The sequence below is a fragment of the Amia ocellicauda genome, chromosome 17 (assembly GCF_036373705.1).
Source record: "Amia ocellicauda isolate fAmiCal2 chromosome 17, fAmiCal2.hap1, whole genome shotgun sequence".
Lineage (NCBI taxonomy): Eukaryota > Metazoa > Chordata > Actinopteri > Amiiformes > Amiidae > Amia > Amia ocellicauda.
In genome coordinates, this window is record NC_089866.1 from 21,536,945 (window position 1) to 21,681,123 (window position 144,179).

Here is a 144,179-nt window from a genome sequence, read left to right on the forward strand (position 1 = left end):
AGCGACATTTGGAAAGGAGAACTGTTTATTCTGGAATCAAACACGGTGCTGTGTATCTGGAATCTGTGGAAGCTGTGATGCTGAAAAAGGGTGGGATGTCAAGTCAGAACTTCAAATCTGGGTATCTCCTTACATTAAAACAATCATTTAGCAGGGTGTTGCATGGGTGGACGAAAACACATGTATATATTGAATGGATCCCAAGACGACCACATAAAAGATGGGGAGATGAAATCATAAACTTTGCAGGCATGACATGGAAAAGTAAAGCTGTAGATCAAAGCAAGTGGTAACATCTTGGGAGAGATTTTACATTTTAGATACAGATATATACACACACACAACCCCCTGACATGGAAAATGGTAAGTGAGGGAGAGCAACAACTCTCTCCTGTGCATCTGCAAGTGTGTGCTCCCGATTTCCCACTGCGCTGGAACACCTGAACATAAAACAAACCATTCTCCGCCGCAAAGTAAGCGTCCGTGTTAATCCCCAAGTGGCTGCTATCCTGTACTCTTCACATGCCTCATTACTAGGTAGCTGCTAAATCAATTGAATTACATTTGGTCAAAGGTCCAACACAGGCAGAAAATTGCAATTCTTCTTTACGTGGAGAAAAAGCATTAGTCTGAAACACTGAATCTATTTGGATAAAAGGTTAATATCATCACCTCCAGGCTTAAGTACTCCAGTTTAATACCTTTGTCATTTTGAGAGTACTATTTGGTTACAGCCCGATTTCTTGTCACTGCTTTCTGAATGGCAAACCCGATAGTGCGTCTTGCTTCCGACGTTGCACTGCACACGGTTTTAAATAAGAGTGACAGACCGCTTTATTTTTAGAAGGCCATGGCTGACTCATACATACAGTATGCAGAATCCCATGCACTAGACACATACAATAAATGTTTCTTCCCAGGACTGTCAGTGTTTTGCTGTAGGAGCTCATTATTAGCTTCACAATGGCTCGCTCACGTCGGTGTACATTGCCGATGACAACCATCTCTAATAATCCTGGAATGAGATCCGAAAACTAATAGGAAACGTTGACTTATTAAGCTTTAAGGGCTAGGTTTTTTTGTTTGTTAGTGAGCTGATTTCCTTGAACTGCACCAATGAATAGAGTCATCTATCTGTAAATCATATCAACATTTTTCTCAGTTTGTTTTTACTGAACACAATAAAGGATCAGTTTACTTTATGTCTACTGTTTTTCATGTAAACCAACACCATGACAGGAAACAGAAAGCAAACAAAACTAAATAAAAAAAAGCAGACTAAAAACTAACATGGTGGTTGATGACAAAAATGTATTTCTATCACACACACACACACACATACATATCAGTGTCAAGACCATTAATGGCCTCATAAGTGGTCAGCAGAATTTTTAAATGAGTTTGAAGTTAACACAAAAGTGCACGAAAATATTATATAAGGGATAAAAGAATAAGAGAAAAAGAGACGCAACAACCAAAGAGGTGCAATGATTAGATTTTCTGAAGTCTATAAAGAAACTGCAGCCCAATTGACGGGGAGAAGCGACTGCTATGCTTTGATAAGAAAAAAACCTAAAACTACTCAGTCATTATCGAACTTCAATAATAATAATGTACTATTGTTCACCCTCAATTGTGCTGTTTACTTTACTTGCAGTGACCTGAAGTAACTGTTCAATTTGACGGCTGAATAATCAGAATACATGATGGTAACAGTGGGAGGAAAACAAAAAATAAAACAAGACCACCCTCCCCTTCCCTTTCTTTGCTTGCCTCCTCTGCAATGGGGGATTTTTGATTCAACAGATTAGTGCTCCAAAGTTGGAGGCTGAAGAGCAGCACAGACCACAGAAGTTGCCATCGTATTTCTCTTCTCCCTTGTAGAGAAATGAAGAGCCTGTGAAGTGTGAGAGATGCCTGCCCCTAGAGAGGCAGCTCAATGTCTTATCAAGGGATGCGCATCGTTTTTGGCATCCCCCAGAGCGCTTTGCTAACCTCGCGTACCTCCAGTGGAGGCGTAAAATTATAATCCCAACTCGTCTCGCCAGAGAAGCACGATGGACCAGAAAAGAGCGGTGGGCAGCAGAGAGGCGACTCACTGGGCTCCGGCACACGGCAGGTTCGATAGGTTCTGCATTGAAGCTGGAATTAAGGAGAACAGTAGCAATTTCATACAGCTTCCTTGAATGACTGCTCTGCTAGACGTTTTTCTGGGGCATTGCTTAGACCCTCGGCACCAGCAGCACAGCCCAAACACGCCCACTGTCACTTCCAGTCCCCTCCCCCAAATGCACTGCCAAGCTAAGCATCCCATCTCATCAGTTTCTTCCCATGACTACGATCTCCAGCACAGAGCACACTTTCAACTTGGCCGACAGAACATTTATTTTATTCTGAAGCATTCCAGATTAGCAAGAAATAATTGCGGCTGTAAATACCCCAGAAGGCATCAATTGTGACAAATACACCAGAGCTCCCTTTTGGCAACTCATTGCTGGAACACTTTAATTAAGGGGCAAAATGCTAGTCCACAGCGGGTTTACAAATTCCATTGATAATTTTACTGCCAGCCAAGCTGTCACCAGTAACACAGCACTGATGCCCAGACGACCCTTTGACGGCGTCAGAGCTCCAGCACTGGAAGCCTCTATTAGGATGGTATTGTAAAGCAGCAGACAGAAGCCCAATGAAACCTGTATACATGTATTTATGCTTGATTTGGGTTATATAATTTTTTCATGCCCATTTTGATAATCATGGCAAATTAAGCTTGCCACATAAGCCAGGACTGAGGAGAAAAGGGTGTCCCCGGTACCAACCTTCACTGTCTGAGGTGTCCATTGTCCAGCAGCGATCTCTTACGTGGCGATCAAAAGACACAGAGCAATGTAAACCATTGTTCAGAAGAGACATTTGGTAAGTGATATTTGGAAGTCCCATTTAAATAGACTAAATCCATGTATTTATTTTTTATCGCTGTGACTCTCCCTGTCAATTCTTTTACACTAACTAGTCAGTGATCTTTGGTACACATTTCCATGGAAACCTGCCAGGCTTAATCATAGGTATTGTCAGGAAATCAAAAATGCTTTTCCACTATTAAAAACCATCTGTCCAGGTTTTGGTTCACAGTTTTCCTAGGGATCAGAAAGATGTTCACTTCCATCCTCTCAGAGAGTCCTGGTCAATGCACTTAGTAAAAATAAGCCACCTTTCCGGTCCAAGAGAACACAGGTTTCTCTGAATGATTTGCAATCTTGGTAAATGTACCACCAAGGTCAAGCACAGAGGAAGAGGTGACAAAATAAAATACACCAGTATTCTCCTAAAGCATCATTATCTTTGTAAGCATTTTTTTTGCCACATAGGGTGAACACATACTATTCATAGAATTTAAAATAAATAAGCACATACTACATCTCTTTGAAGATTGTGTTCTCACATTACAATCAATCCCTTTTCTAGTATTCTAGTAGCATGGCTTACTTTTACTTAGTATTTCCTAATTATTTCTAGTCATTTTACATATTTGGAAGAACAATGAAGATCCAATTAAAGCTCTGAATACTAACAAGGTTTAAAGCTAGGGTATACAATCCTGAGAAGCCAGCAGTTAGCAAGCTTGTTAGCAAGAGTCTCCAAAGCCACGCTCGCTCTGCACAGCGTCAAGGTTCCCACGCTGATGACGTGTGATTGTCTGCGCGAACAAGTTGCGTGGCGGTATGCAAATAAATATTGACAGACAGGAAGGACATCCTTTCATTACATTCGGACCGAATGCAATGATTGGTCGATTCTTTTTTAGTCCTGTGCCTTCCACAAAAGATATTTATATATTTTTTTACATTTAGACCACTTACATTTTTGATTTGTATCAGGATGTGAAGAGACTTTCAACCAGTATAACAAAAAATGTTTCTGGAAAAGATTGCATACCCTACCTTAAAGTGAAAACTCCAACACCTCACAAAACTGGGCCAAACAGTCAAACGATTAAGTCTTTCTTTTTTTAGAGACTGTTAAAGTCCAGTGCTTAAAATCTTTAGCTTCACAACTTGAAAATATAGAGCAGCACTGTATAGCTCTTCTCTGTATTGAAGAAACATCCAATAGTATGTACACACAAAATCAGGGAAGAGGCTTAATGCAGAGTGGGACCCGACTAGAATATCCCTCTTGGTCTTAAACAGAAGCTGAACCTGGAGTATCTGTACAAACAGGCCTCCTGGTTCTCTGCACTATAACTGGTCTGAAGCAGTTGGGCTAATCTGTGACTTTTCTTAATGGCTCATCAGCGCTTTTACTCTCCAGTAAATGGGAAACGCTCCGTTGGTTCAAATATGTAAATGTTTTCACTGAAGTGAGTGTCTTTTGGTCTGATATAATGTACATGTGAAACAAGGTTGTGTTGATCCTGCACACTGCAGATTCTGTCCACACCAACACCAATGCCAACGCCACCCCCTGTCAGGACCTCCTCCCCAATCCTGGGAGAACATATGCAGAATTAATTTCAGATAAGAACACAATTTGGATTAAAATGTATTCATCAAATTTCAAATTTATTGTCAATTTCTATAAAGCAGCACTCCAAGAAGTCCTGTACAATCTTACAAACCAAATATGTGAAGGCAGTAGAACTTCGGCTAACAAAAACAAAACGATATTAGGAGCATATGGCTATGAAAAAAAACTGACCATTATTCCTTCACAGAAGGATTCAACTCTTCCTACCTGGCTTCTCAAAAATGACTGTACAGTAAACCCTTACGGTCTAGAAAAGGGGAGAATCGTCAAAAAAAAAACAAAGAAAAAAACAAGGACATTTGTTTATACATTGTTGCACAGGAATTTGTATTTGGAATCAGTTCTGATCTTTGTAATCTCACTTTTTTATGTCCTGCCAACAGTCAAAGCCAGATTAGGTTTCATATGTGTATAATATTTATATAAATCATTATAACACATGGTGAATATTTTACAAAAGTGTAGAACTGTTTATTTTTTTTGTTTTGTCTGGATTATCTGCCACAAGCACCAGTTGGACCAGACGTAGTGCAGCGTAACTAGAATGAGTTCTGTTGTAGTGTTGAGGCAGATCAAGGTTGTTGTTCAATAGCTGCTTTCTCCTGGGCTTCATTTGAAGAGCGTCTTAGGAGGAGCTGGTTTGTAAGTCTTTAGAAGCTGCCAGCATCGCTCGCACTTTGGCCATCAAATCCTACAGACAGGGAGAGAGAGAAACAGAACACTTCATGAAGATGACAGCTTCATATCCTTCATATTTTCTTTGTAAATAAACGTACTAGATTTGATACAGTGCCAAAGATGTAAAAGCTTCAGACGATACCTTAATAACCTACACAAGAACATCAACATTAAATTAATAGTTACTTTCCCCACCACAGCCATTACTTTTACAATTTGAGTTATTCCCTGATAAAAACAAACTTAAAACGACAAATAGTGAAGGTTTAAATGGCAGATGAAGACTATGTGGTTTGTTAATGTGACAGGGCACTTTAAAGCTCCGACGCTTTCTCCGAGTCACAGAAATGAAACAAAATCCAACCAAATCAAATCTATCCGTAGGCCTCTGAACGGTACTTTAGAAAAGGACAACACTTTCCTGAGTTACTATGGCAAGTCGAGCATGATCGGTGAGTCAGGGCAGAGGAGATTAAATAACATCCAAGATGGCACATTTCGTCAGGACTTGCCAGCATGTTCCCCTGAGGAGCATGACTTTGTGCTTTTCAAGCTAAAAGTTTTATTTTTTGAAGGCCAGGCCATACTTTGTTAAATCAATGTAACTACAGTCATATGTTTGCACACCCCTATCTTAAGTTGGTTTTGTAAATTCAAAAGGTCCCTGGTTTGGCATCAGAGACCAAAAGAGCCGTCCTTCAGCGGCCTATTGGATGAAGAGATTTGCTGCCTGTAGTCACATCACCACACAACCAAAGCAAACAGTACCTGCCGTGAAAGCTTGGGCTTACTTTGGCATTTTCATCTATATCTGACAGGCTCTTGCTGAGAGACAGGAGACGTAGGGCTGGTCGTTTGGTCAATGGAGAGGCAGGGCTTTTTAAATGCAGAAAAACGGTGTAAGTACTGAGCAATATACATAAGCCTTTCAGCAGACAAGTTATGATAATCTTAAAATTTAAGAACAGGGAGCCATGACATGCATTTTCCTGGAGGGTTAATCTCATCCATCAGTGACACAGTTTAAGATTTTATATGCAAAAAGAAGAAAATATATTATATATATATATATATATATATATATATATATATATATATATATATATATATATATATATATATATATATTTTTTTTTTTTTTCCCTCACACCCAGGTATTGGGTTATCTTTCAAATCTGACAAGTCCTGGACAGCTTAATGTATTTCAAACTATTTATGCGAGTAAGCCCAGGAGCTGCTTTTATCACAGGCCTACACTACAAGCCTCATTAGATGGGCGGTGGGAATTTGGAAAGAATCCAAGCTAGAGATTGCACATCAAATTGGTTAGATATTCAATCTTTCAGAACGAAGGGAAGTGTGAAATACATCTCAAGCAATAACACTATGAGCCACGTTTAAGGGAGGAATCATAAGGATATGGCTTCATTGCGTAAGAATTACCTAATTGTAATCATAGTTTATTCACTCTTGATTTTAAACTGAGGAAGCACCAATGTAAAGAAAAAAAGGCAACTAAATAAAATGCATAAAAATAAAAATGCAATCAAGATGACAGGATAATAACCATGTTGAAAAAGAATAATAACTTGTGTAATCTGCATGTTCATTTTTTATAATCTTGACATTTTGCAAAGTCTGACGTTTTAACTGGTAGATGCACCGACCCTTCTTCCACAGAACTATCTTGTTTGCGCAGGAATAAAAAATATTGAAATCCTATATTAAACTAAAGAAGCATCAGCATATACCACTTCTAGCCGAGAGCAAAAAATAAATAAAAAAATGCAACTATAAATTGCAGAGTTAATGCTTGGAATAAATGGTTTTCCATCACAGGGCTGTGACATTGCATCAAATGGTTTGCAATGCAGAATGTATTTATGCGATACTAACACTCGTCGACAATTTATTTTGTGCCTTCATGGAACATGCGTCTTTAGGTTTATGAACAAAACACCCCAATATATATTCCATTCATGGGCAGTCACAAAGTTCAGCAGGGACTCTTAAAGCTTTTCCCTACAGCTTTATTACAAAGATCAGTAATAAAGACATTTGAGAACACTATTAAAATACTGCCACGGCACTCCACTGCCTGCCCACAGATGCAAGTATTTTAGGGGATTTTAACTACCTGGCTATGCTAGTTATAAGCCCGGAGGAACATGGCTCGAAAAAATTGTAACTGCCGTGCAATGCCTGCTCATTCCTGTTGCCTTTCACTTGAACTCTTGCAGACAAATGACTGTGATAGGGAAATAACATTCTGTGAACTGTAACAATACAATTATTAGCTTTTACAGTAGAACACGGGGACGACACTCCAGCAGAATGGAAAACTGCAACAGAGACATTTCCCCCTCTCCTCCCTCATTTGCAAAATGAGTACAAATACAATTATGTTACAAGACTTGTAAATAAAGTCTACAAATTAGTTTCACAACAACAAAAAATCATAAATAACATAAGGTGCTTTGGCTGCACCTCCAGTCTGCATCAATACAGCCAGAGAAATACCCACGTCATGAACAAAATTACAGAGTAAAGCCAGGAGGGGAAATTCAATTTTAGTATGTGCAATGGTGGAGAGGGATCACTGTTTATAATATGCAGGATTAAAATTAACAGCATAAAGCATTGCTGCCTGTCTAATTCTGCAGGAAAGAGGGAAATATTCCCATAAATATGGACATAATCTTTTTAGGGGGTGGGGGGGGGGATTCATCTGGGGGAATCTGTAGCATCCCAAGCCTACGACATAAGTATTAAATGTGTAGCTTATGCTTGGGAGCAGGGCAGGGGCATTCAAGAAGAGGCACTTTTGAGATCAGTGGTAATTTAATAAGAATATTTACTGTGTATTTTCAAGAGACTGTCCCCCTTGTACGAAATACCAGCCCTGTGTGAAGTCAGAGGTGAGCACCAGAGGTTACTGTGGCAATATTTCATGGCCCCCAGCTCAAAATGGGATTGATTCATAGCTTATGGTTGAAGTTCTCTCCACTACAACATTGTGCACTTAAGATAATGTTCGGGAACCAAAGCAGGGAACTAAAATGCTTTAAAAACCTGGTATTTTGCAAACCTCAGGCAAATAAAATACAGAACACTGGTCACTGCTTGAAGCACCGCTTGTGCAATTTTTGTTTAATTCTGGATTATAGCTGGCAACCAGTCTGAGAAAGCATGCTGAGCGTGTTTCGAGATAAAGTGCTGCGCTTGAAACCTTTTCATCATTTTAAAATGCAGTTTAATCAAATCACTCTGTGCATTTTGTTATGGAGGCCTAATTTCAAAGAGAATGGGATTTGAGTGATCATTGTACGCAGCTTTTCTTCGCACACAGGCTGGTAGCGAGGGACATGCACTTGTGGAGGTCGACCGGCTAGATGCGGAGAAAGGGTTGAGTACGATTTATTAGTTGGCTCAATAGCTAATCGCAAATGAATGACCTGCTAGGGAGAGGGTGACGTTCACTTAAAAAAATTAAGCTGTCAAACAGTCAGTCATCTGTCACTGCATACTTTCAAATCGGTGAGAGAGCTCCCTTAAATGAGGATAATGAGAACTTCAGGAAAAAACATCACTTTCCTCTCTCAGCCACATCAAGTATCAAAGTTGAACTCTACTTTCAAAGGAGCTTCCTTACAGCACAGCTGAGGGCTAGCATCTAATCCCCAGAAAGCAAGAGAGCTAAATCACGAGAAATTAAACATTACCATACTTTTAAAATGCTCACTGATAAGGGTTAGACTTTTTTACAGCACCATGGATGAGTCACCTTTCCTACAGCACCCTGACGCTCCATCCCGAGTTCTGGACTGGCTTGTGGCAAACGGCCGGCACTAATTTTCTCAGCTTTTAAATTTACTGCCCCAGTGTGCTGTTGCCAACCCACAGTGTTGAATCTATAGATAACGGGGAGCTAAAATTACACATTAATTTCAGTGAAGACCTAGTGCACACATTGAAAATCTCCACAGACAGCAACTCCCATCAAGGCACAACTAACATCTCAGCAGGAAGAACGTTATACTAAACTGTACAGGAAAATCCATTTGACACGTCATCCTACAGAAGAGCTCAGCACTGCGATGGTGGGTGGAGAGGCGGAGTCATTTACAATTCCTTTTGCAGCGCTGAAACAGCAAACGCTTCTCTCCCAGTATGTGCCCAGGTGTGGTAATACTGAGCCAGGGTTCCCTCTCCTTGTGCACTAGTAAAGACTTAATTTAAGGCACTTCATATGGAAAGCAATATGTGTAGTAAAACCTAGAGCTTATCTTCTCTTTAAAATTCAAATTCACCCCCACCTCTTTTCAATATCCATTTATTTCTTTATGAGATAAATGTAAAACCCGAATTTCACTATCATTTTACTTCCTGTAAATAGCTCAAAGCACCCCAAATACCAGAAGAGAAACCAGCTTTAGAGGCAAAAAGGCAAAATAAATCTGTACTCTGCAGTGCTCACAAGACAGTGATATATCTCGAAGAAATGGCTCATGCAACACATTTATTGTAGCCTCTTTAACTTGCAGTATGGTCTCAGTAAATAAACATGTCATATTTTCAGAGTGTTTGGCTAGATAAATCTCCTCACTTCCTCTGACCTCACTGGCCTGTTATATTATTTTATTTATCTGAGCTCTGAGGGATTACCACTAGGGATCTACATAAACACTGTAAATGTAATATGCAGAATAAGACCTGTTTTTCCCCAAAATATATTACTTTATGCAAGCGAAAATGCCCTTAATTTTTCAATTCACTCCATCTATTCACAACATTATCCTGCACTGGCATCAAAACTTTTTTTTTTTTTTTTTTAATATAGTTGGTGTGTGTGTGTTGAACTGAAGAGCACAAAAAAAATAAAAAATAGTTCAACAATTTTCAGAGACTGCAGGACATTTTTTAAACATGACCTCAGTGCCTGCGATGAACAGGAGTGAGGTTTCAATACACAGTTGGCAAGGTTGGGATTGCAAAGGCAGAAACAAAAAATAAATAAAACAAAAATGGAAGAACATTGTCTTTGTCCGGAAACAAGTGCAAATGAGGAAGTGAGCTCCCAGACAAACTATTTATGTGAATGCAAATTCAAGGTAGATTAGCATGGAGTACAGTGAAGACATCTGTTATGCAGGGACTGCCGGCCTTGCACTCACGAAGTGTGACAGAGGAAAGCAGATGTAGACTGATTACTTTTAGATATAAAATGTATTTAATGCTTAAACAGATTACCAAGGCTGATACACTCAGTAGAGGGAACAATCTAATGTTGTCTTTTTCTCCCATGTCAAACCATATGACCAATATACAGATTTTACTAAAGCCACTGTTTTAAGAAATTACTAGTGTAACTATTTTGAGGTCCAAAAAAAAAAAAAAAGGAAAACTATTAAACCAAAGCAAAACATCAAGTCAATTTAGATGAAACTGAAAAAAGACCAATGATAAATAAACGATTTCAGCTCGTTCATCTTTTTTGGATGTGGTTGGCAAAACAGATACCGCAAATGAATACAATGTTAATTATAGCTGAGATATTACTGAAAAATGAATGCTGAGATTTGTATCCAATTCAATCCCTAAGCTTATGAAATGGCACCCAATTCCTCAAATAAAGCTTCAAAAATGCCTACCCTATTTAAACCTCACACACAAAACCAGTAGGAGTTACATTAGATTCCAATTATAAGAGAGAACCTGTATAAGAACCTTTTTTCCCTCCTACATTCTGTAGTTTTCCGGCTCATGAGTGACTTGAATGCAGTATGGCTGCGCACGTCAGGCATTGAGACATTGTAAAGACCTTGATCAATAGCACACCACCAGATTAAAAGTGAAATTCGATCTCTTCATGGACCAGTTGTACCATTGAAGCAATCCTGTTGCTACTCAGGCAGTGCAGAGATAGAGATGATGTTGAGAGAGCTGATTAAAGCTACAGGGATACTGGCCTTTGGGAGAAAAATATGACGTTCAATAGAAGCAATTTTTCTTCGATTGTTACTTTGGGCAAAATATTTCACTTTCCACACTGTTTACGTCAACTAACACTTAGAATTTGTTAAAAAAAATAAAAATAAAAATAAATAAAGCTAGAATTTGACACTGAGAATCAACCTCCCCTGTGCAAGTGAAGTATTGCCATCTCTGATAAGGCATCAATACACACTTTACATTGCACAGAAGAATGAAGAAAAAAAACTAAATACCTGAAATGAAAATTCTACTGAAATAGAAACAAAAAGGTCAATTAATAGTGTTCTAATGGTTTCTGACTCATTTAAATTAAGGGCTAATATGCAAAATCTGTAAAACAATGCTTGTGGGAGTAAAATTGTCTGATAAGTATTCCATACCTGAGTTATTTTTGATTGAACGGAGGAGACAATGGCTGATGAGACTTGCTTGTCTTTTTCCTGAGAGCCTCCCCTAGAAACAAACAACAAACAAAAACATTTGCATTTCAAAAGACATTTTCTACAGTACTTATAACAGCGCTCAACAGGAAATCACATCACACAACACCTGACCAAAGGCTATTTCATAACCTGCTGGAAAGCTGGAACATGTCTTAAGGCTGAATGATTCAAAGGAAAAAACTAAAAAGATATGATGTAGAGAGACTAGGCGTTCCACAGACTGTAAAATATTATATATACAATTCCTGAAATTTTCTCTTCATTACCACACACACAATATTATATATATATACATATACACACACACACACAAGCTATTACAATGGAAAAAGTCAACAGTATGTATAGAATTCAGGCCTTGAGGGAAGAAGTCTGAAGAATCTGCCAACTACATATACATTTTACATGAGGGATGTCAATTTAATTATTGCAGCTGAATGTCATCATGTTAAACTCACTGATTGCTCCATCTTATTTCACAGTGGAGTGCGAGTAATACGATAAACTCGGAACTGCTCATGCAATTCGGTTTCGATGATTGACTTGAGAGTAGGAAGGTATCCATAATTCCCAAACCACTTGGTAGAGTCTGGCCCTACCTGGATCGCTCCTGACTGGAGTCTCTGCTCCCGGTCAGAGAAATGCTGGTCGAATGTGCGGAGGCCGGCTTTTTGGTTGAGGCCTGGGTAGGGGAGGAAGGAGGAGAACAGGACCGCGCCTTTGATTTTATCTGGGATTTGGAGCTTCTCTTTTTCTTCTTTTCATGAGGAGACCTTGTAGAAAAGAGGGAGAAAAAACATGTATGATCATATACATGAGGAAATCAATTTTGCGGACGTGCACCAGCTGCGCTAACATCTCAGCCTAAAGGGTTATTGCTATGTGTTGAGGAAGCCCTGCCTTCAAACCCACCACATGTTAGCGATGCTTGTTAAACCCAGAAACCCAATTACAGTTGGCTAAGGGAACAGCATTCAACTAGACCCACAACCTTTGGACTATATAGGTATATAGTAACCTGCCCTGAGTTTTGGAGGTCCAAGAACATAATACCTGTTAGATGTGACCACCTTGGGCCCCTTGAGTTTTCATTCTTGTTGCGGACAACCTTGCAATTTCTAGGTCATAAATACTGGAGGGAAGTATAAGAATGCAATAAAGCTTAGGAAAATGTATCATCACATTGAATGCAATTTGTATCTCATATTGTGAAATATAACTGTGCATTATCCAGCAGACTTGTTTCTGTTTTGAAAGACATGACAACTTGAATGCCTTAAAAAGGAATTGATAATGTGGAACACTGTATAGGCAAGTGAGAAGCAGAGCAGAACAAGGACAATTAGAAGCAAAGCTATCAAGACAGCATGATATTGTACTACTCTTATGTGTAGTATAGCCTGTCAACTTAAATTCAGTTTTTAGCATAAAACTCATGTATAAACTAAGTATCTTTTGTCAAACAATACATTCACCAGCATATGTGAAACCTATTCCTCCTCAATACAGCACACAGTATCTCTTAAATAATGTAATGTGTTAGATGAAGAAACTGAGATTTAGTCTTATGTGGAAAAAATGTACAGAATTCAGATGCATCACAAAGGGCTTACAAGACATAATATATTCCTTTTTATTTTTTAACCAGACATTCTTTGATTTAGGAAGCATTCAACAAAAGAAAAACCTGAAGCACCACATTGTAATGCAAATCTTATTTACTTTTCTTCTTCTCCACACTTCCATGAATTTCCTGAAATGTGGGATGTGGCATAATGTTTTTGAGTTTTATTTAAAACACCCACCAGTGCAATTTATTTCTTTGATGCTGGTTTTAAACAAGTCTACTGTTTTCTTGAGAAACAGAATTTCAAACCTGAGCCAAATACACAAAAAAGTTTTCACTGTACAAGAGAATTGTTCAAATGTTGCCGATTTGCTGATGATCGTTGGTGAGTTGGTGGGGAGTATTTCTCTCTTCTATTAAACAAAATATTGAAAGAGTAGACTTCGAAAATTATATAATTCACCCAGGCATTACATTTTAAATAAATTCCACAGTAAAATGACTCCCAATCAATCTAAAAATGAATGACCTCTATATTGAAGGACAGTCAGAAATTGGTGTCAATTTTTATTTATTTGTTTTCAGCAATAAATGTTGCCAGTGAAACTTAGTCTTAGTACAAAAGCATTTTCTCCAGGTTAATGAAAGCAAGGCATTTCAATTAGAAATTCAGAATTGGTGGCTTTCAATAAGTCAAAGGTAAATTGGAACTACTTAACATTTTACCAAAAAAAAAAAAAAAAAAAAAAAATTGGATTGCAGTGAGTGGATATCAAATCCCATTGTTCCTTTGGTTGTATGTATGAGGCACACATTTAGTGGCAATTTAGTCACTTAAAGAGGAGTGATTTAACATTATTAACAGTTTTAAAGACCCTTTCAAATCCAAAGCAGGGCAAGAATCAAGCCCTGTAAGAGATCAATTTTTCATTTCCATACATGAGACAAACCTTGACAGGATACATTTCAAATTCATAACACATTGAGAATGAATGGAAAAAATAAATAAAATACTCTGTGCGTGCAAGATGGTTGGTCTGTAAGGGGGAGTGACTGCATATTGCAAATCCAATCCCTCCGCATTTAAAATAGTAGCGCTTATTTAAATTTTGCAATCAGGATGTTATTCCGTTTCATATTAGCATTCACCATTTTCTTAACTCTTTAGAATACATACATACATATTTTTATTCCAGAGGTACAGGACAGATATGGCAAGATAAATACAAGATAAATACCTGTCTGAACTTGGAAGAATGGAAGAATTAAACCAATGACTACAGAGCTTCATAAAGTACAATTCAGACATTGAATTGCCACATAGTGAGTTTACCAATACAGGTAAAGGATAATCTTTTTGATCACAACCAAGAAAGCTTGAAGTTCTCATACACAAAGATTACATTCTTTGGATTGACTTTAAGCTTGTTTGATTTGAGACATCAAAAGCACCAACAGAAATAAAAATGTCAGTAATATACAAGCCCTTAATTTTCATATATTAACCCCAAGAAATGACAAATTGCAGCCAACATTCTGTTTATTCAGTATGTTACAAGTAGCATCTAGAGTTATTGTTCACAGACTGTTAAATATTTCATAGAATTCAGATGTAATATTAGAGGATACAATAAGTCTCTTTTACTAGTTTCACTCCCAGGCCCAATACAGAGAAAATATGTCATTATATGCAAATAGTTTTCTTGTGAAATTTTCTAAATGTCAGCCATAATAATTCCTTCCAGATAAGCTAGGGGCTTTCTGAAGCATGACCTCTACTGATATAGTATTCGTCCTCCTGTTCAATCACTCTTCAGAACAGAACAGAAATGCGAATTAGAACATTAACAGGACTTGACTAGGAAAAGCACTCCAACACTTTATCATAGTATTTTAATATGATATTTTAAACCAAATAGTAAAATCACTTTGAAATTTGAAAGAAAGGACAGTGGGCTTTTATTTTTTCTTCTACCAATGGTTAAAACCACCCCATATGGTGCAATCACATTATGTGAAGGCAGCATGGCAAATTACCTGTCACTAATTTTGATATTAGAAGATTGTTTTGTCTGGAGTAATGAGACACTTAAGACTTTGAATGTCAATGTCATTTCATAGGATAATCATGGATTTGCACATTTTAAATTATACTTCCATTAAAAATATTCTGTCAAAGGTTTTATTTTTGTTTTGAAATCTCAAAATAATGAATATATTTATTATCATTTTTTTTTTTAACCTAGTGTTTTTGGGATATGAAGGGAACATGTACACTCTGAAATATGGACTTTCACTTTCCACTTCTTTTCAAATTGAAATGCACAGGGCACACAGCACAGAGAGCACTGCAGGGAGTTGCAGCTCTCCCTTGTGACACTGCAGGCTCAAAGGTGCCTGGCCAACCAAAGGTGTTGATATTTTTGAGTTAACTTCTGTTACTAAGCTATGGAGACTGATATGTGACAACCACCCAACACGTCAAAAAAAAAAAAAAAAAAGAGTTGAGATGAATTTGCACAAAGTTTTTTTTTTGTCATGGTCTTTAATTTGGGTTTAAGATAGAGTAAATGTTATGTTCCAACAAGAAACCATAATCATGAATCATTTGTATACAAGGATTATTAATCTGGTCTGGAATTACAAAAGCATGTGCACATACTGGTAAACCATGCACACAAATGCATATCAGGTTTTGTCCCATCCCCCCCCAACTATGCCCTATGTATTATTTCTTGCCAGACACCCCAAATCCAAGGTTACATGAGCAATACAAAAGTGCAATAATACAGTACAAATTTAAAAATTAAGCATAATACAATACAAATTTAAAAATTACAGAAGTGCGTAAATTACTACATGTACATTTTTGTGGTGGTTGTTGAAACAGATTACAGTGGTTTAGATCATGCACTATGAAGAAGAAAGGTGATTTATGTATTATTTTTACCTTGACCTAGAGCGTTTCTTACTGAAGCCAGGGTTGTTGCTGATCCGATAGGCACTGGGGACGTAACGCTCGCGCTCTCGTTCTCTCTCCCGATCTCGCTCTCGCTCCTCGCGCCTTCTTTCAGAAGATCGAGCTTGTCTCCTGGTGGGTGACCTTGACCTGGACCTTATAAAAACAAGCAAACTAAGATGAAATAAAGAAAAATAATTAAATAAAATCTACAATATACAATAATATAAGTGTGCTATGACCCTATTCTCTATTGTTGCTCTAGTGCAGTGGTTCTCAATTCTGGTCCTGCTGGTTTTCATTCCAACCTCATCTCTTAATTGAACCATTAATAGTTTTATGATAATATTTGCAATGGTTTTCAGCTCAAACAGGTGGAGATCATTTGGGAACTGTTCATTGAAGTGGCTGATAACTGACCTGGAATGAAAACCAGCAGACGGTGAGCCCCTGGGACCAGGACTGAGAGCCATTGTTCTAGTGCTATGTTAATATAACTGCTCGTAATGAATAAATACAGGCCTAATGTCTTTACCTAAGACAAACTGAGGAATTGGTCGCCAATTTCTATGAAGCCTGAACACGAGAAACATTTATACTGTTCTTTAGCAAAACGTTTAGAATAATGCGTCTCGCACAAATTTTCTATTTTGGGGTCAGGCTTCATTTATTCTAAAGCTATTCCTCTAATGCAGGGGAGGTCACTTGAGAGTACATCTATCATATTGTAAATGGAAAAAAAAAGGAAAAAAAAATAATACAAAAATGTGTACAATTTGTTTACCAATTGACCTTGATATATGATCAAGCACTTACAGCTTTGGGTTGACAGATGTTAATCCATTAGAAATTACTACTTCAATAAACATTGCCGAGTTCAAATTACTTAAGGTGCATCTGAGAAAATATAATTTCACAGTATCCTCCAGGGTATATTTTTTTTATACTATAGGCTTATATTACCAACCCTGCATTTCCCCTTTGAACATTGTTTTTATGAATACAATAATTATATTGGATTCATTTTGTTACAGTGAACAAATGATCCCATCCCAGCCCAGGCTTTATCCAATTTAAATATCATCTTTGCATGCAAAATTATTTTTTTTCTCCTATCCTTTAAGTCTTAGTTCAGCTCCCAATAAAATAAGTATAACCCATTTACAATAAACAGTTCTGCACTTAGCATTAAAGCACAGCTTGATTTTTTCAAGTGTCCCCAATTGCTGAAGGATAAACAAATGGAGATGACAGGTTAGGTAATGTAACTGATATAGAAGAATGCCAACAGAACACATTAGCACCAACCATTTGCAATTTTAAACAAATCAACAAAAAAACAACCTAATCTCTTAAAAATACCTGTTGATTTGAATTTATAGCAGGACTATTCCATTTCAACTCTTACTGACTAGACTTCTTTTGGCATATTTTAAGAAAACAGGTGGGATCTTGAATTCCCACATTCCCTTTTAATCCATTCCATTATACGTTAAGGATAAAAATAAAAACGCCTGCCTGATCTTTACATAAAACACAGCACAGAGGCTTAGCAGCAGCCTCTACAGAGCCAAATTCCCATTTTAAAGGAGAAGGGAAAAAAGAGAAACTAGATTTTGAAAGAAAGGGGTGAAGATCTGTCTCTAACTTGCAAATGGAAGCCAGCTCACTCTGACCTGCCATTAAACCACAGTGCTGAAGAGTCTAATTGGGATTGTGTAGCATAGGAAGAGGTTTTCTATTCCTGACACGAGCCACAGCTTGGACTGGCCTGTTGGAAAACTCCCAGTAAAGACTCTACGCTTGTTAAGGGGTGAAGAATGTCATGGTTTTGTTTTGCATCTCTCGGTTAAGTTGTACTCGGTTCAATAAAATTCGGAGCCTCTATCTGTTACATGCAGGCTCCAAAATGCTACATTTATATTCTCCACCAAGCGACGACTAAATCAGAGGCTGAACCTCATTCAAGAAAAAACTTTCAGCACAGATTGAGTTATTATACAACTAATCCAGCTTTTAATAATTATAAACTGAAAACAATTTTGCTACTTTTCTGTGGAAATGGCAAATTCATTAGTTTTATTCTGTAATGTAAATTACTAGAGGTTGACCAATAGTGGATTTTCAAAACCGATACCGATAATAATTAGGGTGGGGGGTAAAGCTGATTTCTGATTAATCGTCCGATTATTTTTCTTTATCAATGAAATCAATATATTTTATAAAATATATAGCACTCAATGTAAAATTGCAACAGTTAAAATAGATCAATTCAAATTCCGGAAAATGTTGAAAATTGGAAAACAAATTGGGAGTTATGAAGAATGAATTTATTGGAAAGTTTTTGATAAAATTACAGCATTAATTCAACATTAACCTTTTTAGATCATTGATGAAAATAATGTACAAATAATGAAATTCCAGTAATAATAAACTTTGGGTACTTGACTTATTTTCTGACATAACTGCTAGCTGTAGAATGTGTAGATGTGTAAATTAAGCTGCGGGCGCTGAGAGGCTCAGAGGTGTGGTCAGTGTGCACCTGGGGGCAGAGCTGCCTGTGACCCTCACTGTCAAACTGGTTCAGTAATAGCTGATGTGCTGCTGGCCCTGCTAAAACAGACACAAGACAGTATTTCACACTTTCCATTTGTAGATTTGTTTAGAACTCCTTTCTTATTTCTCAAAAAACGCATGTAGATGTAAACATAAAATATACATGACTGCGCCACGCATTGTATTACTTTAATTTATAGATTTTTCGTGTTGCATTTGCAAGTAATAAAGGCGGCTGCTGTTATTTTACAAGCGGATTAGCAAGGAAACATTAGAACATTCTGGAATCAAATCAAAAGGGCATCACCATGTACATAAACGCCTAATGTTTGTAATCCACGCACTTGTTTTACACAAATAAATACGATTCAAAATAAATAATATAAACAGGTTCATAAACAGAAATATGAATCTACAAATAAAAGACTTGTGCAAATAACTCCGTAGGAATGAGAAAAGATCCAAATGTAAACAAATGTAATGCCCTGATTTAAATGCCCACGCTGCTTTGCGTGTACAATAACTTCATATAAAATATTTTTAAACTCAGCAATTGTTATTCTTCACAACTAAACTACTTAGGGGATATAAATAATATTTATTGTACTTCCCAATGAAATAAACTGTATAATCCCCTTCGAAACACAGTATTGGTAGAAAAATAATCTAGTGGGGAAGTGTTGCCGTCTGAAAGCTCTGAAATGTCCATGGGTTTTCGGGGATATAAGTGCTATGAAGTTATTTATAATACTGTCAGTTGTAAACAAAGTACCTTCTATTTTATTTTGTTTGTTTTCAATGTTTGATTGACTGTGTCACAACAACTTTTATTGACAACTTGTTTACGTACCTCTTCTCTCAGACGAAGTTGTTAAGCGAGCATCAAATTTAAGTTCCAGCCAAGCAGTGTCTGCCAGCTGAGCCAAGTCACACGTGACAATGAACTTCATGAGGGAGTCACTGATGGTTTTAATTTCACCACTAGAGGCCGTGTTTGTGCCCCATAACCCAGGATATTAATGTTTACAACCCCAAAAAACTATCGGCCATTTATCGGCGTTCATTTCTGATGATTGCCGATAGTTTCAAAAAGCTGTTATCAGCCCTGATAAATCGGTCGACCTCTATTAATTGCCATAAGAAACCTGATTAAGCTGAAACATTTAGAAGGTTTCATCCCTATACATTTTGAAACAGTGTGCTCTTTATATCGGCACATGCTGGCCAAACAGCTATAAAATCCGAATAGGGATTGACCTGTTAGTAGTTTGATGTGGTTTCTGCTTCTAACGGAGATGCAGAGGTTGTCATTATTTATAAAGTCTGAATCAAGATGTTAAATGTCAAGCAATAGATACTCTTGAACCAAACAGACCCTGCAAATGAGGATCAAACACCTTCACAGGGAAATCTATTATTACGCTGTCAGTTTAATGTGGGATGGAACTCTGAACTTTTGACAGAAATTTGCATCCTGATCAACTTCGATGTGAATGTGACCTGGTCCTCATAATATCCCTCATTAACCTTAGCAACTGTCTCGGTTTATAAAGATGTACCACACAAAAAAATAAAACACAAATTAAGCACTTACAAGCCTGACACTTGCTTCGCACCAGCCAGAATGCTTTTGTAAATAAAGCCAACGCAAAAATTCTACAAGCAAAACCAAATGCCAGAACGTATGAGCTTACACAATGAAAAAACAGCCTAAATCCTGATATCATATGAAAATGCATTTGCTAACTACATTTGGTTTGTAATAAGCCTACTTTAATGCACACAACGTGCTAGGTATTGATTACATATCTACTCTGCTTGTTATTGCCAAAAATTAAGAAGCAACCAAAGAGCTCAGGCTGCCTGTGAAACCAATTCCCAAAGTGGCTTATGTGATTAAAGCCTGAGCTGCAGTGGGGGACGATGCTGGGCCCTGTCAGTGCGAGTCGAGACTGGGCCGTTTGCTGGCTGTGTGGGGAAGTCCCAGTGCAGCACAGACACTGGCCAGGGTGGCTCTGGGTTTGTATCAGGTGGAGGCAACAGGGTTCAACACTCAAAACATTAAGTCCTACATCTAACCTGGAGACACATGGCCTGGGATGACACGGCCTGTCTTGGGTCCCTGCCATCCTACAAACTCAAATTATCCTCTTGCAATCATTATTATTATTATTATTATTATTATTAATATAGTATTTCAATTTTTAAGAAAGCTTTTGAAAAAAAAATAATATATTTAAGTGCAATTCCTGTGAATTTTTCAATCAAATGGTCAGGCATGGGCAACTCCAGTCCTTGAAGGCCACATTCCTGCAGGTTTTGGTTTTTGTAACCAAGCCATATATGGAAATCAGAGGTGATCTGACCTACCAAATCATTAGTTCAATTAAGTAATTAAGATCTGGGGTGGAACAGCACCCTGCATTGCTCATCACTGCTTTAGATTTAACATTGTATACTGTACTTAATTTGCATTCTCTGGATAAAATCTAAAAGTTACCACAACAGTTGTGACTGATATGCTCAGTGATCCATTAACACAAATTAACTCCAGTCAGTCCTAGAAGTGAAAGGCTGCACAGGAATAAATTATCAATGTTAGCACACGCATTTGCTGTATTGTTTTAATCCAATTACAATTTGAATTTCTACCTCCCGTAGATCATTTAAAAACCTGAAAGCAGAACAGCTGAAGTAATTTTGATCTTCAGAAACTACATTATAGCCTGACAAGCTGCCACACCCCCAATAATTACAACTCTTGTAGTAAATACAAACTGGCCGTAATCTATACCTGGGAGAATGATTTAAAGGGGAATGAAATGGAAGAGCTGTGATGGTGCAGTTTAATAAAAGATGAACTGAAGTTTGTACTTAGAGATCTACTGAAATAGGGATCATGCAAATAGAATTTCGTTCATGGTGCAGATTTAACACTTAGACCTTGCAAACTGTTACAAAACACGTCTGTTCTTCTAGGTTTAGGGCTTACACGTGCTTGTAAAAGTTGCTTTTCACTGCCTCTACAACTCAAGGCGGTTTTCCCCCCGTCTGAATGAATCTCTGTGCTAAAATGACCTGATGTAAACGATAAGCACATGAATAAAAATGAATACATTCCCGGCGAATAGGTTAGATGCTCTCTGCGGGGACAATGATTGAGTATCAGTGTATAATGAATGAGTGTGGACCTGTGTACTGATTTCTGTCCTTGTAACGAAGTTGAAAGGAGTCAAACTCGGGACGCTTCTGTGAGCAGGAGGGTGGTGCCTCACCTTGACTTCCTCACAGTCCGGTAGGCGCTGGGGAGGGCGTGCTTGGCTTTGGAGCGAGAACGGGAGCGGGAGCGCGAGTGGTAGTGGGAGTGTGATCTGGACCGAGACCGGGACCTCTTCTTGTGCTTCTTTTTCTTCTTCTCCTTCTCTTGCACGTTGGTGGAATCTTTGCTTTTGCTCGCTGGCTTTTCTGACGACTTGGTTTCGATGATGGCTTGAGCTTTGGGAGCGATGGGAGCGATGGGGGCGGCAGGGATATTGTTGATCTCCAGCTGGGGGTGGGGGGAGGGAAGAGAAATACAAAGATAGGAATAAGTATGCCGTCTCAGCTTTGGAAGCCATATATTAATTCATTGCCTATTTTGTTTTATTTAACTTAGAAATACCACAGTGCCTAATTCCTGTTGCTTTTTTCCACCTCCTCTCGAACTTACCATGATCAAAAGGCAGGGTCAGAAACGTCCCTTTATAATGCACTTGCAGAGTAAAAACTCAAAACCTTAATGCATTTGATTTTCTAGATAGTACTGACTTTTTACATTTCCCTACTTTTTTAGGATGCAATAAATAACATCACACAAGGGTCTCTGCTTCAAATATCAATAGAACTTATTGATTCCACATAAAATAATGTACATTTCAGGTTCAAATAGACAGCTTGTGGAAATTCTCTCTAAAACAAGAAAGGTGGACTAGTTCATATGGCAATTAGCTCAATACCGAGATATATATGAATCAGTTAAATAAATACTCCTATCAAAGTGCGGGCTGGAAAAGTGTTCCATTAGTGAAATAAAGAATGAAAAAAATGAGTGTAAATGCTAAAGACATTACATGTAATACATTTATCATTATTATCATAGTTAATTAACTCTAAAGCTCCCTTTCCCACCAGGAAGTGAAGCATATTTGAGCTTTATTTAAAGTGTTATGTTATTCAGGCAAAATATAATACTGGCATTTTGACATCCTTTGTTTATGTTGATCTGAGCTCTACTATGAGTGATGGATAAAGAGGTTGGATGATTTTGACAGGATTTAAGTTTTTAAACTGCTTTAACAGGTTTAAAAATAAATAAAAATGAATGCTCATTTTGTTACACGTCTTATCAAAGAAAACAAATCCAATGAAGTGTCATATAAGGGCGAGTATTTTCTCTGACAGCAGGGGTGAGTCCTCCAAGTGAGCCTAGACGTATTCAGAGAACACAGCATTTAAAAATATTTTTCCCCAATTTATTTCTCTCTCCGTTCACAGCGAGAGTGACTTCATTTTCTCCAAAGACAAACAAAAAAAAGACTTTCACCCTCTGGGTAAAAAAAAAAAAAAAAAAAGATAACTGAGAAATAAATTAAACCAAAATGTATTTAATTAAAAACATTGGTACTGTACATATTCTACATAGGTTTAAAGCAGATGACTGAGCTCCAATTTCAAAAGCTTTCAGTTAAAAATAACTGAAGAGACTGTCGAGCTTATCCCTTTGGCTATAGGAAATGTGTTGATTCCCCACATCTGTTCAGATGCGATATGTGAATCTGCTAGCTCCTTACCTTCTTAACACAAGGCAACCTGGAAAACCCACAATGAGTGTGAGAGCAAACAAGACTAAGGTCAGTGTGGGGCGTTATTATTCTGGGCTTCAGTCTAACTCCATGGGCTGCAGACACCAGTCAGGACCATGACTTTGCATCATTTTAATCCCATACATGAGAATCCCATCTAAATAGTTCACAGTTTGCAAGATACCATTATAAGTGTGAGAGTTGAGAAAAAGTATGATACTCAACACTGTGAATCTCATTTTATTGAAATATTAAATCTATTGAAATATACATCTCTTAAGATAATTATTTAAGAATGGTTGAACAGTCATGTTCTATAGAATCCTAGTTTCCATTTTATTTTGTTTGGGCAAACCATCAGCCCTTACCTTCTATAGGTTATATCTCTTTCCAGCCAAGTTTGTCACAAGTTTGAAATGTTTATGAAGGAGAGCAGCTGATTATCGATGAATAAAATACAATGTGCAAAGCAAAAAATTAATCCTCTCACTGATTTCATGGTTAAACGTCATTTGGTACATCAGCATCATTTAACTCAGAACCAGGATCAGGTAAATACAAGTACAATTTCCAGACAAACTGTGCAGGAGAAACAAGGTCATTCAGGTTTTCCAAAAACAAAATCCACCCCTGGGGCCAGCCTTGGCAATGTAGGGCTGCAATCATGCCTAGAATGCACAATGCCATTTTATTATTCTGGTGACTGATATTGACTTCAGAGGGACTTTCATTTTATGTTATTTGTTGTTAAAAGGTGAAATCATTGATCACAAGTCCCATGTGAGTCACAGGCCTCTAGCATGAAAGCTCACCAAAATCAGCCAAATAGTGCTAAAAAGCATGGCGGCTTCTTTTATTATGATGACTAATACCTATTGGGCACTAAGCTGAGACCATCTAATCATGTCACTTCATGACCTTATAGGGATTTGAACCAAGGTCATCAGAGGCAAAAGGCTCAAAACACTATTGATTTAATCTCAGTGTCACATGCCTCTTTTTCATGCACACAGACTGGCTTTCTAACACATGTTGCTATTCACAGCAGCATTGTGCACGTGGCTTCTCATTGTAATGTAAATATCTCAGACTAACTAATCTGTGTGTGAACTATTGCTGCCCTTTTTGCTGTCAATCAAATTCTACAATCCACATCAAAATATTTCTACCTCACAGATTTGGAACTCGCCGGCTTTTGATGCATCTAGAATCAACTTTGATTTAATTAATTTAAAACACTTATAACCATCTTTTAAGTAAATAAAAGCTTTATTGAGCATCATGAAGCACATTCAAGAGGGAACTAAGGTCGTTTTCCATTATTTCAAAGCCGCACACAACTGACTTATCAGAGCCCATTGTATCATTTCATTACAGCTTCCACTTAAGACTCCAGCTCTCATGCCCTGGGAATTGGACTGGTGACCTGCACAACTGCCAGTTTAACCCTGAAACACATCAACCACAATATTATAATACAGGCGAGCACACCGACTTGCCACCCTTAGAACCACCACTGTAAAAATGCATCCTCTATACTATCTCGAAATGACACATGATATTAACTATTACCTATTATCACCAATTATGTCTCGAAAATACGGCTTTACATAAACATATTAGATGCACTTAGGAGCTGAAGTGGCAAATGCCGAATTAGATTACAACACCTTATTTGACTTTCATGAATGTTTCTTTAGTGAACCTGGCAAGAGTCAATGATTTTGTCCAACACTTAGACAAATCATTCTTCGACCTATTCGAAATAAACGTCAGAACTGCAAGTTTAATCTCATCTGCCTTTAACTCTGATTTTTAGTTTTGTTTTTGATTTTTCCCTGAAGCGGAACATGTGCTGATTTGGAGCAGCAGATGATGAGGGGATTTGAAAGGTCTTGAAAGCCTGCATGTTAAACTTCCACAAGTGCACATATGATGCCGTAAAGGAATTAAAAAGTCTTTCTTTGAGGTGGCTGGGAAGAACACATTTTGTTGCACAAGACCTCCCCCTGTTGAGCAGGTGGAGAGCATCTGAGGAGAAGCTTGTCTGGTCTGACGGGGAAACGAAACATGCGGAGCTACAGATGTGCCATCATACACGGACCTCAGCCTGCATCTGCATCTACCACAAAAGTGGAAGTGGAGCGACATGAAGGTCACAGACAAGCAACTGGGGAAAAAAAAAACAAAAAAAAACGTTTTGTTCGCCGTTTCTGAAAGTTGCTATATAAAATCAATAAGTTATGATGAATATTATTAACTAATAAAGAGTAAAATGTGCTAGGATCATGTGTGTCAATGCTAGTTGAGGTATTGCCGAAAAATAAAGGCCTTTCTCCTTGTGCAGTGAACAGCAGACACACAGTGAACCAACATGCTGTGCAAATATAAAACTGCAAAAACACAGAACACTGCATTGACATATGCTGTAATCATGGAATAAGTGATGGTAGGTGTAGAAACCAAGTAATGCTGTTCGTACACAAAGGAGTTTATTTACAGTACATAGCACAGGAGAGAGGCATGGTGTAAAGACTAGTTTCCATTATAATACTATAATACAGGCAACACTCTATTGTCTGAAACCTAAACTCAGCTCAGGAACTGCGGGTCCTCAATGATTCTCCCACTCTCTGTAGATCTGCAAATCTGCAGGTCTGGCGTTCAGGAGGTCATAGATTCATCTCTCAGCTGTGTGCTCTTTTCTGATCTTAACCCAAGATAACACAGGAAGGACCACATTTGCTCAGAAGTGTGCCAACTGGCTGGGTTTGACTCAGTTCATCATATTTCAAACCAGTGAGCAGGCACCAGGTGAGGCCTGGCAAGGAAAAGCTGAGCCTCAGATCTATTGGGACTGCAAGCCCAGTAATCAGTGTCCAATGCAGAGGTTTATGGACTGTGAAGAAAGATGTTTCCAGACTAGATCAGATAACTTCTAACGATTTTCAAAATGTCTGTGCTGGTGTTTGAGGAGTGCTCAAAGTGGGCAAAAGGGGGAAAGGGACAACAGAATAGGAAGAGAGAAAGAAAAGAATGACAATTAAGATTTTCCACTGATGTCTAAATAAAAACCACTATGAATAGGCATCAGAGTATATTCTGTGCTGCATCTGTGTACATTGATATGATAAGACTTCGCTGGCTACAGGACCTTTGCGCTGTAATCTGGAGAGATGTATTAATAGAAAGCTTTAAAGTATGAGAAAGGAGGAAAATAACTGGAATTTCCTGGGGTGTGATATCTACATTGATTCAATAACTGCTCAGGAATAGTAATAGCTATAATTAAAATCCAATTGCAAAGCTATTTAAAAAATGTGAAAAAAGCGATTTCAAATGTGTAGACTTGAGTACAATTAAGTAAAATTATATAGTAAAGCAGGGAAATCATTAAACATTTCAAACTGTTTACACTCGTAGAGTGCTCAGAGCCAATGGGTCAAAATGCTTTTATGCAACAAACGGACCTAGTCTAAGTTCGTGTATATTCACATATAATGTATGCATTTTTAAACAGCACAGTGTTAGGATTATATTCCAGTCCATTTTAATGCTAGAAAGTCATCTGTACATCCTATACATTCACCAGGTTCCACTATCAATTAAGATGAATCATCTAATTATCCCATTGCTGCAGATATTATATTCTGTACCGAAATGTATTAAAAAAAAAAAGATAGGCAGACATCATGCATATAGGCTATATGTATATATAAAGGTGTCTGTACATTACAAAGAAATTAGTCCTAAAAAATACCTCCACTGGGACACAACCTTTCCATTGAATTCTGTAAAGCGACCTAGAGTCTACAAAGTATTAGGAAAAGGCTTGTAGGTCTTAAACCATAGTTTTTTTCTACCATCTATAAAATGTTGAGCAAACAGATTTTACTTTACAAGTTCATTATCAGGCTGAGAAAAGGTCACTCCTACCATTTAACTAAAATGCCACGCAGTGGGGGAAAAAAAATAAAACACTAGAGGCGGTGGGTTTGAAAATAACTTGCCAATTCTTAGACAAAGAGCTGAATCAATTATACAGCAGAGCTCAATGAAAGCACACACCACGTGGACTTTGCCTGTGGCCATCAGGAAAGGCAAAATGTGAGCTGATACCCAAATAGCTGGTTGCAAATCCAAGCCTTGCAAGATTTTAAGTATTTTTCCCCCATGGTCAATATGATGCCCAGCCATTCACAAGCCACTACAGACACCGCCATTTTCATTATTCTCCTCTCAGAGATTCACACTTTTGTTGTGTAGTATTTCAGTGCCCCTATCATTCCAGCTACAAATGTCCTGCATTTATACATACATAGACAGTGTATACACCAAATTGCATGTTCAAGAGCACTTGCCAGCAGAAGTACTCGGGAGTATACATTATAGCGTCTCTGCAATCCTGCGATATCGTGCTAATTGGTATATTCACAAGGCAGCTATCCCCCTGATTACTGCAGACACACACCTGGAAGAGAGAGGCTTGCTTCGCTCGCTCTAATGTTTCCCTGTGTTGGTGCGTGTTAGTGCTTTTCATCAAGCTGTCAAAGCCAGGTCAACGAGAGATGGGCAAGAGGTTCAGAGCACACATGCCATTTAATCATGTCAGAGCTGGAACAGGAGAAGATGGGGAGCTTAATGGCGTGCCAGGTCTGCTGTGCACCTGCTGTGGCGAGTGGCATCCTATTATAAAGAACCCATTTAGCTGAACATGCTTCAGATCACAGTATTAAGAGATAATGGAAACTTATCAAATGCGAGGTCAAAAACCAAAACAATAATAATGCACTCAGAATGAAGGCACCTTTTGGAAATACTTTTTTGTTTTCTGTATTATCTTCAGGTTTTATTTTCACCCTGAGGGAAATGGTGTGCAAGGTGCCCACAAGGTCCGAGTTTAGCAGTACTAATTCAGGGAACTGCTTGAAAATGTGTATGTGGATTAAAAGAGTGCTATTCAAAAACCACATGCCTTTGTCAAAGACTATGTACCTTAACGTACCGTTTATGGTTAATCTGCTTTTAAGTAGCCTACTGTTGGTTCTGATATTAAAAATCTGTACCAAAAACTCCAAAGTCTCATATTTCAGCAACCTTACTTTTATCCTGTGTTAACATGTTTTAATGCAAAACAGTGTTTTAATTTATTGAAACTAAAAAGGAAGTCAGTGAAGGGAACTGTAGGAAATTCCCTTTTTTTTATTTTTTTAGACAACATTTTTAATTTAAGCCACCCTCTCGTAAAAGAGTATTAGTATTATTCTTTTCTGGGCTATTTTCTCTACAAACAGGAAGTCAGAGGGAATGTTTTTTAATTGTAATCTGTGTTAAAGTCTTCAATCCTTGTTAAGCTTGCAGTTAACATGGGTATTACTGAAGATTATGCCATAGATAGCAATCGCCACAGGGGAACACAACAGCCTCAGTATACCATGGCATAAAAATATATTATGATTGATTTTCAGGAACTACTCCAATATTTAAAATGCGTTGAGAATCTGTAGAAAAAAAATCTTTACAGTTTGCTGATGTTCATCTGGGATAGAGATACCTCCAGACTTTAAATGTTCTTTGAGCTGATATTCACAGCTGCTGATTTGACAGACATGTTGGTTTGGATTAGAGTGAAGTTTAGGGCTGGGGTTAGGGTTAAGTCTACAGCACTAAGAAATTGACCGCCAAACATAGCAATTACACTGTGGCCCTGGATTTACCAAGGATTTCTCTACCAAAGTGTAACTTACACCATTTCTAGAAATCACATCTTTTAACAGAACATTAGGCTTACAGAGACCTTTGAGTTTTTAAAATAAAACCCTAGAGTTGTTTTATGGTATTAACAATTTGACTTTTTATTTATTTATTGTTTTTTTTTTGTGAACAAAAACTGCAAGACAGCAATTCAGTGAGAAACCTTTCAGGATTGTGGAGCCGACTCTTGGGTACTGACAATGCTTGTTAGGCACTGAATACTTCCATTGCAATGTGATTTTTAGGCGGACCCAGATTTTTAAGATAGTCGGAGAAGATGAGTCAATACCTAGGATCATGACTACTCAACAAAACTCTTAGATTTAAAAAAATAAATAATTCAAATAGAATAAATAATGATGCTTGTCCATTAGGAAAACTACCCAAATTAAATAATGATGCTCCAGATGTTTTGGGTGACAACCTTCTGAATAAATCCCAAGCCCAATTTACTTTTAGACAAACTAATTTATGATACTCTCCAGGCACCGTTATCTAACAAGCCAATTAGGCAAACAGGTTAAGAAACACCATCCTTTCAATGACCTGTAGCGATTTCAAAAGATTTAAGAAAAAGGACTGTGGGTTAAATCCAGCACCAATCAGCACAAATAACAGGTCCCTCTGTACAGAAGAAAATATTACAGCCAAAAAAATTGTCATCAGTGAAGCAACCCTTCAAAACAAGAAATCAAAACACTCAGAGATAATTATCTAAAATAGGGTACAGCTACTCCCAGAACAATGGCAGTAATAAGATTTGATATAAATTATGTGTGTGAGAAAAACAATCTCTGATGGATCTGAACTCCATTGGGATGTTAACAAGCTAATGTACTGACAAAATATTTAAATAAACCTTAAGACAGAATATTTACTTTCTCCAATGGGGGGAAACAAAGGACTTTGTTTTACAGTACTGTTGATGATAGGCCAATACATTTATTGTAAAACGTCTCAGGTTTTACTCACTTTTTTAAAATGCTTCATACATTTTCCATCAAAAGCTCAGCAAAATCAAATTGTGCTTTGCTGTAGGAGGATAGTTATGCCAATGCTTAGAAATGCCCTTATGGTTCTCCCTTTAGTTAGAATACTCCATTACTCACCTAGCATACAAGACAAAAGTTTGAAGCAAACGAGAAAAAAAAAAAAACCTTAATGCAGCAATTTAATCTCTAAAACACTCAAAACATTAAACACAAAAAACTAAAGTGCTTACTTATCCAACAGAAAAATCCTCTTTTGTAACGCTTCCATATCTTGGATAATTACTTTATGGAACAAACAAGCCTAACGTCCAAAGATATCTCATAATCAGATTGAATCTACAATTTCCAATCTATGAAACCCATATTTACAACTTTTATAACCACACAAATTGTACTTTTCTCTTCACAACAGGTAGGTTTTTCTCTCCCACAGATGGTACATTTTAAAATTACTCACTGTACACACAGGAATCCTGGCTACAGTGGATAAGTCTTGATGTATGTAATTTAAAAAATATATATGCTCAGTGGTGAGAATGTTATTGAGATGAACACAAAACCAGTGACATTCAGAACGTATTTGTTTACAATGACAACAATATAAAATGAGGGAAATTGAATAAGGAAATCTAAGGTGAGCCAGACAAAACTGGATTTGGTATTAAATAGTAAGACAAGGTTAAGCACCCCTACTCTTCCAAAGTGTCATGGGAACAAAATCTCATCTGAAACAGTTAGTTAGAAGTTTTAGCTGATGAGATCAGGTCTCAAGGTAGTATAGTTGCTACCCAACAAGGAATTTAATCAACAGATTTGCAAAAAAAAAAAAAAAGTTATTGTGCTTAATATCACTGCTTTAAACGTCTCTCTCTGCAATTAAAGAGAGCCAGTTTTAGTAGCATTGCCACAATGTTTACACTTTAGGAAGATGTAACCCTCCATGTTTATTACAAAAGCTTAAATGCTCTGTATTAGGTGACTCACCATCGAAAAGGTTTGCTCCCTGCATCTATTGATGAATTAATAGGCTACAGCATGTCCAGAGTGTATGATAGGTGTCAGGATTTGGGAACATATGAGAAGGACCTGACAATACCATTGGAAGTGCTGGGTGAGATGGCAGACATCAAGCAGTTTCTCTCAATCTTATTTACACTTAAACAGAGGACTTATGTGCAACAGCTGTATTATCATGTGGTACCCAACAGTACTTATTTACCATAACAGATTGCAGTATTTAAATCTGAAAACCCTCTTCCAATACTAAGTTCACCACAGACTTCCAAACATGCTGGTCCCCTGTATCTCAGATACATGTTCAACAACACATGCCTCATCCTTAAACTTCAAAGCAACCTTTGGAAAATGCAAAACAAAGTGTACAGTGGGTAAGAGGAGAAGAAAAGTCACAGATAAAAATAAATGAATGTGTGCCGCACCCAAGTTAAGTTCAGTATCCGGATGGTGTTTTCTGGGTGAAGTATAGAACAGCACTGATTGAGGTGATTAATGGTTATAACGAAAGTACAACCACATGATGGTTCTATTGCTTAAATCAGTACTGTGGGAAGAAACTAATTCACCATGGGAGAGAAGAATCCCACCCATGACAACATTTTCACAATTTATCTGGCTCACCAGCCAGGTGAGCCTGTTTCCCTCACTATTTCCTAGGTTACTGATTAACACAAACTCTTGAAGAACAGCTTCAACTACAAGTGTCAATCAACCATGTCAGTGTAGCTCTATGCTCCTTCCACAAAAACCCTTCCAATGGCTAACCCTATTCCCCGAGAACCACAATCCTGAAGGTTTCACAGGTCACTGTAAATCGTCAAATCACTGATTATTTTGAATACACTGTTATTGTGACTAATTAAATGGTTAATGGTTTGGATAAGACAAAACTTACAACAATGACCAGAGACCAGTGTTGACCAGCCCCTGAAATAGTCTATTCATTGTTTTGTGCAGCACAAAAGTCAACAAAGGACTTATTTTCAAGCAAGACCGTCACGTGGCACCTGAAAAGGTATACGATAACAGCAGTTTTGCTTTTGTAACAGGTTTCACCAGCGACGTTTCACATCTTTTGAAATGATGGTTGTCGGCTAAAATAATGTATGCTGAAAAAAGGCACGTGTTTAGATTACAATAACAATAACTCAAAGGACGGCAGCAATAAATCAGTGCTGCCGAACACTCAAACAAATGGCTTGGTAATAAACACTTCGCCATCTTTCACTGTCAGTGAATTTTATGACTGAGTGTTTGAAGTTATGGATGAGTATCTCAAAGAATTGGATAATATACACCCATTGTGGAACGAGAAAAAAAAAAAAAAAAAAAAAAAAAACTCTGCAGGGATGGGTATTCTGCCACAAAACTCAGAGAAAATGTGAATAACTGACCATGATAAAAATGATAGGTATCTGAACTGGTCGGGAAACGCTTGTTAAGCAGTGGATGAAACTGGATGACTAATCGGGAAACATTCAATCAGCAAATATTTGATAAAATCCGCAATTACAATAAAGACATGGAAGGTCCATTTGGATTGTTTGCATGTCATTTCAGAAGAGCAATTCTGTTTTCCCCCTTGTGTATTAAACACATACAATTTTAAAAGCTTTCACGTGTAAAAAAAAAAAAAAAAAAAAAAAAAAAAAGATTATGCTACAAACTCAGCGTCAGTTATTTCTAGGCCTGTTAAAAACAGTGATTTTCAGGGCCCTAAAACCAGGAAATAACATAATGCATGGCAGTTTGTGCATAGGACATTAATTCTTTTAAAACGGTTCAACGCTGGGTAAAGTGTGTACACAAATCCCCAAACACCTGTAGCACACAACACAGCCCGGCTGCAATGCTGCCGCAGAGAGGATTCTTTTAAGACGCCTGATTTCCCTCATCTATTCTGTTTCAGGTAGCATGTGGTGGAGTGATAGAGCTACATTCCCACCTGAAACACCTGCATGGTTTTGATGTTTAATAACCCATTAACTTCATTCATACGGAACAGATGCGTCTTTCTTTCAAGACATTTATATCCCATATAGGAGGACTAAGAATGATGACCCATTGTAAATAAAATATAAAGTAACAGGCTCTCTTTAGGCTGAGTTTCCATCCTACTTTTTATTTTTTTATTTGTTTTAAAGGAAAGATTCCTTCACAGTGCAGGCACCATAGAGCTATGCATTTTATAAACAAATTAAATGAGTGGACTGAGGTTAATAGCATATGGAGATGGTATTTTAGCCAGTACAGCACTGCTCCCTCTGGTCAGTATGTCATTCAACAAGCATCAAGAAATAAGGACAACCACAGACAAGCACTTCTGAAACCAGATAACATGCTCATGCCCAACCTATATACCTACTTACTGTAAGTGCCTTGAATAAAAATGATAAGGCAAACTATATTACACATGATAACACCGCCAAACCCACACGAACAAGATAAGAAAGGATTACATTAAATAAATCTGCATTGATCTGAAATTCCCCCCTTGGAAAATCTGAAAAGAGCAGACCTGCCAGATTCCCAATAAAGTCTTGTTGAGATCTCAATGACATTTGCAGGAATACAATGCGTTGCCTAAACGTGGCCGGGAACAATAAATGTACTGATCACCATCGCTCTCTGTCTGGATACCTAGCTATTTGGAGATCAATACCCCATTACTCTTTGTTGTGTTCCAGAGACATAGACAGTGTTACAGCGGACGTGCTTCAAAAACGGCTCAAATACAAGAATGTTTCCTTTAAAGCAGGGGTTTTCCCATTTGTGCACCTAGTGCCCAACACAGGAAGATGAGCATCATTAATTTTAGAGAGGCACCGATTCTCCTCTGGACTTAACTGGGTCCCACTTTCAGCAGGTTATGTGGCAAGTAGAGAGGAATTTGAGAATACAGGCATCAACGCGGATCACGTTGTTAATACCGACAGGTTTGGTTATAAGCGAGCATGAAACATGTGCAAGTGCATTAATTGTATTGATCCATTATCTATGGACCTGGAACATGAGGAATCACAGATGGCCTGAGGTCACATGAGGTCAAAGGCTGTCGAAGTTCACTATCAGAGTGAAAGTTTCCTAGGTAGGTAACTGGAACAAAAATATGGCACTAACCTCTGCTTGGGGAGGCAAGTCTTCCCCTTTATTGGCTTCCATCTCCCCCAGTGGATTTCTGAGATTCTGGAGGAAGAGCGCGGCTTTTCTCTTGCGCTCCGCCTGCAGCTGTTTCTCCTTCGACTCCTTGGAGGCCTGGGCGAGCTTCTCTCGGGCGGCTGCTGCCAGCCTGTCTTCCAGCTTCTGTTTAGCTACACCAAGAACACATTTCTTGTTATTTATTATGACTGTAGTGACAACGTGGACTAGAATAAAGACGAGCGGAGAACCCTTCAAGGCTTTCTGCTCGGCTTCAATGCAGCAAACTCATTTCACACACAGTTGGACAGCAGGATCCCGCACACCCTGCTACTGGAGCAATAATTAGTCATCATGGCCCAGTTCACTGCATGACGCCTTCTGTAATGGGGTTCATGCCCAATATATTGTACAATATGACAAACTATTACATGTTATTTTTGAGTTTTAACAGCTCCTGACCAATGAAACATACGTACCTATTCATGGCTGCAGAAAAAAACGAAACACTTTCACAAATACTCTAGAAAATGCATACACATCTAATTTATTATGGTTGTAAAATTGCTGGGGGGAGAATATTGTGGTAGTCCTTTAGCATGAGAAAATGTGCTCATGTGAGTGAAACTAAGAAGGTCACATCAACACACCCACAGTCCATGCCCGCCAGCAGTATTTTCTAAGGAAGACACAGTGCTAAAAATATGCAAGAAATGAAAACCATTCAATTTTTACATTGGAAAGGGCAGGCATGAAACCAATCTATTCTATCTACATAAGAACACAGTTTGTCCAATGCTGCATTTAAGTTAAACAGAATTGCTCATTGTTATAGTTTGTCAGAACCACATGATCATGAAAGCCTCTGCGTTATCCTACTACTTCAGAGAAGAAAATGATAACATCTTACTACTGCTGCAGCAGCATTACAGTCAAAATCTTTATCAGTTATTTTTAGTGGTGCTTGACTGACACCTTTATTCAAGGAGGCTTGTGTTCAACAAAAAACTAAAGTTACACAGTGCTATATAGTGTAGATCTGAACAAGAACAAAATACAACATTCAAAGAGTTGAATCGAGAATTGAAACTGCACAAGATACAGCATTATATCAAAAGAGTTAAGAGTCAGATTTAAGGATGTAACAATTCTTCTGGGAGTTACACCTCTTTCAGTATAATTATCTCCACTGAGTATGAATTCACTGAAGGATGATTGTCTAGTGGCCATAAATTACCATCCTGGTCAGATGTGTTCAAGAGAAAGAACACAGAACGGGACTGAACCTTCGACACTGGTGTCTCCAGCACCATGCTCAGAACCATGAGCCATGCAGGACCTACGTATCTAGACTCAACATACACACGCACTTACAGAGTGTGCACGTTTTACTTACAGAAAAAGTGTTAACATGATCATCCACAAGATCATTTTTGGAAAAGGCATCTGGCCGGCAGATACAGAATGTTCTTATACAAGTGACAAACACTGCTGGGGAATGACAGGGAAATGTGTCTAGATAGGGGGGAAAAACTGCCTGTCTAGTTTCAGATTTAATACAATGAATGTAACTATGAAATAAGAGATTTTTATCATTGTGAATGGCAGTTATGCATGAGATAATATTGTACACCCACAATTGTTAAGAAGGTAAGCTAATGATTTGTTTTAAAGTATATATCATCATCAGCCTAGAAACATCTACTGCTAGATGAAGGCCTCCTCAAGATGTTTCCACTTGTTTTGATCTATAGCTTCTCTTTCCATGTCATGCATGATAAGTGAAATGTACCCATCTTTTAAGTGTTCCTCTTCTGGGTTTTTCTTCATCTCTTATTTGTTATGTATTTTTTATTTCTTCATCTAAAATATGTATTTATAATTATATTTATATCTCTGTATACAATTCTCTATCTTTAGAGGTTCTTCAACAATTCAAGTAGGAATCAATACAAAACTAAATTAAACCTTATCTAACAACCCCCACTATTTATAGGTACAAAGAAGCTTGATCAGGTGATGTAAATCTTCAGAAATTACCTCGGCTCATAAGATACACTTCAAATTTATCCTCTGGATGGACCTCAATTCATAAGGGCCAAGGACCCCATTGACAAACAGACAGTCAGCAGCATTCCGGTAATCAAAATTCGCGACTTTGCCAATCGAGTGAATTTCTAATTTTCTCCATTTTATTATACGGCCGTGGTCACATAGTCATCTATGTGGGTCATACGAGTTCTTGGCAAAGCATTACTTTAATTAGATCGGAACCCAAATCCTCCACTCTGAAAATTAGGATTTTTTTTTCAACCCTCAAGACAGTTTTACTGTATTGGAACATGTACACCCGGTATGGCTAAGGAGAATGCTTTCAGGGGACACGGAAGCAATTTAATTTCAAGATATTTTTAGAGCAAGCAAAGCATGTTTCGTTGACGGATACCGTATATAACACACCAAGCATGTCTTTGTGGCTTAAGTAAAAAGGGCCATCTGGACAATATTTGAATTAAGATTCCACATTATACCAAAGGAAAGCAAAGTGTATCTTTAATCACAGCAAGCACCTCTAATCCTTTTAAACTCCATCAATACAGATTAGGTTTCAGGCCTAAGATCAATACCATGCAATCTAATTGAGTTAGCCAGTAAATGACTGGTGCAATGCGATTTATATTACCTATTGAGGCCCTTTGCTCGGTCTTGTTATATTAATCTAATTAAAGATATATTTTTTTGGTTCAGTTTCTCCTATTATTTACATCAGTGTTTAAAAATCAATTTGACAATAACCTTGGCTTATTTTGTAATACAATATTGTCTGTCCCCCAAATAAAACAACAAAACAAAGTTTCTCTATGGGAATAATAATTAATTAACAAACCATAAACCCAATCTGCTATGAAATTCAATTAGTTTCTTCCTTTAAAGAAGAAAAAAAAACTGAATTATGTGACCAGTTCTATTGGGTATAAATCCCTTCAAGGGGAAAAAAAAAAAATACCCATTTTATTGAAGCTACTCATTTATGACAGAATCCAGAACTTTGCATCGCACTTTGATCATAGCCGAACAGACACCTGATTATTAGCGTCAATTATTTTTCCAGTCCATATGTTACGATAATATTATTAATATGGATTTTTTTACATCTAGCATCCAAAATGGTGGTTTATTTGCACCTTTACGATACAGCACTCTTTATTGCGGCTCGAGGCACCCATTGGAATTTAGAGTTTAACACTCTTCAATCCTGCAAGTAGCGACATTTAATTTTTGCAGTCTACTGCTAGTCCACTAAGATCACTTTTAGCAGCCACTTGCATTTCGTTAGAGATCTAATACCAGTTTACTAGGCCCAGATTTTGATATATTTTCATATGACAAGATCAAGATGAAAGGTGAAGGCAGACAATATATTACACTATATATTTCATTTACACAGACTTAAAACCTTTACTGATAAACATTTGGGCCTTTGTATATTTGGGTGATGGTTACTTGTGAATAGTCAAACTTTACCCATGTAATACCTGCCACAACAAGACTGAAATTACACTTTACAGGAGTTATGTACAGCTATCACACACATGCAAATCCCAACACACCTGCCAACATCATTTATTCAGCCAAGATGACTCCTGGAACTGGCACACCATGCCACAAAGAATCTTATCACCACTCCCCCAGAAATATGTAAAATGTAAAATACTTTCATTAAACAATTCTGGAGTATATGAGAAGATTAATGAAAATGTCTAAGCACCAGAGTTAGGCATGTTTTCTTATGAGAGAAAAACAATAAAAAGGAAAAGGTTATGATGAAGAATAAAGCAGCTTTCATTGTCAGAATAAGATTAATAGGATATTCAGTGAGTAGAGCCCTAAATCAATAACAAACATCAAATATTGGGCTTTCATACTATATACAGTGATTTTGTGTTAAAACAAATTGAACAAAACGGGGGGGAAATTAAACTGGTGCATGACTGTTTTAAATAAACAAACTGTAAAATGTACTGTAGGTATTTATTTAGGTACTGAACCTAAAGGGAGCATGATGATAATGAATTTCCTAATTTGTTTGCATTTGTCAAATTAAGATGTAAAGTATTCTGTGAAGTGGCCTACACTTCCAATCACCCGTTTTCCCTCCTGAGCTTTTATGGGCTTCCATTTAATTTCCAGTGCACTGGATAATGGTAGGCTTTCAAGGATACATGGAACACAGTATTTTGCTATTTTTCAGGGGTCTGGGGACATTTGAAAAACCAAATTCTTTTATGCTATTCTCCAAATAATTCGTTTTTCTGCTTCCCCACGGCTGGTTTCTTACGCTTTTAATTGGACACTGCGATTTCCCCGGCTACCATAGCATGCCTTGCTCATGCATTACCAGGAATTTATGATGCATGCCCCTTTCCTGAACAGTGCATGACAATGCTGCATTTTAAGTCTGTACGTACACTTAGGTGATGCGTGGAGCGATCATTTAGAGACACTGAGTACTGCATTATTAGGTTAATTTTATCTGACATTTACTGCAGATGGTAAGATGTTTTTCACTCATTAAGACAAACGGAGAGCACAAAGACTTTCAGATGGGGGCAATGGAACGAGCAGCGCAGTAAATATGAACATGTGGAAATAAAGGATAAAACAAAAACTAATTTAACGAATCACAAATTGTCATTCCTTTACTCAGATACTGTTTCAGGTATCAAACAGATGTTTTTGAATCCCCCCTGCTATAGATCTTGTGCTTAAAATAAGAATGAGTACAGACAAACATTTATCTTCCATTTTCTGAATTATTGGCTGATATATGTGCAGATGCAGTGCAGATTTTCAAACACTTTTCTGCAGTATGACCCGAGCAGAGCACTGTGCCAAAAGGCCGACTGCATCAGCATTGGAAAATGCAGCAAAGGGTTTTTGGTCAGAACAACGTATGATGCTTTAACACTGCTGCCTCAACACGTCAAGACTGCACAAAGGCTCTCAGCGGTTGCTCAAGACCGGTTCCTCTGAGAGTTCACAAACACTAGGATTTGGAAGGAACCCAGATCTGAAGATAATCTTCTTTAGCACTTGCATAGAGATGATGGGTAACTCAAGAGAATTTCCATGTTTCTGCTTGGACAGAAGTAGCATTACTAGCACCAGGCCTTATCTCCGTCTATGTGCACAGGGAATGGACAGGGAATTTACCTTGCTTTGCCTCCAGCTCCTCCTGAGTGAGTTGGGGTTTCTTCTCTTCTGGCACAGGGGCCAGAGCCTCCTTGACCGCAGTGCTAGTACTGCTCTCCTGCCCTTCCTTCTCCTCTTCATCGTCCGTGTCATCATCCAGCTTGACACGGTTCTTCTCCAGAGGAAGGAGATCATTCTCTTTTGCTTTGATCGCAAAACATATCGGGGCAAAGTTAGCTGCAACAAACACAAAACAATTAGAACGGATTTTATTTCCTGTACGTTTTAATTACTATGAATTGGATTAATCTGAAGTTTAGCATACCTCAGCATCTAGACAATCACCTTTACACTATGCAGCGGTGCATTTGATGGATTGTGGATCAATTACATACCAGTAATCTGACTGTCCTGAAGTGACTTCCACTTTTATTGGGCTTTTAAAGCAGCTTAGAGGGGAAATGCCAGAGCAAAACAATAACTTCAAGACCTATTCAACTAACTGAGGCAAGATAGTAGAGTCCAGATTTTTTTGTTTTTCTGAAAACAAAAGTCAGTTTATTAGTTTAGGGGAACAAATATCAGACATGCTGGAACAAGTATCTTTTTATACACTAGCGGTCAAAAGTTTTAGAACACCCCCATTTTTCAATTCTTTATTGAAATTTAAGCAGTTCAAGTCCAGTGAATCACCTGAAATTGTACAAAGGTAAGCAGTAAACTGTCAGAGGTTAAAAAAAAAAAAGTTTAGGTTACCAAAAACTGAAAAATAATGGGTTAACAACTTATAGCTGTTCTGCAGAAATGGAAGTAAATTAAGCCTTGAAAGTTGATGCTAACAATTCTTACAGGTGTCCCAACTTTTGTTGATTACTTACAAACTCTGTCTGTATAAAAGCAGTGTTGGAACAGACTGTTACTACACCCTCTTAAGTATTATTTGGACAGTATTGTACTGCTGGAAGTAGTATATTGCTATCATAATGGCGAGCCATTAGCAAAGGAATAGACAGACCATTATAACCTTTAAAACTGTAGGTCTTTCCTTTAGAGAAATTGCAAAGAAAGCCAAGCTGTCAGTGAGTACAGTTTCCTACACCATCAAAAGGCACTTGGAAACTGGAGGAAACTCTCACAGGAAAAGAAGCCTGGCAGACCCAAAGCCACAACCGAATCAGAAGACAAGTTTCTGAGAGTCAACAGCTTACATGATAGGTGGCTCACAGGACAACAGCTTCAAGCACAGCTTAACACTGGTCGAAGTAAGCAAGTCTCAGTTTCAACTGTGAAGAGAAGACTTCGAGCTGCAGGTTTGACAGGTCGAGTGGCAGTAAGAAAGATATTGCTAAGATGGCAAAAGAAAAAGAGTATTGCCTGGGCTATGAAGCACTGCCATTGGAAATTTGGAAATGTGGTTCATCACACAGGGTTTTTGTACGCCGTTGATTAGGCGAAAGGATGGTTCCTCAGTGACACCAACTGCCAATCATGGAGGAGGAAGCGTGATGGTCTGGGGTTCTTGCTGGATCCAGAGTCGGCGACTTGCACAGAGTGAGTGGCACCCTGAACCAAAACTAATACCACAGCATTTTGCAGCTCCATGCAATACCCTCTGGTAAATGCCTAGTTGGTCAGGGGTTCATCCTACAGCAAGATAATGACCCAAAACATACCTCTAGGCTATGTCAGAACTACCTTAGACGAAATGAACAAGACTGTAGGCTTGGAATGGCCAGCACAGTCTCCAGACTTAAACCCCATCGAGCTGGTTTGGGATGAACTGGACAGAAGGGTGAAAGCAAAGCAACCTACAAGTGCAACACATTTGTGGGAACTTCTGCAACAGTGTTGGGAAGATATTTCAGAACAATATTTGATTTCCATTGTAGAAATAATGACACGAGTGTGTTCGGCTGTTACATAAGGTGGTACTTTGTTGAGTAAAAAATGTAGATTACATTTTGTTAAACAAAACGATTCCATGATTTCTTTACCTCCAATTGTTTTTGTTCTATGCTTTAATTTCAGAGTACATTGAGACATTAAACTGCGTACATTTCAATAAAAACTAGAAAAACTGAAACTGAAAAAATGAGGTGTTCTAAAACTTTTGACAGGTAGTGTATATAATAGATTATCTTGCCTTATACCTTTTTAAAAAAATCATTTTTAAATTAACAAAACAAGGCTAAACTATGTGATGTATTATATAAAAGAATTGTAAATTTGGCAGTCAATAAACACATTCCATCCATGAAGATGCTAAACTAAACTAAAGAAACTAATGTTATCAATGAGTGATTAATATACAACTCAGTGGGTTTGTGAAACACTATCTGAACATAAAACTACACATAATAATTTAGGTTAGACTGCGGAGAATGTGTCAAACAGCATTTCGTAATCTTACCTTTAATTAGTTTCCCCTCATTAGATGTCTTGTCTGGGGAGCTGTTTGCTGCCTCAGATATTAAGCTTTCGGTCTCCGAGATACTAAGGGCTGACGATTCGGGAGGGGAGGCTGCAGCGTCTGTTGTACTTCTGCTGTCTGAGGAAGACTGGAGAAAAGAGTGCTGGTCAACAACCCAAATATGAAGACCATATAACAGAGTAAAGTAGCAGAATAAAGTGAGTTAAGTGAGTGAAGTACTAATGCCAATACAGAAATCTTTTAAAGAACTTTCACTTTTGAATATGGTATCTGCCTGCCTGTTCTCTGACCACCTCCATTTCCTTGAATGTCCCAATTCGGGTTCAGACTGACAGACACTGACACATGAAACCCTATTCCCGCATGTACATATTTCAGCAGACACTGATTGATGAGTGTAATTGCAAAAAGATTTTCAGCACAGAAAGTATGATGTGCTTTTCTAACTTTGAGCAGGAGAACTTTCACGATCAGATTTTTTTTTTTCCAGCTACCAAGGATGGACGGGTAGCCAACTCAAAGAAGATGGATAGAACATTAAGTATCACAGACGCAATAGTTTAACAAAATACTTAAGATTCAAATTAAGAAATTAATCACTAAATTATGATGGCGGCTCATTAGTTCGTTTTTCTTTTTTTACCCAATACAAAAAACAAATTAGTTAAAATGTTGTGTTATCTTTTATGAATACAAATGATTTCTGAGAACTAATTCCTGAATTACCAGTATAATTAACAACATTTTCAACAAAAGAAAATTTAACGGGGAAAACTCCAGTTGATGAAACATGTATTCAATTAAAAATCAAACTAACTAGTGAAGACTGCACAGTCCCTGACCAGCCTCCGGCGACTACTCAGACTGTACCTGAAATACAGCAGCCAAACCCACTGGGTTTCTCATCACTCTTGTTCTTGTGCACTCTTAATAAATGTTCCTTCATGCTGATTACTTATGTACAGTTAGCACTTCTATCATTTTACCATGCCTATCCCTCCTTTAGCATGCATTTGGCACTTAAGTGGATTATGTCTGCTCGTTAGCTCATTTGTACTTTTAATTGACTGCAATGTTTTGAAAATGTTTCTTGTGAAACCTAAGTCACCCTGGGTAAGGGTGTCTACGAAAAAATAATAATGGTATATAAAGCAGTTCCCTCAAGAAGTTTAAGTGGAATTAATGAGGATCCAAATGCTGTGATGCAACAAGAAACAGTGCACACGTTATCACTCAGTTTATTTTATGTAACAAGTTGAAAGACAAACCAGTGAGAGGGGCAATAGCCCAGGATGGCCCCAATTATGCTAGCTGTGCTCTCAAGTACTATTCATTAGATGAAGAAATTGAAAAAGGCAAGGTGGGTTACAAAATGTTTCTTTCTGTCATGTGAAGCCTGAAGGAGCCTAGCTCATAAACAACTGGTGCTTGGAACTGAACTGCTACATGATCCAAAAAATAATAATATGAGTCAGATTTTCCAGAAAGGTAATAAGCTGCCAATTATGGGCTAATCTCTAAGTAAGATCATGTATTCGTCTAAAGCCTGCAGGATTTCAGATCTAGTCATTACAAGCAGACACTCAAGGATTGGAGAGAAGGAAATCTAAAACCTAGAAAGAGAGTAAATTACAGACCAAACACAATCTACTTTCTGTTTTGTGCCATTATGTATAGCACTATTCACACATCTATCACAACCTACATTAATCATAATACAAAAAGTAATGATAAATGATGCTAGTGGCACTTAAAGCATACACAGTAGTTATTAAGCATTTGCAAAATTGTCACTTGCCGAGTATAAAGGCTTTTAGGAAACAGTTCATAAATGACCTCATAAATATAGAGAAAGATTTTAATCAAATGTTGGAAATTCCTATTCAAACCAAAAATGCTTTCAAATTCAAAAAGTAATTAGCAGAACTAGGGTTAAAAAAGCACTTTCAGTGAAAATGCAGGTTAGCATTGGAAATGGCCAAAAACATGTAATGACCAGAAAAAATATGCACATATTAATAAACCGTAATTACTTATCTGTAGCTAAACTGCTTGCAAGGCTACCCTGAGGGTATGAGGTATTAGAAAGTTTCGCTCCTGCACTCAACAATTTTGTTATATAATTTTACAAAAGAAAAATACTAAAACTAACTACTGCAACTAATAATAATACATTATATTTTCCTGAAGTTTTCATTAATTTCTCTATCGTGTAAAGCCTGATTCATAAACCTTATGTCAGTGTCTCAAGCAAGCTTCTAAGAGAAGGCAAAGAAATAATGTAAAGTATGGCTTTTGACAACTGGCTTGGGTAGCATTTGCATTTGCTTTAATGTATTTAACCCTGTCACTCTTGGATTGGGCTTAGGATAGCTCTGCCATCTCTCATGAAGGCGGCTCGCTCTCGCTGTCTTAGTACTTAGAAGTACGTAATGAATCATTCGTCTCATTATTATTATTTAGTTATTAGCAGACACCCTTGTCCAGGGTGACTTACAAAATATAAGAGCAATTCAAACACAATCTACACCTGCTTTTGCCAAAGCACACCCTGAAGAGTTCAAAAACAACCGGGTACAGCAGATTACCACAGCCCATGTAAACCATGCTCCTGGTGACCCGCTTTGAAATAAAACTGCACAAAAAATTCACTGGAATACTATTGCAGATAAATTATCGTTCTTAGCATAGTTTGTTTAAAATCTGTAACAGCGGACAATAAAACGTTTTGACACTTCTCATACACCAGAGTCCCAAAGCCAATCAGCACCCCCTGTTCTCCTCCCTGTTTAATTCAGAAACAGATTCATCAGAGCGCTTTCAGTAGGCGATCTGCACACTGATAGTATCTGGGTGAGCCCACATGCCACAAGCAGAATGTCAAGAAGAGCTGAATTATAGAGGAGCGCGGGCTGTAACTCCACATCTCCTGACTCAGCTTTACACTCAACTACAAATATTAGAGGTTATTAATTACTAAGCATTAGCCTATAGGTTTTACATCTCATCTTTCAGTCTCACACCCTTAGAAACCCACCTAAAGATCTGGTGACTGTGATGCACTCACAATGAGGACTTTTCAGAATAGCAACTCCCCCAAAATTAAGTGCTTCCACTTGGGACTCAACTGTCATTCCAAAACAGCCTTTCAAGTGCACTTCAATAGCTTTCAAAATTTGAAGTATCAACTTGAGAGAAATAAGCAAAGTACTCAAAAAAATAAAAATGCGTACGTTTACAGCATTGCTGGATTCAATTTCATGAATGAATACATACATACATTTCCCAGTAATATCAGTAAATCTCCCCATCTGGTTAAATTAGTGTGCTACCTGTGTAGGTGAACACATTGATAGTAATATGCTAGGTGACCATTTATAAAACAAAACACTGAATAGTGAGTACAGGATAAAAGGTTTGTGGCCAGACTGTGGGGAAATAGTATTCTGGGGCACCATTTTTAATCCTGATGTGCAAAAACCTCTGTCCAGCACTATAAACAAGAAGTGTCAACTCTGCTATAGACTGTGCTGAGTACAAGAGCAGCTTCAGCAACAGCACTCACTCACACGGTGCAAGCCAGAGAAGAACTGATGTGTACCATTCCTCTGACACCTCTCAACGAGTGATGTTGATGGTTGTAGTTGGAGTCATACACATTGACATATTTATATATCATTCAGAAGTGCTCCCCAGAGAACAGTATGCATCAAACCTGACATGAAATATCAGACACACATGGAAAGCAATAGGTAAGGAATAATATATAAGCCTATCTTTCAATATGTATATACATATCACAGAAGCACAAAGGAAGCTATGAAATGGATCCCAAGAGATGAAAAAAGACCTAGAAGACAACCACATAATAGATGGGAAGATAAAATAATAAACTCTGGCGGTGTGAAATAGAAAAGAGAAGCTACAGATTTAAAGTAGTGAACATCTTGGGGAGGCCTCTAAGCAGCAGTGGATCGATATAGGCTGATGATGATGATGATGATGATATATATCCATAAAACACAAAGAGACATACATACAGTGTCTATAGAAAGTCTACACCCACTTTCAACATGTTCACCTTTTGTTGCCTTATCCCCTGGAAGTAAAAATATATATACTTTAAAGTATCTACACATCCTACTCTACAAAGAAAAACACAAATCTGTAGAAAATGTAAAACAAACTGAAGCTTGGGTGGATAAGTGTCCACCTCCCTTGTAATAGTAATCCTAAATTAGCTCAGGTGTGACCAATCAGGTACAAAATCACACACCAAGTTAAGAGGCCCCCACCTGTGTTAAATTGTAGTGCATCACATGATTTCAGGATAAATTTACCAGTTCATGTAGGTTCCCTCTAATGGATAGTGCATTTCAAGGCAAAGACTCAACCATGAGCACCAAGGAGCTTTCAAAAGAACTCGGGGACAAAGTTGTTGGAAAGTACAGATCAGGAAATGAGTGTATATTTTTAAAATCAAAGGCTTTGAAAATACCTTGAATTAGGGCTGTGCGACATGACAATATATATCGTATGATGAAAAAAACATGTCTATCGTTTCATATTATGCTCTATCGTTTATTTCGTTGTGTCGCAAATCCCACTCTTTACGGCAATATTTTTCGTCATTTGGACAATGCTTTGCGTTCTTCTCGGTTCTTCCACACGTGCTGGATGCAGGCAACAAATTTGCATTCAGAAACGCACACAGACAGACATGGAGGAGAGTGAACTTGACAGAGAATAACCAATATAACCAAAAGATACTTTAATGCACAAGCTCACTCCGCCCCGCTCTCGTCGCCGGGCTAAACTTGATCTGCAAGCACCCCCGACGATACGCGATTGCACCCCCAACACCGGCTAATTTAGATGTATATAATTTGTATAAAATTAAAGAATAATAAAGCAATGCAAACAGATGCAGAAAGTTTCATTTTATTTTTTATTAAGATGGTGAAGTGGTACAACAGTTTGTATTACTATTATTATTATTAACTATTTTGTACTAACACGTGCTGTACCGGTAAGCCGAAACTAAACGAGAGTCAGAGGAGAAATATCTCTGTTTAGCAGATGTTAATGCGCCACTATAAACCCGGATGTGGTAAATCTACCTGAATCTGTACCATTTTACAGCGCATGTGTAGCATAATTACTATTACTTGTGTTATTCTTGTTATGACAATAAATCACACTGTGTGTGTGTGTGTGTATATATATATATATATATACACACACATATATATACACTCACCTAAAGGATTATTAGGAACACCTGTTCAATTTCTCATTAATGCAATTATCTAACCAACCAATCACATGGCAGTTGCTTCAATGCATTTAGGGGTGTGGTCCTGGTCAAGACAATCTCCTGAACTCCAAACTGAATGTCTGAATGGGAAAGAAAGGTGATTTAAGCAATTTTGAGCGTGGCATGGTTGTTGGTGCCAGACAGGCCGGTCTGAGTATTTCACAATCTGCTCAGTTACTGGGATTTTCACGCACAACTGTTTCTAGGGTTTACAAAGAATGGTGTGAAAAGGGAAAAACATCCAGTATGCGGCAGTCCTGTGGGCGAAAATGCCTTGTTGATGCTAGAGGTCAGAGGAGAATGGGCCGACTGATTCAAGCTGATAGAAGAGCAACTTTGACTGAAATAACCACTCGTTACAACCGAGGTATGCAGCAAAGCATTTGTGAAGCCACAACACGTACAACCTTGAGGCGGATGGGCTACAACAGCAGAAGACCCCACCGGGTACCACTCATCTCCACTACAAATAGGAAAAAGAGGCTACAATTTGCACAAGCTCACCAAAATTGGACAGTTGAAGACTGGAAAAATGTTGCCTGGTCTGATGAGTCTCGATTTCTGTTGAGACATTCAGATGGTAGAGTCAGAATTTGGCGTAAACAGAATGAGAACATGGATCCATCATGCCTTGTTACCACTGTGCAGGCTGGTGGTGGTGGTGTAATGGTGTGGGGGATGTTTTCTTGGCACACTTTAGGCCCCTTAGTGCCAATTGGGCATCGTTTAAATGCCACGGCCTACCTGAGCATTGTTTCTGACCATGTCCATCCCTTTATGACCACCATGTACCCATCCTCTGATGGCTACTTCCAGCAGGATAATGCACCATGTCACAAAGGTCGAATCATTTCAAATTGGTTTCTTGAACATGACAATGAGTTCACTGTACTAAACTGGCCCCCACAGTCAACAGATCTCAACCCAATAGAGCATCTTTGGGATGTGGTGGAACGGGAGCTTCGTGCCCTGGATGTGCATCCCACAAATCTCCATCAACTGCAACATGCTATCCTATCAATATGGGCCAACATTTCTAAAGAATGCTTTCAGCACCTTGTTGAATCAATGCCACGTAGAATTAAGGCAGTTCTGAAGGCGAAAGGGGGTCAAACACAGTATTAGTATGGTGTTCCTAATAATCCTTTAGGTGAGTGTATATATACAGTGAGGGAAAAAAGTATTTGATCCCCTGCTAATGTTGTACGTTTGCCCACTGACAAAGAAATGATCAGTCTATAATTTTAATGGTAGGTGTATTTTAACAGTGAGAGACAGAATAACAACAAAAAAATCCAGAAAAACTCATTTCAAAAAAGTTATAAATTGATTTGCATGTTAATGAGGGAAATAAGTATTTGACCCCTTTGACTTAGTACTTCGTGGCAAAACCCTTGTTGGCAATCACAGAGGTCAGACGTTTCTTTTAGTTGGCCACCAGGTTTGCACACATCTCAGGAGGGATTTTGTCCCACTCCTCTTTGCAGATCCTCTCCAAGTCATTAAGGTTTCGAGGCTGATGTTTGGCAACTCGAACCTTCAGCTCCCTCCACAGATTTTCTATGGGATTAAGGTCTGGAGACTGGCTAGGCCACTCCAGGACCTTAATGTGCTTCTTCTTGAGCCACTCCTTTGTTGCCTTGGCTGTGTTTTGGGTTATTGTCATGCTGGAATACTCATCCACGACCCATTTTCAATGCCCTGGCTGAGGGAAGGAGGTTCTCACCCAAGATTTGACAGTACATGGCCCCGTCCATCGTCCCTTTGATGCGGTGCAGTTGTCCTGTCCCCTTAGCAGGAAAACACCCCCAAAGCATAATGTTTCCACCTCCATGTTTGACGGTGGGGATGGTGTTCTTGGGGTCATTCCTCCTCCTCCAAACACGGCGAGTTGAGTTGATGCCAAAGAGCTCGATTCTGGTCTCATCTGACCACAACACTTTCACCCAGTTCTCCTCTGAATCATTCAGATGTTGGCAAACTTCAGACGGGCCTGTACATGTGCTTTCTTGAGCAGGGGGACCTTGCGGGCGCTGCAGGATTTCAGTCCTTCACAGCATAGTGTGTTACCAATTGTTTTCTTGGTGACTATGGTCCCAGCTGCCTTGAGATCATTAACAAGATCCTCCCATGTAGTTCTGGGCTGATTCCTCACCGTTCTCGTGATCATTGAAACTCCACGAGGTGAGATCTTGCATGGAGCCCCAGACCGAGGGAGACTGACAGTTATTTTGTTTTTACTTCCATTTGCGAATAATCGCACCAACTGTGTCACCTTCTCACCAAGCTGCTTGGCGATGGTCTTGTAGCCCATTCCAGCCTTGTGTAGGTCTACAATCTTGTCCCTGACATCCTTGGACAGCTCTTTGGTCTTGGCCATGGTGGAGAGTTTGGAATCTGATTGATTGATTGCTTCTGTGGACAGGTGTCTTTTATACAGGTAACGAGCTGAGATTAGGAGCACTCCCTTTAAGAGAGTGCTCCTAATCTCAGCTCGTTACCTGTATAAAAGACATCTGGGAGCCAGAAATCTTGCTGATTGATAGGGGATCAAATACTTATTTCCCTCATTAACATGCAAATCAATTTATAACTTTTTTGAAATGCGTTTTTCTGGATTTTTTTGTTGTTATTCCGTCTCTCACTGTTAAAATACACCTACCATTAAAATTATAGACTGATCATTTCTTTATCAGTGAGTAAACGTAAAAAATCAGCAGGGGATCAAATACTTTTTCCCTCACTGTATATATATATATATATATATATATATATATATATATATATATATATATATATATATATATATACACACACCCCCAACAGGGCCACCATCAGGATTTATGGACAGGGGGACAACATTTTCCAAATTGGGCCCCCTCATCCTCGGGGGGTGGGGTGCTTGTATGCTGTCCGTGGTGCTCATTGCCAACCTGGATACGAAAAACTATTCTAACTATAGTCTAATAAAGAACATTGTCTTACTTTTAATTATTTTTATTTGATTTATTTTTGGATTAAAAAAAAAAACGCAAGCCCTGATCCACACCCACTCCAGCACCATCCACCACCACCCATCAATTACTAAAAAGTTGCTTTTAAAAAATCCAATGGCTGTGAAGAAAGCAGGGAAGGCGGTCATCACGGGGCTGTGCTTGATGTCAATCAAACTGAGCACACCTGGGTCACGTGCAGGTGGACCTGTCACCATCTTTGCTGCCTACGTAGGGCCGGGGAAAATTGTGATGTTTATTTTTTAAGTTAGATATACGTCATAGCAAAATTTTGGACTACTTCTCAGCATTGGTAACGTGTCCCATACAAACATACTCTTTGTCCCACATTTGGTTTGATGGGATCTGGTCACCCTAGTCTGCGTGTGTGGAGCTCAGCCCGACAGAGCAGAGAGGCTGCAGCTGCGCGATTATCAATTACACCAAAATGTTCAAAAGAACCGTAACATCAGAGCTTATCAATACTACGGTCTTTAATAATTTACCACCGGGGCCTGTTTAATACCGGGTTTTGGTACCCATCCCTACTGATAAGTGCAGTGAAGCAGTGTTTTTATTCTTATCTAGTTAAATGGACGTGCTAACGTTACTTAAAGGTTAAGCCAGCGAGCTGAAGTTGTATTTGCTAGTCTACCAGCTCCTCACTTTTGCCACGTTCAGCTTTGCCTGTCATACCTGGTGCTTCATGCTTGGCAAGAAATGTGGCCATTGCCTCTCTGCTTCTTTAGTTTACTTTTCCTCTCTGTCCCATGGCTTTTCTTTTTTGAGCCCCGGATTTTTGCCTTTGGTGAGGCATTTTGACTTGCTGGTCAGTTCCCAGTTCACAGGAGCTGAACAATGCACAGCGTGTTCCACACATCTGACTGGACAAGTGTTTGGACCGCACCATTTTCACAATAACAGTGGGGGGGTATCAGATGACAAGTTGAAAGGTGTTTTAATGATAACAATACATTTATCATGTAAATACATATATATTCTATTTTCAGTGATATAAGTCAGTAAGTAAATTGTTGTACTTGATCCCATTTAAGGGTCAACCATAGACCTTTGCATGGGCCCGGGGTCATGTGTACCCTTTGACCCCCACTGACAGCGGGCCTGATACACCATAACAACATAACACACGTAATAGTAATCACACAACACTTGCGCTATAATGTGTTGCATTCTGCATTTTACCATGACGGCCTGCATGTGGTATTTGTTAGTTTTGCATATTTAATGATTAATGAAATACTTGTAGTTTGAAAGTCTTTGGTCTTATTTTGTAGCTTGATTGGATAAAAACAAGAAATAAAGATGTATATCGTGTATCGCCCAAACTTCTAAAAATAAAGAATATTTTTAAGTCATATCGCCCAGCCCTACCTCGGAGCATGGTCAAGACAATTAAAGTGAAAGGTGTATGGCACCACCAAGCAAGAAGGAGACTGATCAGAGAGGCTACCAGAGCTACAGGCATTTATGGCCAAGACTGGTCAAAGTCTGCATGTCAAACACTTCTGGCCTGTATGTTACTCAAGATAGCCCACTGTGAATCTCATTTCAAGTACGTCAGAAAAAATTGGGAGATTCTGCAGCCCTGTGGCAAGATGTTGTGTGGTCTGATGAAACTAAAATTGAACTTTTGGCCTAAAAGCAAAGCATCAAATTTGGCACAAACCCAACACAGAACATCACCCAAAATGATCATGGGAGCAGGGACTGGGGCACTTGTCAGGATAGAAGAGAAAATATATTAAACAAAGTATAGAAAAGTCCATTAACCTCGGAATTATGAGCAATAAGGATCTGTCTGCAGATATTCACACTTGACAAATGCTGTAAATAAGATGCAAGGTATGTCATTGGAAATTAAGGGGGTTAGTTACCAACCCAGATGTATAAACAAGGGGTGTGAAAATGGGGAAAAAAACAAACAAAAAAAAGACTAATTTGATATTATTCTTGGGTTGTTGTAATTAATAAACTAAAATGTTTTGCTGGAGGGCCAATATTCATACAATTATTTACTTAAATGAAGTGATTAGAAGGATGGCACATTGCCTACTTGTTAAGCGCAAGGGGTATTAAATCTCTCCCTGGAACAGGAACTGAAAGCTAGCATCTGCCTGTAAATGCATGTGGGCTCCATATTGCATTTGATAATGTCACAAAAGTATTTTTAGAGACTATATACTGACTACAGAAACACTCCAAAAGCCTGACAGACATCACTACAATTAATATTCAACACATTCCTTGAAGATGTAAGACAGTATTTAAATAGATTTGAATTATCTCTAACATTAAGGAAGCTCAAAGGGCTAGAAACATAACTAAAACAAAAATAGAAAGACATCTCTGAAATGCACATATAAGGTAAACACATTTCAGATATTCTTTAAGAACAATACAACTTGTTTCCCTGCTTCTTCTCAAAAGACAACTTGACCAGTCTGATTATCGAGTCACAATGACCGAGTGTAAGACTGCAGCACAAAGCACAAGAGCCTTCTTTGTGGACCTAAATCTACTTCAGAGGCTGACAATAAAAGTGAGGGCAGCTTTACAGCACTGATGAATTGCCCAAGTGATAAAACAAAACAAAACAAAAAAAAGTAGGGGTAAATTAAGACAGGAGAAATCAAGGAAAGGGTGTTTCAGACCAAACTGTAGGAAGAGAAGCAGCGTTTCTGTATTAGTGATTAATTTACCTTTTGGAAATGGATGGTATACCAAGGAAATCCATTACAATGGGCAAACAATTGTACCTTTTCATATGCAGATTACATCATCAAAAGACTTCCATCAACACATCTGGAGATTCAACACAACCTACGTGTTTCTCTGTTAAGCACAGAATCTGTTCAACTATCTATTTAGATCTACATCCTGCAGTATTGTCAATTTCCTGCTGCCCATGGCTGCTTTGAGGCCATCAGCTTTGGCTTTGTTCTTTCACCAAACTCCACATCAGCATGGAAAAATCAAACAAGCAAACAGATGACGTTAACAGAGGCATGCCATTTCTGAGTTTATTACTGCTTTAATTCCACTGAGATTAATGAGATGGACCACAATGCTTTTCGTTTCTCCTGGAAACAACGATAGCAGTCATATTTGAAAACACTGATCTGCTTTGATTTACTGTGTCCTAATAATGCCATTCTGTTACACCAGTTTTAGCGGTACAATAGCCCCTTGCTATTGCAACTCTAGTGTAAGGATTAGGCGAGCTTAACCGAGAACCCTGGCTCTGTTCTTCAAATAGTGGCTGTTAGCATTTGCTGTATGATTTTTCAAAGAATTAATTAATCCTGGTGGATGATCCGTTTATCATTTGCAGAGTGATGCACAGTGAACAAATGTTAATTTATAAAGACAAGGCAAAGAAGGTGCTTAGAATAAGACTAAAGTTTTTTTCTGGCCAGGATCCCCAAAGTGATTTATTATAATTCATATATATTACATAAGCTCTTGTGGTGCTTTTATACACAGAGAGATATCCATTGCTTTTCTAAGTAGAGCTAAGATAGCTTGTGTAACAAAACACCCAGATTTCCACATTATGCATTCATTAGAACATTTTCCATTTCACCCAAGTATATTCTGTACGAAGAGTAAGTCAATCACTGCAGTGATGCAGAGTATATCTATTAAAATACCTCAGGGTAATGGTGTTAAAAATATATTATTTCCAATCTGTCTTAGTATAGTTCTCTGGCATACCAATTTCCACCAGAAATGACTAGGGTTCCAAACTAAACTTAAGATAAGAATTATGTTCTTTTTTATATTATTATTATTTGACTAAGACACACAAAAAGCAAAACTTAGCCTACTGTATTTACATTTGTTTTATTAGTATGAAATTTGATTTCTTGCATTCTGTATAGTATCCTATAGTAGGGATATCTGTCAGTCAGGCATCATCATAAGAGCTGACCTGTGAGTTAAAAACAATCCTCCAATAGAAACATTTCTGATGGAATGAATGTATTAAACCAGCTCTGAAGGAGGCATACAGTGATTCACCGGCCCATTACTCCACCATTAATTATCCCACTGCAAATGCCAGGAATTTCTGAAATAATATCACAATCACAAGTTATCAAAAGGATTGCAAGGCTAATATTCAATACTGCACCCCCCCCCCCCAATACACACACACAGCACTGGAAAAATCAGACATTTACAATTTATATTTAACTGGCAGCACAAGACATCATGATTATTCAATTTGACCTAAAATAAAAGCACTGCAATCAAATCTGCCAAAACACTTATAAATTGTTCTGTTTGTCTATGAAAAAAACAAAAAAAACTGCAGAATTTATATACCACTCTGAATGCACCAATTTTGACCATTATTACTCTATGATCCATAGCTGGTGTTATTCCGTTACTAAGCAACAGCATATTTTCTGCAGTCACACAGCAAAACAAATGGGTTTCTGTTAAAAGTTTCTCTGGACATGTTCCATAACAGAAAAACACATGCATTAAATACAGATTTGTTTTTATTTTAAGAACAACATTGACCTTTTATTGACAATTACAAATGAAGCCCAAAATGCAATATGGTCCCGATATCATTTATCTTATAGTGGCAAACAATACAGTCTAAAAACAAATACGGGATCCATGCACGGCTTGCCACGTCACGAATGGATGAAGCAATTCAGAATAAAAATCACTAGAATATAGGCCTAATAGTATGGTTAGCCATGATGGGACAAATAAATTAATCCAAGACTCTAGACAGAAATATAAACTTGCACAAAGCTCCCACCAGCTGGATGTCTTCACTAGAAGTATTTATTTTATGTAATTATTTTTTTCTGGAGATGTGCTAATAGTATACATTCTTATATGGTTTTACTGCCTGCTGTGCTTTTATCTGATAGTGGGAATTACTTGAAAACTATATCAGAAAGAAAGGTGACATTGCCCTCATGATCTTTCCACTGCCTTTAACTTCATATTATTTGCAGTGGGTAGTGAAGTGGGTAGTGAATTACAAACCAACAAAGGAATCGTTGACCAGTGTAAACAGAAACCTAGTTTACAGCTCTGTCACGTGTGTTAATTTGCCTGCAGAGGTTATCTAAGATCACAGAGCCTTGACTGGGAGGCATGAAGTTGGTGCTTTTGCATTGTCCCACGGAGTGTGTACTTAATTCCACTATTGTCCGCAGCGGAGTAGAAGGGAAGTATTAAAACAACTGTATAATGACTTTGCAGGTTTGGGTTTGACATGGATGGTTAGTTTCATATTTATTTTGTACTTGGGTAACTATTAGATATGCGAGGAAGAAAACATAGCTGTTGCAATACAGTTGGATATCATTAGAATAGTGAGGGGGAGGTTTCTGTACTCGTTTACCAGAACAAACACAAAACCAGTCATCTCATCAAAGGAAATTAACTTCAGTTAATTTTTCTCTCTTTAGAGTCTCATCACTCTGCTGAGTAAAGCCATCAGTAACTGGAAGGAAGGCCCAATAAGGAACTCTTTTTTGTGTGACGGTTGCTATGATCTTGAGACTGTAATAACTGTTAATTATCCGAGTTAAATGTAAAATTATAGGCCATGCTTTCTGTGGAGGAGAAAGTTTTAAAACCGTAACGGTCATTCTGCCAGCAAACAAATAAGCAATTTATTTTACACCAGAAATTTACTTTAAATGTCTGCAGGCTTTAGTTTTTTTCAATGCAATAAATGCATTTTCCAATTACACTGAAAAGGAAGCACCACAAATGCACCAATATTGTTAAACTGAAGATATGTTTGGTTTTACAAACTGTTGATTGGTAGCGGAGGTAAAGAGCCTATCCTGTATAATTTTCTTCCCATAACATAAGTTAATTCCATTAATTATTTTATTACAAAATATTTCAGAGCCAAATGCAAGCGATAAAGAAAATTCCAATTTAAATACATATTTAACATTACCTGATAAAATACAATTACAATGCAGAAGTCAAATTTCAAACATATCAAACACGTGTAGATAAAGCAGAATTAGGGGGGCAGTATTGTAGACATCCAAAGCTTTAATTTAGAAACTGAATTTCGAAATAAAAGCTAAGCTCATTACTATAATACGGTAAGGTACAGTGAGGGGAAAAAAGTATTTGATTTTGTACGTATGCCCACTGACAAAGAAATGATCAGTCTATAATTTTAATGGTAGGTGTATGTTAACAGTGAGAGACAGAATAACAAAAAAATCCAGAAAAACACATTTCAAAAAAGTTATCAATTGATTTGCATGCTAATGAGGGAAATAAGTATTTGACCCCTTCGACTTAGTACTTGGTGGCAAAACCCTTGTTGGCAATCACAGAGGTCAGACGTTTCTTGTAGTTGGCCACCAGGTTTGCACACATCTCAGGAGGGATTTTGTCCCACTCCTCTTTGCAGATCCTCTCCAAGTCATTAAGGTTTCGAGGCTGACGTTTGGCAACTCGAACCTTCAGCTCCCTCCACAGATTTTCTATGGGATTAAGGTCTGGAGACTGGCTAGGCCACTCCAGGACCTTAATGTTCTTCTTCTTGAGCCACTCCTTTGTTGCCTTGGCTGTGTGTTTTGGGTCATTGTCATGCTGGAATACCCATCCACGACCCATTTTCAATGCCCTGGCTGAGGGAAGGAGGTTCTCACCCAAGATTTGACGGTACATGGCCCCGTCCATCGTCCCTTTGATGCGGTGCAGTTGTCCTGTCCCCTTAATAGAAAAACACCCCCAAAGCATAATGTTTCCACCTCCATGTTTGATGGTGGGGATGGTGTTCTTGGGGTCATAGGCAGGATTCCTCCTCCTCCAAACACGCCGAGTTGAGTTGATGCCAAAGAGCTCAATTTCGGTCTCATCTGACCACAACACTTTCACCCAGTTCTCCTCTGAATCATTCAGATGTTCATTGGCAAACTTCAGACGGGCCTGTACATGTGCTTTCTTGAGCAGGGGGACCTTGCGGGCGCTGCAGGATTTCAGTCCTTCACGGCGTAGTGTGTTACCAATTGTTTTCTTGGTGACTATGGTCCCAGCTGCCTTGAGATCATTAACAAGATCCTCCCGTGTAGTTCTGGGCTGATTCCTCACCGTTCTGATGATCATTGAAACTCCACGAGGTGAGATCTTGCATGGAGCACCAGACTGAGGGAGACTGACAGTTATTTTGTGTTTCTTCCATTTGCGAATAATCGCACCAACTGTGTCACCTTCTCACCAAGCTGCTTGGCGATGGTCTTGTAGCCCATTCCAGCCTTGTGTAGGTCTACAATCTTGTCCCTGACAGCCTTGGACAGCTCTTTGGTCTTGGCCATGGTGGAGAGTTTGGAATCTGATTGATTGATTGCTTCTGTGGACAGGTGTCTTTAATACAGGTAATGAGCTGAGATTAGGAGCACTCCCTTTAAGACACCTGGGAGCCAGAAATCTTGCTGATTGATAGGGGATCAAATACTTATTTCCCTCATTAACATGCAAATCAATTTACAACTTTTTTTAAATGCGTTTTTCTGGATTTTGTTGTTGTTATTCCATCTCTCACTGTTAAAATACACCTACCATTAAAATTATAGACTGATGATTTCTTTGTCAGTGGGCAAATGTACAAAATCAGCAGGGGATCAAATACTTTTTTCCCTCACTGTAAGATAACCAATCTATCAAACCTCAAAGGACAGCAAAGCATACACTGATGATAGGTGCTATGAATCAAACTGACTGCACGATTGGTATCCAGTTGACACATCATTTAATTGAATTGGATGCTTAATTAAAGTTTAGAGGCATTCAAAATTAATTAGCTAATTGCAGAGATTAAGCTATAAATGCCCCGATAGGTAGGAAAATTACCTATTGTGGCAGAAAACGAATAGATTGTTCATTCAAATAGAAAAAAAAACAATAATTCAAAAAAGTGGAATGAATCTCTTCCACTGAACTAAATGCATGCTCAGACTTATAATTTTCTATATCTTTTACCCCCACGCAGACCTAAGTAAACAAAAGCCATAATAGATGGGGAGACGAAAATATCTGAAAAGGAGGTTTATGAAACAATTCAAAATCAGCCCCAAAGTGTTTTTCCTGTATCCTCACTATTGCGAGATGTAATGCTTTGGTACATTTCTCCAACAGATGGTACAGAAAACAGCTTAGACAATTAGACCACTATTGCAGGCTTAAAGGAAACAAACTGTGCATCTGAAGCACAGCTGATAAAGTAAAGGTGTTGTCCCTTGAGCTTCACAATACCCCAGGGTAAGAAAGCACTCTGAGCGCAGAAAGCTTTAGACATTCATGGGCAAAATCAGACTATTCTTCAGACAAGGGACTAGATTATTATGGTCCCAGTTTAAGAATTCATGTACAATTACCTGAGAGATCAAACGGTGGCTTTCCTTGATCTCCCACAACAAAGCTGATGCATGAATATAGACAATAAAAAGGCAAGTAACGGTCAAGGTAATTTGTTCCCATTATTAAACAAATATACACATAATAAAGAATCCGCTTCAATAAGATGATCTATGCTTTCCCTTCACACGAGGTGATTCAAAGAAAACCGCAGCTCAATGCACTATGGTAGACAAGCGATTAGCTCTGAGTAGGTTAGAAGACTAGGAACAGCTGGGTTCAGAGGATAGACTGACCTTAAATTGGCATCTCATTTTTTGTTTAAAGAGATGAATGGATATTTATGGACATGTTCTAAGAGCAAGAACATGAACATCAAATTGTTAGAAATAAAGGTCCAGCACATTTGTCCAGCACTATTCTGAAATTGTTTGGAAATTATTGGAAATGTTTACTTAAAGCTGAAAATTATTGTTGTGTCAAAGGTGACCCTTTCTGGCAGATTGAAATACAAACTATAGGTACTGCGTCGTCTGCAGAGAAGGAAAAGGTTTATTAACATTAAAATTAATTATTTTACATTTTTGCACATCTATGAATTTAATACACAATGTATAATCACCTTTAAAGATTTACCAAATGCGATGAGCACGACTAGACTTGCTCCTATTTTGCTTTATGAGTCTCAATCCACATTTTAAAAGTTGAAGTTCATTTTCCAGACTTAAACATTAATAATATTTAATCAGACTGATGAGGTGGAGAGTTAAAAATTCTGTTTAATTGTCCTCTTTGTGAAATGCAGCCTATTTTGGTCTGTTTTCAAAGCAGCAGAAAAAAACAGCTAGAAAAGTAGAATATATGTAGAATTCTTTCAAACAAGTTAATTGTTTTACTATATAATATATCACTTTAGTTGCCGTTTTTCGGTGCGTTGGTGGGGGACCACTTATAGCACTTGAGCAAATAGCTTTATAAATGTATCTCCCCTTTGTAAAGGCCTGTGTATTTTCTTTTAATACATTGCACAACAGTCTAGGTTGCTATTCAATTACAAACGAGCAGTTGGCTCATTTGCTCTAATGACATTTCTCTAATGATCAACACCGGCTGTAATGGTTTTATAATGTCATACATGGAACTTCCACAGAAGAAAAAAACTAAAAAAAAATGAAAAACAAAATCCTAGAAAAGCGGGGTTATGTGTGGGTACTGCTAACTGAATAATGGTAACATTTGAATCCACTATATTTATTCTATTTTTTTTTTTAAACATTTCCATTGGTTGCGTTTTCCCTGAATCTCCGCTCTATCTTTCCGCAGATTCAATTCAGCAATAAAAATGGAAAACTGGAGTCTTCTCTCCACCAGCTGCAGTGTAAAGCTCTGGTGTAGATATATCAGTCAGTGTAAAGTGCACAAGTATCCTAAGGGGTAAATGACATTCAGTAAAAACTTAACGCTAACTTCAGCCTGCAGACCAGATTTATAAAGCTGATCCTGGATATTGGAGATCATGGAAAGCAGATAATCGAAAAGTATGGAATGCCGTTTGAGTCAATATTAAATAAATAAATATGGCTATGAAATAAATAAATAAATAAATAAAATGAGGCAATAAATAAATAAATAAATGAGTCAATATATAAATAGTATTTATTATATTTTTCATAATGACACATTTCAGAATTTCATGGCAGTATTTCATAATGGCACATTTCCATTTGGTATATTCAAATGAATGGGGCGTGGTTTCTCACAGATTCAGACCAAAGCAACAGCACATTGAGTCTGTATCGCCGCTGTGCGCACAATACAGAGGACAGCGGAGGCTCCGACATGCCGTGCTGTTCTTAGCACATCAAACTGGTAGCGTCGAATACAACACAGACGATATTCATTACAACATTATTTGTACTTCTGCTGTAGTGCCGTGATATTTACGGGAGAGTCTAAAAGGCCTAACGCAGAAAAAAGCTTAATGTGCTTTACACATGACCATGACTTTTCTAACTGTGTATGTTTACATTTGGAAACTTCCTAATGCCATCAATAAAGTATGGAGACATTTAAGTAACATTAACAATAGGAGTATGACGTTAAGCGCTGCATATATGTGAATATCGCTTAATGTGGAAAGGGCTTAAGGTGGTTAACTGTACATAAAATGTAACCACGTGTTAATCCCTATTGCAACCAAGGTGAATTGTGTGTAATGTTAAATGCGGTGAATGTGGGAATAGCTTACTGTGGTTTACATTACTAACCAGGGGCATTGCAAGGGGGTAGGCATCCTAGGCAAATGGGATAATCCCAGCTCTCACGGGAGAAAACTCTGCCACATCCCCCGCTCTCACATACCCTAGAATCGCCTCTGCTACCAACCAATTGGATCCTAACTTTTCTTATGACAAGACCCACACCTACCAGTCCTATACAAAAGAGCAGGCACTTAACTGAACATAATCAATATCAAATGCACGTTAAATATGCAGTACGAAAGACCTCGCAAATTCTGTTTTAATTTTCAAACATATCAGCAGTTCATACCCAAGCTTTATATTTGATATAACTTCCCAAAACCATTCACATCACCTGTGGTGTTTTTTTTCCTGACATCTGCAATATCAAAATCTGGTCAAACATTGATGAAAGGCCTATGAGTAAAATTGCTTAACGTGTCTCAGTTCATAAGCTACATGAAAGTGGCTTTGGAATTTTCTCCACACAGTTATCTAATTATATATGTGTGTTTATGGGTTTTTTGTATTTCAAATCATTTGAAATTTTAAATGTATTTAATTGGTACCAAAATAAACTATAAAATGTGAACTGACTGGCTGCTCTCTCTCCGACTGAGGTCACGGGGCTACATACTGGTGAGAGCGTTTAATAGGGTGCTGTCCTCCAAATGTGTAGATATGTCCGTTTTTATGGAAAGAGATAGAGATTTTCACTAACCATATCTGTTGTGTCAATGCATTTTAAAAACAAATTGTCTAAGCCATCGGTACATATTTCCAATGTGTTAGCCATGCGTATACTGCTACATTTAGTTTGTCTATCTCCACATTAAACAAATGTGAATAACAGTTTCATACAAAACATATCGTCTGCAAGGAAATGGGCAGAAAGATTTTTTTATTTAAAAAGCCTTTAATTAAGTTAATGATACTTGAAAACTCGTGTCTGGTGTTTAAATTTGGATGTGTGCAGGCCGACTGTTTTCAGTATTCAAATGTATATTCTTAAAAGTAATCTTTGGAAATGTATAATGTGCCTGCAATAAACTAATGTAACATTGTTTTGCTGCTGTACAATTAAGACGATCCATATAATATGTAGACAGGCTTTCTGGGCTTGTTACTAAATTTTGAGTTTTACAAATAGCCAGTCATTACAATGTAATGATTTATGTCATTCATTAATACTGACCAATAATTACCTCGGGAGACTGATTGCCCTACATGTTAGATAATGGTATTGTCTGTCTTCCATCACACATTTTAACATATATTTTAGGTGACGACCATACTTGTGTGCGCAAAGCATCAGGGGTTAGAGAGTTTGGATTGCAAGCAAGGTGTGTGTGTTGTTTTGTTATACCACAGTGAAGACCGTTTCCATCCTGTGTGTAATTTGTTTTGTTCACTTTTGTTTTGTCCTTCATGCCAGTTTACTTTGTGTTCCTTCAATTAAAGTGTTGTTTTTGTTACCTGTGGTTCTGTCTTTGAGCCTCAATTCCCGGCCACCCCATCACACACACTTTTGTGGGGCTTCTTCTATTAATTCAGCATTGAATACTTTTTCAACAGTAGTTGGTACATCTGTTAGCCTTGTATGTATTATAGAGGTGAACTAATTGTTAGAAGTCACTACTGTATTACCACACTTGCCACGAGTATTGACATGTCTTGCTTGTACCTGTGTACAGAAGTCGGTAGTATTTACCCATTTTTTAAATTGTAAAATTAAATCAGTAGGATCATTCTCTCCGTTAAACTCAGGGTGATGAATCTTCTTGTTTAAAAAGTCTTTACCTTAAATCAGATCAAATCAGAATAACAGGAAGAAAGTAACCAAACAACTTCTCCAAAAGTCATGGACCATAATATGCATTAGGTAATGATATAAGTGTCAGCAGTTGCCTTTGTTTTTTGTTTATTCTTCTCCCCAGTACTGTGGAGAAATTTATTTAATTTTGACTTCTATTTCATATTACAATAATGTCCTTATTTTACAGTCAAAAAGTACGTTTTTACTGTTTTGCCCGGGCACCACTAGATTGCACAATTGCAGTGACATAAATCTAACCCCTTGAGCTTTTCAATTTGGGTTTGTACATTGCATTTCACCCCCCATTGTCTAAGTTACAATCCTTATTTTTTTCTGGAATTGCACAAATACACCAGCCAGCAGTGAAAACGTGTATTTTCCCCTATATTTATATATTACATATATAATGAAATATAAATAAATTAATAAGTAGATTATGGTTAAAAAGCAACTTAATCCTTATACTTTTAATGCGCGTTCGACCGTTGTTCATCCCTCCTCAACTCCCAAAGCGCAGGTCGCGTTGTGTTGCCAGCAGCTGCTGCTCACATCACACAGGAATCCTGCCCCAGCGCCTGCGCAGTGCCTCCACACTGTCACTCCCAGAGCCAAGAGAATCAGCCGAAATCAAATCAAATCGCATTCCCCGCACCAACGCTAAATCGGTGTTGTGAAACTACTGAAACATACATTATGAAGATAATAACCGAAGAAAACATAATTAGATGGATGTTATCAAGGGAGTAGTATATACTATGTATTGTGGACTGATCAAGTGTATGTGTAAAGACTTTGACATTAACGTTTTAGCTAACTTTAACTGCTGACAAACAACTTTTCTTATCCACCTGTCTCCTGTTGTATCGATTTTCTGGTGGAAAATATGCCACTCATGCTCCTTTTCACCCATCTCTTTGTATATCATATTGCTACACCAGATTGCATGATTGTTTAATGTCAGTCATGTTTAATTGTGTTTACTGGCCCTCGCGTCTTACACGTCTACCTGTATTATAAGTGTTTTTGCCACCAGAGCACTTAGCCGCCCGAGTATCTCAAAAAAGCCTTCAATACGGGCCAAAATAGTATCCGCTGATAAACTCCGCTGCTGTCCTCCGTATTGTGCGCACAGCAGCGATACAGACTCGATGTGCTGCTGCTTTGGTCTGAATCTGTGAGAAACCACGACTCATTTATTTGAATATACAAAATGGAAATGTGTCATTATGAAATAGTGCCATGAAATTCTGAAATGTGGCATTATGAAAAACATAATACAAAAAAATACTATTTATTTATATATTTATTGCCTCATTTATTTATTTCATAGCCTTATTTATTTATTTAATATTGACTCAAACGGCATTCCATAGAAAAGGGGAACAACGTGTGTGTTGTTTGACTGTTTGGACACCTCACAAAGATGGGATGAACTACATAATGCTTCTAACCTCCCTTTGGTATGATGCACTACACAATACAAAGACAGACCTAACAATAGCAACTACAAGGATAAGAATCAGAATTTAGAGCACTGGATTATTTTTGTACTGCAATGCTCAGAACAACAGGAGCATGTACATATTTAGCTAATTACCCAGGTTTCATATTTAGGCCAGCAAACAACAAAAACAACGGCAGATAAAATTATCCTAAGGGCTAAATCCAGTAACAAAAACACGTCACATTTCAAAGTGAAAAAGAAATTGAAAAAGTACACCCATGGCAATCAAGTTTCTGTGCTGAAGATTAAGATGACCTTGAACTTGTCTAAGAAGGTTTTGTGGGGTTTTAATAGTGACCCTGGAACAGAATTAAACATCTCCGATCTGACTGTCTTTTGGAGCTAGGACACAGCACTGCACAACAGTTTTGCCAAAGCAGTGCGAGAACACACCAAAATCAGAAACTTAAAAAAAATATATATAAAATTGATCATACCTCAGCCAGACTGCATCCTTCTTTCTGCGCAAAATACTGCTTTTTAAATTCATAGTACGGATTGTACTGGTGCCAGGACTGCAGGAAGTCAAACCTAGGAGGAGATAAACAAAACATAAGACCTATGCAAGAGTAGGTAGGAGTCTTCAGCTTATCTACTCTCAGGCAACTCACTACACACCCCTTAGCTTGATACTCCGAACTTGTCTGTACAGACCATCTTAAGTGATGTGCATCTTTTGATTGAAGTTTCTGTGGGCAAAATATTGTTTGTCAAAGGTGACAAATTTGTAAGCCAGATGCAGCAGTGACCTCAGGGACTGCAAAATATAATATGCTGAAAGTATTCAATGCCAACTTCATTTTTTAGCCAATGTATTTCAATTATTATTAATATGAGGGGACTGCAGTGTTCCTTATCCCCAATAAAATATTGCTTCCGAGTATTCACACTTTTACTTTGAGAAACTTTAAGATTATGATTTTTGCTTTTAGAAACAAATGCTGAAAGGATTTAAACTTTGTTTTGTCATTCATAACAAATAGGATCTCTTTGCAATTTTTTTTTTTTATTAATTCAGCAAAGTATCCAAAAGAGCAGTGCAGCATGGATCCTAAAACCTAAAATAACTGTGCACAACAAAAGGTTTTGCCAAGTTATGAGAAAATTTATAAGCTACCAAAAGATAGCAAGATGGCAGTGTTTTTCATAGGCATATATTACATAATAATTAAAAAGTTATTCATGATCAGCAGAATTATTACTGAGGAAATTTGCTTAAATTGCAGGAGTTGCTCAGTTTGCAAACATGAATTATAATGTAAACATCCTTCCACTATAATATTAATATATACCTGGAATACACCTCTTCAACAGGGGACGTGAACAGAATAATCAAGGAGAAAAAAATATATATAATCTGTTGGGCCAGTTGTTGCCAATTAACAATATTAATCAACTCCGTACACTATAAACTGACAATACAGTACAGACAGTTGATTTAAAGGGTGTGAATCCACATAAATTTAAAGACAAATTTCAGGTTCACCAATGGGGAAAAGGGGACCATTTTAACAGGGAGCTAAATTTGTGTCCTATGGATTACAAACCACTGTATCAATGCTTTTAAAAACAGACAGCATTTTTCCTTACCTCGGATCCTTCTTGGCACGGACACTGGTCTCAAATTTGATTCCATTCCTGGCGACATACTCGGCAAGCTTGTCGATGACCGGCTGGATGTCTGGGGGCGGAGGAATGATAGCGGCAACAGGAGCTTGGGATTGGGAACTAGGAAGAGAAAATACGAAACTCAAACAAACCCCAGGCTTTGGTTAAAACAAGCCTCATAAATAGTTATATATATAAAAAAAGAAAATGTATTCCTCATGTAGGAAAATAACCTGAGTATTAAGACCTGCTTACTGGGAGAGAAATACAGTTTTAAAAAAGCAGCCGAGAGGTTAATAGTATGCAAACATTTTCCATTCTGACAATACTGACATTAGCTTGAACTGCTGTAGGGATTTTGAGATTAAATATGTTGTTTGGAGAGAATTCTTAACCGAAGTTTTGAATGTTATTAAAACTTTAGAATAAAAGTGTTGACAACTGTTCTCCAGGGAGAAAGAGATCCTTTATTGACTCTTTCACTACTGTCACTTACGTTTCACTGTGCCGTTTACCTTTTGTGTCAATTAGCATGGAATAATATACCCACTTTTCCTGCAGAGCTTAATTTGTCCGACCCTTTTTAATAGAGATGTATAAGTATAACAATAGGCTTCCCAAACTGGTCACGTTGTAATATTGAAAAGTAAGGTCAAACTAAATTAAACCAAATCTCCCCTCAACTATGTAGTGAAATTTCTCTGTTAATGAACTTCCAACAAAGTACACTCAGATGAATATGATCTACATACCAATAACAGGGTCATGTGACCTCCACCACAATGACCAACTTAATTACCACAAGGAAGGTAAGTCAAGAACTCCAAGAACATTCTATTGGCTATTCAATATGTAGGCACTGGTGGTCCATTATCTTGCTCTCCTAAGTAACACACCTTGTAGTAGTAGTAGTAGTAGTAGTAGTAGTGGGTGCTGGAGCAGACGCTTGACTGCTGGGGCTATTGGCAGATTCTGGAGGCGGTGGGGGAGTCGTCCCAGGGGGCAGGGGGGCAGCGGCTCCAGAGGATGTGGGTAAAATCCCAGAGGGTAAGGAGTTGTAGTAGGCGTTGGCGTCTATCCCTGGGGGAGGAGGGGCGAAACAGTAGGTCCCATCCGGCAGCATGTAGTACCCATAATACATTGCAGCGACCGTTGCTATGAAAAGAGAAAAATTGAAACATGGGTTACAAATGCATTCCAACAAACCAAGTCAAATGAGCGGCAGCAGAGACTGACAATTGGAAGAAAATAAAAGGACCAAAACCAAGATAATAAAGAAAAAGCTTTTCCACTGTATTGTTTTGATCACAGAAAACAGAACTGTCTTTTATGTGTGGGGGAAATGGATAAACTTATGTCACTTATAAATACATTATTACCTTAGAGTATTTACATGTTATTCACTCAAGGTCAGTTTCCACATAGGGTGGTTGATCCGATAAAAAAAAAAAAAAAATCCAAAGCTGTTAATGGTTAGCTTATGCCTTAACTTAGACGTACGCAATATCAAAAAACCTAAATTGTGACTTGTGATACCTAATAAATATGTATTTTTATGCACCAAAAACATGTATTGTTTTATCAAATCCGACGATTTTCTTTACCTAGTGTCATTAAAAAGACATTTTAAAACTTACTAAAAGTAAACATAAATAACTACCACATTTATCATAGTACAAGACTAAGGTTTGGGTGGGATACTTGATACATTTTTATCGATGTGTGAACTAAACCCCAAAACATTGTCAGATGGTGCGAGTCCAGCGTTTGGCGAGAAACGACACCAAAACGCAGCTCTGCGCAGCCGCTCGAGTGTTCAGAGTGGAATGAAGAGACAGAGTGGAGACGCATCCTCTCCTGCATTCAACTGCCAGAGCCACCACCATTCACTGTTTTACTGCGCTATATAAGATTTGTAATACTAAGAAAACTACATACTGCGATTTAGAAACACTGGGGATCATTTTATGTGAAGCACATGCAAGAAAATAATATGCAAGACTATGTATATCCAAACTATTTAAATTACAATTGCATAAAAGAAATGGAGGAGCAGAGTTGTAACAAGGTCGGGAGTTTTTTCAGCTTCTGTGTCACTAAGCCAATTTGGAAAACAGTTTTAGTTTGTTTCGTACGCAAATGCAAAAATGGGATTGCTTATACGATTTCTACTACTATATTACCTAAAATAGAATGTTTCATTCATGATATTTCCAGGTATTATTATTGTTGTTTATGCAAATGATCTGAGAATATAGCAGCCAGCTCCCCATCACCAAACTTCAAATGCCACATATCTAACAAAGCGAATGTTATCAAACCTGGTCAAATCAGAAATTAACAAGTTTCTTGAGAGGAATTTCACAACTTGGCATTGGAAAACAAACCAAATGCCAATTACAAATGGAAGTACAGTGAAACTCTGATACAACCTTGGGACCATAAAATAGGTATGTCATAACTGAGGTATGTAATAACCAGGTACTGTACCTGCACACCATCCCCGAATTAAAAAAGTACTGTACTGCACAAACTAGTATTGCTTGATTAATGTACATATACAATGTATGTAAAGTAGTATAAATGTGTAATGCAATAGAAACCCCCTCCCCTATCAGAGAGAAAATAGATGGGAACTTTTTTTTTTAATTATAGGCTTATTTAGATGTTTTAATGGAGTACAGAATCTGGTATGATTTACCATTTGTAATTGTTGACGCTTGAGTTATTAATTTTAGTGTAGGCATTGTCACATTTACTTAAATAATCAATTTTGAAGTAAATCAACCCACTGCAGTCAAACTCGTTTGCAGTTCTGTATTAATGGCGAGTGCTAAACGAGTGTCTGTCTCACTCAAAGATGAACTACATCAGTGAAATCAAAAAGGGACGAAAGCAGCCACAATAATGTAGCGAACTGGGTTTTCCCGTAAGCAAAGAGCTCTGTGTTATTACATGTTTTGTGATGAACAAACCAAGTGGAGATCAGTTCATGGTTAAACCTGAATAGCTCAAGTTTAAACAGCAGGAGTCGTACAGCGGACATCTTTGAAAGATTTCCTAAACAAGTAACCTAGGACATGCAGTTTGTGTTTTAAAGTGCACTGTATGGAGTTCATTGTATACATTAACAAAGATTATCCTTTAAAAAAAAAAAAAAAAGTTTATTTCCAAAAATAGTACAACTTTTCCATCTCAATAAAAAATTGGAAAAAATTAGTTATTTGATTATGAGAGGAAGGATCCTGCCCACACACTGCATGTAAAAGAGCGACCAAAGCCATGATAAATTACCTTTATTTATTTAAAAAATTTATATTAAAAAATAAAAAAAACAGGTCTTGAAGTGCAAAGGGTGCAGACATTTCACAGCTCATGCTTTCATCAGTGCATGGATAGAGCAGCTCACCTAGCTCATTTTAAAGTCCTTTGATTAAATAACATAAATCGTTTAAAACTTGATTACTCGTTAACAGCCTCGCCTGTTTGCAATGTCTGGAGAACTTTAAATTGAGCTTTGTGAGCTGCTGATTTTTTTTAAAGAAATAAATGTAATGGTCATTTGTGATGACTTTGCACTCTTTTGCATACAGTGTGCGCACAGATAATTATATTTTCACAAACCATTCCAAGCACGTATTTTGTTAAATATTATTTATATTACAAATAAGACATTTCTAAATGCATTCCTTTTTGTAATATACAGCGACATAAGTCATAATATAAACTGTTATAATTATACTAAAGAGCAGGACAATAACAGTGGTTAACCCCATTATAAATGACTGCGGTCATTGATCTTGTAAATGGAATTCTGGGGTTTGCACGCTTCCACTGCTGATGGGAAATGGCGGTTAGTGTTCGAAAAAATACCCCGAAAAAAAGCCCAAAAAGTCTGTCTTAGGTCTATATAAAAATTGAAAGTAGAGGGGTACAGCCACCTCTCATATCAGTTGCAACACAGACGTTTTATGTTCAGACTAGCAGCACTCGTGGTAAAGTAATCAAACCTATTTTTATTTTTTGACTTCGGGTACAAAACACCTGTTAACTTACTATTGGTGGGGATGTAACCTATCAAATAACACCTTCACTGGGGGTGTGCGTGAAACCTCCATTTGGGCTTCTGCTTTTAGAGAAGGGGAGGAACCGAAAATCTCGGTGCCACTGTGTCCGAGAGGCGCTGCTCCCTGTCACTCAATAGGAAATTATGGGTTTTCATACAGGTGTGCAGAGAAAAAGCCTTTCGTTTAGACACACAGCTTTATGTTTACTGTATGCGATGTGTTTTTTTACTAATCTATGTAGTATTTGTATCAGATGTTTCTTTAAATTTTTCTTAATAGTAATTTGAAAATGGCGAACGTAAATGCTTGTAACCTCTTCACGGAGAGCTTCTACACTCTGTGATGAACACTGTTAGGAAATGTTCAACTTCCCTAATATAATTCCTTAATAAGGCAGTGTTAATTAAATATTTATAACATGCCATTTGTGTACATTAAAGTGTGGCCAAATTTTTAACTAGTACATAAATAGAAAAGGATCCAATTAAATACAGAGAACTGGCAGAGCAAAACAAAACACTTTAGACTTTGATAATTTGAATGAGAAATCACCTAATTAAGATTATTTAATTGACTTAGCCCAAAATCATTAATAAACGTGAATAAAGGCTAGATCATATCTGACATTTACCACTATGGCATCTGATAAAGGGAAGTGGAATACGGATGTACTCTGGCAACAAAAAGCAGTTTTTTGTCGATAGGTTTTGACAAGCAGTACAGAGGTTTTATCGAGAGCACAGTGCTTATTTGCAACTAACATTTTATGAACATTGTGCAACTGCGAGCCTGATCGACATCTAATCCAATTAGGAAAGGTCAACTAAAGGCACGGACCTCCCAGGAAACTAGATGTTACCAGAACAACATGCCCGAGTAAAATTTTAAAAGCTTCACTCTAGAGACAAGGACATTATTGGACTTTTGCATATTATCTGAAACTGCTGTATTAGGCTACATGATGACAATGAATAATCCTGGCCAACAGTAAAGAAATGCAGAAGAACACAAAAGCAATACATCAGCATCCACACTAACAGCAATCCTGCTTCTTCGAGTGGCAATGAAATAGCAACCTTCTAATTAAGAAAATGTCTGAGATGCAATATAACAAACCGCAACACTACATTTAATAATGGAATGTATAACAAAACAGAACAAGATGAATTATCGCATTATTTTGTACCTAGAAAAACTTTTAAAAAGGAGAGATTAATTTTTATATGACAATTCCAAAAAAAGAGGGGAGGGTGTTTGAATTAGTGGTACTGTGTCTCTAAATGACTTACAATGAATTGGCTCTAATTAATTAGTGGTTCTGTGGCTCTAATGTCTGGATAATAATTCCACAGTTGTAGCTATTCAATTCAACAACATATTAGTGAACCCCAAGAGAGTTGTACAGGAATATAGTTAAAAAAATCTGCTTTTCTGTGCTTTTCACACCATCAGGTAATTCGTAACCACAATATATGTATGCTCAGACCACCCCTTACTTTAGAAAACAGTAAGAATCAGAAAAGTCACAATACATTTCAGAACAGCTTCTCTACCTATCAATCACTGCTCACAGCTCATGTGTTCTGAAAAAGACACTAACAATCTTCACTGCAGTTACTTTTTAATAATTCACAGAAGTTGCTTTATGACATCACCAAAGGGTCTTATCAGGTGTGATGCAGACTTAATACATTCCAAAACGGCTAGATCAAATAGATTATCCCTAAAGGTAGATTGTTTGCCACATTAAGAGGGTCAAAATGGTCAGCAATGTTTCATTAATATTTCATGAATGCAAATAGACTACTGCATTTGTCTTCAGTGTTGTTCTTCTATATTAAAGCTGTTCACCTAAAAGACCTTAGCATTCTAATGGAATCTGCTAAAAACAGAGTTTCACCTTTGTACTGGAAATTTAAAGCTAGTAAAAACAGATTGCCAGAAAAATATTTCAAACCATGACAGAAGCGCTGATCTCAGCATGTGCTGCTAAAATATGAGGCACTTGTCATTCTGGCCTACACCTTCTAAACAGAGAATGTTATATTGCTCATTTGCTTTTTAATATTTAAGAAAATTAGTTCATTATTAAGGGTTCCAGAAGCTACAAGCCTTGCAAGTAAACTGAAATAAGCCGTCATAATAACATGAAGCAAATTATCTGCTGTTTCAAATGATTTAATTACCCAATACCCAGCTTCACAGAAAAAGCTTTTAAAACATTCTGAGAATGATGTGAATGTAAATGCAACGAGAATTTGCTTTTTCTATTACTCCCACATTTTTGAAGGATGATGTTCCAGAGACTGCCTTCAACTTGTTTAGGCAATCTAGCATAATCAATGAAGTGATGAAAAGCAGAAGGTTTTAATACAAAGTAGATCAATATCACATTTTCTAAGTACAGTAACAAAGTGTCATGCTGTCAAGAGTGAGATCAGGACCCAAAGCACATCTTTGACTTTGCTACGCCACCATTAAAATCATGTTTCGGTGTTAATGGGAGGCCACAGTTCAATCCCTCTAGTGGGTACTCATGTGAAGTGATGTTTAAGAAGAGAAGGAGAATTTACACAAGATTAACATTTTCCATGTTAACTCAGTCCTTATGGATGTGATATGACCTTATATAATCAAGAAATGATTTAGGTATAATTAATCAGGATAAGGACAAGGCAGTTTAGAATCTCATTTTAATGCAGAAGGTATTGGAGGACAGCCTATTGTCTTTAATTGGTAGTGAATCTAACTTACCTGAACATGGCCTGACAGAGGAAAACATAAAATATGCAAGCCTGCTTGGATGTAAATATTCAGTGTTTATAGCAGTGGGAAGCACATCCTGTTCTATAAGGCCAATCAAACTTTTTTGTACAAATTGAGCCATCAATAAATTAACTATTGGACAAATGTCTTTAATTCACCTAGAAGAACTCTTTGTTGAAAAACCCCTGACGAAAACCTGAAGGATTCTGGTGTTTGAATGGACTTTGACGAAGAACTTTGCTTGAGGACTTAATTATGATTGGACAAAATCAGCAAGTAAGCTCTCGGAGGGCACTGTGTAAAAAAAAAAAAAGGTCCATTTCAGACTAAGTTCAGCTGGCAAACTGCTTCTACTGCAGGAATTGTAAAGGCTTAAACATCAATTCAGTGGACCTGTAACCACATTTTTAGAAAAGATGTCAGCAAAAGTGGTTTAAGGATCAGAGAAGGTGGACAAACCCTTCCAAAAGAAGACAGCAATTCTTAAAGTAAGAATAAAATCAGTAAGAAATTAACTTCGTACATATTTTACTATTTTTCACTACATTATGGTGTATTGAAAGGATTGCACAAGCATTAATTAATTTAATATCAAAATCGAGGCTGCATTCTGAACTGAAAAGTTAGATATTATCAAGACTAAACAGACATTTTGCAACAGTCTCAATTAGAAACACACTTGTAATGCACTTTGTATTTTCGATTAACGGGATGCGTTTCCGGCAGCAAGAAAAGGTAAATCAGTTTGCAAGATTAAAAAGTATAGATTTTATCATTACCTTGGACGAGTTTACAGAGGAGATCTGAGTAAAGATATTGCCAGAAGCTAATATAAAATTGCTCCACTGCCTTGGGATTTATTTATGCTTTGTCGTGCTTGTTAACAACTCATTTCAGTGATGCACATAGCCACCAAGATTTCATTTGCTACAACTTTATTCAACTGCCTTTTGTATACTCTCTTAGGAAATGAAAGGGCAGGAAAGGAATCAATATCACCCATCTGGATGTGTGAATATCTTTGGTGAATTCTCCTTGTGTAGCTGATCAACCCAGAAAGTGTTTTTAGGTTTTGAAAAATTATGTGAAATGTTAAAAATCCCCCTTCCCATTGAGAGAGAAAAGGAAATGTTTTGATGGAAGCTGTTCGAATGGCATTTAACTTGTGAGGATAACTTAAAAGGCTGGAACTGTGCATTTCAAAGCTTTGCAGAAACAAAAGCTTTGATAAAATATTTAATAAAACTGAAGATTATCTAAATTATCCCACCTTATGATTTTATGGTTTACCTTTTTCTAATGATAAAAGACTGCATTAAATGCATACTTCATAATTTATTTCCTTGAAGTGCCTACAGGCCTCTTTGCATGCAACTTGTACCCACCTGAGAAGCACAGTTTGCAGAAGCTGGTTAGTCAACTAATTGAGATGCATCTCAATGTTTACTCTGAACAGTGATTACGTTCACATTTCTATACATTCTCCAGGTTAAGATGAAATCGCAGTCATTTTATTTTATCTTCTGAAAATGTTCTCTCTGTTAACCTTTTAGAAAATAAATCGTGAGATGGGAAAGCAAAAAGCTTTCTGAATGCATAACAATTAAATCACAGTGCTTACTAACACATGCTGATTGCAAAAACCTAATTTGTTTAAAGATCTCAGAAAAAAAGACTCTGTATGAGCAATTTTATTTTTTTAATTTCTACACGCAATGACCTGCAGCCAGCATTTCATATCTCTATGCATGGAATTCTGTTGTTCAAGAAACTGCCAACAGAACAGGTGTCGTTTAAATGGATCTCTGCTGGGATCATACTGGCTGTAAACCAGGCAATACATTGTGCTGATTTTGCCTTCTGAGGGGGGGAGGAGGATTCAATTCTAGTTAATAAAATAACCAAGCAAAGGAAAATCAAATTAATACAGCTCAAAAGTGAAAATGCACTGTGTATCTTTACCTACCCCCTTCACATTGAACCTCAGAACAAATCATCACATTAGAATGAAGGTAAATGGTATAAAAACAGACAAAATTATGGGCTTTCACTTTAATAGCAGTCTTGGACAGCCAGCTATTTAAAATAACAAGATTACAGGACAGAACATGACACTAATTTAACGGTTTGATAATCACACTATCAAATGGAATGTGTGTTGAAAACAAATTAAACCAGCAAAAAAAAAAAAAAAAAAAAACTACCATTTAACTACTAATTTATTAACCAATTTTCAGTACTTATACTTAACAATAGACTCACTCAGCACAATGGACTAGGAGTTACAGATCTTTGACAAATAAATATTTAATTCTTAAAACAGACCCAGTTAAAAACCCTGGGATTTGCAGCATTTGAAGAAACTAAAAAGCATGATTTATTTTGATGTGGGATGAGTACTTGTTAGATCATAAAAGCAACTCTAAAGAAGATCAGTATACAAGTTAAGCATTAAAGAACAGAATTGTGCTCAGGAACAGTCGTATGGCATTAATCGATTACCTTAAAGCAGCATACAGAATCCTAATATGACACACAAGGTAAAACTCAATATCCATAAAATTGCCCTTTGTAGGAAGACTATACACTGATTGGATTTCTGCGCATCACTGGTTCAGTGAGTATCACTGCCAGTCGTTATTGTAAAAGGTGCACTTACAGTCGCTGGGGAATTCTGCGGGGGCCGCGGTGGCTGCAGCACGGAGGGCCCCTGCTGCCAGCGCGCTCTCTTCAGCCTTCTTGGCTGCAGCACTGTTGTCTAGCTGGGCTTTACGGACCAATGCTGCCAGAGGGTGATCTGGATCCATTACTTGTAAAGGCTGGAATAGAAATAGTCATTTTAATTGCATATTTTAGTGCCAGTTCTTAAACCAAATAGTCAGAGGAACTGGTTTTGGAACCAAAAAAGAAACCGTCTGAAACACAGAACACACTAAAGAACATTAAGTCGGCCTTGCTCATTTAAGTGCAAGGAAGAGGAAACCTAGAATTGTTAAGGCTATTTTTTTAAATGCTAAAATAGTGTTATGAAGTTTCCATGTTGTAAAAAGCTAATATTACTTATTTGGCTGATTCTTTATCCAAGTCCTATTTAAAAATACTATTTCATCATAACCTTAAAATGAATTAAACGTGATATTGCAAAAGTTAAACAGTGTACAATGGTTATGCAAAAAATGCAGACGAAATGTAATAAGTTACACAGTGGAGCAAAAAACAGGCCAAAATACTTAAATACAGCAAATGAGGTGAAGGATTACAATAAAATAAAGTCATAAAAATAATAGAAATAATACAATATATATCCATACATAAACATATCTGAAAATATTTACTGAAGATTTCAGGGCAGTTTTTCATCAAAATAAAAGAGGAACTAAATCTGATTACTGTAGAAATTAATTTATCTACATTGTCTCATCTAAATTAAATTTGCATTCTCCATGCACACATTCATATAAAATGACATGTAAGGACCACTAAAAACTATTAGAAACAACACAGCAGCAACATTAAGAATGAGAAGCTGCAAACCTGTTAAACAGGTGGCGATCAATAAGTGGCAGTGACTGCGAAGTTAACTTCACATACTTTTATGTTATCAGTTTGCGGAGATAAGGTGCCAGACTTTATTTTCAAACAAACTTCCCTCTGGCTGTACACAATGTTTGTGTGTATATATTTGTCAAACAAAAAGCTTCACAGTTGGATTCTCCAGATGTGTGCAGGTGATGTTAAATACTAATTTAAAGTTTTTCAATTTGATTCAATCTGACCAAGAAAACCATTTATTCTGGGTTTTACAACATCTTTATTTGACATTGAGCTCTAACAAGGAGAGAGTAAAGACCAGATTACAGTTTATCTTCAACCAAAAAATAAAAACGTGTTTGAAGTTATCCTCTTTGATTTCAGGTTAAATTATGCTAAGGAATATAACAGCTTACTAATTTAAAAACTCATCATTTGTAAAATAGTGACTCGCACATCCTATTAACAAGTAGTTATGTGCAGTAAATATGCAATATTTAAACTGGTTGTTTATGGGGCAATACCCCCAAGAAAACCAAGACTAAAACAAAACAGTTATACAGCTGATTCAGTAAAGAGGGATTTATCCGCTTATTCACAGCTGTAGCTAAACTTTGAAGGACCATCATGAATATTCCCAGACTACAAATCGATACTATGACAATTTCACATTATTATTTCTTTCAGTAGCAACGAATACTAAATACCCCAAAATAGGATATTTAACATGTATAATCCATCTGACTGCTGGTACTGTCAGTTTTGGAGATAACACGCACCATAGCAAGCATAATTCTGACTTCTCCATGAATACAGTTGAAGACTACAAAACGTATACATTATAAGATTTACCTTCATGATTTCTTCTAGTCTGTTACTCTTTTTGAAAGCACACAGACTGGGATGAAGATACCCTCCATCCACGTCATCATCCGAATCTTCAGACCCGGAACCTTTTCAAGAGATCGCACGTCCCAAAGTTATATAAAAACACAGATTTATCCTAAAAAATCTCACGGACAAACATCTGAAATGTGCTTATCTCAACTAAAACAGGATTGTTGAAAGCACGAGCGCAAGAGTATGGATTCTACTGTAAAGGATTATTTAATATGCATTTAACTTCAGCTTTCTGGCTTAGGGCTTGAAAGCACATTTCTCTAATGAATCGCTTCAAATTTAATAACAAGTACGAACAAAACAGATTTTTAAAAAGTACAGGTCTAGTAGGATAGGTGACATTTCCTTAAATGGAAAACAAGAAACCAATATAAATTGAACCCATTGTGAAATCTGTATGGAAACTCAACTTAACGCATTATGAATAAGTGTATTTGTTAAGTGAATAGTTATATAACTAGAGCATTAAAAAAAAGTTATAAAAGAACAAAGTTGAACTAAGAGACGTTAGTATCCCTACTTTCACTCGATGGCCTGTGGCAGCCCTAACAGATCATGAAGAAGCTCCACTTACTGTCCTTGTCCTCTGGTTTGGCCTCTGAGACTTTGGTGTACCTGCCCTCCTTCATGGCCTTGAGGATGTGTTTGTAGTAAGGGTTCAAGTAATGATCAAAGCGCAAGAAATCGAACTGGGAATTCCTCGACTGCTTTGCTTTCAGCATGATCTCAAACTGGGCCCCTTGCTTGCAGACGAAGCTGGCTGTGCGCTCGATGATGGCATGCATCTTCGTTGTTGCAGGCTAAACCGGGGAAAAGCAGACAGACATAGCACAGCAATGATCAATGACAGACAAGTGGTTGTAGTAAGTATTTTTAAGAAAAGTTATAACTAAAGGCTGATCAATAAAAAAAAACTCAAAAGCTACAGATCAAACATTACAGGATTAAAAGGCTACATCTATTTATGACAGAAAATGTGGTGCAGAGCAAATCTGTCTTGTTACAGGACAGAAGTACGCAAGTATCGCAAATTAACATTTCTGTACAGGTCTTGAAGATCTTAATGTATTTAATGTACATGAATTTAAAAAAAATAAAAAAAATAAGGCCTTGACATTTCAACCAACTTTAAGCCTTGGTTATATTCCCAAACCAACACATCTTAATACAAGTATCTTAGCTGCTGTAACCTTGTAATTAATAAGATAAATAGGACAGGCTTATTTTTCTCCTCAGTCAATATAAAAAAGTAGAACACATTCCCCTCCCCTCTATTATTCATTCTGTGCTTTATGAAATTTTACATTAATAATTCATCTCAGACATTCAAAGAATCTTGCCAGCTTTACTAATTGGATGTTTCAAGTGTAGCAATTGACGGCTGGTACAGCTACTATTGAAATCCTATTATAAGAACGGCAGGTAAGATCAACAGTTCAGGCTTACATTTCCTTAGAACTGATCCCTCAGGGTGTATTTAGCAAATCCCAAATTTACATGTGATCAGGTACCCAACAGTAACAAGCAAGCACAAATGTGGTCTCAGTGTGATTTAATTACTGTGCTTTTTGTAATGAAGATTTGCACACAGTTAAGATTGTTTAAACTGGGTTATGTACAAAGGTGAAAGAAGTGGAACTGAACTTTCTTCCTTGGGAAGGAAGACTGAAAATGGTTACAGGCTACTCAATATTGTTCTTCCAGTGATGTGTTGGAGAAGCAGAATGTTTCTCTTTGAAGGTAGCATTACATATTCTACACTGCAGAACAAACACCAATACAAACAATTGTTCACCAAGGATTTCAGACTTAAATAAGTTTAAAGCAAAGCCACTGATGACCTACAAATTTGTTTTCCAGATGAGAAGATTGAATTTCTGATTATAGGCATACGCATTTGCATTTTTGGCATTATGACTTGCACAATGACCTAAAATATTTGGTTCACCAATGTAAAGGGTTTCAAATATCCCAAGCTTGTAAGACATTAAAATATTGCCAGTTTCTATATCATGTTATGACATTTTTCTTTCCTTAAAAGTATTATTTTTGTTTTCAAAGTTCATACAGTAAAAGCAAAAAAAATAAGTTATACCTGCAGTAATAAGTTGTAAAGAAAATGGATACCAAGGCTGTTTACTCCCCACACAATGGATGCAACACAAGCTCCTGGCTACATGTATTAACTTGGCCTGACCTTGTCCAAGCCTACCCAAAAATGTTTTTTTTTTTTTTTTTTGCAAAGTCTAGTGCAAAAGCATCCAGAACAAAATTAAATCCTGCCTACTTTCATATATAATAAATACATCAAATCCAAAAAAGGCAAAAAAAAATATCCCTTTTATATATTTTTTTATAAATACTTGACAAGACCGTGTGTGACTGAAATATGAGTGCTTGTCTATGCCACATAGTAAAGGGAAATTAATTACAATGTACTTGTCAATAGCCTTCACAAGTTATCGAACAGCCCTCTAGACATTTAGTGAAGAAAACACAAATGTAGTGACAGTACCAAATTACAGAGTTTTGACAGATGCAGCAGGATTACAGAAAAAACATATGAATAATTACAATATGAATAATTTAGCTACCAGGCGCGAAAAACATGATCCTGAGGGAATGTCGTACTTCAAAACAAAAAATGTACATAGCTGTGTAAAAATCTCTTATCACAGTGTTTAGGAGGATTTTGTGGTTCTGTAAATGACAAAAGTAACTTGTGAGCGTTGAGAGACCTTCACCATGCCGTGAAATCAAATTAAATCAAGAGTCAAGCTAAGACAAAGGAAAGTGTCCGAAAAGACAGATCTGTATCTTTTTTCATTTTATTTTATTAAAACCACACAAGAGATTAAAGGCAAGAGTGGGAGATGCAAGCGGAGATGCTGTCTGCAGTGCTGTGAAATACATTCTCCAGGGGCTTATAACGTCTGCACTCACCAGTTCCACATCGGGGGGCACAGCGAGGCCGGGGGGAGCGACAAAAGGCTCCTCGCTCTCCTGGGGTTCTTGCTCAGCTGTGGGCACAAGGCCACAATGTTAATACAAACTGCTCATTAAAAGAGAAAAGCTCCCCACTTTGCACTTATTCAATATACAACTTACAAAAAAAAAAAAAAAAAACACAGGAAAGTTAAATTGTAAACTTTTTGAAGATAAATCTCCATACTGTTTACAAACCACTGCTGTGAAAATCCCCAGGACAGGTCAGCTGGAAGAAAATGAAAATTTCATGCAATGCTCACCAGGGGACATAAGCATTATGCCAAAAAAGCCTGCTTTGCAAAATGTCTCCAAGTGTGCACCTTGTGAAGGTTAATGGAAGACATTGCTAAGACCGATTAAATCACAACATTCAAAAAACCTTGAAAGGTCCCAGTCTGTCGCTACCGTTTGTGTGTTGCTATTGATTTACTGGTAAGTTACAAAATATAAATATCAATCAGCAAAACATACACTGCAAATGAAGGTGGTTTAATCTTAAGAAAAAATATATGAAAAGTTTGAATTACTGGCAAAGGCTCAAACTTCAGTACTGAAAAGGAACTTTACCCCCCCCACAAAAAGTAAAGTTATTCCAAAATATTCTTTGGACACATTAACACTTAACATTATTTCAAAGCCAAGCTAAAAGCCAAGCTACAGAAACATTAAATATACATTTTATTTTACTTTAAAACTTAGGGCCAGAAAACCATTTCCCCACTTGTCTATTCCTGCAGATAAATGAAATGTTTTCAAAATGAAGGATGACTTAGTAAGCTACACCAAGATAAAAGCTGGAGCACCTAAATTTGCCAAGACCCTTCATACTTTGATGAATGAGCTTGTCCAAAAGCTTTGTCAACATGTCCGACTGCTTCCCACCTCCTCAAATAGCCTTTTCATAAACCACGGTACAACAAAATAATCTAGGACATTAAAGATGACATTTCCTCTTACAATGTTAGGGGACGTACTGTACTGGATCATAAAAAGCCAAGCTTGGCTCCGACAGCCTTTATGGTTGATCATATATAATGAAGCAAGAGTGCAAAGTGTTTGATGAGTGGAGCCAATCTTGTGTGGAAACCATTCTCAGACAGCTTTGGAGATGAGACGAAGTGGATGGAAATTTCAGTCAAAAGCAGAAGGGTAAACCAACAGACAGCCTTACTGACCCATTTCTTTAGACGATTCCTCCTCTTCTGTTGGCTGTGAGGGATCATAGTAATCGGCACTGTAGCGAAAGCCCACTGCGTTATAGGTGCCCTCATCAGCCAAGGCCTCACTCAGACGCTTGTACTCCTCCTCTTAAAACCAGAAAGCAAGAGCAATATTAGGAACTGTGCACTGCAACTGAGAGGAAAAGCACAGAAAAGTCTAATTAAATGACAACTGTCCAAACATTCTCTTGAAATTAGGTTAAAAAAACAACAACCTTGCAGATACTTTTCTACTACTGCCAAATGTAATTTATTATAAAACAAGTGAAAGATTGAAGATTAATATGTATGTTTCCAGAGGACCAGAGTGTAAAACTGGGTCAATAAGATGCTCCACAATTTAACCTCAATACATTATAAAACTATCAGGCTGGTGTGATATTAAACTTTAACTGAACCCCACCTATCACCACTCCAAGGCTGCACAGAAGCTACAAGCTTGTAAATGCCTGTCTGAGCTGGCATAATATTGAAGGTACCATTCTTAAGACAGAAGAACAAGTTATGCATATATTTCTCGCATTTATTAAGAACTAACATTAAAGTGAATTTACTGCAGAGATTTTGTTTGTGGTGAAATCTGTTATTATTTAAAGAAATGTAGGCTGGTGCTATAAAAGTGTTCAAGAAAACTCTTCAAAATGGATACTTCATCCAGGGACCATTCATGTTTCATGTCACAAAATAAATAAATGAGTATCACATTCAAAACAAATGTTCAATTAAAATCTTCATTCCTCACCAAGATTTATAAAAAAAAAAAAAAAAAAAAAAAAAAAAAAAACTGGGTCCTGTGGTGGTACCTCCGTAATGCCAGGAATGACAAAATGTATCAACTATTATACCATTTTTTATTTTATTTTTTTTTATCAGAAAATCACTGTATTTGATATACAAAACAGAAAATGTGGTTTAGATATAGGCTTCATATGAACAGCATGTACCTTTGTACAAAAACAATTTTCTACTACATACATATCAGAATATCGGAATACAAATTGTTTCTAAATCTATCCCTTTATCTATATATACATGTTTCTGATACGACTTGAGAAAGAGGATGAGGACAGACAAGAATTGTACCTCTTCAGGCTGCCCTAGACAGATGTGTTAAACCTCTGACCACCATTTTAGGATGCTTACAATACTCAAACAACAGGTTGTGAATACTGCATTATCATATAGTACCATTTTACACAAGTGCACTCCCTTTTTTCTCTGGCTACAGCACAAGGAGGGCTGTTTTGCCTAACAACAAAATCCTGATGTCCACTGGGATTTCAAGGACTCCTTTTTCCATTCCCAATGGCTACTGTTAACAGATCACAAACAAGTGAGTACATCAGTAAACGTTGTGACAAGAATGAAGAAACAAAATGAAAAAGTCAAGCAATCATTTTCTGCATCAGTATGTTATGCTTTTATGAGGAATTATTAAAGAACATCATGAGTTCTTGTTTTTAGTACCATACCTTGCCTCGCCTCTTCCTCAAGCAAGTCCGTATGCAAGGCTAAATACCTCTCCTCGTCACACAGAGTCTCAATCCTGGCCTCCTCCTCGGACAGCTTGTAGTCTCGATTCCAGGACTCTGCATCGTACTCCGACAGGTCATGCAAATGACCGCGCCCATCGTACCTGGAATATGAAGGGGAGGGTTAACTGAAGGAAGCCAACTGGGTTTCAAAAAGACATACTTACCCTAAGGTAGATCCTAAAAATATGTTTTCTAAAACAGTTACAAAAATACTACTTAAATACATTGATTTTCAGATGATTACAAGTACATACGGTACAATCCCGTGGAAGCGCCAAGACAGAAAACCTAATTTCCGAACTCCAGAAGCATATTATGAAGTGTGAACATTAGGATTTACTGCTGTACGGGTATTCTATGGCCTGATTTCTATGAGCATTGTTTCCTTCTGTATCCCTATGAAGCATCCCTGCACGAGAAAAGCATCGCACTTCTTACCTTTACATGGTTCAAACAACCATTCCTGTTTAACGTGAGACAACTGTTATTCTTTCCTACAACTGAAAAAAATGTACATCCACACAAGCCCGAGCACATAAATACCTATCCGTAAGAACCAAATGGACGAAATTTTCCTGCGTTCGCTCCGCTATTCCACCTCTCAGTCCAGAGTTCTTCGGCAAAAGAAAGAAGGAGGCGCTGGAGTGGCAATCGGGGCTAGGCTGGACCCCTAGCCATTTTGCTGAGAAAATAAGGTCTGGATTATGATAGAGAGACACACACATACACATTGGAAACAGGTACAGGACCGTGCAGATTAAGACGGTTCACTAGGTAAAAAATCAAACAAATCCAACAGTGTTCAACATCTGATCAGTTATAAGTCTTAACCAGCAAAGATCAGACAATTGTGTTGTTTTTTGTGAAAGTGTAAACTCTCTTTTTCAGGGCATCTGCTTTAAATATGGTCATGGTTCTTGCTCGGTAAATGGCAAATCTGAATATATTAGGAAACAAACTGAGCATTTAAGGAGGCATAAAACATCTCTAGCAACTACTGAAACTCCATAAGTAGGCTAGTTGGTCTGTATAATTTGTAGACTGATCCAATTACGAATCTTAGTCCAAACAGCCTTCAAATTAGGACAGGGATCATATGACTCTGCTTTTTTGTGCTTCTCTAAGCCACAAAGTGAGCAGCCTCATTTACACAAATTACTAACATTAGCTTTAGCCATTTGGTGTCAGGATAAGAACATAATTACCAAAGTGTCCAAAAAAAAAAAAAAAAAAAAAGTAACTTTCACTGGTGTGATTTTTTTCTAAAGCATTTATATAAGATTTCTGTACTTTTGTAAAAATATTGATCACTTATTTTAAAACAGCTAGGCCCTAATTGATGTCCAGGAAATCTACCCATGTCTTTTGGATAGACAGATGCATTATTGTGGTTTAATTAAGTGTGTTTTTGAGTGCCTATTTGTTTAAGTGACATAAACCAAAAAAAAGAAAGAAAAAAAAAAGTAAACCATTGTATTTTAATTGATCAAATATTTCAGATCCAGATATAAATGGTGTAATGACTTATGATAAGATTTTAGAAACGTATGTAATAGTTAAACGTGAACACTGTGTGGGCTGAATTTTGCTAAGTGAACCACCTTAATTTACAGTTTTAATTTACAGTTTTTGGTTGAATTTGCTCTGATCACATTTCAACACAGCAAAATAAATTGACTGGGTGTAATTGTATTGTAGGTTATCATACTCTACTTTCATCTTTTACAAAATAAACAAAACAAAAAAACAAATCAGGGGAGCATTACTGTACGATTAACAGTTACAGTGTGCTTTAAAATGACTTGAGATGGGGATTCAAAATAAGAACATGAGGGAAAGAAACCCAAGGGGCAGTCTCTGTTGCATGGCAAGAAAACTGTGCATCTATTCCGCAAATGTTGAGATTTCCAGAGCAAATTCATTGCATGTCAAGATGCAGAGTCCCTTTCTCTCAGCAATGGGCACATCTCGAAGAAGTATTATGTCTTATGCAGGACGGACGGCGTGTCTGCAGGGAGGAAAGCACTGTGCAGCGGCTTCACTGCCAACAAAGCCCACTCTCGCTGCCTAGCACTAGCTCGGCACACTAACTGGCCAACGTTAGCCAGCGTCCCCAAGACATTGCCACATGCTTACAATGACTGCCATGAACAGGGACGCTGCATCTTAATATGATGGTACATTGTAGCTTGTGTAACTATTGCACCGCATCTTCGGCTCTTTAAAAGCAAAGGCCAGACAGTGGCATTTCTGGCCCGCTCTACTTTACACACAATGCCTTCTCCAATTAATGAGAGAGAGGGAGAGAGAGAGAAAAATCCAAGCGGTCCCTTCGGAAGACATTAGTTGGTTAGGTATGGTTTCCCTTTTGCGTGTGTTAAACCGACCTATCAATCATGATGTTCTTGTCCCCCATCCATGGGATAAGATGTGTGCCCTGTTCGTGGAAGTGAGCCCTCTCATCGTCCCGGAACACCTTGCAGGCATAGCCGAACACCAGCAGCTCGGCATATTTACTGCTGTCGCTCTCCTCCTTCGAGGCCTTGTGCTCCTTCTTACTCGCTCCGCGGCGGTACATCTCCAGCGGCGACACTAGTCAGTCAGCAGTGCAACTCTCAGCACCCTCAGAAAGTTTGTTATTCTCGAAAAGAGAAGAGATAGAGTTGCACAGACAGCATATCAAACAGCACCCGATAGCATAAAGCTCACACAACCAATATGGCGGACTAGGTAAACACAGCAATCCTCCCTAAAGCACAGATTCGCCTACTCGAATAGTTGTATTTTTCGTTATTACGGTCTCATTTATATAATTATATTTTCAACGTGAATTTGATCAGTTTGTTTACGGTTCATGTTTTTAATTTCAAGTGGTAATCTCTTTTCAGTCTGTATAAGAAATATATTTGATCCGTATTGAAAGTGCATTGATAAATGACAAGCTCGTCTGTCTGCCCTGCTGTTAACTAGGATGTTACGAAACTACTTCGAGACCGCGTTCGCGTTCTTGTAGCGCAGATTTCCGCAGTTCTGCGCAGATTTGCAGAATTCCACCGATCCCATAGGTGGAGCAGCGCAGATCTGCACAGAACTGTTGAAAGCTGCCTGTGTTGAGTAGGCTTGTGAACATCGTCGCTGTAGAAAATGTTGAAAGGAAAATAAGAGCTTTTCGAAATATTTTTTTAAAGTGCATTTAGTATTGTATTCGGGTTTACATTTTAAAAATAGTAAAACGAATTTAAATACCCAAATATGCAATTAATAAATCCATAACAATTTAGCCTTCAAAATAAATTTTCCAAATAGGATGCATATATGTATATTTTTGTATATGCGTTTTATTTTAAACCAAGTCCAGCCATACACTTACATTAAGGGAAAGAATGCACACTGGATTAAGTTTCATGTCAACTGTCAATGCTCATAATTGAGAATTGTGAAAATAGTAAACAGTTTGGGTGATATCTGCATTAGTTTTTGACTTATACTATATTTTTGTGGCATTTTGTAGGACAGAAATGATACCAGAGTTAGTGTCAGACTGTTTTGAATTATTATTATTATTATTATTATTATTATTATTATTATTATTATTATTAGGATAACAATAAAATATGGGTTTGAATTTAGCATTACATTTGAGTTGCTATACTATCATATTTTTCATTATTACCTCTAACAATATCCAGGAAAGTGAAGAAATGATTGCCCAAGTGAACAGAATAATCAGTAATGTATCTGTGAGAGTCACCCTGCATTGACCGTAGTTTGAATAGTGTATTCAGTTACAGCGAACACCTCATCAAAAAGGTGCAGATGTTTTAAGGAAGGTCCAGTGAAGGGCAAGTTATGATAGAATTGAGATTGTTCAATCTTTTTAGCCTCAACAGGTGATGGATGAAAAGAGACTTGACTGCCGCATTTAAAATATTTAAAAGAATAAACAAGGTCAGCTCCAGTGTTTATTTTTAAACTTAACTTCTTGAACACAAGGGTGGGAATATAAAAGGACATTGTGTAAAATTAGATTTAGAGCTGTCCCGATGAAGTCTTTATTTAATTTTCTTTTTTAGCAAATACTTTGGCAAGCAATTTCCCTGAAGGTAAGACAGTGAATAAAGTTGGAAACTTTTTTTAAAGCTAGAATCTGAATGTTTCCATACTCCATTCTAGGGGGACCAATACCAGCCTTAGGAATATATCTAAACAGCTATTAATGATTTATTTTAACCGATTCACACTGCATATACATGTTTCTCATGTATTCATTTATTTTCAAATCTAGGAAAAGACCGTATTATATATTTACTCTATACCAGTGTAGGTTTTGCAATACATTACTAGGTACTGACTGGATCAAAAACCTGCACTGACAATGATTCCCAAGCAATGAAGGTGTGCAACTCTGTGGCTTTAGAGTTGGTTCACATGTAAGAGAGTTTAATGTCAGATACATAATGTTATGTTATAAAAGTAGCTTTAATATTCCAGTGTAATTTAATGGGATAGTACTGCAGAATTTATACAAGATGCATACTGGTTTAGATGCTAATGTCATCTCAAGTGTGATTTTGATTCAGATATATACAAGTAATATTCTCATAGACCTGAGAAATGTATTAAAGATACAAAGGGGCATCAATGATATTGCAATAATAATTCTTGGAGGCCCTACTTAATGCCTTTTCCATCATATTGTATTCTAAGCCTTCAACTAATCCACTGTAGTTACAGAATTATATATTGTCTATTGCTACATTGTCAATGATAAATCACATTATGCTCTATTTTTATCCTTATAAAAAATTACTGTAATATACCTGGATAAGACTAAACTCCCGTGTAAGACAGTGACGTTAAATCATGAGAGACATAGGAAACTATGGAAAGCCATTGCAAAGTGAAGTATATGCCTGCTACCACCATGAGAAACCACAGGAAAGCCGCTTACAGTAGTAAACTTTCAAAAGGGCTGTGAAGCGTGTACTGTAACCTTTTCACGATGTAACAGTTTTTAATTTTCCAGTAAGTCTGTGATGTAATTGAACTTTTGGATGTGAGTCATCCTGGATAAAAAGCAGCAGTTAACTACATAATTAAATAATCATAATCATAATCGTAATTAAATTTCAGGCAACACAGGCTTCTATAAATCCTTTAGTGCTGTCATATTGTGTAGGTGAAAAGGGGGGAACATCACTGTTTGGAGATTCAGTTCCATTTGTTGCAAACATTTTGGCACTTGTTAAATACAATTATACTGAATTTGGGGGGAAGGAGGATGGCAATTTTATTAAAAGATGTGATGAACAGGAGGCAGTTATTTTTCCAGCTGTGGGTTGATGTAAACCCAGCAGGCTATGAGCTGTAATATTTACACATGCCTCTAATTTGTGTCCCACTCGACTGTTATTAATGGCCTGTGCACAGCAGGCAGCCAGTTGCTGACTGGCGGGATTGATGGGATTAAAGTGCTGCACGTGAATGTCTGTTTATTTACATATTTATTTATTTTGCAGAACATGACATCTTGAGCGCCAGAGCGCGGGCTGACGTCAGCAGAACCGAGGCCACAGACTGGAAATGACAGGTAACAGGCCGTCTACAGGGTACGGGGGTCGTTTGTATTTGTCAGAATTCAAGATGCTGATAAACTAGGCGCGTGAATCAGGCCGTTCTGCTCTAAATAGCTGGCAGCACAACAGTTTACTGATGTGGGCTGCTCAGAAGGTCAATATTAGGGTTAAATGAGAAAATATTAAAGTAAAATACAGTTTAAGTCACTTGCTAAACAGTAATCTGTGGAATAGGGTCCAATATTTCCGCTGGTTGCAACTACTTCCACTGTCATTTTCCAAGCCACTATAGCACAAGTCGCATTATTGAGGAGGTACTCCAGAATTTCAGATTAAAGGCAATGCCCATGATTCTAATCAGTTTTAGTCATGTGTGTGTGTTGTGTAGCGCTGGTTTGGGTTGGCTTGTGACCTTGGGAGTCTGCCAGTCTGCCCGTTAGATCTCACGCTCCAGTGCTTGATTAAATGGGTAATGCTCAATTTGTTGGTAGACTTGGAACCTGGGCTGTTCAGTGGTCCAGAGCAGCATTGACTTTATATTCGATAACCAGACACTTTCCCCTTTCAAGCACTGGTATATACACATACTCCCTGACACAAAATACACACCATCATTAGAAGGTGGCCTCACCTTTTTGTAACTGGCAATTCAGCAAAACATTATTTGAAGCTCCAGTAAATCAAACATTGGTGTAGGTGTGCAGAAGCAGTATCTCATATATCAAAGTCGCCCACTTGTTCTGTTTGTTATGTTAAGGTAGAGACATTTTTCTAGGAGAAACAACTCTAAAGAGGTTGACTTGCATGTTCAGTGATGTTTATGGGGAAAAAAAACTCATTAGGTCAGTAATTGCTGTTTGCTGTAGTAATATCATTGATTGAGATTGTGGCTTATTTTTTATTTTTATTTACAAGAAGGGGATCAATTTATTTGCACCCTACTCTGTGAGAATGCTCATCTAATTCGTTGCATGAATGGCTTTAGCAAATCCTATTTATTTTTGCAATACTTTAATTACAGTTCAGGTAAGCCTAATTACAAAGTGGCCAGTTACAGGCTTATAAAGAAATCTGATCAGCCTCTGTGTAAGGTGGGCCAATTTCACTGGATTGAATCAAGCTTCTATTTTTAGAAGAGCTGTTTGACATTAATCCAAAAGACAGTTATCTAATGTCCCAAATGTCTGGATGAAAGATGTCTACAGACTTGCTGGTCACAAAAGGCAAAAGGCTGTCTACACACAAATGGTATTTAGATATGTTCAGAAATTACCATAATAAGTGTTCTATAAACCCTTACATTATTCCATTCAGAACCCTGCTCCTTATAGCTCTAGAGTAGAAACATCGTGTATACTTGTTTTGACCTGTGTTTTTGCAGGAGTTAATACAATCCTAAACTAGTTGGACTGACACTAAGATATACTTCTTACTGACTTAATCACATAAAAAGTATTTTTTTTCTCTTCACACATATTGTTAAGAGCATTACTATTGCTGCTTTGTACGGCTGAGGTGCCAACCAGGCCTTGATGCCAGGCATTTGTATGCACGGGGCTTTGTCAGAAAGAAGTTCGCTGAGTTACAATGGCACATTAAAATGAACGCTCTTTTCCTGCTCTCCTAATTTATACTGTCTGACATCTTTTATGCTGATCATTATACCCATTCTGAACTTGACCTTTGCAAGTACGCACCAGAATATGTAATTAAAACGGGTCTAATGAAGATTAAACTGATCATCTGGAAATACTGGTACATGTTAATGAACCCCTTCTTTACCTGTCCTGTGTTGTCATAATACATCGGACCGATTGACACTGATAGGCCAGACCTTGCCTGCAGTTAATGCTCCAATTTAAGAGGTGCCCATTCTTTCTTTCAGACTTTGAAACATCCCTTCTGCGTCTTGTCCAGTTTTTTTTTCTTTTTTTTCTCAGACATGAGCTATTATACTGGAATCATACACCAGCACATCAAGTAGAAACAAATGCATAATGCAATGCAAATTATATTTAACCGGACATGTACCTTGCCAAAGAGAAAATAGCAGCAAAAATAAAATGTTACAATTACTTGTGAATAAGCACTCCAGACAAATAACCCTGCTTTAAATATTGATATCTGTTCTGGCCCATGGACTAATACTGAACTGTATGTCTCCATAATCACGTATTGTTCATTTATTTGCTCTAAGATATACACAGGTCTGTGCATCAAATCAGAGCTCATTGGACTGTCTATTACAGTGCTCCCATTGTAAAGCAGTAAGATCCACTTCAGGTTTAAGCATAACAATTGTCTTTTAAAAATGACTCTAGGTAACAAGGTGGAAATATGTGACCAAATGCCTTGTGCTACGGTACTAGACTTTGCAATGTGTGGCATGCCTGTTTTGTTCCATTTGGAATTCAATGCCATGTCTGCCTGAGAATTGATGATCACTAGAAAGACTTTACAGGAACACTAGACATAAGAAATGCCAATACTAAACATAGAGACTACAATGGGGGGGATAAAAGCTGAATATTGATAGGAGGACAAAGGAAAGGAGAATCTTAATAAATGTTCTGAAAGCCTGTTAGACAGCTTTAAAAGTCTTTCCACAGTGCTGCAATAATAAACAAATGCATTTTAACAGGGGATCAGCATTGCTGCTCTTACCAGTGCACAAAATGTGATGTTATAAGTAAGATAGGTAAGATGAAGCTTGAGATTAATTTAGACAGTCAGGTGAAAATTTAAATCATTATTTTGTGCAGCCACAAGAAACTCTCTGGTGAATTATTTTAGTGTGACATGGCTGCTAAGATTAAAATTCATGAGCCTGGTCAGTTATTTATGTTTATACCAGTAGAGTATTTAACTGCTGTCATCCTGTTCAACATATGCATATTAGATATTTATTTTCACAGTTTAGAAAATGCCAAAGATGTGCCTTTCTTTTTACTTTCTGCAAATAAGATCACTGTTCTAGAGTCAGTTCAGAGGCGAGCAACCAGACTTATTCCAGGTCTGAAGGGAATGTCCTACTGAGAGACTGAGGAACTGAACCTTTTCACCCTGGAACAGAGGAGACTTCGTGGGGACTTGATTCAAGTCTTCAAAATCATGAAGTTCATCGACCACGTCAAACCAGAGGAGCTTTTCCAGATCAGCAGGGACACACGGACCCGGGGACACAAATGGAAATTGGGCTTCAAGGCATTCAAAACGGAAAACAGGAGACACTTCTTCACACAGAGAGGCGTCACAATCTGAACAAACTCCCCAGCGATGTGGCTGAAGCAACAATTTGGGAACATTCAAAAACAGACTGGATAGGATCCTTGGATCACGATGGGTCGAATGGCCTCCTCTCATTTGTAAACTTTCTTATGTTCTTAAGAGTAGAGAAATATTTTTAACCCTAAACCAAACTGGTGACAAATCTCTGTTTAAACCTCTTTCACCCATGTTATAGTTATTTATAGTTACCAAAACCATCTTCATTCACTCACACTATATTTTAAGTGTTGGGTTTAAATAATTGGATTACTCTTTAACTACAAATGAAGGAAATCAAACATATTCTCATTAATCACGTTACAACTTCATTTTGAAATTATTGACTTCAGAACAATTTGCTTTTGTTGTAAAGCTCAGAAGACTAATATCTTACAGAGCACAATGAAGATCACACTTTTATACTAAGAATCATCATGAAGCATGATATAGCCTCTGAAAGAACCTGAAATATTTAATACATGAGTGCCAAACAGTGTGTTAGTATGTTCCAAATGCATGAACACTTGAGCAAGGGCAAATAGCAAGAGATACAAGGACACAACGTGTCTTGCAAAAACTCAAAGTCAATTCCCATGAACAATCTTTGTCTTATGCTGTATTTCTGCTTTACTGTAGATCTCAGCACATTTGGCTCCAGACTGCAATTCATAAGACAGGTCTGCGAAGTAACTACAATGCCTACCTTAGTTTTTAATGCGCTCTATATACACATACACACATCTATGTATATCTATATATACGCACTACGGGTGTTCCATTTCCCTTAAATTAGTAAATGTTTAAACATTAAAAAAAAAAAAAAAAAATCTCATTATATACTCAATATATATTGAGCAAACAGTATCTGCTGTATCCAAGATACTTGGGCAAACAAATAAATCGTGATAGTCAGAACAACAACATGGTCATAACTGGCCCCTGCTTATGAGAAAATGCACATAAACTGTCTTTGTTGTTATATACCTCTCGAAGATCAATACATAAAAACCTTATCCATTGCACATTGATAACATGTTATTTGTGTGCTGGAACAAAAGTTATATTTGATTTAAATTTACTATATATATATATATATATATATATATATATATATATTACTTGTTTGTTTGTTTCTTTTTAAATGGAAATACATTTCCAATAAGCCTGGCATTTTATTCCTTCCTTTGTGTTTGTTTGCTAGTCCTCAGGAGGTGGCTGTGAGTGTGAGTGCTGTGTTAGCTTTCTATTTAAATATGCGGTAACCTTATGTACTTCAGACTGTCAATTTACAAAGAAAAAGAAAAATACAAAAAAATAGCACCCGTCAGTCAGCAAGTGATAGACTGACAGCTGCTTTCCCATATCGTGTTTTTTCCCCAGCGTCACCGCTTACATTATATCTGGCAATTGGCAAGATTAGCCTTTTGTATTATTAAGCATTGTAATAGCCACCATACTAATAAAGACACCAGTGTCATTTGGGAATAATTTGGAGTGTAAATGACCTCTACCTGACCCCAATCTAGTGTGGTAATCTTGAATAACTGCAGTCATGTGACGTGGAGAGTACATTTTCACATTCGTTCAGCCTTCATTAATTCACCAGAAAAGAAAACAAAAATGCCTACTATTTTTTGGCATCGTAATATCTGAGCTTCCATTAGCATATAACACAGCTGAGCAAAGCGAAAGGAGTATTGGATTCTAAGTTCCCAGAAATACTAACGTCTCATTAGTGTCCGCTCTCTAATTTCTGTCAGCTTCCTCGCATTGAAGTGTGCCTTGTAGAATAAACCTCCTCCAGGCTTACACGACCTGTGCCCCCCCAAGCTACGATGAAGCACATTTTTCATAATGAAGAAAAGACCCCTCTGATGTAACCTGCCCTCCGCCTAAATCAAAATGCAGATAGGTAAAGAGCTGCGATTGTAAGGGGCAACAGCTACAGAGAGCTGGATGCATAATGAATGAGAAAACATTTCAAACTCTTCCTCTGATGGACTATGGATTGACCCAGAGAGAAAGCAAGGGAGGACTGCGCTCTACTTATTTCATAGGCACTTTATTTCAAACCCATAGGCCATATCAGAGGAACTTCAGCTCCTGCCTTTCCTAGCTCCATAGACTTAATCTACATACTGTAATAAGTAGCAATGGATGAAGTATAATATAAAACTGTTTTCATTTCCCCACAATATTTCACTTCTGTGTTCTTAACTAACTAAAAGTTTGAAGTTTTTATATTGTTCTGTATTTACAAAGGCTGTATTAAAGCACACCCGGGTTTTCAATTCCACTTTCAGATATTTCAAAAGAGATACACCCTCTTGAACATTTCCATCATGCTCCCATTGTATGAAATTGTATGAAATGCTTCTTCCTCCTTTGGAAGAATGATTGTCTATGGCACAACATGCTTTACTAAGGAAAATACAATCACCTTATACTCTATTAAATTGTTATAAAATAAATTACTGTAATGCATTACTGTCTTTGAAAATCCTAGCTGTGGTACTTGTGCACATACTGATATGCTTTTCTGATGGGTTTGCTCCGGTACAAACTAGAAAAAGCAAATTTAAAATAAATACATGGAGGACGAGGAGATGAAAAAGTGGCTTCAGTGGCAGTCACAACAAACAGGGGCATTGGAAGGGAAATATGGCTTTAAATATGCATGTATTCCCATAGCCGTTCCACAATGCTTCCACAAATATGTGCTCAGTGACCTCTCCCTCTCCTTCACCTGTCTCATACCCAATGCTCTTGTGTACCTCCACTTAGTATCAAATTGGAGATAAAGATTTCATAGCATGCATGCACTGCTTCAGCCATATTTCAGTGGGCTTCCTCAATTGATTGACACCACATGAAGAGTACACACTTAATGCAATTGTTCTCAGACTTTCACTTCCTCTGTAGCTCACTTACACAGATAGAAAAACACAGCACATTAACCCTACCTTGCAGTTTGGGTTGATGAAAACAAGTACATTTGGGGTAACGCTTTTGCCAATTAAGTTTTAAAGAGGGATTCCTAGGCAATACATGAGGAAAGTCAAACACATACAGTGAGGGAAAAAAGTATTTGATCCCCTGCTGATTTTGTACGTTTGCCCACTGACAAAGAAATGATCAGTCTATAATTTTAATGGTAGGTGTATTTTAACAGTGAGAGACAGAATAACAACAAAAAAATCAGAAAAGTGCATTTCCAAAAAGTTATAAATTGATTTGCATTTTAATGAGGGAAATAAGTATTTGACCCCTTCGACTTAGTAGTTGGTGGCAAAACCCTTGGCAATCACAGAGGTCAGACGTTTCTTGTAGTTGGCCACCAGGTTTGCACACATCTCAGGAGGGATTTTGTCCCACTCCTCTTTGCAGATCCTCTCCAAGTCATTAAGGTTTCGAGGCTGACGTTTGGCAACTCGAACCTTCAGCTCCCTCCACAGATTTTCTATGGCTAGGCCACTCCAGGACCTTAATGTGCTTCTTCTTGAGCCACTCCTTTGTTGCCTTGGCTGTGTGTTTTGGGTCATTGTCATGCTGGAATACCCATCCACGACCCATTTTCAATGCCCTGGCTGAGGGAAGGAGGTTCTCACCCAAGATTTGACGGTACATGGCCCCGTCCATCGTCCCTTTGATGCGGTGCAGTTGTCCTGTCCCCTTAATAGAAAAACACCCCCAAAGCATAATGTTTCCACCTCCATGTTTGACGGTGGGGATGGTGTTCTTGGGGTCATTCCTCCTCCTCCAAACACGGTGAGTTGAGTTGATGCCAAAGAGCTCGATTTTGGTCTCATCTGACCACAACACTTTCACCCAGTTCTCCTCTGAATCATTCAGATGTTCATTGGCAAACTTCAGACGGGCCTGTACATGTGATTTCTTGAGGAGGGGGACCTTGCGGGCGCTGCAGGATTTCAGTCCTTCACGGCGTAGTGTGTTACCAATTGTTTTCTTGGTGACTATGGTCCCAGCTGCCTTGAGATCATTAACAAGATCCTCCCGTGTAGTTCTGGGCTGATTCCTCACCGTTCTCATGATCATTGAAACTCCACAAGGTGAGATCTTGCATGGAGCCCCAGACCGAGGGAGACTGACAGTTATTTTGTGTTTCTTCCATTTGCGAATAATCGCACCAACTGTTGTCACCTTCTCACCAAGCTGCTTGGCGATGGTCTTGTAGCCCATTCCAGCCTTGTGTAGGTCTACAATCTTGTCCCTGACATCCTTGGACAGCTCTTTGGTCTTGGCCATGGTGGAGAGTTTGGAATCTGATTGATTGATTGCTTCTGTGGACAGGTGTCTTTTATACAGGTAACGAGCTGAGATTAGGAGCACTCCCTTTAAGAGAGTGCTCCTAATCTCAGCTCATTACCTGTATAAAAGACACCTGGGAGCCAGAAATCTTGCTGATTGATAGGGGATCAAATACTTTTTTCCCTCATTAACATGCAAATCAATTTATAACTTTTTTGAAATGCGTTTTTCTGGATTTGTTTGTTGTTATTCTGTCTCTCACTGTTAACATACACCTACCATTAAAATTATAGACTGATCATTTCTTTGTCAGTGGGCAAATGTACAAAATCAGCAGGGGATCAAATACTTTTTTCCCTCACTGTATGCTCTACACTTTCCTGCTTTATATATTCCATAGTCCTGTCAGTTGCATGTGAATGGATTTACTCATGACTCAGATTTGATGTATTGCTGTTGAGATAAAAAAAAATAACTGAACGGAAGACACTAATGAACCGCAACAAATTTAAAGGAATTCAGAGAAAGCGTACAAGATACTCAATCGGAAATTCCATTAAACTGCCTTTTGATTTCATTAGGAATTCGTGCTCATCATTACCAAATGTTAAAAGATTGTATTAACATTTAACAACAGTTAAACATGCACGGCAATGAATATATAAATTCTGTCTAGATGAAAGGGCTCCACATTGCATCCGGTTTATTTTTAGTGCTGATTATAGTTTAGACTGACTACTCTTGCAGTTTCCTATCCCTTGTGGGGCAACCTAGAAAAGGTTAACTTATACAGAAAGCACTGACTTGCAACCGTAACACAATTACTTACAATGGGCATGTAGCCTGGAAAACATTGTCCTATAGCCATTGATAATCAAATTGCTGTTCTGTCCTGAATTACAGTAGATATTTAAATAACCGCTAGAAGGAAGAAAAGCTATAACCCATGCATCGATGCACAAAAAAACAAATAGAAGACAAAGTATTAGAAAATGGTTGCTTCTCCCTCACAGTTCCTAAGACTAGATACCTAAAATAACAAAAAAGGATTGGAATTCCTTATTGAGATTCCCAGCATCCCTTCATACTGAGACGTGCGGTCAGCCCTGCACAAAACCTTGACTTTGAAGACAAGCGCATTACTTGGTCTGTCCATAAAGTATTACTGGCCTTTTTTAATATATCTTGATAGACAGAAAGTGTATTATTGATGTTCAATAGGCCAATGGTAATAACAATTTTATATATATATATGTTTCCCTCTCATTTATTTTCCCTGTACAAATACAGTTTCATAACTAACCTTCAAGAGCATATAATTCCTGATTGTAATAAACAAAGAAGTGCCCAACACTATCCTGAAGCCTTTTATGGTCGTCTTGAATAATCATTTTAGGATTGAATGAATTTTCAAGCAAATTCCACAAGATGCCTCATGCAACATGACATTTCCAGAAACCCAAGGTTACTACTTAGGTCTCTGAGGTATGTCCTTATATAACATGTTTTTTTAAGCATTTGTGTACTTATTCTGAAAACTAGAGTGATCTAGAGGCCAGTTCGCACCAAGTCGTGAATATATTCCATGTTTGGCTCTGCAATTGAATAGATATAGGGGCCAGCATATACCATAACCCATACTGATCCTAAAATGTACATACTGATAACGATTGCAGTCAATCATTGCATGTTTGATATATCTTGGTTAGTTTGCGGCCTACAGAGAGTGTTGGTGTTAACATGAGGTGAATATCAAAAACCTCTATGCGCTTCAGTATATAGCACAGTGTAAACTAAATGTGGTATGCAAACCAGTGCCACTCAGCTACTGTTGCTGTGTAATGATCGTTCTCTGGAGGGACCAAAATGTGCAAATCTGGCTTTCCTATTACTCTTATATCCCATTATCTCCTGTTTTGGGCTTAAGACCAGTGTGGTAGACGAAAAAAATAAGTTAGCGTTCTCTCTCTTTTCTATCAGAATCTCATGTTTTCTGCCGTTCCCCAAAATAAAATAATAGCGACTACTCAATTACACGCTGTGTAATCTACACCAACATAATTCATTTTGATAAATGTCAGGAATGTGCAGCTTTTGCATAAAATATTTGTATACCTAATATGGTAACACTTTACAATAGGTTCCCCAAATTACAGTTTATTAATATAGTAGGTACTATAGTACATGTTAACAAATGCATAATTACACCGTTCCTATGAGTAACTAACATGTAGTTACTGAGTACTACTATGTAATAAGGGAGACCTATTGTAAAGTGTTACCCAAAATACTTATACTACCATATTACTACTGTTACTAGCAGCTGCTTTATTAAGAAATACACTATCCCAAAAAATGTATACAATATATCCACACACACACACACACACACATATATATATATATATATATATATATATATATATATACACTCACCTAAAGGATTATTAGGAACACCATACTAATACTGTGTTTGACCCCCTTTCGCCTTCAGAACTGCCTTAATTCTACGTGGCATTGATTCAACAAGGTGCTGAAAGCATTCTTTAGAAATGTTGGCCCATATTGATAGGATAGCATGTTGCAGTTGATGGAGATTTGTGGGATGCACATCCAGGGCACGAAGCTCCCGTTCCACCACATCCCAAAGATGCTCTATTGGGTTGAGATCTGGTGACTGTGGGGGCCAGTTTAGTACAGTGAACTCATTGTCATGTTCAAGAAACCAATTTGAAATGATTCGACCTTTGTGACATGGTGCATTATCCTGCTGGAAGTAGCCATCAGAGGATGGGTACATGGTGGTCATAAAGGGATGGACATGGTCAGAAACAATGCTCAGGTAGGCCGTGGCATTTAAACGATGCCCAATTGGCACTAAGGGGCCTAAAGTGTGCCAAGAAACATCCCCCACACCATTACACCACCACCACCAGCCTGCACAGTGGTAACAAGGCATGATGGATCCATGTTCTCATTCTGTTTACGCCAAATTCTGACTCTACCATCTGAATGACTCAACAGAAATCGAGACTCATCAGACCAGGCAACATTTTTACAGTCTTCAACTGTCCAATTTTGGTGAGCTTGTGCAAATTGTAGCCTCTTTTTCCTATTTGTAGTGGAGATGAGTGGTACCCGGTGGTGTCTTCTGCTGTTTTAGCCCATCCGCCTCAAGGTTGTACGTGTTGTGGCTTCACAAATGCTTTGCTGCATACCTCGGTTGTTTTATTTCAGTCAAAGTTGCTCTTCTATCAGCTTGAATCAGTCGGCCCATTCTCCTCTGACCTCTAGCATCAACAAGGCATTTTCGCCCACAGGACTGCCGCATACTGGATGTTTTTCCCTTTTCACACCATTCTTTGTAAACCCTAGAAATGGTTGTGCGTGAAAATCCCAGTAACTGAGCAGATTGTGAAATACTCAGACCGGCCCGTCTGGCACCAACAACCATGCCACGCTCAAAATTGCTTAAATCACCTTTCTTTCCCATTCAGACATTCAGTTTGGAGTTCAGGAGATTGTCTTGACCAGGACCACACCCCTAAATGCATTGAAGCAACTGCCATGTGATTGGTTGGTTAGATAATTGCATTAATGAGAAATTGAACAGGTGTTCCTAATAATCCTTTAGGTGAGTGTATATATATATATATATATATATATATATATATATATATACACACATATTGTCTTTGAAATTTCACATAGATTATTATTTCTTTAATCACAGGTAGCCCCAGGCAGGCCAATGTTAATTGGAAGGATATCCCAATCTTTAGATTTTCTGTCACCTGAAGCCATTGTTAAACTCATTGTAAACCGAAAGCACCTCAACACATTTTGAATTTCTGTCCCCTCACTTGAGCACTATAACTATGGAATCTGACAGTCTGCACAGCTCACCGGATTCTCCTAAGGCATTAGCAGCACAATTGGAAACCAGATTAAGCCATCTAAAATTGCATCTCATTTATAAGATAGGGTTCCCAAATGATGCATTACAGTCAGTTCATATACAAAATCCACTCCATTGACAGAATAAGCCCTTCATATGTTTAGTTTACTGATATAGGATATGGATCTGGGTACGATTGTAGTGAATCTACATGGAACAGCTTTTCATTGTGGGCCGATGGCATGGATCGTATTAAGAAGGCTTCCTTTTAAGATCTGAGATTTGTTTTAATTTAAAAATTAATGAAAGGGGGAAATTTAAATAATAAAAGGTATATTTTCTAACTAGCATAAGGAAGTTCCCTGTCTCAGTGCCGACACCTGCGGTGAATGTTAATTGAATTTCCCTGGAATAAAGACAACAGATAATACAATTCTTTTGACCTCATTAAATTTACTCAGCATAGCTTATGAAATGTTCAACATAACACACTTCATTAATAATAGTTCAGCTTTTTATTTATTATTATTATTATTATTATTATTATTATTATTATTATTGTAACACTTTATATTACAGTGTCATTAATAGATTATTTGTAAATAGTTTATAAAACAGTTAGGAACCATTAATAATTCAATTTATTTACTATTAATAAACCTTTTTAAGGTATGATTCATCATGTATTAAAAAAATGTAGTAACAAAATTGTGCTTTGGGAGCTGCCATGACACTATTTTGCTTCAATTTGTTATTATAAATGATAAATCATATATTATAAATGTATTTTTAATACATTATAAATTATATCTTATAAAGATTGATTGATAATGTATGAATGGTATTATTAACAGTTTAACTGTTTTATAAACTATTTACCAATAATTTATTACTAACACCGTAATATAATGTGTTAGCATTATTTATTTATATGGTTACAAATTATGTTTATGAACAAACAACAACATTAGATTTAATTTTAAAAAATGGTGGCAAGAATCTAGGTAGAAAACATCGAAGAGATTTGTCATTACCTGTATGCTGACACAAACAGGGTCTATTTTCGAAAATATATTTTCCATGTACAGACTACTCCAGTAGCAGGGACTACTTGTTCTCACAAACATACAATAGGCCTGAGACATGGACTCCGAAAGCCCTCAAGTACTCTCCAGATCAGCTCTCTCTATTGCTCTCTCTCTCTCACTTGCTGTCTGAAGTATATCCTTTTTTTCCACCTTCCCTTTTCCCATATTTACTATACCAAGTGTTTACCTCGTCAGAAAAGGAAATCTGTAAAATCTGAGAAGGTTCACTGGCATAAAACCTGTTGTTGACAGAGACAACTATGAGCAGGAAAAAACCCATGAAGGGACACACGACAAACGATTTAAAACACACACACACACACACACACACACACACAGGGCACTGACCATTTTCTCTGGATTTTCAAAGTCACGTTTCAAAGTGGCAGGGAAATGTCAGCCATAGACCAGTGGGAAAACAGAAAACCAGAAACCTTTCAACACAGAGAGAGTGCTAATCAAAATGTGTCACGGCAGACTTTGTTATTTTCCAGTGTTTACTCTGAGAGATAACACAGAAATCACTGTAAAAGCTACGGGGTAATTTAACAGGTTAAACCATGTATATAACACTGTTAATTAGCCTGCAGCAGCTTTGCTCTTTCTATTAATTTACTTTAAAGACAGAATTAGTTTTCAAAATATGACAAGCCATGAGTAGTTTCAAACAAAAAATCAAGATTATGCATATAGGGTAGACTACACCGATCTATATGCCAATATTAATAGAGTAAATGCTCCTTAGAATCCAATGGTAGGTTTTTTTTGTTTTATAAATAAATAAGCTGCAGTTCCTAGTGAGTTAAGACAGCAGCATAATTAAAATAAATTGCTTATTCATCCCTAATGGCAAATGATATATTCAGTATTAAGTGATGGAACGTTGCAGGGAGTGTACAGCTGAGAAAGAAAAAAAGTTGGTTTTGTGACAATAAGAAACTTCTACTTATTTGGAAAGTATGACAGTATTAGAACAATGATGAAGAAAAGGGAAGTTAGGAAAAGGAAGAAGAAAAGAAAAGATGAAGAGGCGGCTGTACAGTATTTAATGTGTTTTGCGGTGATGATGAAAAAGATGACAGTTCATGAATGAATGGGCTCTGAAATGAGTACATAGTCCCAATATCTCTGAACAGTTGGGTACTCATTAAATCTGTCTCAACTCTCCTCTTCTGTGCTGAATTTTAGAAAGGCACTTGAAATATTGATTCATTTTAAACTAAAGAAAAGAAACTAAACTGAACTCCACCCCGAGCAGAATCTAGGTTGCTGCAAATCCAATTCATCAATTTGTGTGCTGCTCCTTGAACCTGAACTTCTTTTTATGAGGAAAGTAAAAACTTTCCCAAACTAACAACAGGCCTCTTTTATAAGCCAAAGTGCACTGGGAAATGTTTTGTCAGTTTATAATGGTTTTAACTTATTTACTTCTTATCAATGTAAACCTTCTGAGTAGAATACAATGCCAGTGTTCAAAATAAATGTGTGTGTTTATAGCTCACTTCATATCTCTCTACAGTGCAGAAAATAAAGGGCAAGGGTACCTGGAGTCAATTGGTTTTTAGACCAACTTAATGCTGACATGCTATATACCAATTTCTTTCCTACTGGTTAAGCATAAACAGAGATATACTTGAGCTTATTTAATGCTCATGCACTGGAATCCATTTACAGTCACTTTGAACCGTTCCCTCATCTGCATCGGAAGTAGAAGAATTTACAGATGGTTCACATATAAAAGTATAGAAACAACTTTTTGCCCTCATTACCCAGTACAGAAGTGAAGGTGACATCTGAGTGATCTTTATATATTGCCACAACACTTTTAATTTCAGTCACACTGCTCATTTCGAGACTACTTTTAATATGGAACCATTAATACCAGGGAACGCCACAAAAGCTAGCGCATACAATCAAAGAACAGGACCTCTTGAGCAGGCAACAGTACTGAGGGATGATTGGAAATGATATGATTTTAATTATAATTTCAAAGGGTGTCAGTGACAGGCTAGTAGGCAATTTCAACCCTGCTTCTGCAGTTCCACAGAACAGAGGCAACAAAGACACTCGTGAGCAATCATAAGGTCCTTTTATTTTTTATTTGGTGGAAGGGGGATTACATTCTCAAACTTTTCTGCATTAGCATCTCTCCCATGAGTTGAAAATACTGTCTCTCTGTATGCAAGAGCAGCAGCAGAGCCATTGAGACATTATTTGGGTTGTGCATGCAACACAAGAGACGAGAACAAACAATAGCTTCTGCTTCGGATCAATGTTTAATTGTGCCATATGTCAGGAAGGAAAAAATGAAGGTCATTTGTTAAAGCCAAGCTGTTCAGGCATTCAACGGCTAACCTCATCATTGTTGGGAAGGAGTCTGTGCAGCCCAGGTTGTTGTTAGGCTCGATGGCACAGGCAGGGGGCCAACAGAAAGAAGGTTCAGTCTTTTTTCAATGTGGGGCAAACAGATAACAAAAACAAGTATATATTAAGAACATGCTGTACAATAATATGACAAGCATTGCTTTTTTAATTAAACACGCAATAGATTAAAAAATATTGCACGTGCTACACAAGAATGTGTCGCCTTCTTCAAGGTAGGAACGTCCGTCTTGATATAGGCAAATAACTTCCTATTCATTTAGAGATATCTGGAAATAATTTCAAGATATCTAGAAACGACTTCCTGTATTTAGCCTGAGATTATCACTTCCTGTTCATTTCCATACAACTCAACGAGTAAACAGGAAGTGATTATCACTTATCTGATTATCTCTAACTGAACAGGAAGTCATTTGCAGATATCTTTCAAACAGGATTTTGTTTTTTTACATAATATGCTTCTGAAAATGATTTTTAGATATCTCCAAACAGACAGGAAGTTATTTTGAGATACTGCCAAATGTAATTCATATATATCAATATATCTTCAAATTAATTCCAGATATCTATAAATGGAGTTAAGTGATGTATTACAAATTCGTTTATAGATATTTGTACATGATTTACAGACATTTTTAAATATTTAAAGATATCTTGAAATACAGTTGAAGATCTCTCTAAAAGATAACTTGGCTTGCCATGTTAGGATATATATTTAAGAAAGTTACTAAACTAATATTGTGCATGGCTTCCACTTTCTTCTCTTAATTGAAGAGCTTCTGGACAGCTTTTGAGGCCTATTGAGCAGCTAGATAATAGGTTCATTTTCCACTTGACTGCTCGCTAATTTTTTAACCTTATATGTTTTCAGCAGAACAAGCATGGTGCATTGTTTAATATGCTCCTGCCCGATGTTTGATATCTCCAAAGCTTGAAAAATTAACCAAGCCTTTGATACAAGAGAAAGAGAATTAAAAAAAAATGTACATGGCTGGAAATTCAATAGAGCTTTTAAAAAGCATTCCAATTTTTTAATTACTATTATTATTTTGTTACACCTTGATTTAAGCTTAATGCCTCAATTCCCATGCTCAGTTAAATGGTTTAATTCAGGGGAGCAGGGGATTTTGGTATATTTGACTTTGAAAAATGTATCCGTGGATGCTGATTTACTTGTTTGCATGTTTTCAAATGAGACTAAATTAAAACGTTCTGAGGTCTGCTTGGATTGCTGTGATTTGTGATTTCTGTTCTTCCTATACGTGCTTTAACTGTACTGTGTTTAAAGAGATGGTCCTAGTACAAGTTTTTTTTTAATATAAATTAAAGCTTTGCTGGCTTGTTTGATTGATAGGTGTCTGATACCTGGTATTACTTTGGATCTGATAGCATCTACAGCATCAGTTAAATCATGTATTCAAGTATTGAACTTGACTTGATTCTGTATTCTCTGCCATGTGTTTTATAATACCAGTCTATATTCCTACCATTTCATACTGTTGAATTTTGTTTTTATATATCTTATGTTTTCATTTAACCAGACTCCTCCACAGTATTAGGTAGAGGCAGGAATCAATACTCATATTCAGGGTAGATCATCAAATCTTAAATGGCATACCAAGGACTGTACAGTGTATCCTGAGGGGGCTTGAAAGAACAAGCATGGTGAAAATACTGCTATCTTTGAGGTTAGTTCTCATGACATATTGAATTTTGTTTTTAGATGCCAAGTGCCAAGTAAGAGCTTTAAATTTCAGCACTTAGTGTCTCTTGACAATAAATGTATGCCCTCCTTCATAGTGTCATGTGATCTGGCCTTAAAATAATCCTTCTTTGGTGCCCAAGGACCCAAAAGAGAAATCAGCTGGCATCTGAAAACATATTTAACCTGGCACCTTGCAGCTAGTAATAGGACGGCTGCTTTTCATCGTTCACATCCTGAGGAGTTGTTTTTAACACTTACGTAAGTTACAAATCTAACGTGTTAATTTTCAAGATGTCAGCTTGTGACAGTGTTCTTGCAGCAAGCTGTTGCAGAAACACCTTATTTTCCACACCTGCAGTTTGATGTGCCCACGATAGCACTTACTCCAGTGTCAACATACAGGAGCTTTGAGCACAAAAATGCGAGTAAGAGCACTGAGGGTATAGCTTATATAGATCTAAAATCTCATCAGGATGCGGTCAATGGGAAGACAAAACACAGGCAGGTTACATAAATAGCATAAGCGACAAATGGTGATTTTTAAATTGTGTCTCGCTCTTTAGGACTTGTTTTTTTTTCTGAAATGTTGCTGTTGGCTTTAGGAAGGAATTATATATATATATATATATATAGGGACATACAAAATCTCAGGCCCCTAATTTCTTTTCATTCAATAGCACTGCTGTTCAGATTGATCCTCATCCTCTCCTAAAAGGGTCCCATTGAGTTCTTCTACTCTGAACATTTAAGTAGATGTTCACTGAAGTGGGAAAATGTTCTTTACCTTGTTTAATTTTCTACTTGTCAGCTTGCTGACTATCTTTTCTTGAATAACGTCAGTGGTGTCTCTACATATAAGGTTAGCTGCCTTCAACTAGGCCTACTTCGTGCACTCAAGTGACTCAGCAAGTTGCTCAGTAATATACTATACACAATTCAGTTAGAACAATTAGAAGCATGTGCATTTTATTTTGGATTATAGCTTGTTTTTTTTGTTAAGTTTCTTTCTTTTTTTGCCCACAAAGGCACACTAGTAGTTATCTGTTGAGAAACAAGCAATACTCGAGCATTAACAGTACTTCATTATCTCACTAGGCCTGAGACATGGTAAAATACACTCATGGATCCAACTGAGAAACAGAATCCGTCTGCCACCTAATTAGGATACGGTGTGTCGAGTCTTCACTCCAAGCACGCGCACACAAACATGAATACTCTCGGTTAGTCTTAGGAACTGTGAAAACAAACAAGTCTATTTTAAAAAAACAGTCACACTTCAACAATTAAAAAATAAAAATAAAACAGCCTGCAAATAATAAAATAGAAAATACAATAACGAACTAACAAATAAATACAGCCCCCCTCCCTTTACTTCACCTTACTGTTTTTTAAAGTATTCCAAAATGTATTTTTTTCTTTTTCTTTCTTAAAGAAGAGATTATCTCAGACACCATGGTATGGTCATTTATTATACAAAAAATGAAGGATTGCTTTTTCTTCCGTGACAGATGAGGTTATAATTCTCCACTTAGCGCCTGCATCAACATGGAAATGAATAGCAGCAAACTTTTATAGAATCACAATGTACAGCAAGAAAACATACATCAGCAGAACACTTTATCCAGAGAGGTGGTGTGGAGACAGCACTCCAGAAATCGCATGCGGTGTAACTTTGACAGACACTTTATAATGTTCTGAGAGGGAAATGAAAAAGTTTGAAGTCACCCAGAGACCTATGAATTTTGTTCATTATATACTGCAAACAGTCTCATTTATATACATTTATATATTTATATTATGTACTGATACAGATAAAGAAATCAAAATTGATTTGGTTCTCATTAGCACAAAAACAATGTAAAATTAAAAAATATTAGAATAACTTCTGCAAGTATCAGTTTAAGTCTTGAAGAATATGGAAAAATATATATTTCTTGCAAATGAAACACTGGATAGTGGCTGGATAGATATTTAGTTTTGTTTTGTTTTAGTATTGCAGGCAGCTCAACAACAAGTAGATTAGTGGTAGATCATTCACCACCTGCTCTTTTTAAGGATAGCCGTTGGGGCAAAGAACACACATGCTGCAAATTCAGTCAAAATACTCCTGAGCAAAAGCATTTCCCATCAGATGTGGAAGCACTCCCACCACGGACTTAGTTGCTCTGTTATGAACATTTGGTACTTTTTCTGCATGACAAACTGATGACACCGATGACAATGGGGCGCTGCAGAAGCTGGATTCATCGCAGAATGCATTTCCAGTTGGCAGGAAGGCAGGGTTCCCATTTTATTCATCAAAGAAAAATACACCAGCTGGACGTAGTTAACATGCTGATTGATCGCCTGGATTTTTCTCATTGCGCAACCAAATGGGAGCCATTTTCGATGCACTCACTGGCTCATGTGCAATTGTGCACCCTTTCATTTAAAATATACAAGAGAGAAAAGGCTCTGGGTATACTAAAGGAAACAGTTTAAACTGGGCATTAATTCGACCAGAGCCTGGCAATACTCTGTGACGTTGATCGCTGCATCTATACGGCTGTTCCAGTTGAAGGCAGTATAATTTAAAGACAATGGATTATATTTACCCCCTTCTTGGGATAAATCAATTTTTGTCTATTTCAGTGTATTTATAACTGAGTGTTCCCAAGGCAGCTTTTTTAAAACAATCAAAAAACAAAAGCCTCAAGTAAAGGAAAAGAAAAATGAAAAGGCTGATCTCTGATGAAAAACATTGTTTGAATACTGAGCATTCCTGTTATATCGTGGGCCAGTAAGCTTCAAGCCAAATGTGTCTTTTTGTTTCCTACGAGTCACATAACCTAGTTTCATAGGACACCTTAAAGATAAGAATTTCACTCACAATACTCCTGACCTTTATTAAATATGCTGTAACAAATGTGAACATTGGTCTGCTGCTCTAACATGACTGGCACATGCACACAGTCACTGCACAGGATATGAAATGAGTCATATCTGTGTCCAATCATTTAATTATACATACATACAGCCATTTATGTGCAAACATTTGCTAGGGATTACATGTTCATTCCTGCTCATGCACAACTTTAATTGAGTTGAGTATGAGTTTGTGTCCGTGCATATAACCCACTCAAATGGTCCACTTTTAAGGATACTCCATTTCTTTCTAAATAGGTGCTGGCAGCCCTGACAATGCAGCAGCTGTGTGGGACAATGAATTATCTTCTGATTACAGTTGTTTCTGTAAACCCTTGCTTTATAGGGTTTAGGCAGGGTATAAATTGTAATTAGTTTAGTTTTGTCCTTCATAAGCTTATGTAGGGCTCCAGAGCCATGATATTGCCTGTATGTACTTTTGAGCAGATGGAGAGATGATGTTGCCTCCTGGATAGTAGTTGGTTAAATCGTGCTGGTCTAAGCCCCATGAAATATAGATGGCACCTCTTTCCACAGCCAGTCAGACTGCAGGGATTTATTTGAGTGTAATGCTGGAGCCGACCACAAATGTCTGCAATGGGGACCTGAGCCCATGACCCTGTAGTAATTGATCCAAAGCCCCAACCTCTTCACCACACTGTCCCATGCTACTATAATACAGCCCAGTCTAGCAATCACATTACAATGTGGCTATAGTCTATTTGACTGACATTAAGAATTTCTGATAACAAAAAAAGATTGATATGTCCTTCTGAAGCAGAACCACTGACTCCCTCCTATATTATTATTATTATTATTATTATTATTATTATTATTATTATTATTATTATTATTTATTTATTAGCAGACACCCTTGTCCAGGGCGACTTGCAGGGATTGGATTAGGGGCAGTGGTGTAGCCGTATATCCATGCAATTTGAAGGGAACTTGCGTATGCCAGTGTAACTTTGCATAGTCCCATGAAGATGTAGCGTATACCCTCTTATAATTCCTATAATTCATTTTGTAGTTTGTCCGCCATTCCCTGGCACCCAACCCCACTCAAATAACCAGCACAGCCCACCCCCCTGATCGAATTTTTCAGAAGGGGATATTTTGGTCTTAGAGTTTACCCACTACAGCACTGGTTGGGGGCCATGATGATAAACCATAAAACATTTCCACAAACAAATGCCATACAGCTTTCATAAAGAACTCTAATTAGCTCTCTGTATAATCTGAATGACACCTGCTGCACCTTTATTGAAATTAATACACTTTTTTTTGCCGTTGCACTGCACATTACCAGCACAACTGTAGCCAGATGGAGGAAGATGAATTAATTGAGCTTGACATTTATTTGGTGGTCGACACAGAGTCTGCTGAACACTACAAGGCTCCCTGTGCTTGTGTTACGTTTACCTTGTCAGTCACAAGGGAATGGTTGTGGCCAAATAAACCTAAATACATTATTTCATACGTCACGCATGAAAATACTAACGCAGGCACACTTTGGGTTGAACACATGTGTGTTCTTCATGCAAATTTAATCACCTTTGTTATAAATGCAATTTTGTGGGTTGTGTGAAAGTCATAATGGTTTGTGGAAGGTCATATGTTCTGAGTCCCCGTGTGAATAATACATGGATTGTATGCATCTTTATGTACCGCATGATCTCACGGAAACTGAAATTCTCTCAGTGCTATTGATTTTTCAAAGCATTACCCTAGCACCAGTTTATATCATATCCGTTGCTGGTGAATTTTTATATGTGGTCAACCCCAATTTTAGGGGCTCATGTGTAATTCCTACACCGTTCACCCAATTTGGATGTATCTACCCTCAAATTAAAGATGAAAGTCTACACTTAAAGCACATCTTGATTGTGGTCTTTCAAACCCCTTATGTTGGCATACAGAGCCAAAATTATGACAATTGTGTCACTGTCCAAATATTTATGGACCTAACTGTATATATAGTCACACACACAGATTAGAAATAAAGCTGTGTCTGCTGGTATTTGCAGAGCACAGTGTTAAATTATATTTTCAATACCCTAGTGATGTGGGGATCCAAAAGGTTGAGAGCACTATCGGGAAACTGGAATTGGTTCTCAGTGGCGTGTATTACATCCATGCAGGGGAACCTTTCGTTTCAATATCTACAACTTTTACTGACAGTGTGGTTCAACACTGCATGGTGTAGCCTATATCATGTGATTCACTATACACTTCTAGTAGCAGAGCATGTTTTGAAACAGTGTTGTGGAGCACTATCAGAAAGGGTGTAAGCTGAATTGAAATTTAAATAACTATAAATATACTTATAAATCCACAGAGGAAAGGTATTATTATAAGGTCTGTCAGCCTTCAATGTTTATGTCTATTGTCTCTACCTGGCTTTAAATACATAATTAGAATTGTTAAACCATGTCTATTTCTAATTCAATCACAGTTATCCAATAATGGGGAAACAAACTCAAATCGTTATTCCGAGCTGAGGATTCATTACAGAAAACTCCCAAGTTCAGCCACCCTGTGTGGAGGATGCAGTCACTACACTGCACATGGCTTGCTTTAGTAAATAACAATGTTCTGTGTGGAGATGCACCGCATAAAAGACATGGAAAATATTTTACAATGACATAAGTATAGCCAAGAAGATTTTAAGTGTTTTAATGTCAGTCAGCTGCTCCACAGAGCTCTGCAACCCAGGAGTTGTGCAGGTTTCTGGTCTCCATCTAATCTGTGTACTCTGATCCCGATTCAAACTACTGAACAAAAATATGAACGCAACATGCAACGCTTTAAAAAATGTAATGAGTTATGAGTAGATCAGTCAAATTAAATAAATGCATTAGGCCCTAATCTCTGGATTTGAAGTCTCAAGTCTCAAGGAGCCTGCGATTGGCTGCTGACTGCAGGAATGTCCCCAGCACAAGGTGCACCTGTAATGATGATGCTGTTTAACCAGCTTCTTGCCACACCTGTCAAGTAGATGGATTATCTCGGCAAAGGAGAAACTAACAGGGATGTAAACAAATTTGTGCACACAATTTGGGAGAAATAAGCTTTTTGTGTGTATGGACAATTTCTGGGATTTTTCATTTCAGCTCATGAAACATGGGACCAACACATTACCATTATTCTATTACAGTATGTACGGCTATAAGATCAGTAATCATTTCAAGATTCATATAGACTCTGTACTGTTCACTCTGACCCATGACAGTCTAGGAAAAACCTGTGCCTCCCTCCCTCCCTCAAAATGGATGTGTATTATGTTTCAAGTTTGATAAAAATGACAGTGCTGTGAAACTCTTCCTACAGCACATCCTGAAATGATGCTGAATTATGTGGCTGTAGTTTAAGAATTGAACCCTGTTAGAGATGATTGACATTTTATGATGTAATCTTTCTCTGGGGCTCCCTGCTCCTGCCAGCCTGCCCTCTTAGACAGTCCTCAATCACAGCCCACTCAGTTGCATTCTCAGCCTTATAAACCCACAGTATAAAGTATTGCCTTCAAATTAACTGCTTTAAATGAAACTGACATTATTTAGAGCCAAAAAACTCTCAAGCTTGAGTTCATAGGAGCAGCAAGGGTGTGCAATAATCTTTGTTGGCACAGAGTATACCGCCATAAAATTACATTGTAACACAAATGCACAAAGGGGAAAAAAATCTTTAAAACTAAAATGCTGCTTCAAGATATATCTGCCTATGCAGAGGTGGTGGTGAACCCTCATGAGCCCCTAACCCCTGATCGACATCATCATCATTATTATTGTTTTATTGATTAGCGGACACCCTTACCCAGGGCTACGAACAGGATCATGGTTTTATCAGTACTATGGGTCACACTTTAGAGTAGCTGTGCTCTGATGCTTATCACAAGGGTCAGGTGATATATTCCCATACCACTCTTTACCCAAGTGTGCCACTAAGCCCTGGCATTCATTTTACCTCTGTATGTTTGTTTGTTTGTTTGTTTGTTGCAAAACCCTCTCTCTCTCTCTTTTTATCAAAGCGAGCATTTGAAGCACAACAGAAATAATATGAATCCATAGAAGTGTAAAATATTTTCATGACATGGAAATTATACATTTTACAATTAACATTTTACTTGGCTTTTATTCTATTTCACTGAGTTCCCTTCCTTTCCAAGCATCAAATTAAGGTTTCCCAGAGTCCCCTGTAAGTCCTTATTGTTTGGAATGAAATTAGAACTGTGGCAGCATTTTTGAGCTGTTTCTTAATGCTGTAATCACTCAGGTGTGGTACTGTGACTCTCTGTGACAGGTTTCTATGTTTATTAATATGCAGCTTGTCGTAATAATGTTGTCATTGAAAACAAAGCACTTAAGAAACAATAAATAAATGTATAAAAACATGTACCCATGAAAATTGTGGGATGAAGTGAGAGACCTAGTAGAACAGTAATATCAATAGAACTGCTGCTATTACTGCAATGGATTCTGCTGCCAAGAAGACAAATCTTAATTTTAAATTGATTTCCCAGAAACCCTAGAGCTTTTCTTGGCATCCAAATTATGCATATTAACACATAACACCTGAGGTCAGGTAAATTATGTTGTCTTCCGATTCTTCTGAGACTTAACTGCGAAAGGTGAAAGTAAGAGCTAGTCTGAAGCTAGGCAATGTCCTTACTGACCAGGATTCCCCAAGGTGCAACGTAATATGAGAAAATAAGTACATGGCTTGTCAGCACACATTTGAAAACTGCATTTGTACAGGAATCGAGGTTATGACTAAAAATTGGACCACGTTGGAAGGGTATAAATAATAATCTAATTCAAAACCATTTATGTTTCTTTGTGGAACACATCTTTTATTTTTTTAATCAGTTTTCAATCAATTATATTTCCTCCTTTTGTGAGACACTTGCAATGAATCCTGTCTGTATTTTTCACTGTCTAAATACTGCTGACTCGCCTGTCTTGCTGGGTAACGGCAAATACTTTGAGGTAATTCTTTTCAAATGATCCACAAAGTGGTCCTGGAGTGTGTTTGGATAGTGACAAGAAGAGCTTATGGCAGCAATTTTGTTTTCAGAAACTCTCATGCTGAGAAAAAGACCCAGGTAAATACATTAATAACCTGCTTCCTTCACAACACAATACTACTGTCTTTGCTTGCCAATTTTTGGTAGCAAGAGAGACAGGTGTATATAACTTTCCCTGCCATTTTTGAAATTGTGATTATATTATGTGAATATAACTTGCTGCAGCTTGGTACAGATGGTGCCATTCTGTTTTGAAGTGAAACACAAACTGCCCTCGCAATGGAAATGGCAGGACGAATCTAATAAAACACAGAAAATATCATTCCTCTCAAATCAATTGTTTGCCCAGTGGTTTTGTGAATTCTTCACGTTGAAAAAAAACACCAATCTGACATGACACAGGATTGATTTCACCATCAGCAGGGAGGCGTGATTTACCTCCAATATAGATGTATTGTGGAGATGCGGTTGTAACATTCATATGCAGCAAATTTGTACACACAATAATACAACCATGTCACTCCAATGTTGTTTCACCCACACAAAACCACTCCAGCATGAATCCTTAACATTTCTCCACTATGAATGTGGAAATCCTGCCGGACTGGTTCAGCAACTTGCTGACAGTTACATGGTGTAGATCCCTTTCAATTAATTATTTTAAGGGTTAAGCAGACTATTTATTCAACCATCTGTTTCCAGAAAAGAGTAGCCATCTTTGGTCAATTCGCTGTCACTCCAAAACACAAACTGCATGTTTTACTTGTGTTTGCATTGATAGATAGATTTGCTTGGGTTAGCAGTGCACATAATTACAGCCTCAGCAATCATTCTCTTAATAAATCTCTTTGCAGATCCTCTGTCAATTATTTCTCCTTAACTGCTGACAATCCAGACACACGTCTGTGAGGGGATGTTAAAAATAATCTGTTTATTTTCGTAGGTGCATAAAATGAGATGACTTCAAAAGCTTCCTCGTTCTCAAACTGACAGCAAGTGGACCTTGGGAACTTATTACACATTCAAAGTATTTTTTTAGCTTTGTTTACTTTATGATGCTACTTTACGAAGAATGACACTATACAAGTTCAAATCAGACCAGAAACACAGTAAAATATTAGTGCATGAAACCTTTAGATCAGCCTAAGAAAGTAAGGGGGTTTCCCGCTAGTTTCATTTTGAAATAATTACACTAGCCACAGACTTGACTTTAAAGTCAGATATTTCCTCAGGGGCTACACAAAGATGGGCATGGATTGTAATTAAAAAAGATTGATGTACTCCTCCCTGGGTTTGCAAAGTGAATTGTGTGTGTGTGTGTGTGTGTGTGTGTGTGTGTGTGTGTGTGTGTAATGGATTTAAATCTGATTCTAGGGTGTTCTGTGGGCATAAAAAGAGGTAATTCAACTGAATGTGATTGAACTTGGGAAGTGCATCTTAAATGAAAAGTTAGAAATGCCCTTGATAACGAAGGAATTCACGCAAGTGTCCGATGTTGTGCACCCTTTCTCTCTCACACTAAAAGGTTCTGAGATATCTTGCATTGGTTCATCTGCACCTTTTGCTGCACTCAGTTTGAAAGAAAATATCACCCGTGGGAGTAATGCACTCACATGCCAGGTAAAAAAAGAAGCAAGCTAAATTAATTCCCTTTTCTTCTGTCTTTCAAAGGCTGTTTTAATGGTATAAGATGTGTACCTATGTTAATGGTAATTTAAAATGTGTTCTGTATAATCTTGCACTGTGGTTCTTAGCTTCTGTGCACTGATGCTGTACAAGGGCCTAACATTTTACTTCAAATGGACCCCATTAATTATGGAGTAAGGCTTTTAAAAACAGATTCATTTGTCAATCTCGTTTAAAAAAAAAAAAAAAAAAAGGAAGAGTTAACTTTAGTGAACCCTTTATAATGTCTAAAGCTTATTTTCTCTGGATGCTATTATCCAGTTTACTCATTACCCATTATGATATTACTCTGTATATTAATAAAGGTTATGAACATTCAATTCTGCTAGATAAGAGCATACAATCCCATTCACAGCTGCCAATTAGACTTAATATCAGGCGCACTGAAAGGAATTACAAAGTCAAGGCACCGACTGAGCAAAACATGACAAACAATACATATATACAGACACATACACACATGCAAAAACTAAACGTATGGGCTGGAATGGTCACCCCCGGATTAAATTTTTCCTAAACAGAGTCTTGAACTGGATCATGGGAGCAGCGATTGGGAGTGGAGGGGTTAAGTGAGAAAAGAAAGAACAGCAGGTGAACAGCAAAGTTCTGGGTGAACCAGAGTGGGCAGGTTGCCAGTGCCCAGAGTCTGGACAGAAATGAATAGCAGTTGTAGTGAGAGAGTACCACGGCCTGGATGAGCAGCGTCATGGAGTAGTTCTTGAGTAAGGAACTGATTTTTCATCAAACTGCTCAGGAGGACTCGTCAGGTGTCTGTTATTTAATCTCTTAGAGACTTCACTTCACTTCCTTGACTAATCAAAAAATCAAAAAGTCATTGGGTAACCTTTGAAGAGTTGAAGGACCAGGAATAAAACCAATACGTATATGTGAAGCAGCAAATCCAGGTTTTAATTAAGTTAATTTGGGCTTTTTAAAAATTCATAATAAACTAAAAATCAATCTTCCCACCTTTCCTTAATCTGCACAACCGCTTTTTAAAAACTGCGAAGCATGATTATTACATCTGAGTTAAGCAGCATGGCATTTCCCCTGCTCCCATTAGAGGAGAATTTAAAAATGAAAGGAAATCAAAAATATCACATGGACGCTTGAACTGGTCATGGGTAAAGTGGCACAGATAATTAAACCTGATCTGATGGTGTTGCTCTTTGTTCTTGTGCTCACAAACATTTTTGCATTTTCTCTCCCAAGAAAATCATCATTTGAGAGCAAACTCATTTGTGCAGCTTTGTAAAATATCATCGTAATCTGCAGAGTCATTAATAGGTTGAAGACGGCAATCTAATAACGCCCGTCTCGACCCACTTTCACAGGCGGCAGTGGCTCAGTGCAACCTAATAAGAATTGTTTTGGGGCTGAATTAATCTGTCGCTCCACAGCAGGAATATCAATGCAGTGCACTCAGCAGAATAAACAAGTTAACTTTAATAGCATGGAACAGAGGATTGATTTGCACGGTCAATCTTAAAAATGCGTTTTTCTTGTTCAAGAGCACATTGCGTTGAATTCTGCCTTTACCTTTTAGAGTCTTCTTAAGAGATTTTTTTTTCTTCATATGCAGTGTGGTATCCAACATGATGTGAACTTTTGACCACTAATTTTCATTGAAGGCCGCTAGATTTTGGTCAAACTGAGCAATTGTTCAAGGATGATAACTCCAAATGTGACGGCCCATCATTGAATATATTTCAGTATTTGTTAACCTTTAGAACATAAGAACATAAGAAAGTTTACAAACGAGAGGAGGCCATTTGACCAATCGTGCTCTTTTGGTGTCCATTAATAACTAAGTGATCCAGGGATCCTATCCAGTCTATTTTTAAATGTTTCCAAATTTTCAGGGTCAACCAAATCGCTGCTTAGTTTAATTTATTGATATTAGGTAAATAATTAAATAAATGTATACAATGAGTTTGAACCTCTGATGAAAACAGAAATGTTTTAGTTTGGCACTTGAAGAATCCTTTTTATATATATTTATTCCTGATAAGGAGATAGATTGTCTGCATTTTTCTCTCTTAACTGTATAATCTGACTGCATTTCCTGTTATTTGTGTTCCATGCTGTTCTGTGTTTGTTGTTTGTTGTTGTTTTCTGAAGGGAAGCTTGCAAGGGAACATAATTATCGATCGATTTGTTTCAGTAATTGTTTTTAATGTAATGCCATTTCACTGTGAGCATTCTTGTTGTTTAAGTGTTTACAAAACAGCAGCAGCAGGATATTGAATGCATGCAGTAAAATAAATATATAAGTATGCACAATTCTTACTGATAAAACTCTCTTAATGGCTTTACGTAGAATAGGAATAGTCAAGAATTTACTCCTGACATTTGCATCTAAGTGACATACACGGTTTGTCTTTTTTGGTAAACAATTTAAGTTTAGGGAATAAAAACAATGGTTTATATTACATGATGTACATTTTTCTTAAAACAAACAAACAAACAAAGCAATTTAAATATTAACTTCTTGAGAAGCTTGCTACAATTCAGTCTCCCTTTAGAGTCTTCGTCAAATATAAGAATTTACATATCAATAAAAGCTTCATATTTTGTTACGATATGATTATACCTGGAGCGATTTTTCAACGTTGAGTGTCTTACAAATAAAATCCAGCTGGCACAGGAAATTACTGGGTATATTGTGTCTCGTGTTGTTAGTACCCTTGCTGTCACTGACATGTAGTAAAGAGATATATTTTCAGTTAGAGACTGAAGGTGCTTCTTTCCAAGTATGCCTTCTCATGTGGAGTTTAAATACAATAAAAACATAAAGTATTAAGTACTGTATAAAAATACAGCATTTTTCCTGCACTAACACTTACAATGCCAATGGTGACTCTTCTTTTTACATTAGGGAAACAAGCACTGTTATCTACAAGCAAGACAAGCTGTACTTTGTGGTCTAAACATCCTTATATCTACTTGTTGTTTCACAATTAAACTAAGTACTAAACCACATGCAGTGACACAGTGCAATCCATCATGGTAGGTAGGGAAGTATCTACAGGCTTTCTTGGTTAAAATTCATACCACATAGCAGGCTGCAAACAATTCTTTAATGAACTGAAAGGTCCCCAGTGCCACTTAGTAATCCATGCATTGTCTAGCACAGAATGCTGTTGGTGTCTGTCAAGATTACAGGAGAGGCACAGATGTTGAGATACTGAAAAATCTACATCCTGCTATTGGTTTGTCAAGATTTTATAGGTTTAACACATCTGTAAAAACACTTTTATTTCAGACAACTCAGTTAATCAGCAGATCTAAAGATTATCCCGTTAATGCCTAAAAGTACTAAAAGTAGTCTACTTTACATTACAGTTTGTAAAGAAAGAAAGGATAAAAAGGTTTTGGATGAATCAATAAGAAATTGAATGTGCACATTTACAGTACATTGGCACTATTTGTTGTTTGGATACAAGCTGGAATGCAGTGAAATACAGTAATCAACTTTTCCTAACCTTCAAAGAGCAATTGGGAAATGCTAGCAAAGCACTTTGTCAGCCTGGCCAAACAAGTTTGGCTCACAAGAAAGGGAAGTAATTAGCTTTGAGGATCTTACTAGGGAATCTGAAACAGCTCCTTCAGATCAAAGATGAGGGTGAGAGTTCGATGTCATCTGGTGTTATACAGTCTGTGATTGGCAAATTGTGCTCAGCTAACATTTTAGCTTTTGATGTTATGTTAAATTTGGGATGTATATCAAAACAGCAGTAAATTTAATGGAAGGACACTCAGCCAGAATAGCAAATACTGAAAGATAAGAGTTTACTGGTGTCACCCGATGTTCAGATCAGAACAACCTGACGGGTCAGAAAAACAATTCAGTACTCAGTATGCCATTCATTGGCAGCTTTTCCTGAGATGCAGGCAGAATATTGAGAGGGGGGTGATAAGAACAAAACAATATCTTGATAAGAACAAAATAATCTACGATTCTGCTTGTGATAGAAACACTAATTGAGAAAACTTTACTCAGCACTTACCTCACATTGTATGTATTGAAACAACAGTTTGGTGTGGATATACCAATAATGTTACTGGCCAAAGCTATGCATTAATGGTTTAGAGGATTTATATTTATTTATTTAGAGGTTGTTGTGGGGCAATCTTGTCTCCTCATTTATTCAGGACAATATAATGATCTGTCTTGTTGGTCTAGTGAAGTAGGTCATTCCTGGGGGAGAACAATGCAATCAAAAATGCATTGATAACTTAGTCTCCAATTTCAAAGCAGAATGGGAAATCATAACTTATTTTGCAGCCCAAAAGCGATTGTAGGATGTGAATGGATCAGAAAGCTGCATTGTTAAGAACTGAGCATCGATCAAACCTGCACACAGCATCCTCTTACCATATGCATGGCATAATCAGAACTACTTTATTTCGGCCCAGCATAAGTATTGATAATCAAATCTTTCTAGCTGAGCGATGACAGTACTGCTTACTGGTTAATGCTATGGCAGTTTTAAGCATCCTAGGAGGCTGAGTGTGATTGAAGGGTGAATAGAAAAAAGATTGGATAGCCAGTCGTGCCTACCCATGGGGGCTTTGTTAAAAATACTGTCATTACAGTCGTGGCTTCCAGCATGTGATACAATACAATCTTCAGCATGGGAATGTTTTAGAGAAAGATACAATCTAGAATATTCTCTTCAACTTAGCAATGCAATATTTCTCCTCCCGCTTCTTACAGGTTTTCCACTAGCTGACTCAACCAAATACTTCAGGAAGGTTTTACACATTATTCAGGACTTTCATTTTAATTTGTGGCGCTCACCCTCACCGTCTGTACATAATGAAGCGGACACGTTCAATCTCAATATTCATATTGAGATTCCCTTGATTGCCTGCATGGGTAGTAGGAAGGAAAATCTCCAGGACTGCTTGATGTCAACCAAGATGTGGAATGACAGGGAAGGCAATAGGCAAGCATACGGAGATTCAATTACAAGCAGGAACAGGACAGCTGGAGTCAAAAGCAGACATGGTTTGTAAGAAAGGAAACTAGGTGAAAAGAAGAAAACATTATGAGTTGGAGAGGAATGGGTTGCTAACACAGGGTGGTCAATTGGTGGAAAGTTGCGTTTTTAATCCCAGCTCCAAGCAATACAGTCTTTCCCAACCCTGAATAACCCCACATCTTTTCTTGTGTTTGAAAAATGTATTCCTGTGTAAAAATGTTATTCAGTTTATTTGCTTTACGGATGTTTTTTTTTTTAAGTTGCAAACGCCACAGAAGGCTCCTTTGGAATGATCTTCTGCTGAAGATATGTAATGATACATAACTGTGATAGGACTGATTTGCATGGCTTTGACAACCAAATGTTGAAGAGACTGCCCCAGGGCTTTCTCTGATCCGGCATGTAACCGGTTCTATAAAATCTATGCATAAGCTCATTATGTTATACGAATCGCAGCCTTTATACCTCTGAGGTTTATTTGTCTGAAAAAGCCTTCTGCGTCTTCGCAATCCATTTATCTAGAGATGTTGCCAGAGGTAGCATTCAGTGCTGATATCTATTAGCTGTCTATTGTCTTTGACTGGAGCTCCTCTGAAATGCAGGAAGAGATCATCTTTTCTAACCAGCTCTGTCATGTATCTTAGATGTAAGGGAGAACATCAGTAAAAAAAAATGCAATGAAGTCAAAGTAAAATATTATAAAGACATCGCCATTTCAGGATCAAAATGTCCCCGTAATTCCACTGTATGCACCAAAATTTGTTGCTGGGACAGGAAACTTGCGGCCCAATAACATTGTCAGATCTGAAACGAGAAAACCTCGTCTGTCTAAAGGAAATCTATGCAAGGAAAACATCAGGTCCTACAAAATGCATTATTTTTCAATACTTGGATGTCTTTCGATCTAAAGGAATAAGAAAAAAATAGGAGGAGACATTAAAAAAAGAAAATGAATCCAATTTCCTTTTACCGGACTACTCTAGCAAGCAGGACTGTCAGTTTGCATTTCACACCCCGGTCTCTTTGTGTTAAACAGCCATAGGCGGGATGAAGAATGTCCTATTGTATATTTTAAAAGTCAACTGATTTCAGTGGTTCACACTCCACGTAAGTGCACTTACAACAAGCCACGGCAGCTGCACCAGGACAGCTCAAGACCCAGGGCTCAGAATAATGAAGATCTGTTAAAGGGGAAGGTCAGAGCAACCAATCCCTGTAGTACAAGAGCTTTGGGGAAAAGAACATTGAGGCTGACAGGCAGCTAGTGACGTTACTAACAAGTATATTAAGGGCAACGTCAAGCTTCAAGTCTCAGCTGAAACCATTCGCTTTCCCACATAAATAAACAAATACGCAGATCAGACTGGGACCTTTATTTACAACGTGTAGGAGTTTGGATATTTCTGTGGATGATCTCTCGGTAAACTCAGTGTGAACACTCACCAAAGAGATTTTTTCTTTCCCTTGAACTCTGCGATCAATCTCAGGGCCCTTATGCAGAAACCACACTTTTCCCTCAACTGTTACCTAATTAGCGTGTGGGAGTTACAGCCGCCAGTCATGTTGACAATCTAATCCTGGCAAGGTCACAACAGGCATTGTGAATCAGGAATTTAGACAGCCTGATACCACAGCAAGAGAGAGAGAGAGAGAGAGAGAGAGAGTGGACCCCAGACGTTTAGTAGTCTTGTGAACAGCCCTGCTAATATACTGACAGTTTTGTAATGGAATCATTGACATGCGGTCGGCAGAGAAGGAGAGAGACGCTTTTTTCACATCCTGAGGCAAAATAGGAACTGATAATAGAAACAAAGGGTTGAATTAAGTACTGAGCTTTAACAATTATTTTCCATTACCAGCTCAAAATCAGGGAGGGAAAGCATATATATATATCTGCGGATTTCACAGTTTCTAAATGAGATTGTAATTCCAGCAGTTGGTTTTTGATCCCTTTCGATTATGATCTTTTGGATGGTTTGCAGCAAAGCACCGTGTTTCTTGTCAACTGGGGTTCAGCGTGATATACTTCAGAGGCTTCTCGGCCTTACCTCTATCTGCAAGAGAGGTTATTTCTCAGGATACAAGAAACACAGTCAACGAGAAGAGCCTGAATGACCCCTTGTGCTGGTCTTCCCCTTTGTAGTTTATACTGATCCAAGTCTTTCTTGACGTGAACGTGAACCTTTAAGATTGATTCAACCTTGAGTCCTTACCTCAAGTGTTGGAGCCATTCACAATGAGTAAAGGGGTTGTGCATCTTTACTACTCATCTTATCATATCACTAGTTAACCAGAAAATGCAAATGCAGGCCGATGAAAAAGGGACATTCATCTCCCTTTAGCAAGTTATATATTTGACATATACGATGATACAGATGCTGAAACGTGAACTTGAGCATTTAATAGTACACAGCCAGAACTCCCACCCTTTGATTCAATTTTCAAAGCAGATTGTTCACTACAGGGAAAAACAGGTGTAAAAAAAACAAATGATTAAATCAAAAATATTACCTGAAGGTCAGGCTATAATTTCACCCAGGTAACACTCTACTGATCCTCACGCCTGGAGTCTAACAGGTTTCTTGGTTTAAATCATCTCCTGCTTCAGACCTGAGCACATAAAGTGCAGAGCATATGTGTCAAAGCGGCTTCACCCTCAATGGGTTAACTTCCTATTGAAAGAGTAAAGTAAATAAAATAAAAACACCAATAAATTGGCTTAGTTCAACAAATACATAATTCAATGAGCTCATTTAGAGATCCCAAGTTATATGGGTTTTTTCTTTTGCATTTCATGCGCTGAAATCAGTTTATAATCTTGGGGCTGAAAAACCTTTATGTTCTCACTTGGATTCATCTCAAGGATTTGACATAAAATAAACTCTCCTTTTGTCTTCTCCTTAATCACAGACCTCATTAGCAGAGATCCAAATTGCACAACCTTAATACACTCTAATTCTTTAGGGTGTCACCCAGCATGTATGTCATAATCCGGCTTGTTAAGGGTAACATGCATTTGTTTGCCTTTCTTGCTTTGTTTCTAAGAGAGCAATGGAGCATTTCGTATTAGAAACAGGGCAACAAAAGGAAAACATATCCTTGTGAAAATGGTTTAATATACAAGTCCAGAGAAGACAGCAGGAATACTGTTAGTGCAGTTCTATGTCTCAGAGAGGTGACAGATTGAATATCCAGTGCCTGTCTGTGAATGAGGAAACACCTGGGAGTGGACTGTTGTCACCTGTGGTTTATCACACAGTGGGGGAAAAGAATCTTATTAATGTCATAACCTTAAAGGCTTTCCAAGTCTACAAATCTTGAAAGTATGCTTTTAGGTTCTTTGCTCATATTGATTTGAACTATTTTACAAAACAAGCTCTGTCATGTCATTCAAACTGTAATAGAAAAACCTGGCTTCTGTGAAAGCAGGGCAATAATATGCTTGAAAAAATCAAGATCATCTTTAAAAGATGAAACTAATCTGTGGACAAATATGTGTTTTGATTGGATAGAATTGTCATTGTCCTTGGCAGTGAATCAGCATCAGCATTTCATTGAAATATATTTTTTACAAGAGATTTATAGACGATTCAAAATGATATTCTTCAGAAAATTACAGTAGAGCTGAAGCGAAATTCGAGACACACTTTGAGACAATCAGTTGTGTTTCAACTTACTTGGGATTTGTTGTTTTCTTTTTACAGTTTCTGCTGTGTGATGCATTACCTGTAGGTTCTGTTTCTTCCATTCTGGATGGTACCTTTGATTAATTGGAACAAATTGTTTAAAAGTTTGAAATAAGATCAGAAAAAATATATATTTTGGAACTTTTTTTTTTTCTCCCAGCTGTCAGTTTTCAGTCTTCTCTAGTGGATGTGATTCAAAGTAACCAGCTTTTAAAATTGATTGACATAAACTCCCAAAAGCTATCTATCTTTAGATGTTAGAACACATGAGCATTTGTCGTTATTTGACTTTTTCCCTCCTTGCGTTTAAAGGCAATAATCACTATTAGAATCTGTATTCTCACAGAGGCAGTACATTAGTTGTAGAAAACAGCACTTTACATTATTTAGAATGACAAACTGCATTTGCGCAACAGATTGAGGGACCTAAAGCTACAGCATACTTACCATCCACAACATGACATAAGCAATTTGGAGAAGCTGACTCCCAGAATGACAGTTACATGTGCAAATATAGTGATGTAGAGCAATGTGTCTCGGTGGTGCTCCATTCATTTATTACATTTTTTCCCCTGAGGGTGTACCATGTCTTATTTTAATCTGGAGCTATTTCTCAAAGCAGCCTATGGCAAATTAGCATGCATGTTTGACATATTGCAGAATTTGTACAATTTAAAATGGAGAACTTTTACCTTAGCCACCCATTTGTTAAGTGACATTAAAATACCCCTCTGTAGCAGGTGGAGTGAGCAAAGAAGCCACACCCTGACTCTTTCTCCCAAGCCTGAGAAGAACTTTGGCTGAGTAAACAGCTGAGGCTAGTTGCTGTCCGTAAGATGTAAGAGACACTTTTGAGGCAGATAGGAAGGTTCCAGTTGTGAACAATGATGGAGGCTGCATAGACCAGAAGCTCGAATCTGCCAATGAAATGTTTCTGTTTTGAATCAGATTCTTTTGGAGCAATTTCACACCACTAGAGGATCTGATTGACTTATCTGGGAAGTCAAGGACTCACAGGACGTGAACCACAGGGCCCTTCAGCCAGCAGAGAAGGGGCACTCTAACACTAGGGTGACATCGTTCTCAAATACAAGACCTTGGCCAGTGTCACACTTAAGAACATAAGAACATAAGAAAGTTTACAAACGAGAGGAGGCCATTTGACCATATTTTTAAATGTTCCCAAATTTTCAGCATCTACCACATTGTTGGGGAGTTTGTTCAGATTGTGACAACTCTCTGTGTGAAGAAGTGTCTCCTTTTTTCTGTTTTGAATGCCTTGAAGCCCAATTTCCATTTGTGTCCCCCGGGTGCGTGTGTCCCTGCTGATCTGGAAAAGCTCCTCTGGTTTGATGTGGTCGATGCCCTTCATGATTTTGAAGACTTGGATCAAGTCCCCACGAAGTCTCCTCTGTTCCAGGGTGAAAAGGTTCAGTTCCACTTTATAGAGAGTGTGTAGAATGGGTATAAATGTAGTTTGTAGACTTTATCATTAAATAACATGCATTCACTATTATTTAGCCAGCTTCGAGGTCAGCAGTGAAACGAGGTCAACAAGAGTAAACTGAGAAGAAAGCGCATTGAGACACCGAATGTAGTCTCAAGCAATGCAACTGAAGCTGGTTTCCTGGGTTCATTCGAAGAAATGGGAAGATACAATTCTGGGAAATTCTTAGGTTCTTAATTCTTAGTTGTTCTTAACCTTCAACTGTCCAAAATGCCATGAATACCACTGGAAACACCCTCCAATCACACTAGAGGTGAATTTATTCCCCACTCGTGATGACACACCCTCCTTAACCCTGCCAATTTGAGCTACCTTGGGCTGTCTATGTCTTCCAGTACACAGGGAAGAAGGATGATCTCTACATGTAGCCATCTGTAGTAATACCTGGATACCACTTGTCAAGGGTACAAAGGTACATGAGCAGGTAAACAAGTCCGTTCACTACACAATCCTGACACATTGAACATCTGAGGACTCTGCATTGGGTGTAGTCTCAGTACAGAGCACATGTAACTTTGTCCTTCACTCCATCAGAGCACTGTACGACAAGTTCACAAACACATACACAATATCATGATCTGATTTTACTGATATGATCTGAGAAGGTTTTACTGTAAAAAACAATTTTGATGTTTTACCGCTAAACTTAGAGTCATCTAGGTGTCAGTAGACAAATAGCACAGCTACTTCATGCAAACATTATGAGGACACTGGTGAATAGGAAATTGTTTAATTTAGATGGAAATTGTGGTCATATGACACCAAGAAGGCTGTGTGATTGTGACATTGATATACTGTACAGTGTAATCAACCATAAAAGGAAGGGGAAAGCAATTCAGATTGAACAGAATTAGATACAGGCCTTTTTCCATGCCTCACAGGAAAGCAGCTGGGGCCTAATTTAAGAGAGGGAGTGCTGAAACAGCATAATTGGTTTTGAAAAGCCTGTCAAAACTTTGGAGTAAAAGATTATTAAAAGTGCAATCTGCAAGTACATTTTATATGGAAGCCCTAAAGGGATTCGCTATATGTAGTTGCATTGCATGTGAAGCAATATTGTGAGCACAAGTATTCTGTGTGCATGAGTTAATATTTGTGGATTCAAAGTAGTATTTTAAGGAACAGATGTTAGCATCACTAATACTTCAGATTAGTTACTGTGTTTTGCAAAGCATGATGGGAGGGATTGGCATTTGCTGTATGATGTAAAAAAGAGAAACTCAAATATGCTGTATTGAAATTGCTCATTCATTGGTTGACCAAGTCTTTTTTAAAGCCAGTACTATTTACCATCGGGGCATTCTTCCCCAGTCACAATTTGACCTTTTGACCAAAATGCTGATATTAGAGGAAAAATAAAATAATCTGATGGCATGATGTGCCAACTTCCTAGGCATTCATTGATTGCCGCATATGCTAGCTTCAGCAAGTCTGTATCTCGATTATTGTGCACCATGCTTCCCCCAGCATTTTATAATGTAAAAAGAGGTTTACCTGACAAATGCATTTCCCTGAATTCTTAATTGACTGCTTTAAACCATGATTTCAAAACCCTGCACACAAAAAGATTATTTGAATCCTATCTCTATTGTTTATCTACTCTATCTTGTAGGTAAACAAAGCAGAGGGCAATGAGCAGATGAATCAACTTAATTGTTATTTCAGAAAAGGCTAAAGCCAGGTCACATACGGAAGAGTAGGGAGAACTGAGGACAGTGACTGGGGGAATAATTAAAACAAAAAATCAATCTGTGTATAGCTGTATGTCTTCATCCTTTGGCACAATTCTTCCATGCTATTCAGTACCAGTTATGTGTCTGCCAGCTCTTAGAAGTATCTTATAAACGTTGTCAACTGGTTTAGTTTAATTGCCTCATAGGAAGAAGATTTCAGGATCTCATCAGGAGGTTTTAATCACTCCTTGCATAATAGTGACAACTTGTGCTTACTATAGCAGTACGTCCCAGGACCATGTCCATGAAATCTGTCCTGGATGCCAAACCTTATTAATGTACATTTATTTTGCTTTCACTGGATCAGCAGTAAAGAATGTGACCAAGAACTCAAAGGGCATTTTTCCAAAACACCAGCCCTGATCCAATGTGGCCCCAGTTACACCCCACATAACATCACGGCAGCTATTATACTTCTTCCTTGGGTTGGCCAGAATGGACCAGATTTGACCCCCAGGGACCACATTAATATACACTCAAATGTTGGGCTTTCCTTGAAAAATGTCACTGAATATTCCCCATATCCATGTTCCCACATTCTGAATGAGTAATGGAAAAAAAACACCAAACCCGTTCATAAATGTTGATGGATTTGTTGGAATCTCAGTCCAAGTTAAAGGCCAACTTCTGAGCATCGCCATTTATCCCAATAAACCTGCTGAAAATCTGCGTGTAATTGTGGAAAGAGTGAATTTGGAATAATATTGAGAAATGTGAGCTCTCAGTTTGACTCTCTCTCAGATGAAGAGCTTACTAATAATTTACAAGTATTAGTCATAGTTTACCAATCCTATTTTTTCCATGTAAAAGTGCACAAAATAAAATTGTCTCACTTATGTAAAATAGATTATTTACTTAGGCTAGAAGAGAGGGAACACAGGGAAATAATCACTCAAAATGGTCACCTCTCTAAGTAGGTAGGGTACTTCTATTCAAATGGAATACACGCGTCACTTTTAATTTTCATTGCCCCTGTTGTTAAATTCAGCTGCTTATACTGATTTGCAATGCTTCCTTCAACGTGTAGATAGGACATGACAACATAAAAAAACTTTTTAACTGGCAGATTAGAGCCTGTCAGAAAACGGACAGTTTAAGCTTTCCAAAGGCTTAACAGAGGAAAGACATTCCCACCTTTATTATTTTAAGGTGGATATTAAAGACATTAAACACACTGAACATGATGACACCTCAAAATAGTTGCTGAATTTTCCAGATCTTAATATTGAAACACAGTTTTTGATCAAACTGAGTCTAGATTACATTCATATGTAATCTATGGGACTAAAGTAAAGTATCTTCTCAGAGATGAAAATATTAGTAAACTATATAACATTTTTCTGGGTAAATTTCTATACATTCTTTAATGTATTCTGTGGTTTTCTGATTCTTACATTTCTTACCTGAATGAGAAAGTGGTAATTCAGAGTTTCTGTGGCCTTGGAGTTAAACTGCCTGTAACGAGTTTAAGGAACTAATCCAAACAGCAATCAAAATTGTATGCCATTTTATTTATACCATATTCTCATTCAGGACATGAGTGCGCAAGACAACAACTGTAAATCTGTAATCCTGATAATGAACTTTGTAATGTTGTCTTACACAGCTTTAAAATTTAAACACAGTAATTCGAGACAGGGCAGTTTTTATGGTTTCTTGTTTTTAATGCCCATTAATATTTATAAATTAATTTCATACTTTGTTTAACTTGAATTACTCCATGAAGCAACGACTACTGTTAAATCTTAACAACCTGAGCTTCACAAAGCCAATATTTAATACCCATTAAGCTGTACTGAGTTCATGTTAATGAGCGTCATTCATGCATTGTCTCCTGGTGTTATCAAAAGCTCTGTAAACGCAATCGTGTATCACAGCCTCCCTCTTCTTTTCTGGTTGTCTACGTCTGGAATCGTCTGGAAATGCGGTGCATGCGCTGTCAAGTGTGCATTATGAATAACAGAGAATGGATGAACAGCAACTATTATTGCATTTTACACAGCATTAAATAAACAACCACACAACAGCAGAAAAATATATACTCCTCTCACAGAGGATGCATTAGAAGGAGAGCTGGACATTTCTGTAATGGAGAAGCATCCTAGCACACTGAAAAGAGAATATCCCATATGGAAACCTGAAACTAAGGCCCAGATTAAATCACTTTTTTTCCCAAAGATGGTGGGAATTAATATCTTTATATTTTAAATACAAAAAGTAAAAAAAAGTAAAACAAAAAACAATGTCCTTGCTGCTTTGCTTGTAAATGACTTTCCCTTAAAGTAGCACTAAAATATGTTTATATACACATAGGGGAACATTCACCTGAGTTTATCAATATAGACATATTCTACATGAAATTGTTTATTATTTGACTTTAAAGTATTGTCAATGCAGCACATTCCTGTTAAGCAGTATAATAAGTAAATTTAAAGTAAGTTAATGAACTCATGGATTTCAACAGTTTCTACTCAAGCACCCACTGTTATGAACAGTTTCCAAAATAAATAAGTCTTGGAAGACGTTTAAAAGGACATGATTTATGTGCTGATTCAGTTAGGCCCAGATTAAATCCAACTTTAACCAACCTGCTGATGGCCAATCAAAACCCTGTTACTTGATAGGTACTTTGCTTTGGGAAGAAGCCCAGGGCAAACACAAAAGCCACCATTAAGTACTGGCCTTGTAATGTGCGATTAGTGAGTAGGTTGGTGTTATAATTTAATCCAAGCCTACATTGTAATGAATGTTGGTAAAGGGCCAAAGCAATTATCCATTTTAAAACATGAAGCACAAGGATTGTAATCCAAGGAGACGTCTTATGTAAATTGCATTAAATATATATTGCACCTGAAAAGCAATTTGTTTTACCTGAAATGCAATCTCATGAACTAGGTCACATCCTGTACTTGATATAGCATCGCGTACACCACTGTCTAATCCTGTTTTGTAGGCTCTGTAATGGAAAGCAACAAAGCCATTTTTATTTTTCATAATAGATACAAGCAAGCTGGTGGGAATTAATGTCTATATTTTAATTACGAAATAGTTGAATATCCAGAAAAGATTACCTTGAATGCTTAGGGATTTGCATTTAATTCAGAAGCTAGAAAATATATCTAATAATTCCTCCTTTCATTTATTCATATTTACAAGAGGGCAACCACCTTGTGTATACATTATATAAATAAATAAATAAATAAAATCAATAGGTTTATGGTATGGAACACTACAGAAGAAGAGCATATTCTTATATTCTATAGGTCAAAACATTAATGTAAACTCCACCAATGAGTGTGGCTTACAAAGGAGATAAATCTTGAATGGACATCTCAAATGTTGTCAATGTAAAGGTGAGCATCTGGGAAAATGTCCTTAGTTTTAGAACATTTGAACTCAAAAAGCTGAACATGGAAGACTCCATGAAATTGTTTAAAGAAATATTCCTGTTTCAGTCCATTTGTTCCAGTGTTTTTAATTCTTCTGACGTCCAGCCATCACACTGTGCAGGGGAGAGGTCAGGGACAGATAGCAGTTTTGAACAGAAGCTGGAAACCACAAATGAAAGACCACATCAAAAAGTAGCTGTAGCCTTCAGCGACCGGGACGATCATTGCAAACAACTCAGGGCGAGATCTAATAAAAGATGCATGTTCAGCAAAGTGGCCTGCAAACTACCGAAGACACACACACTCAGAAAGGCAACTATTAAATGTCCCTTTGAAATCTGGTTTGATTCAGGAGCACCCCACTTCAAGAGACACATCAAACAAGTTTCTGATCGCATCAAAAGGCCTTGTTGAAATTGTTGTGGCTTTTCACCGACTGCACAGATGACCTGCATGAAGAACACTAGATTGTAGAAAGAAAAAACACCAGTGTAAACTTTTCAAAGTGATAGCTTTAAACAAGGAATTAAATTATTCACTGGAATGCACATTTCTTCCGAGTCTAAAATTATTTAAATGCATTAAAAAATACATTATATATATATAAACAAACTACAAAAAAGGGTACTCAATCCTCTAGGACCTCAAAACTAGACAGAAATATTTCAGAGAGTAGGTTAATGTTTATTGAAATACGAGCATTTTCTAAGACAAATACGTGTTGAAAGCTTTGTAAAAAAACATGGGGCAATTTAAGACCTGCTGCTATGTCTCAGCTGTTTTCATGCCGAGCGCACTGGGAACAATTTACTGAGCTGAGCTGAGGTTGAATATAAAGGGAAATATTTTTTTTCCCCTTTCGAAATAAGACTGCGGTCAGACACAAATGAAAGGAGATAACGTTCTTCTACCTCAGCGGCTATTGATTTCAAATCGTATACATTTGTGTAGCTGCTATAGAGAGATACAAGTTGTGCAGTGTGTGAGAGGAGAATGGACCGCTTTTCATCAAGGAAAATGCTGGATGCTTAGAAGTATCCTGGCATGTTTGGAATGCTAACGTTGAATTTTATATTGATTTGTATTACGGCACTTTTGTGATGCTGTGTAAACCGTATATCACCCTGGATAAGGGTGACTTCCAAGAAATGAATAATAATGATAATAAATAATAATAAAGAGGGGAAATAAACTGTGTCACTTCAGTAGACCTGCAAGACTCGCTGGTGTGGAGCCGCACATCAATGAATTGTGGTAGAGGGCGGAAAAGACTTATCAATCACTCCAAGTCAGCACAAGATGGTTGCGGTTGCTACATTAAACCAACAAACACACTGTAGAGCAGTTTTCGTTCCAACCAAGCTCTCAATTACTTAAAGGAACCCTTAATTTAACTAATAACTTGCTTACATTTGACTTTTTAAATGGTGTAACTGATAAAAAGTTGGTTCCTTAATAAATTAATTATACAATGTTCTCCTTAAAAGTCCTACTGTTATACTATTTAAATAATGAAAAGGAAATTAGTTAAATTAAGGGTTCAATTAAGCAATTGAGAGCTTGGTTGGAACAAAAACAAGGGAACAACGAACATTGGGAACCCCTGCTGTAGAGGTATGTAGAGTTTTTTAAATCTTTCTATTTCAAGGTAAGGTAAGCTTGACTCATTTCTTTCAGACTCAATAGCAGCCCTCATAGCACAATGCACAACCACTTCTGCACAGGTGCTCAGTGTCAGGTCTATGAGTCTCATCTGCACCCCAGTGCGGCGTGTCTCAGTGACACAGGAGTGGAAAACAAACAAACCAACAAACAAATGACCACCACAGCCAAAAATCCTATCCAAGATGTATAACATAACTGTCTTATTTATGTTTTGGTTGGATATCTGGTGCTAGTGTGAGTGCTTTAACGCTACAGTTAGAAAAAGCAAGTCTCTGTCAGTATTTTTTACCTTTTGATCTAGAATCCATAAAAAGGAGTCACGAGTTCAGATAAGCATTATCTTGAACCCGAGATTGTCATCTCTCCTCTTTCAATATTCGGAGACCCTGGGAGTTGTATACGCAGACAGTCTTGCATGATAATGGTCTGCACTAAGCCTCATTCAAAATTGCAATTCGAGTTTCCCAAATGATTCTTCATTAGAGTTCATTTAGTAAACCTCATAATGTGTTCAGGCTGGGGTTATGAGAATTGTTGTCACTTTCGAAAATCGAATTGTATTTAATCAACTGAAAAACAATGTCCTTGCTGCTTTGCTTGTAAATTACATCCCCGTAAAGTGCCACTAAAAGCTTTACACAAAGGGGAACATTCACCTGAGTTTATGAATATAGACATATGCTACATTAAGTAGTTTATTCAATTTGACTTTAAAGTCTTGCTCAAGTCAATGCAGCATAGTCCTGTTAAGCAGTTTAGTTTAAAACACAGCAAGTGAATTTTAAATTAGTTAATTAACTCATGGATTTCTACAGATCCCTACTCAAGCACCACAGGTTCCAAAATAAATGAGCCTTGGAAGCAGGAATATACACCGATCAGCCATAACATAATGACCACCTGCCTAATATTGTGTAGGTCCCCTTTTACTGCCAAAACAGCCCTGACCCGTCGAGGCATGGACTCCACTAGACCTCTGAAGGTGTGCTGTGGTATCTGGCACCAAGACGTTAGCAACAGATCCTTTAAGTCCTGTAAGTTGCGAGGTGGGGCCTCCATGGATCGGACTTGTTTGTCCAGCACATCCCACAGATGCTTGATTGGATTAAGATCTGGGGAATTTGGAGGCCAAGTCAACACCTTGAACTCGTGATTCATCAGACCAGGCCACCTTCTTCCATTGCTCCGTGGTCCAGTTCTGATGCTAACGTGCCCATTGTAGGCGCTTTCGGCAATGGACAGGGGTCAGCATGGGCATCCTGACTGGTCTGCGGCTATGCAGCCCCATACGCAACAAACTGCGATGCACTGTGTGTTCTGACACCTTTCTATCAGAACCAGCATTAACTTTTTCAGCAATTTGAGCTACAGTAGCTCGTCTGTTGGATTGGACCACACGGGCCAGCCTTCGCTCCCCACGTGCATCAATGAGCCTTGGCTGCCCATGACCCTGTCGCCGGTTCACCGCTTTTCCTTCCTTGGACCACTTTTGATAGGTATTGACCACTGCAGACCAGGAACACCCCACAAGAGCTGCAGTTTTGGAGATGCTCTGACCCAGTCGTCTAGCCATCACAATTTGGCCCTTGTCAGAGTCGCTCAGATCCTTATACTTGCCCATTTTTCTGCTTCTAACACATCAACTTTGAGGACAAAACATTAACTTGCTGCCTAATATATCCCACCCACTGACAGGTGCCATGATAACGAGATTATCAGTGTTATTCACTTCACCTGTCAGTGGTCATAATGTTATGGCTGATCAGTGTATTCATTTATTTATATATATATATATAAATATATATATATATATATATATATATATATATATATATATATATATATATATATATATCACTTCTTGTGTCACTTCTTGATCTGGAAAAAAATAATATATATAATATATATATATATATATATATATATATATATATAATTTTTTTCCAGATCAAGAAGTGACACCATACAAAAAGCAGAGAAGCTGTACCACACCTTAATACAATTACATCGTCCAAAGTAATGGAAAAAATCAGTCTTACACACATATTTCAGAGTCTGCCGACTTTCTGTTCTCCAGTCTTTTCCTCGTGCTTATGTGAGTTGCATTGTCCTGATGAAATGTTCTGCTTCTGTTTATCTTGCCATCTATTGCTGACAATTAAAATGTGTTTATTCTGGGAAGAATGCAGCTCACTTAATATGATTTAATATGATTTATCCTGTGACTGTATGACTTTTGTATACAAATTTACATATCTGCCTACTAGATTTTAAATAATAAATAAATTCTGGTGTAATTTGTTCAGTTTAATAAGGCAATTACACACAAAATGTGAAAGGCCAGGCAGCCAATTTTTTAAATGAACTGTTTGTAGTTATTAGTAATCATATACACTTCCCCAACAGAAGCCTTCATTAAAGCTGAGGCCAGATATCACTTATGAAGTATGATTGCTGTGCAGAATGAAACTAAACAATAAGGTAGCGCTGCCCAAAATTAAAGAACAATGGAAACATAATGAAAATAACACAAACTTCACCTCGAAGAGCTGTACACTTAAAATGAAAACCAAAAAGACAACTACATACTACAGAAATAATTTAAAAGGTACATTCAAATCAACACCCAGCAGAAATGTAAGCAAATGGAAAGGCTAGTCCATGAATGTAGATTTTGTGGTGTGAGTTACAGGCAGGGACAAAGTGCATGTCTGTTGCTTCACAGAAGAATGAGATTCTTGATTTTGGGAACATACACACAAGTCTACAGATCTGCACATTGCATGAGAGGGTTCAGGTCTGACGCACGTCCTTCAGGGTTGGAGACGGACTATAGTGGATCTTAATAGGATAGATTTAGACAGTGTTATGCTTTTACAGTCAAGTTATGTTCGCCAAGTGCAAGTGGAAAACTGATAAGTGTGTCTATAAATGACCTTCACTGTCCACTTAAAAATAGAGAAAACAAACAAACAAACAAAAAACAACACCCTAGACTGTCTGGTATTTCTTAGAGTAGACAAACAGAGGCTAATGTTAGCTTTGAGTGTGTCTTTGAGCAGACAGGCAGACGGCAGCTGAAGGACCCTTGAGGAAAACAGGATCACATACAGATAAGGAGCAATAGACTATGGATTAGTTTCCATGGGTGATCTATTTTCACCCGAGACATTTGGTTTGAACCTAAATAAAGCACCTCTTTGGTCCTTGTTCTGTTTCCATGGCAAGGGCTGGTTTGCCTTGGGAATAGTCACTTTTTTCTTGTGATGTCATTGTGGAAAAAAGGCCTGGCTTCATCCATCCATTAGGAATGCAGGAGGGTCAGGTATAAGTGCTATTTGTGCTATATTTGCAGGATAGCTGACGAAAAACTAATTTACATGAAACATGTATCTCGTCTCATTAGGCAATTCACCATTTTTGCTCATGTCACCCTTCATGTGTAAATGATCCTATTCAGGAATCATTCATTTCTTTCTAAAATACTGTTCTTACAAGTTCTTTGACCAAACATGGAAACATGATTGATTAATTACTTTTTCCCCGCTGATGGAATAAATCAAATGAAAATTTTAAAAAATATGATTTAAACAAACAATACAATACAATAATTTATAAAATAAATACAAAAAAACATGATATTTTGCTTCAGATACCTCGTATTAAGTAGAGGAGGCTGTCAGGCTCTCTCTCTCTCTCTCTCTCTCTCTCTCTCTCTCTCTCTCTCGCTCGCTCTCTCTCTTTTAGTCAGAAAAACTCTTAAATTCAGACACAGTAAGCCAGGGTAATATGCAGAGCTGCTGTCATTCAGGAATGAGACTCCATCACAGCTCTTCAAATCATTCCAGAGATACAGGCTTAAGCTGTTAAGAACAGGACAGCATGGAAACATATACTGTCACAAATGCAAGTGGAATTAATATAAGACAAGAAATGTGTGCATGTTCGATGCAAAAATAAATGGGCTCGTGTGAACAGTCTATGATATTTATTGCAGCTGTCTTTTGTGAGTAATGTGCTAAGGTATATTTAATCTGGATTGTTTAGATACAAACAAACAATACTATTTTTGTTTTGACACTGCAGGAACCTGATGCATTCTTTTAATTTAGTCTTTCCATTTTCAAAGCTGGAGTGTTCACATAATGAGGCTAAAGTGGGGAAAGAGGAATATTCTTCACCGAGCAAAGGAATAAAATATTCACAGTGTTATGGACCAGATTTTTAAGATATGTCCTGGTTTTAAAGATAGTAATACACTGAAATAAAAGTTAGATGTATATTTTTTTTTTTTTGAGAAAAGGATCAGGTGTACATTGTTTATGGATTGATGCAAGATTTATTTGTTAAAGGTGTTACCCTGTAATAAATGTACTCCTGAGGAGAGATTATGTGTAATCCACAATTGTACTGCAACATTCAAAATTAACATTTAAAGGCATTTAAAAGAGGTTACACTTACAGAATATTTAATGCAATGTAAGAACTGTGACTAGATTCTGCTGAAATCATACACATCATTAGTGCAGTGTAGATTGTAATGATTTATTTGAAATTACTGAAGAACACAAATTCATTCATCCCATTACTGCAATAAAATGTAATCTCTATTGGAATAGCAAAAGAAAAGAAAATAAATATGTTCCTTTCTTCTCACGACATGTAACACATACCGAAGTTGATAAAGTGATAACATCTATAAAGTTATATACTTTTACCAAAGCTTCAGTATTGGAAATTAAAATAACTGTCTCTTCGTGGAGGAACACTATTTATTCCAATTCAATTAAATTCTCTGGATTTATTAAAACAACATTATACCACAATTTAGCCTAATCATTTCTGTGATTGATCACAATTGCTTTTATTATGTTTAACTGCAGTTCATTAGTATACCCTGCAGGCATTTTTTCTGTTTTTATCATATTGTCTGTTATATTTTTCTAATGTTATTCTGAATTCTGTTACCTCACAGCTCTTGGTTCTTGAATAAATGGTTTCTGTTTTCCTTTCCTGTCTATGATGTTTACAAATAATAATATATACATAATTAGCAAGTAGACACAGACAGAACATGTATTACTACTACAATTCAATACAAGCAGTGCATAAATCTGAAGCATTGTGTATATGCAAATAACTTTGTAATAACACAAATGGCCTTGTGTTATCTGGGAATGTTTTTATGTTGTTATGTTCTTTCTCCAAGTTTCTTTTCCAAAAACTGCAGAGAATTGCAGATTTCTGTTGCTGACAATAAGAACTCGCACGATGGATTTTTCTAACATTTGCAGAAGATTTTTTAATACATGACTTAATTGCATCCCTCAAGGTCAGGAATTGAAATGGTTTAAATTGCTGACAGTCAAAACAATCAACAAGGCTTGCGATCAATGAGTTCCTTTTCTGGGAATAAAAAACTGCTAGCACTTTAATGTTAGCAATGAAAGGAAAGTCAGCCAATTTCAAGCACACATGAGAAAGCCAGTGCAAATTCAGTTTTTATTGACTGTAAGACAGACATTCAAATAAGAATAGTATGTCAGACTAAAAAGCACAGCAAACCTTTCCTAGATGGCTAAGCACATTTGTTTTATTTTAGATTATATATATATGTGTGTGTGTGTGTGTGTGTGTGTGTGTGTGTGTGTGTGTGTGTGCATGCGTGTGTGCGTGTGTGTATCAAACTCTTGAAAACATGTGGACATGTCTTGTCAACCTTCATTACAAATTTATGTAAATTAAGTGAAAGCCTTATTTTCAAGGACTTTAAAGTAAATTTAAAAGTAAACACTAAAACATCAGAAACTGTATTTGTCTCCTTATACTGGGAATGAACAAAGCAGTATATTGTAGGTTTTAACTTTTGTAACTTCTGCGTATCAGTGCTGTACTTTAGCTTTCCAGTTTAATTGTGGGCTACAGAACGTGCTATAGAGACTCTTGTTTGTTCCAAGTAAGAACAGGGAGGTTGATGCAGAGACAGAATAAGACTGCGGTTTCTACAAATCAATAAAATAAATCTGCACTTCTGTAAACCTGTAAATAATAACTTTGAAGTGTACGGTTACCAAGGACTAGAAAAGTCCTAGCTCTTTTAGAATAAAGAGCTACAGGCTTTTAGTCTCTAAAACAATATGTACAAGGGCTCTGTATGTTTTTGCTCTTTCCCTTCAGCATTCAATGTGTTTTCTCAACACTCTAAGTGCTTAAAAACACAACTAAATGATTTGATTGAGGTAATATGCTAATTTTACCAGCCAATATTAACAGAAATGTATGAGAAGAATAGGCATTGGTATTTATGTGGCCTATATCAGTGGGGAAGCCAAACTGATATAATTCATTAACATTGCCTGTGTAATATGAACAGCCTTGGACCCAGAAATATCAGATGGTCTTCTTAAGAAGCCACAGGGATGTCAATAACAGAAGTAAAAAATTTTGACTTTAGGATGTTGCTATGATACCCAGCTGGCAGTGAAAGGTCTCCCACAGGTATTCCATGAGGTTTGTATCTTAAAACAGGCATGACTGAAGCTGAATGCCCTTTTGTCACCTCTAGGCAGTGGCTGTTGTGTGGGTCTGATAGTAAAGGCATCTCCATCTTGCAATTAATGTCTCCAGAATTGAAAAACAATTACATCAACCAATGGCAAAAGAAAGTGTGTCCTTGAAAATAGAGACATATCCTTGTGGAGTAATGACTCCAAGAATACCCAGTTGTTTTGAAAGTGTACCAAAGAATAAAAACGTAAATTCTTCAGTGTTCTCAGTTTCATTCTACTTTTTACTGTATACAGAATACATGTACAAATCTTTTATATATATATATATATATATATATATATATATATATAAAAAACTGGGGTTTTTTAACATCTGTTTCAATCCTCAGATTGTGTTTTTTTTTACTGTTGAAAGTAGTTCCCACATTATCCTGTGAAAATCAGAAAGTAAAGACACAAACTCTGGTCTATGTATTTTTAAAAATGTATATCGTTTGTTAAATAAAACAATACAACAAAACTCTTTGATTCAAGTTCTTCAGTTCTTTCATCTGAAGCTTCACAATCCTCCCATTAATGTTAAATAATATGTTCATTTCCCAAAAGTTCTGGCTTAGGAAACTGAGCTCCAATGGAACCTGCTACTCAATCTTAATACATGGACTAATGACCCATATCTGAAGCAGGTGGCTTCATTAATACAGCACTAACAGCATGAACTCTGAACGAAACAAGTATTTAATGAACACTTCTGGATCTCCAAACTGTTGGATTTATCAGTGTTTCAGGTGTAGCTTTAGTCCCTGGTAGTGTCGAGTAATCAGCATATTGGAAAGGACTTGGTTTCAGAGATTTCATCCACTTGGTTGTGTTCTGTGGTGCACTGTACTGGCTCCAGGCATGATCAAATATTTGTTCAGACTGGGATTTGTACCAAAACGCTGTGCACTCAAGTGATGTTGTACTTTGAGAAGGCCTGGAAAAAGTGTGACGGTTCAAACGAAGAGAACGAGGGGTGCGATGAAGTTGAGCCCAAACCAACTGTAACTCAGAAATAATTGAGATCAGAGTCACAGCCCAGCCGAGGGTTTGAAATGAGTCACGGACACCCCTGCTTATGGACACACGCAGGCAAAGGTTTTTTTATCATTGTACCTGGTCTGACTCACAGTCTAATGAGATGTTGCACATTGCAGGCATTATCTACAACCGCATGAGTTTGGAGAGAAAACAACCATTATTACTTTGAAAAGACCAGACAAGGGAGAGCAATTAACATGATTTAAAACATCAGTCTTCCTGATTTCTCAGACGTTAATGTCAGATCAGCACGGACTGATCCTTCAGCTGTGAACTTTTCTGAACCAAGCCGTAGCGGTGCGATTGCCAAATGTTGTTTAGACAGCTCTGAAAAACATTGCTTTACTACCAACTCTCCCCCACAAAAGAAAGAACGCAAGCATTTTGTGCAGGAGAGAATTTACAGACTTGATACATATAACCTGCAGCAGAACTAGGCACTACAGCTAGTAAAATTATGTACTCCACATTTCTACAGGTAAAAAAATATAATATATTACTTTCCCAACAAACACAATACTATTTTTGTTTTGACACTGCAGGAACCTGATGCATTCTTTTAATTTAGTCTTTCCATTTTCAAAGCTGGAGTGTTCACATAATGAGGCTAAAGTGGGGAAAGGAATATTCTTCACCGAGCAAAGGAATAAAATATTCACAGGGTAAAAAAACCTCTTATCATTGCCAACAAGCCGCCGTTTTGAGAGACAGGCCCAATTTAATTGTCTTTTTTAATTGGCTTTAAACGTTTAACTTTTCAAACCAAAGAAGTTTTGGGGTCATATAAATAATTCTGCTGAAACTCAAAAGCTATGTTATCCCCCAGTACAATTATGACAGTTATTCAGTATGTGATACAATACTTTGTAGAAAACATTATTACTAGCAATGAATCCTAAAGTCCCGTTTTCCGTAGCTCTGTTTCTTGCCATTTCAAATCTATATTCCCAGGCTACACATTTGAAGTTTATATGCACCTAACAGTATAATTTAAACTCTTGTCAAAGAATTAGAGCACTTCACTGAGCATTACATTACGTTACATCGCTACTTAAGGAACGTTCTTGGTTTCAGACTTTGATTGCAGTCCGTTTTTATGCCAATTACACTGAATACCAACTTTCCTGGAGAAGATCTATAATACAGTTGTTTCTGCCTTTTTTTATGCGCTCAGTAAGACAGATCTGAAATGTGTAACTGTCACCGACTCTCACAACAGCACTGGAGAGGAAATGAAGTGACCACATCAAGTCTATTGACAAACACATCAAGACAGATATGAATAAATTAATGCCTATCATTGTGTGCCACTTTAGAATCTAATTTGCTTTGCTCTAACTGCCGTCTAAATATCTCTTCCTGCACAGCAATGGGGCTCCGGTGGCGCCATCTGTTGTGCTCTCCTGCTGCCACATTAAAACTTAGAAGCAATAACCAGTTATTTCTAATACAAACTTATTGTCTTGTTGTTTTATGCCCAAGGGGTGGCTAGCAATAAATGCAGAGTGGTTTTGTTATAGATTAAATTTTGAGGGGGTGGGGGATTCTGCATTTATAGCTATGCACACATATTAAAATTGCTGGATTTATATCAAAAGCCTTTTGAGAAAAACCTACCCTTACAATTGATTTGAGTCAAACCACGTAGAAGCGACAGATGTTAGATGCCAGAGCATGGCTGGTGCACAGAAGCACCCCAAACAAAACTGTAAATATTACAATGCTTTCACCTGGATATTGCAAATACTTCTTTAACAGTTTACAGTGCCTGTGGATCCCTGTTCTTGGCATCATAAGGTCTAATTAATGAAAAAGCTACTTGATTATTAGGTCATTGGATTAAGTAGTCAATCCTAAATTAGTATGTGCATTCTAGTACCTCTTGAGTATTTTATTTTGGGGAAATTGATGAGAAGCAGAGATACTCCATCTGACCTTAATTGGATGTGTTCAACCTAAAGCTCTGCTGGCATAATTTATTCTTCAGGGTGTGAGGGGCTGGGGAGGAGCAGAGAGTTATTAAGTTCTTAAAAGGCGATAGATGTGATTGAAATCTGAAGAACTAATGATTCAGCTGACACTGACCCACTTCCTCTTCAACTCTTAGGTTTAGTGGAAGGCACTTGCTAGGCTTTGACTTTGATTGCCAAATGCATGCCGGCGCTGACATTTTCAATTAAGCGCTTAAGTGTTTCTACACTGCGCTCCGAACACCAAGACGAGCCTTATACTTCACTGAAGGACTTGGGAAAAGATGTCAAGTCCAATAGAAAAAACTCCTTCGTTCTTGTGATTCACCTTTAAGTCCTGAACAGGTTGCCCACTGAAAAGAGCACAGTGTGTCAGTGTTATTAATAATTTCTGTACTACCAGTGGCTTGACTTTCATTTCAGGGCTGGGGAGGGCATTCATTTTGAGTCTGACAGTGGGGGTGGGAGTGCTACTGAGTTGATGTGCAGGGGGGGTCAAAGAGTGGTAGTTCAGTTACATAATATGGCATTTATATTTCAGAAACATATTACAATTCTGCACTGGTGTGGCTTCCTTTTACATAATAGAAGAATCCTGGCAAACGAAATCTGCCAGTGAAAAAAAAACAGAAGTGTTAAACAAACAGATAAATTCAATAACATCCCTGCGTGTCACCATCTCACAGCTAAATTGTATAAATGTAATTCTCCTCCAAACTACACTAGGCAATTATTTGTCCTAATTTAACGGGATTCCACTACACTGGCATTCAAGTTCTATTAAATGTGTCAATTAAATATGTCCTTTCTTTTTTTTTCCCCAATTTGGTTTAGTTGTTGAATTATTTGTTCAGATATTTGTATTAGGAGTGCGGCGGCTGCCAGATGACAGTTTTTTTCCCCTTCTCTTTTTAATTATGATATAATGACGGTACACTGTCATGTAGTGGAGGAGGCTGAAGGGAGGGATTCAGCCGAATGAGACGGGCTGTGGGATGAAGCAGGAGCAGGGCTGAGAGAAGAGGATAAATGGGGGGGTATACCCCTGGCTCCTGGTGGGCAAAGGGGCCAGTTTGCCTGGAGTCTTGCCTGAAGGGCCCTCATGATTTAATTCTGTGTGAATGTTCTCAGGTCAAGTAGGAAATTTAGTCTAACAATACCCAGCTAAATTTTAGTTACCACTTTCATATCCTGGTTTCATATCTATATAATTTGGTTTGGAAGTGTAAATTGATAAATACCCAGATGAGCAAAATGGCAAAGATTCATCTGACAGTCTAGCACACATGCAGGTGATGCGGTGATCTTGACTTATTTGTAAAAACCAAAACTTTCCTGGTACCATTATACACTCACCTAAAGGATTATTAGGAACACCATACTAATACTGTGTTTGACCCCCTTTCGCCTTCAGAACTGCCTTAATTCTACGTGGCATTGATTCAACAAGGTGCTGAAAGCATTCTTTAGAAATGTTGGCCCATATTGATAGGATAGCATCTTGCAGTTGATGGAGATTTGTGGGATGCACATCCAGGGCACGAAGCTCCCGTTCCACCACATCCCAAAGATGCTCTATTGGGTTGAGATCTGGTGACTGTGGGGGCCAGTTTAGTACAGTGAACTCATTGTCATGTTCAAGAAACCAATTTGAAATGATTCAACCTTTGTGACATGGTGCATTATCCTGCTGGAAGTAGCCATCAGAGGATGGGTACATGGTGGTCATAAAGGGATGGACATGGTCAGAAACAATGCTCAGGTAGGCCGTGGCATTTAAACGATGCCCAATTGGCACTAAGGGGCCTAAAGTGTGCCAAGAAAACATCCCCCACACCATTACACCACCACCACCAGCCTGCACAGTGGTAACAAGGCATGATGGATCCATGTTCTCATTCTGTTTACGCCAAATTCTGACTCTACCATCTGAATGTCTCAACAGAAATCGAGACTCATCAGACCAGGCAACATTTTTCCAGTCTTCAACTGTCCAATTTTGGTGAGCTTGTGCAAATTGTAGCCTCTTTTTCCTATTTGTAGTGGAGATGAGTGGTACCCGGTGGGGTCTTCTGCTGTTGTAGCCCATCCGCCTCAAGGTTGTACGTGTTGTGGCTTCACAAATGCTTTGCTGCATACCTCGGTTGTAACGAGTGGTTATTTCAGTCAAAGTTGCTCTTCTATCAGCTTGAATCAGTCGGCCCATTCTCCTCTGACCTCTAGCATCAACAAGGCATTTTCGCCCACAGGACTGCCGCATACTGGATGTTTTTCCCTTTTCACACCATTCTTTTTAAACCCTAGAAATGGTTGTGCGTGAAAATCCCAGTAACTGAGCAGATTGTGAAATACTCAGACCGGCCCGTCTGGCACCAACAACCATGCCACGCTCAAAATTGCTTAAATCACCTTTCTTTCCCATTCAGACATTCAGTTTGGAGTTCAGGAGATTGTCTTGACCAGGACCACAGCCCTAAATGCATTGAAGCAACTGCCATGTGATTGGTTGATTAGATAATTGCATTAATGAGAAATTGAACAGGTGTTCCTAATAATCCTTTAGGTGAGTGTATATAAAATATTGGTAATTATGAAATTGGCAACACATATTTATGAGTGAGAGAGGAAATTAAGTGAACTTTAAAGTGCGATACATGCCGTATTCAAGTTTGCAGCCCTGACAAAGAGATTATGTGACAACAAAGCACTGAGCACTGAGGACCTGATCATAAAGTTAATTTGAAATTATTATTTGAAATAATTAATTATTTCATTTGAAAACAGGAAAGATCCATACATATTAATTTATCCCAGCCATATGTGGCTGGTATGTGATATTTATTCATAAATACATAATTTTATTTGGAGTAATGATTCATATTTTCATTTTGCAATTA

General features: G+C 37.6%; 1 protein-coding gene across 8 annotated transcripts; it reads right to left on the reverse strand.

Moving 5' to 3' along the window:
* Window positions 1–4,543: 4,543 nt before the first annotated feature.
* Window positions 4,544–85,684, reverse strand: sfswap (splicing factor SWAP). Of its 8 annotated transcripts, none has more exons than XM_066690126.1 (19): window positions 85,342–85,684; window positions 82,892–83,055; window positions 81,375–81,506; window positions 80,155–80,231; window positions 77,786–78,011; window positions 77,164–77,264; window positions 75,440–75,599; window positions 66,844–67,102; window positions 65,930–66,067; window positions 64,777–64,870; window positions 42,070–42,217; window positions 39,681–39,896; window positions 34,449–34,639; window positions 22,000–22,271; window positions 16,160–16,324; window positions 12,242–12,415; window positions 11,580–11,652; window positions 5,997–6,081; window positions 4,544–5,218 (listed from the first exon to the last, which is right to left on the reverse strand). In XM_066690126.1, the coding sequence occupies exons 1-18, from the start codon at window positions 85,530–85,532 to the stop codon at window positions 6,007–6,009; spliced, it is 2,856 nt and encodes a 951-aa protein (XP_066546223.1). In that variant the 5' UTR covers window positions 85,533–85,684; the 3' UTR covers window positions 4,544–5,218; window positions 5,997–6,006. The 8 variants fall into 8 exon arrangements, with proteins under 8 accessions (XP_066546223.1, XP_066546219.1, XP_066546220.1 ...); XM_066690122.1 differs by having other exon boundaries at window positions 16,160–16,342; XM_066690123.1 differs by having other exon boundaries at window positions 5,974–6,081; window positions 16,160–16,342.
* Between the last annotated feature and the right edge of the window lie 58,495 nt (window positions 85,685–144,179).

What these genes read in the sequence shown, in the direction of transcription:
- sfswap (XM_066690122.1), bottom strand. Translation starts at nt 85,532, where the DNA reads ATGTACCGCCGCGGAGCGAGTAAGAAGGAGCACAAGGCCTCGAAGGAG. An exon ending in AAGAACATCATGATTGATAG is followed by an intron (nt 83,056 to 85,341) that starts GTCGGTTTAACA and finishes TTCATATTCCAG; the next exon opens with GTACGATGGGCGCGGTCATT. An exon ending in GGAGCTGGAGGCAAAGCAAG is followed by an intron (nt 34,640 to 39,680) that starts GTAAATTCCCTG and finishes TTCTTGGTGTAG; the next exon opens with CTAAACAGAAGCTGGAAGAC.